This window comes from Artibeus jamaicensis, unplaced genomic scaffold (genome assembly GCF_021234435.1).
Source record: "Artibeus jamaicensis isolate MK-2021 breed Jamaican fruit bat unplaced genomic scaffold, CSHL_Jam_final contig_859, whole genome shotgun sequence".
Lineage (NCBI taxonomy): Eukaryota > Metazoa > Chordata > Mammalia > Chiroptera > Phyllostomidae > Artibeus > Artibeus jamaicensis.
The window spans coordinates 2,434,457-2,578,635 of record NW_026521989.1 but is presented as its reverse complement, the minus strand read 5'-3'; the positions used below and the strand labels follow the sequence as shown (position 1 = coordinate 2,578,635).

At 48.7% G+C, this 144,179-nt stretch overlaps 1 protein-coding gene across 4 annotated transcripts; it reads right to left on the bottom strand.

Annotated features, from left to right (window-relative positions):
* Positions 1-57,579: 57,579 nt before the first annotated feature.
* Positions 57,580-113,050, bottom strand: PRKX (protein kinase cAMP-dependent X-linked catalytic subunit). Of its 4 annotated transcripts, none has more exons than XM_037140344.2 (10): positions 112,806-113,050; positions 88,957-89,125; positions 81,596-81,859; positions 75,020-75,133; positions 72,742-72,861; positions 68,323-68,418; positions 65,918-65,975; positions 64,772-64,849; positions 64,085-64,233; positions 57,580-61,808 (listed from the first exon to the last, which is right to left on the bottom strand). In XM_037140344.2, the coding sequence occupies exons 2-9, from the start codon at positions 89,052-89,054 to the stop codon at positions 64,108-64,110; spliced, it is 954 nt and encodes a 317-aa protein (XP_036996239.2). In that variant the 5' UTR covers positions 89,055-89,125; positions 112,806-113,050; the 3' UTR covers positions 57,580-61,808; positions 64,085-64,107. The 4 variants fall into 4 exon arrangements, with proteins under 4 accessions (XP_036996239.2, XP_036996218.2, XP_036996223.2 ...); XM_037140323.2 differs by lacking the exon at positions 112,806-113,050 and adding an exon at positions 111,190-111,772; XM_037140328.2 differs by lacking the exon at positions 112,806-113,050 and adding an exon at positions 111,190-111,772 and having other exon boundaries at positions 75,020-75,130.
* Between the last annotated feature and the right edge of the window lie 31,129 nt (positions 113,051-144,179).

Below are 144,179 nucleotides of genomic sequence, written 5' to 3'. Positions count from 1 at the left end.
AGAGCATATTTAGGGCAATAACACTATTTTCCGATATCATATAATGGCAGGTACATGTCACTACGCCTTTTCCAAAAACCATAGAATGTACAAGACTAAGAATCAACTCGATGGGAAGTATAGAGTGAGGGTGATCACACATCAATGTAGATTCATCCACTTTAGTATTAGTTGTACAACTTGCTTTTCTTTTCTTTTTTTGTTTATTGATTTTTAGATGGGGAAAGAGAGAGAGGAAGGGAGGAAGAGAGAGAAAGAGAGAGAGAGAGAGGTCAACTTGTTGTTCTCCTTACTGATGCATTTATTGAGTGATTCTTGTATGTTCCCTGACTGGGGGGTTGGATCCTCAACCTTGGCATATCAGGATGACTTAGCAACCAACTGAGCTACCCGGCCAAATGTATTTTCTTTGATGGGTGGGAATCGGTAAGGGGAAGCCTGTGGAGACATGAGATCTGGAAGTATATGGGATATCTCTTGTACTTACCACTCAGTTGTACTACGAGCTTAAAGCTGCTCTTAAAAAAAAAACAACAACCCAGCATCTATTCTTTAAAAGGTACCCAGACATGACCTTTTGTTCCAAAATTTATTCTAAACAGAACATGAGAGTGTGTAATGGTTAAGGTGGCAGAGTTTATTTTTGTTTTCCAAACTGAAAACCACAAAGTCCATATGCACAGACGAGCAAGGATGCTTTGCAAAGACGTCACCTATTCAGGTGTCTGGCATGATTCAAGGTACAGCCATGAAGCGGCAAAAGGCAGCTGCCTAGAGAAGCCAGGTCCCCGTGATCATGCTGCGTAGCATCGAACACCAGGACACCCGACACCTCCTGTTGTAGCAGCAACATCGCCTTAGGACTGGGGGTTGGGGTTTTGAGGAGCACGCCAAACCCAGAGCACAGATCCACAACCCCGTGGGGGAAAGACACAAACCCGAGAGACACCACCAACCTCAAGACGAGTGTATAGGATGAAACTCACTCCCGAGAGGTGACCCTGCTTCCCTTTCTGAGTTACGTTGGTGCAGGACTGAGCACCATGAGCAAACCCAGGGGATTCATGAAGTGTGTGGCTCTCCTGTTGAATAGCTTTGGCGATGAAATGAAAATGCACACAGTCATCCCCGGGGAACGTGGAGAGTCCACGCCGTGCATTGTGGAGCTGTGCCAGAATGGCCCGCAGCCCCAGGTCCAGCGTCCTCCAAACTGCCTTAGGTGCAGGCCCAACTCAGGGAAATTCTATCATCATGGGAAACCATTGCCGATGTTGATGGACATTTGGCCCCGCCCCAAATGTCAACAGTGACGTTGCGCCTTGCAAAACGCCCCTCATCTTTGGTCCTGGGCACCAATATCGGACCGGTAACCTGATAGGATTTGTGTGCATTCATCCTCTGAACCCAAAGTATCGATACACCTTCTGGGCCATTTGAACCCAGGGACATTTTCTAAGTGTGGCTGTTTCGGGCAGGGCCAAGTTTCCACGACTGTTTGGCGTGGACCCAAAGGTTCCAGGGGCATTTCAAACAGGACTGAACGTCTGCTCATCTTGCGTGGTGAGGAGAGGCAGCTTCCTGGTTCCCTGCAAAGCCCTATGAATGCAAAGCCAATTCAGGGGAGGGGACGGGGGAAATACAACTTAAAAATATGTATCTATGCATTTCTGGTGGCATGTATGGTCTCGCTTCAGGAACGTCATGGTGTTTTTGCCCGTCCAAGGCCTGATGTCATAGCCTGAAAAATCCCGCTCAGCGTCCCAGGGTGAGCCTTCTTCCTAGAAGCCACGGATCTTGACCCCCCCCCCCCCCCCCCAGTTAACAGACCACAGGTATTTGGACTAGTTTGCAAGAGGGCTCCGCCAAGAATCCCAGGCACATTTGGGGCAGGCTCTGCTCCGATGCAATGAATCACACACAGATCTGTCTAGACAGGACACCCTCGGGTTTTGCGGGGGGCCAGGGATGGCTGAAGTCCTTCAGTCCTTGCATGGAGATCACGGGAATGAGCTTGTCCCTGGAACCAGGTGGGTGTCAGTGAGGTGGTGTGGTGTGTTACTGTTTTGTTTGCATTACTTGGGCTATGGATACATCAGGGGTCTTCAGACAAACAGAACCTACACGAGACAGAGGCAGAGACTGAGAAAAAGGGATGCAAATATAGATTTCTCTAACCATCTAACTATCTAACCATCATTTATGTATCTATCGGCTCTATAGGTATCTGTGTGTCTGTATATTTATCTGTGTCTCTATCATTTGCCATCTATCGATCTTGAATAGGTCTCTCATGTATCTGTTTACCCATCAATCTATCTTCCCATGTGTCTATCTATTTATCACCTATCATCTATATATCTATCTTTACCTATCTATACAGAAATAGAGAAAGAGGAAGAACTTGACGTACTGCAACAAATTGGCTCACGTGATCTGGGAGCCGGCATGTCCAATATCCGTAGGGTGGTCCAGCAGCCTGGAAATGCAAGTCCGAGTTTATGTTGCAAACGTTAAGTCCCACCAAACTCAGCAGGGCAGCAGGTCACAAACCCAGGCTGGGTTTCCCTTCAGGTCCCCTTGGGTGTCACTGGCTGAGGCTCACCCCCCATGATGGAGGCTCATGAAGCTGTAGCTGAAGCCTCTCGATTTACATGGCCCTCATGCCCATAACACACCTTCACGGCCATGTCTAAACTACCGTTTGCCCAAACTGGGCAACACAGCCCGGCCAGGCTGACCCCCAAAACCACCCATCACCATCATCTTTAATCGGAGCCATTGCAGCGGGCACATCTGCAGGTCTGACCCAACAGCAGGCGGTGAGTTCAGCCCGGTGAGTTCAGTCCTCCTAATTGAGCAGAGTTGCAGATGCATGAATGTGATTCACCGCTGGGACCTGCAGAGGACAGAACAACATCTGTTTTCTCCATCTGCCCCTTAATTGGTCCTCCAGGCCCGGTAGCTGAGTGTTAGCTGTGGAATTAGACTCCATGGGCAAAGTGCCTCACGCTCCTTTCTTAGCGACACCTCCTTTGAAAGGCCTCTAAGATCCTTGTCACCTCTCTGCCTCTGTGTCTCCTCATTTGGAAACTGAGGGTTCTAACATCCCCCCACCCACGGGAGCAGTTAGAGTTGCAAATGCCATCCTTTTTGGATCATGCCTGGCAGACCCGAGGCGCCCACTCAGTGTGCAGGTTGCCGACGCGTTCCCTCCTTACAGAGAGCCGAATCCAGTCTCGCTGTGTGGAGCAGAGAGGAAGCATGACTCACACTGTTCGTTTCCGGGCAACGTGGACGAGACCTGGGGTGACTGCTTTTGTGGCAATGGCTGGGGATATTGGGACCCATTAAAAAGAGAGATAGAGAGTCTTGGGAACTCACATGCTGCGAGAGAATGAATTGGCCCCTTGAAGAGGTGGAAAAATAGGTTGCAAGGCTCACAGACAGGAATGACTATAAATGACTGTACCAGGGTCCGGGTGGTCAAGAGAAACTCCCAAACGTACTGGGGCACCTCCGTGACAGCCCTTCCTTATTAACAGTCCCCACTGTCTCCTCACGGCCTGAATGATGCCAGGACTGGACCCTGAACCCTGGCCCAACATCCCCAGGAGAACCAGAGGCCTACTCCACGGTGGGACCTGAAGGGGGGTTACTCTCCAGGGAGAGCTCTTGTCTGGGTCTCACCTGATGATAATGCATCTACCTGGAAGAATCTGGCTCAGGAGGTCGTTCCAGGTGACAAGTCTCCTCGAAGACAAGGCATGGACTCTCCATCCTCTCTAGTCTGGGAAAGAGGATTGGAAGGGGTCTGAATCTTGCTGGTAGATACTACCGGGTTTTCTAGGCTTCCATTCTCACGGCACCCAGCTCCCCATGACAAACGGCTTCCCATCTATAAATATGGGTTCTCTTTCTCTGAAGAGTCAGGACGGAGACAGATCACTTAGCCAGGGAGTCAACCAATGATGTCCCATGCACCAAATCTCACCAGCTGCCTGCCTAGGGCATGACCTAAGAATAACATATGCCCGTTTGAAGTGGTCGGGGAGAAGTCAAAAGAGCAAGGCTCTGACACCAGAAAATGGTGCGAAAGCCGAATGGCGGTGCCTGCAAATAGTTTTATTGGCATTTGCCACGCCCCCTCCTTTAGTCAAGGCCCATATCTGTGTATCCAATAGGCACGGTTGAGTGGTTGGAACAGGAGTCAAAAGAAGCCAAAAATATTTCCTCTCTGGTCCTGTACAGAAAGGGGTTGCCAAGCTGGGCACTATGTCTTCTGAGTACAAATCAGGAGAGAACTGAAAAATCTCCCATGAATTTATACATGGACCCAGTCCCATGCCACTGAACTTGTCAAGGAGAGTAAACAACACTCAGATGTTCATCATTCCATGTTTCTTATCATTGCAATTTATACCTTTCAGAACCATGCACCAAACTCTTAATTAAAAATAAAACTCTCCATTTTCCACCATGTGTGATTTAAAAAAAAAACAAAAAACGGATAGTTTTGTAGCTTGTCCTGAATAGTACTAACACATTGGGAAGGACCTACAGCTCCCAAGAGAGTGGCCTCTCCCTTTGCCCTTTGGTCTGGCTTTTTCACAGAGCAGGGAAATGTTCTCCGGGTTTGCTCATGGAAGAAGAGACCTTCAGGTTCCTAATGAGTGAATTCTAGCCGTGCACTCAGAGAAAGTATGGAGCCCTGACACATGTGGAAAAGTGCTCTCAGAGTTGACCTCACCCTCCTTTGCTGTCTTTGGCATGAGCTCCACGTAGGTGCTGGCTTTGCTCAAAGATACGCCAAGTGGATGAAAAGCGCTGGGCTCGTGTCATGCTGCTGAACAGTGACCTAAATAGAGAGACTGGGCATGAGTTTCCAGTCTCTCCAGTGACTCACCTCCACCTGTAAGTCCTCAGAGGCTTCCAGGGCTGAGGCCAAGTCCTGGGGGTTGGGTGGGCGGGAGTCTGGGAGGGGTTTCTGTTTTAGGTCCTGCTGGGTCATTTGTTCTCTCTTCCCAACCTGGAATGGATGGACGTTCAGGTAAGAAGGCCCCTCGGCTGTCCTCTTCATTTGCTTTTGTTTTAGGTGTGGTTGTTGATAACTGCGAGTTTGCTGTCCTTTCACTGTTCATCTTTTTTCTCTTCTTTTTCTTAGGTAAGTCCCTTTAACAAAAGCAAATGAAGAGGACAGCTAGATCAGGAGTGAACCATAGAAATGAAGATCACGTGGAGGATTAGCAACAAAAGAGCGGGAGATGGAGAAGGGGGGAGAAGGTACAGAAAATAAGTAGCGTAGACAGTAGATAGAACATAGATGGGGGGAGGGTAAGAATAGTAGGGGAAATATAGAATCTAAAGAACTTGAGACATGTTCATGAACTAAAGGGGGGGAATGGTGGGGAGGGGTGTGCAGGGTGGAGGGGAACGGAGGGGGGAAAATAGAACAAATGTAAATGGCATAATCAATAAAATAAAAAATATATTTAAAAAAGAAGGCCCCTTGGCAATGGAAGCTGGCAAGGACACTTTCTCCCAATACGGTGATGTTCCCAGGTGGTAGAGATGAAGACCTTGTGTCTTTGGGAGCATGTGATAAGGCTATTATTGGAAGAATCCGTTGTTGCCATGTTGAAAGGTTCTATTTTTAATTTATCAGGTTGGCCAAAAAGCCGTATGATTTTCTCTGTAAAATAAAAGGCACATTTTTCATTTTATTCAGTTACAATACAGTTTTTTTTATTTTCATCCACTCGGTTTTTTTTCCTCCTTTCCTTCTATTGTTCCTCCTCCCCTTTTCCCTTACCTTCCTTCTCTTTTTCCTTGTTCTTATTTAGTGTCTGTTTTTTTGGGCTGCTTTTGTTTGTTGTTGTTGGGGCCATTTTTATGTCCACCACTCGTTTTATTGATTTGGATATTTTGAGTATGTTGGCTATCTCTTATGGGAGAAAATGTTGATTGTCCTGAATGAATGTCTCAGTTTGATCACTAGCAACGTCAGCTGGTCTACCCAACCATGGAGCGTCATCCAGAGAGAAATCTCCAGCACAAAACCTCCCAAACCACTTTTCACGTGTTTGATCAGTCACAGCACCTTCTCCATGCATTGCACAAACCTTTTTTCAGCTTTCAGTTGACTCTTTGCCTTTCTTCAAATAGCAAAGCATGATATCCCGAAAATGTTGTGTATTTTCTTCCATCTTCAGTGTTAAAATGGCTGCACAAAAATTCGTCGATTTTCCTAAGTTCTTTCTAGGACAGCTGTGACCGTATGGCCTACCAACATGGTTGGGAATGAAGTTAAAGACAATTACAGGTTCCTAGCACCATTGTATGGAAAGAACCACACACACGTTTGACCTACGCAGTGTGACGAGTCCCGTCACTCTCTGGAGAGGAGGAGACTGGGTGCATCACCGCTATCTGTTTCCTGTCAGTCCTTTGAGGGAAGGGAAAAAGCTGGATTGGAATCTCAACTTGGGGCAGGGTTCCTCTTAGAGTTCTCCGAAATCTCAGAGGGTCCCCCGGGGCTCGAGGGGCCATCTGGGGGCAGACCCCAGCCAGCCTTCTCCCCACTCACGTTGTCCATCCAAGAGCAAATAAAGTCATCTTTTATGGAGGGCAATTCTGCTGCAGAATCCCTGGCCAGTGCTTTGTCTACCATGTCTGTTTTTCTCTTCTTTCATGGAAGACACCGTGAGCCTTTGCAGCGTATGAATGGGGGCACTTCGGGGCCAGCAGGAGACCGCAGACGGGCTACAATTGGGCGGTGTTTGAACACTGAGCAAAGGGGGCGCAAGACCAAACTCATGTCCAACCAGCACCAAGCTGGGAATATCATGAAGGGACTCATCGTCAACCAAACTCCCGTCTCCCAAATTAGTGAGTAAATGCTCTTTCTGAATAAGATGAACAACACTAGAGAAGTAAAAAACAAACAAACTCCAGGGTACAAACATTTTTTTTCTTAAGTTTTTCCATCTGCAGTTTACAGATTTTGTTAATTTACTTTTAGAAAAACAACAAACACACACTCAGCTTCTCCATATGAAATCAAGAGGATATTATTAATAACTATATTCTTGTCTTTCACCACTTGACCAAATAGGTTATGTTATAGTGTGTGGCCCATTTACTACACATGTTATAGCATTTCTTTTGACTCACTTTCTGATATTTTTTACATATCCAGCTTGCTTTTCACAGCGGCATGATTACTTTTTTTAATAATAAAGTGCTATGCTTATACCCTTAGGTCTCTCATAAACTCCTTTGGTGATGAGAAAGAAACTTTCCATTATTAATGCAAACCACATGCTGAGGTTTCGATGACATCAGTGTGATTTCTGTAGAGGGTTGGGATTTGGGGAGTTCTGTGCAGCTGAGTGAGAGAAAGAGAGATGAAAACAGAGAGAGAGAGAGAGAGAGAGAGAGGTCTACAGCTTACTCAGCACTATCACGTACAGCAGAAGGAATGAATGGAAGAAGAGAAAACACTGTAAGAATGAGTGCAAAGGGACACAAGGTGGTGAGTCATGAGATTGCAGACAGAAGATACGAATGGTGTTCTGACCACACAACATGAGCAGCAACCCCTGGCCAGCCACATCTGTCTGAGATGCCTCGCTGCCCTGAGGTCTCCTTGAGAAAAACGCATCCTCAGGATCGACGCCTGCACCCTTCCCTCCTCTTTCCAGCCTCCCTTTCGGCCCCGTCGTTAGTCACGTCTTGACCAACAGACGTCCCCAGAGCTCCTGTCCACCCTCCCCTTTCTTGGGAGGTGTCCACATCACCTGGACATTCTCTTTGGCTTTTTCCTCTCCTTTTTTTTCTCCACCAACATTGCCTACAAACCAGATGTCAGGTGGCGCTAGACATTTTTCAAAGGAACAAGGATGGTAGCCATTCTCTGATGCTCCTGTGTTCACTTAGAGGGTTTTTCTTGACCTGCCCCTTCCTGGAACTTATTGTCCATGCTTTGTTCTCTGTTTCTCTCTGTGGCACATGTTTTCACAAATGGACTCCACTCATTGCCTCCCATCCCTCAGCTCCTGTTGAATACTCAGCCCATCCAGTATTTTGATGTTGCCCACGAAATACAAAGATCTCTGTTCCAACCCGAGAACTCAACTCCTTTCCAAGAGGTCCTTCTTGTCATCTCTTCTCTCACCCCGTCTCTGCCCAGAAACCTTTCCCCCCTGGTCTCCCCCATTGCACCGTCTTCTCTTCTTCCTCATGACCCTTCATTAGTCGGTACTTCTTGATCGTTCCTTCTGGTCATCCCTCCCATGCTCATAAAAGTTTAACCTTGACCAGTTTCTTCCTATCAAAGCAACCCGTGGTACTTGTACCCCCCTCAAATATCTTCCACACACAAATGAGTTCCCCCATTTCTCTAGCCCTGTTCTTTGCAGATTGTCCATGGTCTATACTGAACCTCTCCATGGGGACGTTTCCATGTCACTTAAATTCATGGATTCACTTAAATCCATGTCACTTCAAATTCAAAAACATATGTATAACGCTCCCACCTCAATCCCAAACGTGCTACTTTTATGTGTCATATGAGGTCTGTCTACAATAAGTCCAGCCATTGTTAATATAATGAGAATGGTTTGGGTGACATCGTTGTAACCTGGCAGCCAAGGAGAGTGGACTGGAATGTACGTGCGTGAACAATGACAACTTCAGTGTACAAGTCAGTGGGGGTGGTAGATGCCATTGAGTGAGCATGTGTCCTGTGTGGCTGTCACATTCAAAATGACTGAGCGAATAGAGCAATGGATCTGCACATAATTTTGCATTAAGCTGGAACATTTCTCCACAAAACTATTTGGATGATTCAGAAGGTCATAGCTATGGGCAACTGGTGAGTGGCAGCTTCATCATGACAATGCGTCCACTCATGCATCATGTCTCCTGCAGAGTTTTCTGGTGCATCATCCAATCACCCAGGTGACTCAGCCCCCCTACAGCCCAGGTTTGGTGCCCTGTGACTTCTGGCTTTTCCAAAAACTATAATCACCTTTGAAGGGGAAGAGATTTCAGACCATCGATGAGATTCAAGAAAGTACAAAGGGCAGCTGATGGCGACTGGGAGAACTGTGGGAGGTCCCAGGAAGCCTACTTTGAAGGGGACTGAGGCATCCTTGTCCAAGATACAATATTTCTTATACCTTCTTCAGTAAACACCTCTATTTTTCATATTATGTGGCTGGGTACCTTCTGGAAAGACCCCATATTTCACTGGGCTTTCCATCAGTTCAACAAAATGAGTGACCATTAGCAACATTTCCCAGTTGCCCTCCCCCCAAAGTCACATCAGACTTGTCCCAAATTCCCACCGACTCGAACATCGCCTTCCAATGTGTTTCTTTTGAGTTCTATGGCTGTTTTCAAAGGCCAAGTCCCCATCGTCTCGTACTAAGTGTCGACACTGGTAACCCCTCTCTAATCTGTTCTTCTCTTCCTCCTTTTGGTCACAGAACCTCTGGGTGTCTGTGGGGCACCAGATTACCCTTCAAGGGCACATTTCCCAGCATCTCTTGCAGGGAGCAGTGGCTTTTCACCATGAGTTATGGGGATGACCAGATGCTCCTTGTGGTTTTCAATCTTCTTGAGGGGTGAGTTCCACGGGTACCATGTGGTGACCAACTAAACAGAGAGCCCACCTCGTTCATTTTTGTGTGTCACAGATCTGTGCTCAGCTGACCAGCGTCCTGTCTTGAAAATGGTCCTTTCATCCACTTTGCATAATAATCCTTCAATTGTTTGAGGCTGGAGAGTCCACTGAGTTCTTGCTACTTCATCTTGACCAGAAGCGGGAGTGCAGTGACTGAGTTATCCTTCTCAGTCTGTGACTTTCTTCCTGTTGGGCCTGAATGTCCGCCCTCTGACATGTGCTGAGCACGGAACTCTGGTGCTCCGTGAGGGGGCCAGGATTCCTGCTTCCCCACAGAGGGAGTCTGGGGGGCATTCTTGAATTCTGCTTCCTCGAGTTCCCTCATTTTGTGCCATGCATGTTTGTTCCTGTGCGACAAGATTCTGTCATGAGCCTTCACACTGCTCGCCGTGTCTGAGGATGAAACGTCTTCTCCATGATACATCTTTAAAACATGTACACATTTTCCTGTTGGTGAAGTAAAGAAAGGAAAGCCCCCAAAGAGATACAGCCCATGATATGGAATGTAAAATGTATATCATCATGTGATCATACTAAATTTTACACATGAAGGATAGAGACCGTGATGTCTTCACTGGATATCAATCACCAAGATGGAAATTTTCTTTCTTTCTTTCTTTCTTTCTTTCTTTCTTTCTTTCTTTCTTTCTTTCTTTCTTTCTTTCTTTCTTTCTTTCTTCCTTCCTTCCTTCCTTCCTTCCTTCCTTCCTTCCTTCCTTCCTTCCTTCCTTTCTCTCTTCCTTCCTTCCTTCCTCCCTTTCTCTCTCTCTCTCTCTTTCCTCATCCATGGACAGGCTTGATTTTGAGACACACAGAAAGGGAGGAGAAGAGAGAGAGAGAGGATGAGAGAGGGAAACATCATCTGGTTGCCTCTCATATACACCCTGACTGTGGACCCAACCCACAAACCATACCCCATTCTGGCAAAGGAAATAGACTTCCAGGAAATCCAGGAAGCTCAGAGAGTCCCAAAGAAGTTGGACCCAAGGAGGAACACACCAAGGCACATCATCATTACATTAGCCAAGATTAAAATGAAGGAGAGAATTCTAGAAGCAGCAAGAGCTAAGGGGACAGTCACCTACAAAGGAGTTCCCATCAGACTGTCAGCTGATTTCTCAAAAGAGACCTTACAGGCAAGAAGGGGCTGGAAAGAGGTATTCCAAGTCATGAAATCCAAAGACCTACATCCAAGATTGATCTATCCAGCAAAGCTTCCATTTAGAATGGAAGGACAGATAAAGTGCTTCTCAGATAAGACCATATTCAAGGAGTTCATCATCACCAAGCCCTTATTATATGAAATGTTAAAGGGACTCACCTAAGAAAAAGAAGATAAAAAAGTTGAACAGTGAAAGGACAGCAACTCAGTTATCGACAACCACACCTAAAACAAAAGCAAACTAAGAGGACAGCTAGATCAGGAGTGAACCATAGAAATGAAGATCTCAAGGAGGGTTAGCAACAGGGGAGTGGGAGGAGGAGAGGAGGGGAGAAGGTACAGAGAATAAGTAGCATAAACGGTAGGTAGAAAATAGATAGGGGGGAGGGCAAGAATAGCAGGGGAAATATAGAATCCAAAGAACTTGAGACACATGGTCATAAACTAAAGGGGGGAATGGTGGGGGAGGGGTGTGCAGGGTGGAGGGGAATGAAGGGGGGACTAGAACAACTGTAATTGCATCATTAATAAAATATATTTTTTAAAAAAGATATTGAACCCACCATCTTTCGGCTTACGGGACAATGCTCCAACCCACTGAGCCACACTGGCCCTCTGTGAAGTCTAGGAAGGGTGAGAAGTCACTGGGGGCCTGCTGTGCTTTTGAGGAAAGTCACGCAAAAATAAAATATTTGGAGAGCTGGACAAGGAAGGAAGTTAAACAAATAGCAGCAGCTACATGTTGCCTGCTTCCAGGACAGTGTTTTCTGAGCCTGATGAAGCCACGCCAGCAAGGGAAAGTAAAAAAAGTACTAGCTTCCAGTTCTATGGAATTTTCCAAAGGGCAGCTATTTATTATTCCAAATGCGTATCTGGGCCTATGTGCTTCATCCCAAATTTAAGGGTTTATAGAATCCTAAACCTCAGCATTGGAAGCAGTCCTAAATTCAGGCATCTCAATGCCTTTGAGTAGCGTTTTTAATCTAGATTATACATCAGAATTTTGGGGGAGAATAGTATCCAGATTTATAGAGCCAACTCCACCCTAGAGAATGTGGTTCAGCAGGTCTGGAGAAGAGGAGAGAACATTAGGTCTGTATTTGGGAAGAAAAATCCAGATAAGTTCTCATTCACACCCTTCAAGAGGCACCACGATGGGGCAAGAGCCTGTCTTAAAAGGAGTTAAATTTTCATCTTGACCGCACCTAAGAACTACGTGAGGGAGAAAAGGACACCGTGTGCCAGCTGTCAGCCAAGCAAGAGGAGATGGTTTCTTTCTGCGTGTTCACGAGCAGGCCGGGACCAGTGCACTCGGCCGATGGCGTCTTCCGCTAGCTGGCCACTGTCGCTCACAGCTGGACATGAGGCGGGCTCACTGGTGGTTTGCAAAGCAGGATAGCAGCGGAATACGAGAGCTTTGGGGCACCCTGAAGCTCCCCGTTTGGGGGAGTCCCAGGGTCTGGGGGGCATCTGTTTTCCACGTTGCCTGTGGCCACGGGGTTCACACCAATGCTTGGCTGTTGGTAGAAAAGGGGAAAATTAAGTGAAACACAGATGTCTGGTGTGAGGGAGGCGGGAGGGCCAGTCCTGGAGGAGATGGGGATTGGGCGAACAGCCTCAGAGAGTCTGCCCCACCTGGGCCAGGCTGGTGGGCTGAGACTCCCCATGGCCCCGGGCACTGAGGGACACAGGGCAGGGATGTAGAGAAGAAGTCAATCATTGGGCACACTTTCTCATAGCACTGGGTTCACCTTGTGCCACGTCAGAAAGCCAGGTGCGGTTCTGAAGCTGCCAAAGCCACCGCGTGGGGCTGGCTCTCCTTCCAGACTTGCCTGTTGAACACACACTTGCACCCCCACAAGGTCTCAGGACAGGTCCCTTCACCTTCTCCTCCTGCTTCCTGCCTCTTTTTCTCCTCCCCTTTATTTTATTTTTATTCCCTGTAAAGGTATTTCCTTGGGAGAGGATGGAGACTGAAGAGTCATTCATGTGTACACCGGGGATACAGCACCACTGTGCCGAAAAACAGAGAACCGAAAGGGGCAGCTGATTGTGTGTGTGTGTGTGCATTGCATGAGCTGGTCCATGGAGAGGCAACATTCTATCGTGAACCTGGCACAGAGAAGAGCTACAAACAAGGACTCCATGTCAACGGTACTTCTGGTGGTGGCTGTAAGGTGAACGCTCCTTAAACTCTTTTCTCTTTCTCCGTACAGATAACACCTGCCACAAATATCAGTTGTGGTGTTTGATGCAAGGCTTCAAGGTCCTGGAACAGCCATGCATTGTAGGAAGAGGAAGAGATGGGCCCTGCATTCTCTAGTGAGCAGGGATCGTCTTCAATTGGCTGGCAGACAAAGCCACGGGGGCCCACCTAGGGCAGCCCGGGAAGCTCGTTCTCTGCAGATCAGCTCCACCGTGATTTCTGAGAATCCTCCCAGGAATACAGTATGGGCCCATATACAGTGATATAACCTAGCCCTCGCTTTAATGCTGCCTTAAAGGCAGCAAAGTGTTGGTCGTGACATACACAAACTCTTCACATGTGGGCCAAGGAAAAGATTAGCCAGCAAAAACATTGCCAAAAATAACATTGGCAATGGGGGAACTATTTCTACTGTCTATTACCATAGTCCTCCCCCCTCAACTTGCAAGTCCTTTTAAAACAGTAATCCATAATTCTAGATGTGAGGTGTCTATCAAGTGGTTGTTACTTAAGAATTAGTGATTGAAAAGATAAAGCTGACAAGGTGCCACTGAACAAAATGAAAAAGACATCTGAAAGATCATAAACATCCACCAAAACACCACAGTGAGGGCCCCGTAGAGAGAGAAGCTTAAAAAACGGAGGAGAGAACGAGCTGGTATTTGCAGGACGAACGTTTCGAAAATTCCTTCGAATTGAAGCAATACGTCATGGACTCGATGAAGCTGACTCGAGACGTTCTCAGAATCTTGAAATGTCCCAATTCTCCTCTGTTTCATCTCAAACTGTGGGGTGGTCAAGAAATCAAACATGCCTGCAAGGACGCTTTGTCCGTTTATGCTGCAAAGTATTTAGCAGCCGGAGTCCTCTCTGCAGTTGTGTGAACGGTGATGACAAATTGAGAGACCAGCCTGGGTCATACAAGCAGGAGCTGCAGAAATCGTGGAATGTAAAGAGCGCCCCCAAGGAAGAAAGTTGGGAAAATCTGCAGACACTTGCCCCAGGGAACAGATAGCTTCGGACGCACATCCAAAGGACTTCCTTCCTTCCATCTGGCCCCCGGGCTGCTCCTTGGGGCAGAGCTGAGACAAAAGGTGGGCTTCATTAGAATCCCAACCATCGCCCAACCTACAAGAGAGGGTGCCGTGGTTAGAATCGCTAACACGTCAGAGGGGCTTCGGTGGAAGGAAGGGATTCTGGACGTTTTCCAACAGAGCTGGTCAGCCATGGTGTTGGCCCTTCCGAACTCTCACTACAGAGATTTTGGAGAATGAGCTGGTGTCAGCTGGGAGGAAGCTCTGAGTGACCCGCTAAGGAGGGCTGGACTCTGTCATCGAACGCACATTCACACGGTGAACGGGATATCGGACCCTTTCACACACTGTGATGTTGAACACATTGTTTAGCGCTGGCTTTTAACAAATTAGAGTTTATGCAGTATCCCCTGCCATGTCTTGAAGGGAACAAAAAAAATGCAAAGACATTTAAGCAAAAAAGGAGAAATTACATATCGAAAGGTAAGTACAGCAGAGCCCAACATTTTACAACCGATTTCCCTATTCGGTGACATACCACAGGCACCAATTAAGTCGGGAGAAGAGGGGTATTCGCAGATAACGAAAGTAGAGAGCATGCTTGCTTTTCTTCATGAGATTGGTTTGCTTTGAAAGAAGAAGCAGGTTTTCCCTTAGAACCTCAAGTCCATGATGGCTGATCAGAATTCGCCACATTTGATTTTGTTCATGGATAGCAAAAATGCTCACTTTTGATCTCTGCATTTTTTTCCAGGCTGCAGTTTTCGAAGCCTTACATCTGTACACAAAGAAGTTATCTGCAAGGTTGTCCCCATGCAAATTACAGTATTTTGCCGTGCCAAGAAGATCTTAGCATAGGCTACAGTCAATGTATTTTTTCTTCAGTGATATTTTGTACAGTGTGTCTTTTCTGACTCAAGTTGTTTTGGATTCAAGAAAGGTGATCTGTTTCTCAAGGTTGGGTGGAAGCACAATTTCCATGCTCTCTCTACAACAAAGGTAGATATTTCAAGCATATATATATATATATATATATATATATATATACACATATATTTTGCAAAACTTTAGTCGTTACAGAATAGTCATGGGGCGTAAAGCCTAGCACAGGGAACATACTCAATAATACATCCATAACTATGCATGGTGCCAAATGGGTACTAGAAATATCTGGGGATCACTTTCTAAAGTATATGATGGTCTAACCACTGTTCCGTACCCCTCAAACTAATATAATATAATATTGAATGTAAACTGTAAAAAGAAATTGTCTTATGATGCACCCAGGCTGAGAATATATTCACCCAAGTGTTTAAGTATCTGCGGTTAACATTCTCAAAGCCTGTTAACTTTGTGCCTGTCTTCTGGCTCTTTAATTATGTCACTAAATGAGAGAAGCATGAGGTCGTAGGCAAAGAAATTTATCTACATCTCTACGGTTTATATTATCGTCTGTTATATGCAAGATGCAACTCTAGCAGATGTGGGTAGCAGATGCTCTGAGGGGTGGGGGCTAAATAACTATTAATATTTTCCCTCCCACCTCCTAAGTTCTTGTAGGCTGGCTAATCCAATTAGCTGACACGGATTCACAGGAGGAACACCAAAGTTTTTAGTGCAGGCGCATGGGGGATTCGCATGCGCGTGAGGATTCTGAGCAGAAGGAAGCAACGTCAGGTATGTAAGATGCTTGGTGGAGCCGCGAGAAAGGAGAGGGTGGCAGATTCACAGGTAGCGGAGGAAGAGTGGAACCCACAGGGCAGGAGAAGTCTTGCCAGGTGACTCAGAAAGAAGGATGGGGGGTGGTCATCCAGCTCGCTGGCCGCTGTGTGAAGCCTTCTAGTTACTGTGTTGGACTCCAGTTACGCCAGAGTAGAATCTGAAGGTCTTCTTGACCAGGTGATCTTGGGCAGCAAAGTGGGGAAGGATCCAAACTCCCTTCTCAGCTGTGTTGCTTAATAAGCAGCTTAAAATCAGCAACCTCAAAGCAGCTTCAGGGGAGTGAAATGGGTCTGGTTCCTTTTGGGGAGCCAACTTGTCTGTAAATAGTGAGACCACACCACCACCGGATTGCAGGAACCTCTTTTCCTCCTGGGCCACCTGCCCTGCCTAGATTTTCCTGCACCCCTGAATTGTTCCTGCCGGGGAGGGGGTCTCCCACACTGTCCCCGGGTTGGGGATGGGTTCTGTCTCCTTGCCACTTCAGGGACAGCAAGAGGAGGTGTCAGAACTCACATCTACCTTGTCTGTTCGGGCGGGGGGGCCCTGAATCACAGGGAGGTGTTGGAACTCATGAGTGGTACAGATTTCTGCTTCTATGGGGCGTTATCTCCTGGAAGCCGACGTGCTTGCCAGGGCACCCGAAGGTGCCCATGCCAAGGTGTTCAGGGAGTTTAAACACTTCCCAGGGACGAATGTTTGTTTTGTCTTAATTTCCATGGATACCTGTCGAATGGAGATTTCTCGGTTGTGAAGCACGAGAGAAGATGCCAGGAGGAATAAAAACAAAGGGACCACATCACACACATGTTTTAAATTACATGAGGAAAGAGTGTCCGGAATAATCGGCAGGGTATAGGATTAGCTTCCCAGAAAAAAAAACGTCTAATAGTTCTGTTCCAAAAAAAAAAAAAAAGAGAGAGAGAGAGAGAGAACCCCCCCCACACACACACACACACGGCCTCTGCAATTGAGGTTGAAGCCTGGATTCTGAGGAAAAATACCCATTAGAACTGTCCCTGATTCTTTCTGGGGTCAAGCCTGTGGGGCATGTTGGATCGCGCATGGGGGATTTGTGGTGGCCACCACTCAGTCATCTAACACACCTTACAAACCACATACCCACACCCCTGAAAACTGCATTTCAAGATGAAATAAAGCCAAAGTGGAAATCTCTGGGGTTCCGGCATTCATTCCAGAGATGGCAAAAAACAGGAACGAGCACTTTTCGGAGAGAGACCGACAGAGAGTGAGAGAAGCAAATTCCGTTTGCAAAGGGCGGGCGTATAGAACAATTACCGGTCACAGGCAGCCCCCCTGCAGATAAAACAGTGTCCTTTGGGGTCATAAAAATTCCCGCCCTGAAGGCTTTCAAGGCTGGTGAAATTCCAGCCTTCTCTGCCCTGTGTAATTAAACTCCCCACAGCCCATTAACAGCTTGACAAGGATGGATGCAGGGACGTTCGGAGGGCGGTTGTGACAATGATGCACCAGGGTGACCTGTTTCCAGGAGACACCGATTTTTCCACAGCTGCGCCCCAGACTGCGACCCCCTCCCCCCACCTGCTTCTATCTGCTGAAAAGCCAGACCCCAGAATGGTGGGAAGTGGAACTCGAACCCGTCCAAGTCAGAGTGTGCAACAAGACAGGTTGACATGGAACGGCTTGCAGAGAAAGTGGAAATGGCTTCACGGAGATTGTGAGTCACCTTTCTTGGCCACCGAGGAGAAGGGTCATCTTTTCAGTTTGTCCCTGGGAGTGGCGTGTGTCTGTGCCTAGGGAATAAAGACAGTTTTGTAGCTGATCGCTTGTGCAACCTCTAAGTGTGTGTGACAATGTCTGTTGATACTGACCACAGGATTGGCCCTGTATCCTTCTCTCCCTAAAAACAGGCCTCTGAAACTGAATTCCCCAGGGGCTCCTTGCAGGCAGACCTCAGTAGGGCCAGACCATGGGATGGACAGATGTCAGCGGCTGAAAGAAGAGGTTGACCGTGGCCCCTCACGTCCTCACGGGCTTGCAGCAACTTTCTTTCCTTCCCTGCTGCCTGGGGAAATATGAGATGAGGGCTCTTGCCCACACTCTGGAATCTGTCCTTTGGTGAGAAATCTCATCACTGCCCCAAGTGCTGATGTGTCCACCTTCGAAACACATTCCTTCTCGCGGTGAGATGTGGCTTTCAACTCTATTCTCTGTTCCACGTGGCCTCTGGACTCTAAGATTCACCTCAAGTCACCCTACAAAAACCTATGACTCAGGGCTCCCAAATAAAAATGCAGGGGAAAAAATGAGCTTGAGATATAAAACCTGGAAAAGTGTCCTCGCTGTGCCCTCCTTTCCAGCCTGCCCAGAGTCATGGAGCAGCAGGAAATCAGCAACTGCATGGAAACAGGAGAGATAGTGGGTCTTCACGTCCAGGACACGGGAACCCATGTGTGAGTGTAGCGTGGACCCAACGCACACGCAACGGGGTCTCTCACCAAACATCACAGCCCAGCTGGACCGCGCTCAATCATTGGAACGTGGAGAGTTTAATATGGGACGTGATGGGCTTGTGAGTTTTCACAGCTTGCTTTACAACGCTCCCATGGGGGGGGGGGTCGGTCATTGAAAAAATTAATGTTGTGGAGCAGGTGTAGGGGGTACACATTTGCAGCAGGTCCAGACCAAACATGCTATGAGTTTTGAGCACGAAAGCCGTGGTGACTGACACTTGGTAAAGTTCTCACATGTGTCGGGGGAGTGCTAAATTTTGCACAGTTTCCGGGTTCACCCTGTGCCCCCTGAAGAGGAGGGGTTCTCTGGGAAGCTCAGGGTCTGCCCCTCTTTCCCCAGGTCCCTCCTAACGTGCATGCGCAGAGTTTGTTTGTTTTTTGTTTGTTTTTACTTTGGCAGAGCTCACTCTCATTCATCTGCTCCCCATTTGTCCAAAGGAAAGAATAAATAGGACAATTCCCTAATTCCATTTGGGGTCAAACTATGGAAATGTTTGCTTTCCTCGGATGATTACGGTCCCGCCCTGGGCGATCAACAGTGGGAGTGAATAAACGAGACACGCACAGTGAATATGAAGCGGAAACCACACATGAGGAAGATGTGACGTTAAAGAGATATTTTGGGAACATGCACCAGGTCATTCTCCCTAAGTAAACACATTGCAGGTGGGTGTCAGGTTCGAAATAGACAAAATTAAGAGCAACAAAGCTGAAAATGACAGGCAATGAGGAATAAATATCAGGGTCCGCGTGGCAACTCCAAGAGGCTCAGGGATCTCCATGTCTTATGTTTTGGCCTCACAGTTGGCTCATGGCTCAGTATGGATGCTGAAGCTCCAGCCATTGCATCTACATCCCTAGAAGCAGAAAAGAGAATGCAGTGAGGAACAAAGGGTCTGCTTTCTAGGCGAATTAGCACTTTCTTTGCAGCCTTCTTAAATATCCCATGACACGTCTGCTAATATCTTATTGAACTTAGTCACGTTGCCACAAGCCACTGAATTACTATCTAGCGAATGTAGGTCGTTTGCTAGACTGGGGATGGTTTTATCAAAACCAAAACCAAAACACAGACCTTGAGTTCTATGGACAGTAGACTTCAGTTGTCAACTATCACTCACTTCTGGGAATGTCATAACCTACGTTACTTGCAGCTGGAGGCAATCCCCATCTGTGCACCAACAACAGCACTTTCTGGAAGGGCCCCCATCCCTCCCCTCCTCTTGCACTCCCAAAGGAGCCCGCCTCTCAGCCTGCCCCGTGGATCCTCTGTCCCTTCTCTCATCCTTCCCCGCAGCCCCGGTCTCTGTGGCAGTTCAGAAGCTGGAGTGCGTCCGCAGCAGAACCGTGCTTCTGGAAGCTTCAGGAGGGCACCTTCTTCCTTGTCATTTTCAGTTGTTAGGGGTCCCCTTGGCTGATGGCCTCATTGTCTTCACAACCAGGAGGAAAGCATCCTCCAATTTCTCTCTCTCCCCCCCATGCATGCATCCATCTGTCTCAATGTCTGTGCCAACTTCTCAGTTCCCCTCTCTCCTACTTGTACTGTTTTTCCTGTTTATCTCGCTCCAACCTTGCTTCCCTCTTAAGAAACCTTGAGGCTGGTTACCTTGAGGGACAACTGGAGTAGTTCACTATCACTCCCCTGACTCACGATCCTTAATGTAACCACCTCGGCAAAGTCCCAGGGGTTCCGGCATGGACGTACAGGATGGGAGTCTGTACTCAACCAGAGGAGAATAGTTTCCCCTCCAAAAAAAAAGATATTTGCTAGTTTGGTGGCTACAGGAGTGTTTCAAATGATGAATTGGTAAGCATTTCTAAGATTTAGGGCATTAAATGATCTTTTGTTTACCATGTTTAGTACGTGTGAGCATATTCATAGGATGTTGCTTCAACATCTTGCTTTTATATTGAACTTATTGGGGTGACCGTAGGTAATACAATTATACAGGTTTCAGGGGTACAATCGTAGAAAACATCACCTGTACACTGTCTTGTGTGCGCACCACCCCAAGAACTGTCCACTTCCATCCCCCTTTTATTCACCTTTACTGTCTTCTCTCTCCCCCACCCCCCTTTCCAGCTGGTCATCACCACACTGTTGTCTGGGTCTATGATATATATATATACATAATCCCTTCTTCATGTTTTTCCTCCAGCCCTTCAACCCCCCTCTATTGTGGCTGCTGTCAGTCTGTTCTCTGAATCTATGGGTCTGATTCTACTTCGTTTGTATATTCCCTTGGTTCATCGGGTTCCACCTGTGAGTGAAATTACATGGTGTTGGTCTTTGTCTGGCTTCTTTTACTGAGCAGAATGCCCTCCAGGCCCACCTGGGCTGTTGCCGGTGTTCAGAGTAACAGTCACTGCTGCAGTTTGGTGCCGACGTCGGGAATACCGAAAAACAAAAATAGATGTCTTGAGTTTTCAGAAGAGTATTGGTCAGACGGAGGAGTTCAAGAGAAAGTGGGTGCATATGCTTTATTTTTCAGTAAACACGTGCCACGTGTAGCGGAAGGAGACAGTGTCCAAGCTGGTGGACATGGAGAGTGTGAGGCAAACTCGTTGAGTGTGGCTGAAACTCCAGGTCACGAGTACGACAAGTCACCTAGTGCATCGAATGGGTCAGTATGTTGCTCCTGATGGAGCCCTACAGACCCGATTTTCAAGATAAATTTGCAGGGACCGCCCGATGTCCCTTTCTGCCTATGGGGACAGAGCCAGAAGATGCTTACCCCCTCAACGCTTACCCCCGCGAACTCTCAGGGAATAATATCTAAAAAGACTTTTCTCTGGATTTTGAGCAAATGGGACTGAACAAGGCAACAGCCTCAAAATGCAAGAGATGAGAGAGAAAGCGAGAACAGGTGTTAGATCCACTCAAGATTTTCAAGGTGAAGCTCTTCAGAGGTGTGGCATCCTGTGACCTTGGCTCTGTCCTGAGAAGGGTATTGTCACTCTCTCCTTATCACCTGTCAGAGAGCAGAAGCTCAGAGAGATCGGGGAATGTGACCAAGTCTCCAACAGCAGGAGGTAGAGATGTCACTACTCACAAGGTCTGGTCTATGATACGGCAAAGACAGTGTAATGAATACGCCAGCTCCCTGGTGCCCATCCCACGGATTGTCTTGAAAGGGGATGTCCCTGTGCATGTCTACTTTTAACTCTTCTCCTTAGCCAGCATTCCAGGTATAAGCAGAACTTTAATGATGCTGTGTTTTTGTCTGCTGGGAGCAACCTGTGGGGAAGAAGGCTCACGTCCAAGGACTGGCCAAGTACAGTGAAATGGATTTATTGCAATGGACACTGTGAAGCTTTAGGAAGGAAAGTGCTAGAAATAAGACTGGTGCTGAGGAAAAACCACATGAAGCTATGCTTCTCCTCTTGCCCTATTTGGCATTTCCCTATTGATTTTCTGCACTGCCTTAGCTGATGGTTTAACACTCACCCTAAATTTTTCCCTCCTTCTCTCTCATTGTAACAAGTGTCAATGAGGCGTCATCAGCCAGTCAAATTCACCTGTGCACAGGTGATTTTTAAAGACTCATGTCATCCTGGCGAAGGTTTGGTGTCCCGTCCCCGTACAGGTGTCTCGGCCAAGGTATGTACATCTCAGGTGTGACAAAAACCAGGTGGAAGGAAAGCCTTTACCCCTTCCGAGAATGTGTACTTTGGCCAGTCACGCACGCAGGCACACCCATTCCGTGAAAGCCTTGTAAAATGCCGGGTAAAATAGGAATGTCGGGAGCCTGTTCTAAAGTAGTGAAGGCAACGGCGATGAAATGAAAAAGGGACTGTCCACCACCTGGAGAACGTGACAAAAACAGAATCTGAACCAGGGCCAGTCTCAGAAGATGGGAACGCGCCCTATTTTTATTCAATGGCAAAAGCCTGGAAATGGCCTGAAATCCTGGAACCGTTGCCTCAGATTTTCCACTTCCCTGAGCCAGGCTAGAAACTGCCTTGCACGTAAAAAAAAAAAAAAAAAAAAAAAAAGAGTGAAGATTATTGCACCAAGAAAAATACACCCATTGTAGCATCTCATGAGCTGCGGCAGAATGGAAAACCCAGACGCAAGCCATCGTCCTAAGCTGGCAGCCCCACATGAAAGAGGAAATACAAATGTGGGGAGGTGGAGGTTTTTTAGCAGAGTCCACTTCTGGTCCCCGTTGGAGATGGAACACACTGAGGTACCTCTGTCGGTGCCTGAGATGCAGTCACGTTCAACTGTACAGCATCGTGTTGCAGAGACGTGTTAGTTCAAGGATGGCTGTCTGGCCAAATCAACTACAACACACAGAGCAGGCTCATTTGTGGGGTCCTGGAAATGTGTGTGGATTGGTTTTCAGGGGTGGCTGTAACAAGTGCTCCAGATGGGGCGGCTTCAACTACAGACATCTGTTCTTCCCCGTCCTGGAGGCTGGAGGCTGGAGGCTGGAGGCTGGAGGCTGAGACCCAGGGGTGGGCTGGGCTGGATCCCCCTGAGGCCTCTCTCCTGGGCGTGTGGGCAGCCGTCTTCCCCCTGCGTCCTCACACGGGCGTCCCTCTGGGTGTGTCTGTGTCCCCATCTCCTCTTCTTGCAAGGACCCCGGTCCTGCGGGATCAGGGCCACCCTAGTGACTTCATTTTACCTTAATCTCGTCTCTAGAGACACATTCTCAAACAGAGTCCCGTTCTGAGGCCCTGGGGTTAGCAGTCCAAGACATAAAGTTTGGCGGCACACAGCCGAGCCCGTGACAGGTCCCATTCCGGTCAAACTGGATCTGTGATGGAAAAGTCTATCCATCGCTGTCCTCTCTGCTCAGTGTTTTTTCACGAAAAGTGGGAATACAGGCGCCATTGGTCGGATCAGGGGAACAGGGCAGGAAAAGATCGTTGTAGGGGGTGGAGTGGGATCTCCAGTCGTGAAGAACGTGTTCGAGACAGTTCTTAAACCCCCTCTAAGTCAGAGGGAAGGAAACCATAGGCTGCCGGCCAGGTGATGGCGCCATTTGTGTTTGTGGCCAGGCTGTGGATGGATGCAGATGATACGATTGCTTCAATAAAGTTTTATTGGCCCACAACCGCACCCAGTTGCTGACATGTTTTTCTGCCCCTGCTTTTGCCGTGCTGTGGCTCAGCTGACTGGCTGCTGCGGGAGTCAGGTACCCTGCAAAGCCAAATAAATGTAGTCCCCGGAACGTTCTAGAAAAAATAAAAAATGGCGACCCCCTGCTGAAAGGGACAGGGAGTGATTGGGGAGGGTTTTCTTGAAGAGAAAGAACCAGGCACGGTTTAATAATTGCCAGAGAAATCCCACAGGAATTGGACAGGTGGGGTAGGGTCTCAGGGAGACTCGAGTGAGGATAAAAGATAAGGATGTACAGGTAAGTGCTGAGAGGTCAGGCTTAGCCACTCCTCCTGGTACCCTCCCATTTGCATCAAGACATAGGGGACAAGTCCATCTTTTGAGGGAAAAAAAAAAAAAGACAGTGGGCAGCCGTCTTTGCAGATTTGCAGTGCTCAGCATGACACCGGGAAGCCAGGGGTCCTGACTCTACATTTCAAGCCTCAGTGATGAAAATCAATCCGCTGCTTCATCATTCAATAAGGGCCAATTCAGAGACGGGAAATGCACGCATTTTGTGAGGGTGTTGTTTTACGGTAGGAGCATGATCCACACTCACCAAAAAGTGAGAGCAACTGAAATAGGGATTAGATGGACCGGCGGATAAAGGGAGGGTCTGCTTATGGCCATGGGGTCTCCTCTTGGGGTGATGGACAGATACACCGAATGGGGCTCAGATGCATAGTGGAATATTACACAGCCCTGAACAGGAATGAGGCTCTTACTCAGGCTACTGCGTGGATGAACCTTGAACACGGGAGACTACATAAGAGACGCCAGACATACACGGTCCCACGGTGTGGATTCTCTATGTGTGAAATGTCCAGAGAATGGAAATCACTAGAAATATAAAGCAGGCCAGAGGTGGCCAGAGGAAAATAGAAAATGCCTATTTATTGTAATCAGGATCTTTCTTTGGAAAGACAAGAATATTTTGGAACTAGATAGAGGTGGTGGTTCCATGACACTGGGAACGTGTTAAACATCGCCATTTATTTTGAAATGGGCAATTTTACAGTATGTGGACTTTGTCTCAGTAAATTATTTAAAAGCCATACAGTGACAGCATCGTGATGACCATAGGTCTCTTTTTCTTTTCTCCTTTTAAACATAGCCATTTTTGTATTTTTATCACCAAATGTGGAGAGAGAGAAAGAAAGAGAGAGAGAGGGAGGGAGGCAGAGAAGGAGGGGGAGTACTTATGAATTTTACTGAAATAAACATTTGTATACTTTATGTTACAAAGCAAGAGGGAACAGCCAAAAAATTCTTCCGAAATCCCTCTGTGCTCAAAAATAGTAACACAGTAGCAGGTGTGCTAGTCAAACACATTCGTGCCATAATTAAAATTTGGAGCACAACTAGAATTCTAGGTAAAAGCTCTTGAGCACCTGGTGCCTGTCTATTTTTGTTATGTTTGGCTTTTCAGCACCGGCAGTTCCAATAGGCTCTCTCTGAGTGTTATATTTAAGAACAGTTTTAGAAGTTGGAGACTGGTGTTTGTATTAGCTTTTTTTTTTAACTGATGTGTGGAACGCGTTCCTAGATGGATCTCAAACCTTCCAGAGGATTTGCAGAGGGTGGGTCACCACCTGCCACAATGGTAAGAGTGTCCAGCTCTGGGCTGCACATAATGGTCCAGGTTGCGTTTTTCTTTTGGGGCCAATTTATCCGAGTTCCGTCATCCTGGTCTAAAGAACTGTAGGCAAATCCCAAACAAGCCAAATGTCACAGCCAGGTGTGTTAGCATTCTCTGATGAACGCTTCTTCTCTAGGTATGACCTGAAATGCTTGTAATCGGTCAATAGATCAAGTCGGGCCCTAACTGGTTAGCTCAGTTGGTTGGAGCGTCGTCCAGCACAGTAAAAGGTTGCTGGTTCGATCTCCGGTTGGGGCACGTCTGAGAGGCAACAGACCGATGTTTCTCACATGATATTTTGTTTTTCCTCTCCCTCTTTCTGCCTCCCTTCCTTTCTCTGTAAAATCAACAAACACATCCTCAGGTGAGGATAAAAACATAATTTACAAAATCCAGCTGATGGTGCATGTACGGACACAATCCTATGTTCGATGTCGAAACACCTGTATCTCTGTATTAGCCCAAAGCAATGCGGCTTAGAGATGTGATAGCAGTGTCTGATATTGTTTTATGGTCTTGCGGGACTTAAAATGCAGGGCAGTCCGGTCAGGCCAGCCCCCGTGGAGTGAATATTTCCGTTAGCGGAGATTATCCATGCACAGTGTTTGGACCTCAGTTGGGGTGTTTGCTTTTGGAAGATGAGGAAGGTACGTTGTGCTCAGGCTGATTCTACTCACTTGAAGTCGATTATCCCTCACTGGGGGGTTCAGTTCATGGAGTCTGCGTAGAGGCACTCTCCGGTGAAAATGTCTCATGTTGGTGAAATGAGGGTGAAAAGTCGGGGGGGGGCGGGGAGAGAAGCAGGAAGGGAGGGAAGAGGAAGGAGGAAGGAAGGGGGGATTGAGGGAGGGGCAGGGGAGAAGGAAGGAAGGAGGGAGGGAGGAAGGGAGGGAGGAAGGAAGGAAGGAAGGAAGGAAGGAAGGAAGGAAGGAAAGGAGGGAGGGAGGAAGGAAGGAAGGAAGGAAGGAAGGAAGAAAGGAAGGGAGGGAGGGAGGGAGGGAGGGAGGGAGGAGAAGGAAGGAAGGAAAAGAGGAGAAAGGAAAGAAGGGAAGAAAGAAGGAAGGAAGGAAGGAGAGGGAAGGAAGGAAGTAGAGAAGGAAGGAAGGAAGGAAGGAAGGAAGGAAGGAAGGAAGGAAGGAAGGAAGGAAGGAAGGGAGGGAGGGAGGGAGGGAGGGAGGGAGGAAGGAAGGAAGGAAGGAAGGAAGGAAGGGAGGGAGGGAGGGAGGGAGGGAGGGAGGGAGGGAGGGAGGAAGGGAGGGAGGAGAAGGAAGGAAGGAAAAGAGGAGAAAGGAAAGAAGGGAAGAAAGAAGGAAGGAAGGAAGGAGAGGGAAGGAAGGAAGTAGAGAAGGAAGGAAGGGAGGGAGGAAGGAAGAAGGAAGGAAACGACACATGTGCCCGCACAGTGAGATGCATGATCGCCTTGTGAATTGCTTCATTTTCTTTCACAGGCTGAAGACACCAAGCTTTCGCTCCCGTATCTTCATTAATAAAACAACGCGTACACAGAGACATTTGGTGGAGAAAGCATTAAACGCGTATGAACTATTAGTGCTCCAGAAGGTTTTCATTTTGCCCTCAAAAACTTGCCATCTACGTTGTTGGTTTTGATTGAAATCCAGACTTGCTTGAAATTACTTGTCCAGACCTTTCTATTTCGTCTTGGATCTTGACGCTATCAGCTTTGTTCTTTGCCTACTAAACCCAAGGCCTTGGAGGGAGAGAAATGATTTCTACTTTTATCCTGATTTTGTTTCTGTTCACAAGGAATGCTGGTCACCTCGGACAATCCTGCTTTTGCTTCACAACGCTCAAAAACACCATCCGTATCAGCCAATGGGACACAAAAGGCTGAATTTTAAACTCGTTAAGAACAAAAAATACATCATGGGCTGTTTCCGGTGTTTGATGTTCAAGCCCCTTGCATGGTGATCCCCCTTTGAGTAGTCACTCGTGGGCCCTTATACATTACACAGAGGCTACCTGGTGTATTCACCTTAAGTGAATCTTGAACGTGTTAGGGGCAGGAAGTTCAGACTGTCAGTTTCCTGAGTTACTGAGAGAGAAGCTTTCTTTTCCATAAACCTGAATGAACTCTATGTATTCCACAAAATAAAGAGAAAGAACCACTTTCCAAAGGAAGTTCCTCTTAGAGTGAGAGAAATCTACAAAAAATAAAAAATACCTGCCTAATTCCTTTCTGAGGGCTCTTTAAACAAAACACATCCGATGGACCTATCCTCCGAAATATGTGTTTTTAGCTATTATGTGATGGATCATTTCCAGCATAAAGAGAGAAGACAAATCAGTCTGCAAATGTTTCTTGTTCCTGTGTATCATCGTTTTCTTTAGGAAACCACAATCAGCCAACATTCAGTATACAAGTGGCGGAGACCACTGCCCTTCAAACGGCTGTAAAGTAAATTGTTTCTTCCTTTTTCCAACCATGAAGCAACAACACATTTTTCTTAGGACGTTCAAATGTGTCACGTTGAAATCTGTTCATTCCACTTAACTTTGGAGAGTTTTGCAAGACCCGCCGGCTGTAGGGTGTACCTTAATCTATCAGCAAGAACAGAATAGCTGATGATTTTTCATGATAATAGTACACATGTTGCTGTAGCTATGTTAACAAGAATACAGGCCCCTGAAGGGCAGGGTTTGCCTTGCCTTATTCTGCCTGGTTATCCTTTCTTTTTTGTTCCCAGTTGCACAAGCCATTTTACAGAGTGGAAAAAAGGATGTGGCAATAATTAAGGGCCGGATCGGATCCGAGGAGCCAGGAGGATCGGAGCTGAGGCCAGAGCCAGGGACTTTCCAGAGGATTGGGAAGAAGCCACTCCATGCAGCTTGGAGTGGAGGACAGCCATCCTCTCTGTGTCGAGTCCCTTCTTGTTCCAGGATGAAAGGCGAAAAGCATCCTGTTCTAAGTAGTCCTCATGGTGTCTCTCTGACCCCCATGGTCCCCACCTGGGAATACTTGGAAATGGCCGGAGACATTTTGGGGTTGTCACAGGTTGTGGGCAGAGGGTGCTACTGGCATCTGGCTGGTGGAGACCAAGAATGAGTTTTGATACAGAGAAGTATCGAGCCCCAAATGGAGTATTACTGAAGACAGACAATCTTCGCTTAGCATGAGGGACTCTGTCTGTCCATCTGCTCACTCATTGATCTGTCCATCCATCTGTCCATCCATCCATCTGTCCATCCATCCATCTGTCCACCCATCCATCTATCCACCCATCCATCTATTCATCCATCCATCCACCTATCCATACCTAGCATTATCTATCTAGCCTATATATAAATTATCTATCTATCTATCTATCTATCTATCTATCTATCTATTTATCTATGCATCATCTTTCTACCTAGTATTGGAGTTATGTTTCTCTTGACAATCCAGACTCATACACATGGTATTGAAACAAGATAGCCCATGCCTCTATTCAAGAGAAAAATAAAATGTGGGCAGTAGGCAGAGCTGGGGTGTATGGTCAAGTAGAAATGCAGTCTCAGAAGATTGGTCCCGTAGATGTTTAAAAGGACCCCTTCCCCCACTGGGTCACCTTGATCCTTTTCCCAAGTTCCCTAGTGAATAGGGGTTGAATTCAAACTGAGCAGCTTCCATGAATCATGCAATAGGCCATTGCAGAGACACGATCTTGAGTCCAGCGTTTTCACAGCAGGATAAAAAATATAACCGAGAAATCGCTCCAAACCTTCTCAATTTTCCTGGGATTCAGGATTTTACAGGAATGTGGGAGCTTGAGTTTGAAAACCAGAAAAATCTCAGCAGAGCTGAGAACAATTGGTCACCCTAGCTCTTCGAATACTGAGAAAAATAATTTTTTTAAAAAAACCATGAAAAGCAAAACGTGCCTAAATTATCCCTTGCTTGATAAATATTGTTCATTGCCCTGGGCAGGAGATACTCAGGGCTTGAGATAAAAGGATTGCGTAGGCACACCAGATCTTGCATGTTTTTCAAAGACGACTTGTTTATCTTTTCCTCCCCCAAAGTTAAAAGTTTCCTTTAAAAAATAGACACAGGTCTTCTCTAGGACAGCTCCAGAGGGCTTCCGAGAAAAGCTGTTTCATTTATAAGATGGAAAATGTGGATAAAACTTCATTTCGTATTATTTTAGGAAATAAGGCATCCTTAGGCGGTGTTCTAAATTTAAATCTCGACAGGCACTCGTTCTTCAAAGAATGTCAATAAGGTGCTTAAAATTGCAAGTGTGAGGTGCTCATGGGTGTGTCTTCCCCACTGTGACTAGAGGTCACGTCACCTCTGTGAATAAAGGTCAGGTCACCCTGGTGAGTATAGGTCACCAGTAGCCTGCCCTGACCCCATATTTTTAACACCCGTGGAGTTTTCCAATCCTTGCACACAGTCTAGTCAAAGAACTTTAATCTAATTCTTTCCACTGAGTCGACAAAACTAAATTATATGCCAGGCATGACGGGCATAGGGGGATGTGGTTAATGGGACCCATGTGGTCAGTTCCCTTCACCAGGGAGCTGGCTGTGGGGAACATCAAAAGGCCACACCCATTCTGCAGAGGACCTGGTTCCTTGCATGTCGAATCCTGGGCACTAATTAAATCCTCAGGTCACCCCAGGACCTCCTTACCCAAGACGATGAGAATGGCCACCGCCATCACCTGGCAGAAACAAACCGCATCAAAGAGATGACCCAGAGGGTGTGGGGCTGACGTGGACAACATTTTGGGGAAGTGTGGTGGGCAAGGTCATCCTGAAGAACACGAATTTCCTGTTGGAAATTTTGAAAAATGAGCAAGTGTGTTCCTTGGACACCAAGGAAAGAACACTAGTGCCGTTCACAGGGGTGCCCCCTCTCCTTACCAGAAAACCTCCCAGATACAGCTCCTCAGAAATAACATTGTATTGGGGATTTAGAATTGACCTATGAATTTTCGGGGATGCACCTTCATTCTAGGGCACCCCGGTCTGTCAGCTCCATAAAAGCCACGCCGGGACACCTACAAGATGCTGTTTGAATCACACACCCATGGCGTTCGGTCACATACATGGCCCAGAGCATTGACTCCACCTCTGGACAGGGGTTCTATGGGTCTGTCCAAATGCTGATATTTCCACACTGACACAGGCCACTCTACTTGTTTTCATGGTGAGACTATTAAAATATGTAACTCGACGGGACTTTGGAAATGACTCAGTTAAATCTGTTCTTGTCAACAGGCCGTGAAGGAAAACCAATTGGAGGGATGGGTTCAATATCGTCTTCTAAAACAGAATGGATTCTCTCTGCTCATTGCAGAAAATTTAAAGCTGTGGAATAAGTCTCAGCCACTAAAGTATGTCTTTATATTAAAAAAAAACAATTCAGTGCTTTTTTGGTGAAATAATCTAGGCGCTATTCAAATAACAATTTCCCAAAAAGTTATTCTATGATCTCGGTTTTGATTCAGGTGTTTCAACTGAGATCAGCTCATCAAAGCACAAAGTCTTCCCTTTTTTAGACTCCCTTCTAAGTAAAGAAGAAAAACAGTGAGTTAAAGAAACTGTTTTATATTCCTGTGAAAACTTATTTTCAAGCCACTGTGGTCTTAATTGAATGTGACGCCGAATATGTAAGCTCTCTCTTTCTATGACCACTTGGTTCAGCTCTTCGGAAATCTCCAGAATGACCTAAAATTGGAATAAGTTCAGCAAGCGCTTGTTAAGCAAGTGCTTTCTTTCCTGTGCATATGACTTTTTATGAGAAGAATACTTAATACTTTGGCTCTCGTGGACGAGCTTTGCTGAAAAGTTGCATCATTGCTTTATAAGCAAGGAATTGAGACAGCTGGTGAGGCTCATCATTGACTGGTGAATGAATACATATTTAAACCCAGATAGATAAATAGATAGACAATACGGGAAGAGCAATGTCTTCTGCATAATGCAGAAAGATATAAAAGCATGTGAGCAAATATCTCATAAAGTGAAAAAAAGTTTACTTAACTTTCAAAAGTATTTGCACTTTTGTGAAACTACTCATAAAAACAGCTAGTCATCAAACCTATATTCTAAAGCGTTCATGGAACTCTTTTGAATTTTGGCATTTAGTATCCACCAGGGTTTCTCAATCTTAGGGATATTTGCTATTTGGGCTAAATAATTCTCTGTTATGAGAGCTACTGGGTGTTCCCGGGTGTTGAGAAGCACCCCTGGCCTCCACTCACCATGTGCTGGTATCACCCCCTCCCCCCAAAAAACATTTCCAGACCTTGCCAAACATCCTCTGGGGGAAACATTCTCCCCACTGACCCCAACGATGTCAACCTACCATGTAATTATCTTAGCAGTTGTCATTCAGTTCATCCTAGTTTGTGATGACTAATTTTATAGGTCAACTTGGTTGGGCCACTGGGCCCAGGTATGGGGTCAACCATTATTCTAGATATTTCTGTGAGGGTGGTTGTTCAATGAGGTTGACATTTACATCAGTAAAGCAGATTGCCCCCCATAATGCAGGTGGGTCTTGTCTAACCAGCTGAAGGCCTGAAAGAGTGCAAAGACTGGAGAGGAAGGAACTCTTCAGCAGACAGCCTTGGAACTTAACCTTGAAGTTGTCCTGGAGTCTCCAGACTTCCAGCTTACCTACCCACCACATTCTGGATTCTCCGAAGCTTCACAATTGTGTGAGCCAGTTCCTTAAGAGAAATGTCTCAATAGATGGAAGAATGGATGGATGGATGGATGGATGGATGGATGGATGGATGGATGGATGGATGGATGGATGGAGAGATAGGTGAATGGATAGATGGATGGATAGGTGAAGGCATGGATGGATGGGTGGATAAATGGACAAGTGGATAAATGGAGAGATAGGTGGATGGGTAGATGGATGGATAGGTGGATGGATGGATGAGCAAACAGATGGATGGACAGGCAGGTGAATGAATGAATAAATAAATGAATGGTAGATACGTAGATACATAGATAGACCTTGTGGTCTAGAATTCATCTAGGAGAAGCTTGTTGCCCTTTTTCTCATCGCAGAGCCCAGGCTCTGACCCCACGGTCATCTTTGCCTCTGAGTCCCACCTTCTTCACTGTCCCACGGGCCTTTGAGTGCCAAGGCCATCTGGATGTAACTGCTCGGTGGTGCGAGACCCTGCCGTGTGGACGGAGCCTGAAACTCTCATGTCACACTCACCGTCCAGTAGAGAGAGACCCGGCCTTGGAATCTGGTGACCTTCTCGGAATAATTCACTCTTTATAAACTGTTACCCATTTGCTGGGGAGCTCAGCAAGTCCAAAACATGCTCCTCTCTTATTTTCCTGAAAAATCTAGATTTCACCCTCACCGAGCAAGCAGTTATTATGTGTTTCAATTGAGAATGAAAAATAATGCATCAAACAACCCTTTTAAAGTGGCCTATACGGGGGCATTTAGTGGGTTCATAAAGTGCAGAATGAGCAGCTCTGTCCAGTTCAAAGACGTCCTCACCTCCCCAGAACACAGCCTCACACGTACCTCCCCCTCCCCCATGACTTTCGGTGTCTCCGATTTTGCCGGTTCTGGACATTTCATGCCAATGAAATCACACCCTCTGTGGTCTTGGTGTCTGGCTTCTTGAATCATGTTTTTGAAGTGGAGCCACATGGAATGATATACCAGAACTTCTTTCTTTTTGTTTTTTTTTCTTTTTAACTTAACAGCATTATTGAGAACGAGGCGTGCACTGTGATGTCGAGAGGGGAGTGACTACTGATCCAAGTGTTGATCCATTAGCACCATATGGATTCAATGTGGACGGTGAGGAGTGCCATTCTCAGTTCGGAGTCTTTTTTGTTGTTGTTGTTGGTTCATTTATTCACCCACTTATTCCAAGTAAGAGAACTAGAAGGTTCTTGTCTTGTAAAATCCTGAATCAAAAAACTGCTTATTTCTGGAAAACATGTCTGTGGATTTGAATTGGTGTCAAGACATTGTTCAACGTTTCACTTACACACACCCATCCACTTTTATGTGACCTGCCATGCGGTTATTTATTTTACTCTCAAAGTCGTACAAAATGGAAGGAAGCAGATCTCAGAAAACTCTCTGAAACCCGAGTTGGTGTTCCATCGTGCTAGGCACACCCGCCTGTCATCGACTTATAAAGTTGGGGCAGCAGGCGAAAATACATAGAATATCTGCCCCCAGGGACCATCGACGGCCAACTGGTGCATCAGAGAAAATGTACATAAAGAAGCTCAAAAATATGAGAAATTCCTGCAAGTATTCCAAGACAGCTGTGCGGAATTATGATGATATTACGATTCTGTACTATTTTGCATAGCTGTTTGGTAGAGACACACAAACCTTAAAAGCAATGCAGAAATAAACATCTTTTTGCTCTGTCTCTACTTTGATGTCCTTATCTCCAAGGACAATTATCCACGTTCCAAGGAAAATAAATCGTTCTAAACACCAGGGTGTCTTCCGTGCGGCCTTTGAGCAGTGAGGAAGAGGAACTGGTCCGTGAGCTTTCCGAGTCGTCGTGGTTGAAGGAGGGGGTGCAGACATGCGTGGTAGAAATCAGCAGGTACAGGGAAAAGGGGCACAATTCTGAGTGCTCAAATTCACGATGAAGGCCACTTAACCCGGGCTTCGCTATTTTTCTCCTGTCATTTACTGGAAAGCCCAGGGGGACCACAGTCCGCACCCAGCTCTTTAGTCTCCTATGTCCCAGACGGAGGTGACAGGCTTGTCTATTTTCCCCTTGCACCGAGTCACACACCACTGACCCGAGACAAACACAAGTAGCTTCTTCTTTGTAAAGAGATTTGTTTAAACAAATGTGCTGTGGTGGTCATAACACTTAGTGGGAGACTTACCTGATTAATGATGTTTTTCACGGCACCATGCAGTGGCTGGCCATCCAGGAGCTCTGCTGGGATGAGCTTCTACAACACACTTGCCTTCTGAACTTTCCGAAAGTCGAGGGCCTGGGAGTGGAGTTAAAGGGTCACCGAAGATCATGGTCTCTGCGGGTCACCCACCAGGGTTTTCGTGCCTGTACAACACCTGAAAGAAAAACTCCTCCAAATGGTGTCTCATGTAAAAGACATCAAGTGAGCCAGCGGTACCAGTCATGTCTGCATTCTTGAGATACTGGCATCAGCAGGCAAAACGATATCTTAAGGCACATATATGCTTTTTCTTTATATCTATTGCTGACACTATTATGCATATCTCCATTTCCCCCTTTTTGCCCGCTTCTCCCCCACCCCGCCCCCCTTCCCTGTGTCCGTACCACACACTGTCCATGTCCACCGGTCAGACAAACAAGTTTTTTGGCTGCTCCGTCCCCTTCTTTCCGCCAGTCCCCTCCCCTCCCCTCAGACAGCTGCCGGTACATTGCCTGTGTTCTATTTTATTTTTTTAGGCCAGTCTTATTTAATTTATTTTTATCATATAGTATTTATTTCACACAGGCTTTTTTTATTTGCACACTTTATTTATTTTTTAAGTATGTTTTATTGATTATGCCATTATAGTTGCCCCATTTTTTCCCCCTCTATTTTATCTGCTGCCCCTCTGGCCTCAGTGTTTCTCGGCCGCCCCTGAACTCAGGGCAGCTTGGTTGTGCGGAGTGGTGCCCTACCCTGCCCCCGCCACTCAGCACGTCCACTCTGAGTATTGGACACTGGTCCATCTGTCCAAGTCTACATACCCCCACGCACACGCACCAGGAGGCTCCCAGGTCTTCCTCAAACTGCTCCCTCCTACCTGCCTCGGGCCAGCCACCTGTATCACGGCCCAGGTCCAAGGAAGAGAGGCCTAGCCCACTGGACAGCTCCCACGGAGGCCATCCTAAATTAGGGACAACCTCTAGCAACTGACCACCAACAGGGAGGGGGCTGGTTTTCGGCTCCGAAGAGCGGCTGAAAGGAGATGCTGAAAAGCAGCTCGTTCCTAAGGACCCTTTCAGCATAATGAGCCATCAAAGACACGTCCCGGGGAGGATCTCCAAGCCGGCTTCCCCCAGCTGCGGTTCCGATGCATCTGCTTCTGTCAGGCCAAGGGAGCTGAGCGTGTTTCTTCACGATGCCTTGTGGCACACGCGTGCACATATTGGGGTGTGCTGGGGAAACTTTCCGATATTCATTAGTGATTCGGGGGAGACGTTTTGTGTCTCTCTAATCCTCCAGCTGTCCCCCGGGTAGAGGGAACTCGATGTAAACTCAATTTTTATCTATGGGCTCCTTCACTGGTTGTGTTCTGGTTTTCTGGTGGAAAGGGGCATGGCTGAGGTCTCTTGGAAAAACTACCACCACGCTTAAATTCTATACGTCTTTTAATCATCTGCCTATGCCAGGGGGGGAGAATGGTTTAAATGATCATTTACATGATTTACATATTTTTGAAATGTTTTAATGAGGGTCCATAGGGTTGGTAGGCAAATCAATGCATTTTGTAAAATTGAAACTTATGCAAGGGGGTGGGGAGGGGGAGAAAGTGTGGATACTGTGTGCAAGCCAGGGGGGTGAAATCTAATTTTCTTCTAAAAGAATGAAAACTGAAGAAATTCTTTTTTTTTTCCAAGATTAGAAACCATTCAAACTTCATGAGTTTGCTGTTTTGATCATAATTTAAATCTCTTCCAGATTTCTACCCTGAGGGGAAAAAAATATAAGTTCATGCTTTTAGCAAACCAAGATCAAAATAGTATATTAAATACTCCCAGAAGACTTCTTGTACATACAAAAAAAATTCAGTGAGTTAATATAAAATAAATCAGAAACAGATTGACGGATCCTTCCTTGGATCCTGCAAGTGTTTAACCGTTATGAAGATGAAGGATTAGGAATGAGAAGACCAGTGAAACATAGCCATCATCCAAAGAGAAACGTTTAAAAGTCTTCACTGCGGCTCAGAGTCACTATACCCAACAAAACTCTGGTAATGTATGGGAAGGAGGAAGGTCATGTCAATGTTCTTTACACAATACGGAATCTGTGCTGTTTACATTTTCAGGGCTTTTGCGGGGGAGACAGTGAAAGGATGATGATGGAGTCATGACATCAGATTAAGCAGCAAAGCCCTTGTCCTGTACCCAAGCCAAGACATAAACAAACAAAATACTGTCTAAAACATAAATTCCCGCCATGGTGCCCAGCTTCCCTGGTTCTAAGGGAATTCCTGTTGGAAACCCAAGCTCAGCCTCAGTCGGGTCCACGAATCATCCACTTGAAAAGACTGTGGCCCTCCCAACAGTGTCCAGCAACTAAAACCAGCCACCACCTGTGCTCAAACTCTGCTGGGCCCCCTGGTCCCTTCCAGACCCACAGTGGTAAGCTGTCCTTCCACGTTGAAGTTCATTATTGACAGCAGTGTGTGAGCCTCCACATGTCCAAGAAATAAGGTGTTTGTTCATTCAGGAGCCCTAGCAGTTGATAGCTAAAAGCCATCACCATCTCCCTTCCTTTCGGTGGGTCGGCAATTTAGACTGGGCTCCGCTTGGGGCAGGGGTCTTTCTAGGGGTCCCCTCTGTGTGTGATAACAGCCCCTTGTCTTTGGGTCGAGGACGGATGGATGGCCCAGGCCAGGGTCAAGTCCTATGTCTGGCCGTTGGTACGGGTGTCGGCTGGGCTACTCCCTCACGGGCGCTCACCACAGGGGACCCACCTTCTTTTGGGGGGCTACCACCACACACCGCCATGACCTTTGTGATTTTCAACAACACACGGTAGAAGATGTACCCCGCAGGACGCAAGCCGGAGACCCTGACTGACTGTATCTACAACAAAAGCAGAAGAAGTGAACCCGTAACCAGTCTGGTCTACGTAATACTATATATATATATATGTATGGATGGATATTCGAGTTTCCTTTGCAGTCTACACTTTACTCAATCTTTTCCCTTTTTCCTTTTTATTGTCGTTCTAATACAGTTGTCCCCATTTCCCCCACCACCACTCCCCATTTTTACTCCCCTCCCCTGATTCCACCCCCACTTTGCTTGTCTCCATGTGTCCTTTATACGTGTCCCTGAAAACCCTTCCCCCACTCCCCCATTATCCCCTCTCGCCTCCCCTCTGGTTACTGTCACTTCGTTCTTGATTTCAATGTCTCTGGTTCTATTTTGCTTGCTTGTTTGTTTGGTTGATTAGGTTCTCATCAACCTTTTTCCTGACCCGGAGATTCCTTACTCGACAAAATCAGATCTCCTCCCATAAGTAAACCCGTAAGCAAAACCCAGAAGCTCTGGAAAAAGAAAAGGAGTATCTCGCATCCTGTCCACATGTAGGACAATCTCTTTACAGGGAGCTGTCGATGGGGCATTCAGGAAGAACCTGCCACATGCCCCACTGGGAAGCCTCAGGCAGGGATGGAGCCACTGCCCCCCATGATATCCCTGCCCCGAGCACCCGCATTGGGAAGACGTGTGTATACTTAATGACTGAGGTCATCCCCTCGGCACAGTTCCTCTCAAGCTGCAGGCTATAAATAGAATCCCCATTAACTCTCATCGTTGGAACATTAATTTCTGCAGCAGAAGCAAATTTGGGGGACGGATGCGGGAGGGGCTGCTCCATCTGGGCCCCATGTGTCTGGAAGAAGAAGTGTTCTCAGATACGGGCTGTGTCACCAGTGGCTTCTGTGGGGGACTCTCGGGCCTGGGCTGTCACTGGTATCTGCCGGGCGTTCATGGGCTGGTGAAGAAATAAGACAGAAGGGGGCCTAGGAGCTGGTGGAGGGCACCTGGGCCCCCACAGTATGGACTCCTGGCAGGAGAGCCCAAGAAATGCTGGTGGGAAGACATTTACTTCAAACTGCACTGAAACGTGGCCTTGGTGACCTGGCCACGTGGCTCCGTGGGTGGGAGTGATGTTCAGGCACCAGAAGGTGGTGGCTTCCATCCCCAGTCAGAGCACAGATGTCGGTTGCAGGTTCAACACCCGGTCTGGGTGTGTATCGTAAACAAATGATGGATGTTCCTCCCTCTCTCTCTTTCTCCCTCCTTCCCTCTCTCTCTAGAACCAATAAACATATCCTGGGTGAAGAGTACAAAATAAAAATAAACGAAGGTTTTCTTTGGGCACAAACACATGGAGAATGAACAGGGCGAGTCAATTCATCTTGTGAACGAAGCAACTTGTGAAGTAGATTCACAGAAAAGTGAACCATTTGGTTCCCATGGTGTGGATGGTTGGTCACTGGAAGGATAAGTCAATAATAATGATGTGTGTGAGAAAAGACCCATTTTTGAGATCTTTGTTCCTAAAACTAAGAGATACCTGTTGAAATCCACCTTAGGATGATCATGAAAACTTCGAGAAGACTTAAACTGGTTTTAGGTTTTTTTTTTACACCTATTACATTTTTTTTTAGTGTTAATTCTACACTGTATGTTAATACCCAGTGGTGAGTAGATTTTTTTTCTCTCCATGTGTTTACACATTCTACATCTATAAAGATGGTCCTAGATGGATAAGACATTATCTGAAAATTATATGAGGTTGTGGCCCAGGTAAGTCCACATTGGAAGTTTTAGCTAAAAATCCTCATTATTGGAATGTGACGTTCCAAGCCTTTCAGAATCCGTGCGTCGGTGCCTGGACCGAATGAGGAAAAGATTACTTGGCCTGACTTTCTTTCCACTCCTCATTCTATAAAGATATATTTGATGCTATAATTTTAGAGCAACCTGTATTTCCAATGAGGTATCACAATTCAAGCCCCAGCCAACCGTAGTTGCTGCTCAGACTTGCACGAGGCTGGGCCATGTGTTGCCTTCCTGTGCTCTGGGTCTTGGCGCCCACGCGTCCGCCGCTGAATGTGGAACCTGACACCTTGGTGTCCAACGTCAATGGCTTCCAACTGCGAGGCCAAGGCAGGCATGGCCTTGGTGAGCCCGAGAACCCACTCAGTTACTCTGCTGGGAGTCTGGTGTTCACGGGCTTCCGTGTAATAACAGCACACGTGTTCATCACCCCATCATTCCAGATGAAAGGTGGAGCATGTCCTATATCAACCATGAGCTATGGGATTGGGGGTCATACTAAAGGAAAACAAATCTCCTACCCAGACAGCGATCTGCTTGGAACCCCAAAGGCACGCCGTATAGCTGAACTGGGCCAAAACCCAGTTCGTATTGGCTTTTACGATACATTTTTAATCCTTAGAATCTTTAGAAGTCTTCCCCAACTGTGACCCTCTTGAGAGAAGTGAGACACTCACTGTGGTTGTCAGGCCATCAGGAAATATTTCGTGTGTGCCCTGGCCGGGTGGCTCAGTTGGTTGGAGCGTCGTCCTGGGCACCAGAGGGTTATGGGTTCAGTTCCCAGTCAGGGAGCATATGGGAAGCCACAGATTGATGTTTCTATGCTACAATGATACTTCTCTCTCTCTCTACCTAAAATCAATAAACCTATCCTCAGGTGGGGATTAGAAAAGAGAAAGGAAAAAAGACAGGTCCCTTCTCTAAAACCAGCATCGCTGATCGTGGGTTCATCCGACCCCAGTACAGCCTCTTGAAAGATTTCGGTGAGTTTACCCTGATTGTTGGCATACCTATAACAATGCGTGTTTGTCCTGGCAGGTAAGAATTCATGCTTCCCCAGAGCAGTGGGCCCATTCATGTTCTCTGTGCGACTCGGAGCCCTTTGCAGCCTCAGAAGAGTCCTGTGGGGTTCACACCCTGGAGCTGCAGCTGGTGGGAAAAGCAGACGGTGCAGCTCAAGCTCTCCCAGGCCAATAAACTGCAACCCACCGCAAAGCCGGGGAAATATTTGGAGTCCGTACTAGGTCTCCCCATTTCCATCTGGCCCCTGTCCTTTCCCAAGACAAGTTTATAATAATGTCAGCATGCTGCCTTTTTCTGGAAGAGCCACACCTAAGATTCGGAAAATTAGTGGCCAGCACCCAGAGGTTTGCAAGGCACAGCTGTTTGCGGTTAGAAGCGTCCAGCACGTTTTTCTGTGTGTAATCATTTTCTCAGGGGTCCACCCCTGCAGCTGATATTCTCAAGGTTAACGTCTCAGCCCACAACGGTCACCGAATGGGCCACGAAGAGTGTCGACCTGCAAGAAAAGAAGAACGCTCTTTCCAAACGTGTTATTTTTGGGGTCTTACTCTTTCTTTAGCCGATGATCTTTGTGGACGTAATTTCCTCCCTGTGGGCATCACCAACTTTTTTGCTCACGAGGATCCCACCACACACACACGCCCATTTTCGCTTGAGTACAAGGCTAATGTGGGGTGTTTTCTTGATCTGGCCTGCCGCTTACTTTTCAGGAAAATCGCCTTTTGTAACGTGAATTAAGTTAGACAAGTAATCGTTGGGTCTTACCGTCTTTGGTGGTAGAATACATGTAAAAAGAGAAGTTGACATAATTTAGAATGTTGTTGGGAGGCGTTAACAAAGAAATACCACTGACTTCTGGGTATAATTTTAGAAAGCAAGAGATGGGTGACGTTAGCCCACAGATTCCCAGAAGCTGCTGTGAGAACATCATAAATAACCTTACCAAAATGCCAAAGCATGTGTGCCTTTTAGAATCTGGCAAATCAAACTGAAATGCCACAGAGTGGGAGAACATATTCACCAATACATCATCTGAGAAGGGGTTCATATCCAAAATGTATAAAGTAGTTACAAAACTCAGCATCAGGAAAGCAAACAGCTTGATTTAAAAAATGGGCAAAGGACTTGAGTAGACACTTCTCCAAAGAGGACATACAGATGACCCATAGATATATGAAAAGATGCTCACTGTCACCATCATCAGAAAGATGCAAATAAAAACCACTATGAGATACCACTTTGAACCAATCAGAATGGCCATCCGAGACAAATCAACAAACAACAAGTGCTGGCCTGCATGTGGGGAGGGGGGAACCCCCGTACACTGTGGGTGGGAATGCAGACCGGGGCAGCTCCTGTGGAAAACAGTATGGAGACACCTCAGAAAATTGAAAACGGAACTGATTTTTGACCCATTGATCCTACTTCTGGGGATCCACTTGAAGTAACCCCAAACATCAATTCTAAAGGACATAAGCACCCCAATGTTTGTTGCAGCATTATTTATAATCGCCAAGATAGGGAAGCAGCCCAAGTGTCCATCGGTGGGTGGATGGATAAAACAACTACGGGATATTTACATGGTGGAATGCCACTTGGCCACAAAAAAAGAAAAAATGTTACCCTTTGCAACGGCATGGATGGACATGGAGAGCATTATGCTAAGAGAAATAAGCCAGTCAGAGAAAAACAAATACCATATGATTTTCTTCATATGTGAAATCTAATGAACAAGCTGAACTAATAAAGCAAAACAGAGACAGAAGTCAGAGATGGAGAGCAGATGACAGCTAGTGGGGCGGGGAATTGAGGTGGAGGGACTGAGCAAAAAGGAAAAGAGACTCGTGAACCTGGGGAACAGTGTGGTGATTGCAGGGGGTGGGATATAAGGGGACTAAATGGTAATGGAAAAAATACAATAAAGATTAAATTTTAAAAAGCTGCAATGAAGGGGATATGTGGAAGTTTAAAGGACGAACAATGGAGTAGGAACTCAGACACCCAAAGGCTGGAATAGCTGTATATATTTAATGAGTGTTGGCGATACCAGCTGAGCCTTCTTTCAATTCATTCCATAAATAGAAGAAAAAAAAAAAACCCCAGGTCTCTCCAGAAACAGGTTTCCTGGAAAAAAAGAGAAAAATGGCTGTTTCTGAAACACATGCCTTGCAAAAGCACGCAAAGTATTTTCAAACCGGGACTGGGGGTGTAGACATGCAAACCCCAACAGAGGAGAGTAAAAATTCTCAAGATGTGGAGAAGGTCAGATCACGCCCTATAATGCCTCATATTCATGAAGCAGGAGATGCATTCGGGAAATATGAAACTCGGAGGAAAAAGTTTACTGCAAGCAGAATGGTAGCAAGTTTGTTGTTCTTTCATTTGAATACGGAGAACAGTTCTGGCCAACGCACACAAAAACTCTGACCCTCTTCAACCGAAAGAAATCATAGAAGAAATACTAGAAGAAAACTTTTCTGAGTTCATAGAAGACCCAAGCCCAAACATGAAAGAAACCCATGGACTGTAAATAAATAACAAGGAAATAATCCATTAATTCGGAACCTTAATTCAATGGACAGAAATACCCGTGATGGAACGTCAACAAATAGAACATGCCGGACATTACGAAATAGTGGGCTGGGCTTCATACGCCGTGTCCGCCCTCCCAAATCTGGGCCGTGAGTGGACATGACCGGCAGCTTGCACATTCTCTACAGATGGTTCAAACACCACCCGGAATATTTTGGAAGGCACCATGACTACTCCCCTCACTGGCCACCTACCTCCCACCATGTCGCTCTCCCCTCCATCAGCCGTGCTCAACAGGAAGGATTCTGCCCCTGTTTCCAGAGGACAGGGGACAATGCCTGGTGATGTTTCGGGTTGTCACCACTGGCGAGGCTGCCCGCACTCCTGAGGGATGTTGCTCAAGACCCCACAGTGCACAGGGAAGTCTCCCACAAGACCAAATGATCCACTCCGAAATGCTGGTGAAGATGAAGATGAAGAAACCCTGACTCTTGTGCACCACGCTGTCCTCACCTCCTGCCTGTGCTCAGCTCTATCTTTCTTCCTCATCCCCCTGTGCTTACCTGGCCAAACTGCGGGGACTCACACATTTTGGTTGTTGAGGTCCTTCTTGGACCTCTGCACCAAGAATGGAGATAATCATTCTTTACCATCGGACTCACCATCGCCGTCAACCAAGGCAAGGTTTTGTCTTGTTGATAATCTTTCCCTGGCAATCCACGCCACCCCCCTCCCTGCTTCAATCTCTCTGACATGTGTCCCTAATAATAATGCCTGTGGGTTATAAACTATGTGGAGTTGCCTCTGGTTCTCATTTGTATAAATAGTGTCGCGCTATAAATCTCATTCTATTTCTGAATGTGTCGCACTCAACAAAATGCTTGTAAGACCTAATCATGTTGCTAATAGCCAACCATTCTGCTTCATAGCTGGACGTGGTGTGAATCCAACGCCGTGTAGGAGTTTTGTGTGGTAATGGTTGCCTGCCTCGGCTTTGACTTCCCAACACCAAGGGGAGTATCCGAGACGTATCACCTTGCACTCTTCTGTAAGAATTTGGGGGTTGGGGGGTTACACCCACCGTAGATATTGCCATGTCCTGAGGTTAGAAAAAGTCAACATCTTATTGAGCAAGAAGCTAAAGCGTGGTGTCCTTTGGTCGTGAAATAGCATACCTGGGAGGTAACCGAAAGGAGAACTTATGCCATTATTACTGGTACAAGCTTCCTTTGGCTCCTTAGAACCACATCTACGTGCCGGCGCCCCCAAACCCAGAGGTCTCCGTGGTCCGGGAGGTGTGTCAGAGAAGAAAAGGAAACCAGGTAACAGAATCCCCATTTCTCTGCCCCTCTGGCGTGGCATTTCAGAGTACAAACTTCTAGGGAAAGCTGACATGGGCGACCATCGAGTGGCAGAACTTTGAGAAGAGTATGAAGGTGCCGCTGGTCGCTATGTATGGATGTCCTGACTGCAGGAAGAGAAGTAATCTCAGGGCCCCCAAAACTTCCTGCTGGAAAATGCACCAGGCACTTCCTGCCTCCCATCCCAGGTGCCCTGGCTGTGGTTTGTTCTGTCATCATCCTCCCAGCAGAACCCTGGGTACTTCCCAGACATCTTCCCCCTTCTTCCACTTTTGTTCCTTTATTAAGATTCATTTTGTAGTCACAATGGACATTCATCGTCATATTCATTTCAGGGGGACACAGAGTGGTTAGACATTCACATCCTTATAATATTTCTAGGGCCTGCTCAGCCCCGTGCATAGTTCTTACAATATTATGGACTATTCCCTTTGCCGAATTTTATATCCTGTGATTGTGTAACTGGCAGTTTGTACTTCTTTTTCTTTTTGTAAAATGTTTTATTTATTTATTTTTAGAGAGAGGGGAAGGGAGGGAGGAAGAGAGGGAAATGTTTGTGCGTGGTTGCTTCTAGTGTGCCCCCTACTGGGGACCTGGCCTGCAACCCAGGCACATGCCCTGACTGGGAATCGAACTGAGGACCCCTTGGTTCTCAGGCCAGCACTGAATCCACTGAGCCACACCGGCCAGGGCTATTTTTATTTTATTTTTAAACTTTTCAAGTACAGCCGCTCTTCAGCATCATTTTATCTGACTTTGAGGCGTAGAGCACAGTGGTGAGACATTTATAGAATTCATCGTCACAGAGACATAAAGTAGAGTCTGGGGACTATAGTCGATAATAGTGTAACAAATGCGTGGTATAAGCCTTAGTGAGGATCAAGTTGTACTTCTCAATCTTTTCTGCTTTTCCAGCTCTTTCCCCCCAAACTCCTGCCATCTGGTGACCACCAGTTTGTTCTCTGTACTAATGCGTGTCTTTCTGCCTTGTTTGTTCATTTACTTTGTTACAGTCCACAAATAAGCAACTCTGTTTAAGAAGAAAAAAGGAAGGAAGTCAGGCACTACTCCCTAAAAAGACATAGTGGTTAGCGTTCATCTTATCTCCTTTCTGGAATCGAAGTAAAACTCTGCTGTTGTTAAAGTCCTGTGGACGCAAACATTTTTGTTCCTTGGCCATTTCATAGCCACATGCCACACATCCCACTGTGTTTGCAACTCCTGTGTGGAGACTTGCATTGGGGAAAACGGACTTTCTTCAAAACTCCTGTGCCTTTCTGATCTGGGCCTCCCTTGCATGGATCGTAGCCTTTGGCTTTCTGGGGTATTGTTCTCCCAAAATAAAATCCCACCAGAAAAAAAGAAAGAGAGAAAAAGGAAACTCATTAGATGTCTTAATTCAAAATGCTGTCTTCTGCCCAGAGAAATAAACCCCACCTGTGTCAATATTAGATGCTCAGGAAAGACCCTTTTTCTTATTATTCTAAAGCCTACAAGACAGTAGGAAGCGAATCTGGTGTTTGTTTTTCGACGTGAAATAATATGTAAATCCGCTGTAACCGCAGGGGGACACGTGAGAGTCTAAACAAATGGAAATAGGATGAAACTTTTCCTAATGGGACAGAAGCACCGTCTGGCAGGTACTGGAGACAGTGCTGAAATCACTTGGGGGGTTCTCAGGTGGAGCATCATATGTCTGCAGAGAAAGGGCTCAGAGAACAGCCAGCTGCAACCAAAATGCACACCCAACATAGTTTTTCCTCTCTGACATGACGAGATTTGCTGACTCTGGGGTCAAAGCCCACCCTGACGAGAGCATGACATTGTCACAGAGAGCCATCAGGACATCCTGCGCGAATTTCCTTACAGTGCCATTTTTCTTTTGCAATATTTTAAAGTACAGTGTCTTTTGTCTGCCAGTCTCCTCTTCTTGAATGAATGAGAGCCTTGTCCTCTTCCCTGTTAAGATTTGTTTTCTTGAACTCGATCCTATTTAGACACATCCCTTTTGAGTGAAAGCATATGGTGACTCCTAGAGATTATTCATGGGTCAGAACCAATTTGTAACAGCATTCTGTGCACGATGGTGTGGGATGTATGCTCACCAGCAGTCTCACCGTATCCCACATTTACAGGGGGTGCAATGATGCTTTTCAAAACCATTCATAATTTACCCCAAATTCAAACTGAGCAGCCTGCGCTTTCTCTGGCAACTGTGCCTTTATGGGCTCAGAAGGACCGCTTAGCTGTGTTTGTTTTTTGGCGTGTTGCTGTTGGTGCCACAGCACCGTGTTGGGCGGTGGAGACGTACTGAGTTGTCGTCCTTGAAAGGATACTCTTGTTGACAACATGGGGGGCTTACCTCGATCTCGGATGACATGCCAAGGGGCCGTCTGCCCCCCTGACCATCAGCACCGGCGGTTTGCAAGTAGACCCACAAGGACATCGCGTAGGAGAGGAGTATCACTCAGAGATAAATTCCCGTGGGTCTCAGAGCACAGCTTACAGATGGAGGAGCCCTTGGTCCCATCCTCAGTGTTTGAAATCCAGCCAGTTGCTTTCCATTCTCTACATCTAGGGGAAGGAAGTGGCCTGTGTCCCAACGCCTTGCTGAGAATCAGGGCCTTGACTGAGACTGTCTTAGAAGCAAGACCTCACTAAGGAGATGCTCTGATTGGCAGGCTTCTAACAGGTGTGGAGGGCTCAAACCTTTTGAGGGGCAGGGACCAGTGGATGGGAAAGGTGCAAAGAAGCCAGCAAAGCCTATTTGGGAATCTAGACCGTGTGAGGAATTCCAGTATCAAGCTAGCTGGGTAGAGCTGAGCTAGATGGGAATCCTGACGTGCAAACCGGGCCTGCTAATGGCTCCTACATCAGACATCCCCGGGGGGATGATGGGAGAGTCAAGAATTTAGAATCCTAAGCCCCGTTTCCATGGCTACTCATTTGTAAAGGAGACAGAGGATTTGATAAATAAAAGAGGCCAAACACCAGCTTGGCCATAAGCAGGAAAAAAGAGTTCACTTCAGTGGTTCTGAATGATCTCCTCGGATCCAAACAGAAACTATTTTTAGAAGATCGAGAAAGCACTCAATAGTTATTTCTGACCGTGTCTTCAGCCCTGCCCCCAAACGGTGAGAATGGCTTTTGGCATTGGAAGGGCCAAGCTTTGTGGAATGGTGTCCAGGCCCAGGTAGCCGATGGGTGACTCACGGAAAAACCACGGGGCTTGTGGGTCCTGCTTCTATTGTTACGTAACCACGGGTGTGTGAGTGGGCTTGTCTGTGTCCCTGTGTGGGTTGGTTACCATCGCTAACAGAGGGAACACGATGCCTGCCTTTATTTATTTTCTCCCAAAGCCCTGGAAAAAAAACCAACACTCAACAGGCATTATCCGTAATTACAGGATCTACTGCTGATGCTAAAAAGATTTATCTCCACCGCGTTGTCCTGGCAGCCTGGGAGGCGTTTAGCATCACTTCATTCCTGGAAACAGCTAATGCTTGTCAAGAGGACTATGAAAATCTCTCATGTCTGGTCCCATCCATGGGCTCCACGTGCACAGTGTGCTGGACTTAGAGCTCTGGTTCTGGTCTCTGTGTTGGCCGTGACCTCTTCAGTCTTTTTTCCTTATTGTTGTTCAAGCCAGTCGGTGGGGGTGGGGAACAGAATTTCAGTTACGAGTGTGTCTTAACAAATCCGAGATGAGGAATGCCTTCAAAGGGTGTTTTTGGGTGTTTCACTTGGATTATATATTTTTTAAATGGCGTTGGCATTCTCTGTTACCATTTCAGTGCTTTTAGGGGTACTGTGGTACTTAACGCAGACGTCAAATGTTTCTTCAGCTGGTAAATACTCTTTGTAAGCTGCGTTCATTCTCTATGAACAGTTGGCCAAATTGTTCGGTTGAACTGGCTTTGAAAAAGAATTGCCCCATTATTCTCCTTCCCCGACGCTCCATTAAACACCGATTTTCTTGTGTCTCAGACCACTTCCCCAGGTCTTGTTAACGCACAATGTGACTTCACGCCCCTGTGTTTTTGCACTCAGACACGGAGTCCCCTTTCTCTGGGGCACGTCTGCAGTTCAGAAGCAGGTTGCACCTCACCCAGCGTCAATTTCCTGACTCAGATCTCAGCCCAGACAGAACGAAAACGAGAACAACCTCTTTGAAACACATGAGTGAGGACTTGTCGTGGGATAGAAGTGTGTTTTAGAAGCAAAAGTTGCCTCTGACTTCCGGAACATTCTAAAGTCAATTAAAACGTGTGAGTTTGTCGGAACTCACAGGCACCACATTATAACCCAGAAAAGAGACTCTGAAGTTATCCGTCATGAGGCGTTTATAAAATAACGAGCTGTGTTCCCATCTGCTGGCCCTCCTTAAAAAAAAAAGAATTCATGGAATCACAGAATAATCCTAATGATTATTATTTTCCTTTTACGGAGCCCCATAAAAGTCTAATCTCTCCTGATGACCTGTAATTGCCCGGTAGAGAGACCCAACTTGCAAAATGCCCTGGGGACTTGTAATTATTGGGATGGAATTTTGGAATAACTGCAATTTCCCGATGGTTCCGATTTCAAAGGAGCCCTGCACCTATTTCTAAGAATTGTGATGTCTCGCTTTTTGACTCTTGGTTGTAGCATGCGCAATCACAAGGATGCCGCCGTAAAAAGCGAGGTACTTGATCTAACACTACCCCTTTCAAAGGAGGAAGTGGAGCCATGAATTCACACAGTGGCAATAAGAATGCCCAGCGGGGAATTGTGCCTGGCAAGGCGTGCCAAGCTGAGAGGGACTTGTGACGATGTCTGTAGTCTACCAACACCTGCTCATCCCCAACGGGAGGCAACCTGTCAGGGCTCCAGCCAGACAGGTGCAGATCAGATACTGTGTTAGGGGCTGAAGAAGCTGTGTGAGGAACTTCTGTTGATAACTGTGTCCCCAACACGACCATGCCAGGGCGGAGCTGACCGCTGGAATCCCAAGCACCAAGACACGGAGGAAGCTGAAGGATCAAAACACAGCGATGTGAATCAGGATCTCTGGTAGAACGTGGAGGAGGAGAGAGAAAGGGTGAGGCATTTTTTAAAATTTCACTTGGGTGTAAATGTTTCCACTTAAAATACTGGGAACGCACACATGAAGGGCTTGTATAGTAGTCAGACATCGGTACCTCCCTGGGCAGGGTGGCCCTGCCATTTTTCCCTGGCTCCCTACCGATGGGCCCTTAAGGGTGCCTCAAAAGCAGGAAAAGAGGAAGAGGAAGAGAATGGTGGGTTCTTCCTTGTCCCTCCAGACGTCCAAGAGCTGGGTTTTTTGGGTTTTTTTTCCAGCTCTCGAAAGAGGACCGCAATGGCCAAGGCTAACATTTCCCATCCTTTCTTTTTATAGCTGTGTTGGATGCCATTGTGAAAATGGACCACAGGTTTTTTTGTTTTTATCTACTCATCTACTGATGGGCACTTACTTGGGCTGTTGGTAGATCTTGTCAATTGTAAATAGTGCTGCAAAGAACTCGGGGTACGTGCCGTGTCTTTGATTGGCATTTCGGGATTCTTCTGATCTAACCCCAGTAGCGAGCAGCATCTCTGGGTCGAACAGCAGTTCCATTTTTGGTTGGTTGAGGAAATTCCACGCTGTTTCCACACTGATCTGCACTAGTCTACAGATTGGTGAATCAGCCAGAGAAAGACAAGCACCGGATGATCTCACTTGTACCTAATGGAATCTAATGAGGAAAGTAAACAGACACACAGAACAGAAATAGAGTCATGGACCACGGAGAGACTGACAGGGGTCAGAGGGGAGGTGGGAGGGACTGAGGGGAAGAAGGGGAAGCGATCAAAGAGTTCACACGCTGGACCCACGGACACAGACAGCGGTGTGTGGTGTGGATGCAGGGGAAGCGGACCAGGGGAGGGTAGACGCAGGCCAAGGGGAGGAAAATGGGGGCATCTGTAATAGCATCAACAATAAAAAGTAAATAAATAAAACAGGACTGCGATAAAGGGTTTTGCGAACTTATTTCTCAGTTGCTGGTACCTTGGGATCGGTCACCGTGGAAGTATTTACACCCCAGCCATTGGCAGTGGCTCAAAGCCGGGGATTTGTTTCCATCAACTGATTGACCCACGCTCCCCAGCCTAAGACCTTCTCAATGTATTTATCGCTTCTGCAGCGATCAATACTCTCTTCGACGCCCAAGAGGCTAGCAGGAATATGATAGGTAAGGGACGCTTTACACTCTGCAAGCCACAGAACGGCTTTCTCGGCGTGACCTCGATGCTGGTCGCAGACAGAAAAATAAATAGCAGAGAGAAAATCGAGAGTCCCTCTAGGAAAAACCCTGAGCCACCTGAAGGTGGTGAAAGGGAGAGAGAGGACCCAGAAGGCGACATGTAAATTGAGGAGGGAAAAGCTTTCCGCTCTCAGCTTTCACGCCAACACCAAACAGAAGGCAGAAACCTAGTTCAGGGCAGGGTCCCTATTGTTCGGCATAATTGGCAAGAAGAACAATACTGGGCTTCTCTGCATCAGCTAATTTACTTTCAAATGTCGCAGGAAGCGTTCCAATCTACACACTGATGGGTATTCATCCCAACAACTAGACTCTGGAACACAAACGGGACGCTTGTGAAAAATGACATGGATAAATGTTTTGTTTGGCCCTGATAAGCTAAAATAACAATGACACTCTGCATGAGGCCATCAGTTGCTAAGTTCGGAGGGTGAAGGGTTGCTGAGGTGGAACCCATAGTGATTTCTTGATAACTTTTTGCTCCAAACCGTGGCACCCTTGACTGCAAGTATTTCGAGCAAAAACAATGTCCATCCATGTGTTAAATAGACAAAAATCCATAAATATTTTGAGTAAAACCATGCCAATTTATTTTTATATGTTACTTAAAGTTATATTCTATAGAGAAGACTGGAAAAAATGCAATTAACTGAGCAATATTTTCAAGTTGCAGGCAGTCTAGTTCTGGTTTTGACCACGTCTCAAGGTATAAAAAATGCTGTCTTAGAGACATGCTGGATGAGAGTCCACAGGGACTCTGCTTTGCATTTGCGACTTCTCGTGTGTCTTAAATTGCTTTGAAACAACAACAAAAAAATCCCTCCGTAATCTGTGAGGCTTATAACAGGAGCCCCACAGAACTTCCCATGAAACCCACTCATTAAATACTGGGCAAAGCAGAGCAATTGCAAAGACACGCAGACGTTGAAAACATGTAAAAATGTTTTTAAGAATTGCACCAGGAAGAAAAGGTGGATTACAAATACGGAGATGTTACTTTGTTAAACAAAGTCAGTTACCAAGACTGTAAATGTTGGTTAAACTGGCTGTGGACAAAGATCTGAAGGAATTTTGTTCATTGCCAATGGGTTAAACTGATATGGTATTTCTGGATTACGATTCACAATGCCTGGTCCTCCTTCAATTCTTTTGTTCCGGCAACTTGTTTTCTTGGAACTGACTTTGCACACACATACGCATTCATGCAAACACACAGTGCTTGCACACACTTTGCACACACACACACACACACACGCTGTGCATTTTATATAGTATTGGTCATAGCACACAAAATGCAGAAAACATTAAGTTGTCTTATTTGAAGCAACTGGGTAGCTGATCCACGTTGCATCTTATCCATAAATTAGAGTAATAACCATTATTGGGAACAAAAACACAGCGAGTCCATGCATAGCTCCTGGAAGCCGTAAATAACACGGTTTTCTTTGCATCAGGCACCTTCCGTACAGTAATGACTATTTTAGGCACCAGGGAGGCAGCTCTCAGCTTTGCCGAACTAAAAGCAAAGACCACGTTTCCTGTCCCCGTGGACAGAGGGAGAGTAAAAATAAATAAAGAAGAAATGTGTATAAGCCATTAGGAAGTGCTCGGTGCTACGGAGAAAAATAAACTAGGGAAGGACTAGCAGGAAAGAATTGAATGTTCATTGATTTTGTTATCATTTATTATTTTCACTGGAATGAGAGGCCACCGGCCATGGCCCTTTGCACGTTCATCACAGAAGAACCAGCCCCTCTTTGCTCCCTATTTCGTTCTTTGCTCAGAATCCCACTGTCTGTCTGTCCCATGGCGTGCATGTGTCTGCAATTTTTCCGCCTGGTATCTCTAACCCTGTAAAGGGGCAGCATGACAAGAGTCCACCCTCTTATGCTGTGTCTTCTTCTCCAGCTGGGACAATGAGCCTCTGAGTTCAGGTCTAGCAGCCGTGCAAAGATCAACCTCACTGTCAACGTCACAGTGCCACTCGTCATTGACGCCTTTCCTCTGTCCTGGCTGGGCTTTCACGGTGAGTGACCCTCAAATTGTCCCTGACACCCAAGTCTCATTTAACAGCATGGTTTTCAACCAGGGGCCAGTGCACCCCCCGGGGAGTCTTCAGGATGTTTACACACATTTGTGGTTGTCACCGCTGGGGGCTGAGGGTGTTCCTGGCACCCAGTGGGTACAGAGGAGGGACCCCACAGTGCACAGAGCGCCCCACATCAGGGAGTCACTGGGCACAGACATCCCTTGGGTGATGTGAACAGCCTCAGATCTTTGCATGGGAGATAATATGCATCGATGTATGTTTCTAAGTGCCCGTTGTCCATATATAACTATTTGTCATCTATCTAATCTGTTATCATCTATCTATCCATCCAGTGCCCATCTATATCTATCGATCCACCCATTATCTATCTATTTAATCATTTATCCATGATCCATCTATTATTTATCCACCCGTTATCAATGTCTCTCTATTATCCACCATCCTTCCGAATATATCTATTCCTACGCCCGTTTCCCTTCGTACCTACTGAACCACTTACCTTTCTATCTATGGCAGCGGGTTCCAATAAAGGATAAAGCTGGTCCCCACCAGGGCTGTCCATCAGCGTCTATGGTACATAGGATGCCCTGAGCACCGAGCACAATCCAGCCCCCAAAGTTCCTCCTGCCACGTGCGAGGAAGCCCACTCTAACGATGCCATTTCCATGGTAACGCCGTTTCTACCACCGGATACTACAGGAGTCACTGCCTGCTTCCTGTGACATGGTTCCTGTTCCACACTCACCTGAGTTGTGTCCTGCAAATGTCTTTCCTGTCGGGAGGGGCAGAAGCGTGAGCAGAACAGGAATCTCGGGGTCACTAAGGGCCAAACAGCCGGGGCACAGCCCGGGGCCAACCCTAGCAGGGCGCGACGCTGGCTGATGCCCAGGTAAAGGTCGAATCAGGTAACCCTGCGGTTTCTTTAGGAGAATGATCTAGCTTGTGATCAGCTCAGAATCCTTTATGAATGTAGAACTGGCTGAGTGTAAACAATAAAAAAAACCCAAACCTGGATCGAGAGTATTATATATTTTCACACCATCATGAAGCCTGTGTAACCATGGGCGCTATTCATAGTAATTCCAACTTATCCACGGTTCTGAGGGTTTTAAATGTGTGTGATGTCTGACATATTTTCCTTGTTTTATGTATACCATTTACAATGTTAAATAGTGCCAATGAAATGTTATAATCCTTAAAACTGGTTTAGGGAATTAAGTTACGTGAAAGATTTAATGTTACAAACTGAAGGGCTTCCCTATGCTTCTCCAAGGACAAGGGCATTTTTAAGTGAGTTATCCACATTGATTTTGCCTGCAAACAGGAATCTACCATTGTATAGGGAGCTCGGAGTGACAATTATCCGTTATTACTTTAAAAAATATATATTTTTTAGCTCTGGCTGGTGTGGCTCCGTGGATTGAGCGCCAGCCTGTGAACCAACAGGTCACTGGTTCGATTCCCAGTCAGGGCTCATGTCTGGGTTGTGAGCAACATCCCCAGTAGGGGGCGCGCAAGAGGCAACCACACAGTGACATTTCTCTCCCTCGCTTGCTCCCTCCTTTCCCCTGTGTCTAAAAAAAATAAGTAATTTTTTTAAAAAGAAGAAATGTTTAAAAATATTTTTTAATGTGCAGAAAACAAAGCAGATTTTCAGTGAAGACCCAAAAATATCAGCAAAGAGTCCAATTCAGTCAATGAAGGGAAGGAAGAGACAGGGGTGGAGGGTTAGAACGTCAGGGTCTCCCGTACCGGTCCAGGACAAGCGGAAGCCACAGCAGCCGCGCCTCTGATCTGAAATAGTTCAACGCCCTAGACTTGCAATTCTACCTCCAGCCCCACCAGCTCCCCCTTTGGAAAGAGAACACAGGGGACCCGGAGCCTGCGCACATCACCCGGAGCTGCTTCGGGGAGAACCAGGAAGGTTCAGCGTAAGGGGGCGCTGCCTGTCTCCCCGCCACCCAGCGATCGCCAGCACATCTCAGCGCAGATCCGAACACTCCAATGGCAAACTGCTCTGGCAAAGACAATTTTGACCCAGCACTTGCAAAAAAAAAAAAAGAAAAAAGAAAAAAATTAAATAACTGGACCCACTCTTTTTTCCTTGGTCCAAGTGCAAATTTATAGAGGCGCAGAAAAAAAGGTGGAGAAAGGGAAAATGTGACCTCTGCCTCGGCACACCATCCATCAAGGTGCCCTGACGCGCCCTAGCGGCCAGGAGGCAGGCGCGTGCCAGGGCGAACCGTGGAAATGCAAAGAAACAAACCCAGCACCTGCGCTCACGGATCCCGCCGGAGGGGGGCCGGCCGGGTTCCTCTGGACCCTCGCGGGTGTGGGATTGCGTGTTAAGATCACCAGCCACGGGGAAAAGGAGACGTTCAGAGCAGGCACATTTTTTTTTCTCAGAAAAGCATTTTTGTTAAAATAGTCAGCAAAACCCATGTATTCCATTCTGGAGGTCCTCACCAGGAATCAAACAGAATTTGGAATAAAACCCAGAGGGCTCTTTTCTCTTTTTAATCCCCACTCCCTGAAGGATGTTTATTTATTTTTAGGGACAGAGAGGAAGTGGGGGGAGGGGGGGAGAGAGAGACAGAGCGCCCTGGTTGGGGATGGAACGTGAAACCCACCTATGAGCTGTGACCGGGAATCAAACCCACAACCTTTGGGTGCACAGGATGATGCTCCGACCAACCATGCCAGGCAGCCAGACCACCAGCGCTCAGTTTTGTGTTAATAAAGCCATATTTGAGAACACGATTTGTATGCCATTAATTTTGCAAATTAGGATTGGGGACTTCACGTTTGGTTTTAGGTATGTGTGCTTGTGAGTTTCTCCCAAATATGCCAAATATATTTCTCATGCTGGCCACAGGAAATATTTGCAAGACCTGGCTTACACACTCTTTGATTCAGCTCCAATTAATTGGAAGATTATGTAGTAAAAGAGGCATAAATATCCCATATTAGACCACCAGGCAGCCTTTTCTCAGTACAAAGGGTAGTCGGGGCTTGTGTTGGGAAGAGATAGGAAGTGAAAATACAGAAAAGACACCTGGCTGGTGTTGCTCAGTGGATTGAGGGTGGGCTGTGAACCAAAGGGTCGCAGGTTCGGTGCCCAGTCAGGGTACATGCCTGGGTTGCAGGGCATTTCCCCAGTAGGGGGCGCACGAGAGGCAACCACACATGGATGTTTCTTTCTCTCCTTCGCTTTCCCTCTCTCTCAAAACAAATAAATAAAATCTTTTAAAAATACATTAAAAAGAAAAAAATGTCTATACATTCGTCCACAATACAATAAATCGTTCTAGGGCCTTCAAAGTATGTTTCACAATATGAACCGCCCCCCCCCCCCAACCCCAGTCTTTGAGGCCTTGTGGCCGTCACTCATCAGTTCGAGAAAAAATGCAGCCGGTGGAAAATAATTGTAACACCTCAGACCTCTGCTGGCCAGATCCCCTCTGTTCACTCCCTACTGTGACATCACTTTTTAAACTTTGCCCTTTCTGGATATATATATATATACACACACACACATTTTTTTTCCCTTTTTTCCAAGGCGCCGGTTTGAAAGGGCTGCACACACATTCTGATTCATTATGAAGAATTGTGTTTCGGCCAGTGGGTCTCGGAGACATGGCCCCCCAGGGGCTGATAAAGCTGAGTCTGAACCAGGCTGAGAGCCAGACGTCTAGGAGATCAGAAAACCCGGGGCCTGCTCTCTCTGACGCCCTTGAACGGCAAACGTTTCCCATGAAACAGGAGACCCAGGCGGTCAGCCGCCCCCTCCTTTTCCAATTTGAGACAAAACTGGGAGCGAGGGGAGCGGTGGAGAGGGGACTGAGGTGTCCCTTTTCCATGGCGAAGACGTGTTGGTTAAGTAAAAGAAGTAACTTTGAGGGACCTGCTGGCCAACGTAGTGCTTCCTTATAGCAGACACCACTCGATTGTGTAGTCACATTTTGTTCCCTGGGCCAATTTCATGGTGCGTGGGTTTTATTTTATTTTATTTTACTTTACTTTATTTTATTTTTTAACCACCATAAAAAAAAAAGTATCTGAGTTTGCAGCCTCACAGGTTTAAGAAATGGTTTGCTGGCTGTGGTTCTGAAGGGCAATGTGCCCGGGAAAATAAAATCTGATTCTCAGAGAGGTTGCTTCACCAGGATGAGCACATCCTGATTTTCGGCCTCAAAAAGGGGCCTTCTGCTCCCCACTCCTCTTTTCAGTGTCCTCATTGTAGGTCTTTGGCATCGGCCAGTTTTGCCAACGTGCTCCTTGGGACCTTGGCAATCTGCTTCTTTGTTTCTTCACCGAGTACCTTCCCCGAGTTTTTAAATTGAACCCTCATGGGTTCGTTGGAAGGGGCAGGAGCAGATGGAGTTTACATCTCGGCCCCGAGATTTATTAAGTGTGAGGTCTTGCGTAAATAAGTTAGTCCGTCCTGGCCTCCGTGTCGCTACCTTTCAAGTGGGTGGATATCCTATTTCACAGTATTTTTAAGTATTAAGGTTGGATGTGGACATGCAGTGGAATTGCTGGGTCACAGGGTAGTTGTATCTTTAATGGCTTTTTATTATTTTTTTCCAGGAAGGTCCATAGTGCCTTCTAGGGTGGCTTTACGAACTGAAAATCCCACCAGTGGTGCACAAGGGTTCCCTTTCCTCTGCATTCCCACCCACATTTGCTATTTCTTGCCGTAGTGACTGTACCCATTCTACCAGGTGTCAGGCGGTGCCTCGGTAGGGTTTTGATTTGTATGTCAGAGACATACCACAGCCCAGTGTTCACAATATACAAAAAAAAAACCAAAACCCTAAGTGTCCGGTGACAACTGACTGGATAAAGAAACAGTGACCCATATATATACAATGGAATATTACTCGGCCATGAAAAAGGAAATCTCGCCATTTGCAACAACAGGGATGCATGCCACTGGAAGGCTTTATGCTTAGCGAAAGAAGCATAAAAAAGACAAGTGCTGTGTGATCTAACTTACATGTACGATCTAATAAAAAAAATCTCATAAAAGTAAAGAATAAAATGATCCCCAGGATCTAGGATGTAAGGAATACAAGTATTGTTTGAAGGGTCTACCGTGGCAACTAACACATACCTAGGTCCTAGAAATGTAATGGAAAGTATAGTAAATACAGGCAGCAATACTCTGTTATCATCATCAAACTGGCTGAGTAATTGCCACCCCCTCCCTGCAAAATGACGAGTATGGGACTTGACCGAGGTGCTAGTGAACGCTACAAGGGCCATTGCATTGTGACACAGAAATGGCCCGAATCCACACGAGGTGCCCAGCGCACTTACTCAAGGTCATATGGCAAAGGCACAGTGTCCCCCTTGTCTGTGGTCTCGATGACACAGCGTCACTCATCTGGTCCTTTACAGAAATGGATAGAGAGATGGTGCAGTATATGGGGACTGTTTGAAAGTCGCTAACAGGGTAGGTGTTAAAGGTTCTCACCCCGAGAAAATGGACAACTCCGTGTGGGGATGAGCGTGAACTGGATCTAACATGGTGATGATTTGGCAAAACATACCCCTGTCTACTCATCATCCTGCGTGCACCCGAAAGTAATGGAATGTTACAGGTCAACTGTATCTCAATTAAAAAAAAAATCAAATTAAATTTACGAAATGAAAACTACTGGGACCCCTGGTTAAAAAGCAGAGAAGCGAGAGCTGATCTGGCCACGCCGAACGCAGAACCACACTCCGAATGCGTAAAAGATACAAAGTCTTTATTAGACAAACTTGGAATCAACAGGATTACTTCATAAATTAGACAGCAGTAGAATTTTCCGAGGAGATATATATACAGATCACAGTGATTTTCATTGTGCAAGGAATTGAACGGATTAGAACGGAAACAGTTTGCTTTCCGCCCCCACGAGAGAAGCTGGGACACCCTGGCAGGGGGACCCTAGGGGGGCAAGTTGCCGGGGTGTGCCGCGGGTAACAAAGGCACTGTCTCCTGTCTGCGGCACGCTCCGGCAGCCCCTGGGCCCTAGAGGAATGAGGGCAACCCAGCCGGGTGGCCCGCAGCACAGTGTGAGAAAAAGCAAGGCTACAGGGCCCAGGCGAAGGCTGCGTGGGCACCGAATGGCTTCACATCCCATCCAATCAAACAGACATGTAATGCCTTTTGCTTAAATTAACAGAAGTGCACAGTGTGAAACAGCAAGTCAGAGCAAAATCAAACATCTTGAAAAGCAATAATTTATCGAAAATCATCACAGAGCATGTTCCTGCTTGGAAAGGGCTTGTTGCTTCGGAGGCAAGCCTGCCCGGTCTGCAAAGCCAACTTGGTGTGACCAGGGTGTGATTGGTAGAGACAGTCCCGTGCAGTTCACCTCCACACACACACACACACAGACGCACAATCCAAATCCATTACTCACACACCTGTTCCTGTGCTTGGCTCTGCGTGTTTCGTAGGCGGCCATCATCCCCCTTTGGTTGGACTCATTCGTCAGGAATGGGAAGGCGGAGAGTTGTGCTGCGGTTTTCAATGAACAGCATGGGGCACCTACTAACCATTAAAATGCTTCAACATGCAGAGGCAACTTAGGTGGATGCAGAAATGGGAAGTGCATGTCACGTCACACACGTGCTTAGCGTGAGGAGGGTTCTGCCACTGGTAACACGTTGGTCTGGAAGGTGAGATGTGTAGAATGCAACGAAACGTTCTAGACACTTTGTGCGGTGGGTTCCTGGGTGTGAGTGGTCTCTTGTTGCTGGATTTTTTTTTTTTGCATTATCGGTCACATTGACAGCGGCCACCACTATGTGGCCATTTTGGGCAAGAATATTTTCATACTGAGTAGGATTCTGACTTCTGTAGGGAAGGGGTTCCAAGTGGGCCAGTACAAATGTATGCTATGCTGTGTAAAATCCATTGGGATTTTCTTTCCTTTTGAGCCCTGTAGGTGCTCATGAAAGACAGGAGTGATGGTTTCAGCAAGAAGACAAGACCCACCTAAACAGAAGTCTTCTTGGCTTAGATCCAAACCCTGAAGAACTTTCATGTAGGCGAATATTGCCACACCATGGATTGGCATGAAACCAACCTATCACTTTTCCTGAGCCGAATTTTGATTTCTCCCATGAATTGGCTTTAAAACTTCATCCACACACACTGATCCTAGATGCTCACAGGCATGTACATTTCAGCACGAACCCACTGAATGATTTATGAAAGGCACAGAGTGTCCCACGTGCTGGGAACTCATTTTGATTAAATCGGCTTTTTCATCGCCACACAGTTTAAGTCACACCTCGCCACGGACGCTTGACACACCACGTGTGTGACATGGAAGATGGGGAAGACTTCCAGAGGTGAGTCTTAACAGCATCAGGTGTTCTCAGGAATTTTTTTCCTTGCTTGTTTGTGTTACACGGCAGGTGGCCGATGACCATGCTTTCAAAGGGCAACGGTACCCGTGCACCCACACATCTGTGGTTCTCGCCCAATTTGCTCAAAATTTGTTCAAAAATCAGGCAATCCACGCCATGCTCCTTTGATGCTATTTCCATTCCAGTTATTCAATCCTGGACCATAAGTGCTAAGCCTAAGAATATGCATAATGGCAAATGCGTTGATTGTATTCAAGAATAATCTTTCATTCATTTTTTTAAAATTTTTTAAGCAGAAGGTTCCAAAATGATTCTGATGATAATAATAATAACAATAATAATAGTAAAATAATAATAATAATAAAATAATAATAATAATAATAATAATTTAGGTTATAGTAAGGAGGTGTGAGATATGCCTTTTTTCCTAGGTGGATAAGTCAGGGCAGAGAATCACCTTGCCAGTCTAATCAATCATTTCATAATGAAACGGTTTAGAGATGGCTGATGTTTCAGGCAAGGCTAGCCCTCCACAAAATCCACACGGGACGATGGCTGAGAAGTCCAGAGGGAAAACACACAGTTCTGTAAGAAACATGTGCACAGAACCCATTTGGCAATAATTTCTCATCGAGTTGCACATGGCAAAGAGGTTGTTTTACTAAGTTCTGTACTGCAGCTCACCTCCCGAGTTACTTCTGTTGGAAGAACAGGTCCCGTCTCACAGGTCTTGTCCGCGAAGGGGGAACCTGTAGCATCTTCACGTTTACTGTCGAATGTTACAGTTTCAGAGATGCAAGGTGTCTTCCTTTCCCCTTCAAAATACACCTGGGGCCTTCTGATTCGTGAGTGGCATCTGCCCAAATCTGACCGGTCAATGCACCGCCTTCGATGTGTGTGTGACTGAAAGACGATGCATGACTTTGTGAACAGGTGGTGTGTCGTGTTGCTTGACATGTGTGTGCAAGACGGAGGTAGCAGGAGGTATGGGAAGACACGCCTTTTGGGGTAAAAAAGACAGCATGGACAGCAAAGAACCGCCAGGTGACTTGAGAACACCCCTGAGCCACACACACTCAAGAAGGCACACAACCCTCCGTGTTCCTGCCCCTGTTTTCACCAACCTCACCCCTGGGCACACTCTCTGTATTGCAGCTGCTGGAGGAGAGGCTGGACCTGTCTGGACAAGACCTGAGCGGAAAGGGAGGAGGGGACAGAAGAGGTCTTAGAGGTATGACCTTGCTGTCACGGAAGGCTCCAGAAGCCACTCCTTAAATACACAGTTGTCACATCTCCACAGAGGAGGTCATGGCGCACCCATCAGACCACATACACAGCAATGAGGGCAACACTGTTTTCCCAGCTGCCCGGTCGACACCGTGTGGGCAGCTTGCTTAGGTGTGTAGAGCAAAGTCCGGAATCACGGAGCAGAAGGGTGGAGAAGACAATAAATTAGGGGCCATGGAGACACCAAGGACTTCTACGAGTGCCCTGTTTGGGGGGAAGACTAGCATCGAACCCCATGTACTTGGTGGCCAACCCAGCTCTGGCGTTTGGAAAGTCAATCTCACGGGGGAGAGTTGGCAGGGTCTTCCTCAACGTACGCTCAGAATCGGCTCCAAGGAGAAGAAATCTCACCCGCTGCACCTCCTCTGTGCCTGCCCGGTCTATGAGACCCCTGTGTGTAGAACACACTCAACTCGACCCCGAACGAGGAGAAAAGGAGTTGAGCAGAAATGAGGGCAGCCGGTGGGACGACACCCAATGTGGACATCTCGCCGGCCATCTGTCTGTTCCTGTCCCCAACGTGAAAACGAAAAGAAAATCTCTGAGGGAAGGTGGTACATGCCATGGAGCCAATATCCAGCCACTTTTGGGGGCAGGGGGGTAGGTTTTAGAATTTTTATAGGTAGCCTTCCCCCGCGCCATGTGAAATTTGGGAAGATACAGGAGATTTTTGACTGTGTTGGTTTCCTTGGGCAACGATCATGGCCACTGGCTACTTCTGGATTAAAATCCAACACCTCCTATCAGCAGATACAAAGGACTTCAGATGGCAGCTGTGTGGTTGCCATGGGGTTATTTTCTTCACAAATGCACAGAAGGTGATGAAGGAAATGCAACCCACATTCTCCTTTTCAGGACTTGTTCCCAAGAGAGCAGTTTTGGGGGAAAACGGAAAACTGAACATCATCGGCTGTGCAAAGTCTGAACATTGTCTCCACGTTTTCTGTCACAGGGTGTTGCACACGCACACACACGCACACACAATCTGGGGTTATCACCAAGCACTCTCGATTCCAGCTTATAAAGCTGAGACTCCGAGGAAACCGGATATCATCACAGTAGGAACCCGCTCGGAGGACAATGTAAAATCTACAACCCAGTGATGGTTCGCATCACCCTCCTGTGCCGTTGACTTCCAGTTGCTTAAATAATGTGAGGTCCGTGAATGTCCAGTGTGGCTTCCAGTTCCTTTACGTACACATGGGGGTGGAGACAAGGCGGTCCGATCCGAGTCACATCTGCAGGGGGTCCCCAAGGCTGCGGAGCTCGATGTCTTTGTCCCCCACAGGCTGATGTCATGGCGTGTCTGGTGGGAAAGAGGACAGAGAATATGGTTAGTTTCTAAGGTATGAGTAAGCGGTGTGATAAAAGTAATCACACCAAAGAAACCCAACCGACTTTGACCTTCTTATCGCAAAGATCCCCAAAGGGAAGTCCTGCCTCACAAGAGCAGTGTTTTATTTTTTCTTTTCTTTCCTTTTTTTGTTTTTGAGCAGTGTTTGAAATGGGGGCTTTCCATGTTTATATGCTATCCTTATCCACACTAGGAGATTCTTTGCTCCTGCAAAACTGGGTCTTTGTTTCAAAGTGCTTAGTGATGAAAGCCACTACAACAGAAAATGAGGTATCTCCTCTTCCTGGCCAGCTGCCCTAACATTCTCCCCAACAGGCTGAAAATCGTGCAGAGTAATTTAGACACCAACAGGGAAGTCCACCTTTCTTCATCATCCGTGGGGGGCAGTGCTCACGCTGACTCGGTCTCATCTACGGGGCGGGGTTTGGCTTCATGAAGAATCACGTTCTTGCCCTGGCTGGTGTAGCTCAGTGGATTGAGCGCGGGCCTGTGAACCACATGATCGCGGTTCGATTCCCAGTCAGGGCACATGCCTGGGTTGCAGGCCAGTTCTCAGCAGGGGAACTCACAAGAGGCAACCATACATTGATATTTCTCACCCTCTCTCCTTCTCTTCCCCTCTAAAAGATAAATAAATAAAATAAAAAAAAAGAATCACGTTCTTGCGTGGTCTTCCCACACGTAATCTCTCTTCCTAAAACCAGCAGGTCTTGGTTTTGCCCCATGTACAAATTATTATCAGAAAAGGGAGTGAGGAAGATTAAAATATGATTGGAGTGGGGTTTTCCAAGAAGAGAGCAACATCAAGATTTGTTGAATACATGGAAAGCCATGTGATCAAGAAACGGTGTTTTGGTTCCCAGCTATTCTTGAAGTACGCCTTCAAAGCTTGTGTTCACTGTTGGACAAAGTACATTAAAAACGAGTCCACCAGGGAAAATGCTCTTTAGACACTTTCCCAAGAAGATATACCCCATTGAGAAAGGTTCTTTCCACAGGCATAATTTTTCATAGGGCAGCTAGGGACACAGGATGAAAGACTATTCACCGAGTAGGAGGCACAAAGGGCAGTCTCCTGTGTCTTTAAGGAAATGTCATAATATCTAGACTAGGGAAATAAAGCTCTCTGTATTTGGCTTATCCATGAAGTATTCTTCATTGATAAAAAGGAAGCAAGTCTTCTAACCACTTAAAGAGTACTGAAAAAAAAAAACAATCATAAAACATTACAAGCAAATCAGACAAAATCGGAGCATCTGAGTAGACCAGAAAGAAAAACTATTTTTCTAAAGATCCGAGGAGCTTTTGTGATTTTTAAAACCCATCACTGGTTGGGTTTTTTACAAGCGGTGTTGGCCAGACAGTGAGATTATTTTTCTGGTTCTCATACCTGCTACTGGGGAAATAATCGTGGGGAAAAACAAGACAGGTCTATGATTAAACATGTCATTGGCGGTGGCGTGTTTGTCTTCGTGGGGAAGTTTTCTCGGCTGAACGTTAAAGGAAGGGAGAGCTATTTAACTGGGGTAGACATGTAAAGATCTGAAGTATCTTTACTTCTCTGAAGTATAGCATAAACACTTGCCCTTCAAGGTCACGGTCATCGAACCGTAGATCTCGAAAAGTTCAACGACATCCCAAAATCATTTCTTTAAAATCTCAAATGAAGTCTCGCAAGGGTTCCTAGGATTCATTTTTCACAAAAAGGCAGCCAAAAATTGTTTTGAAAAGGACCGGTCAGGATTGTCAGGAAGTCGCTTTGAATCTCATGGTTTTTATAATGCAAGAAAGAAGGATTTGTGACCACCCCAAAACAGCCGTGCCTGTCGAACATGTACACACACATACCACCCCCAAGGGGTCTGATTTTGACACACAGGTTCTGCCCAAGTCTGGCCTCCTTGGGGATGGGGACCCTGCAGGACAGGCTGATACGCTGGGGCCACGCCACACACACCGAGTAATGCCCACTGGGGTCTCTACAGGACGAACTTGGAAGGACTGTCTCTCCCTGATGCACGCTGTACCAGAAGGAAGCTCTACTCCATGAACACAATATCCCCTTACCGAGGGATCTGGTCTACCTCCCTCCTTTTCATTTTTATTTTACTTTTTAAAAAAATTATATAGGTCTCGGGCGTACCATTCTGCCAGAGACCTTTTGTATTTTGTATTAACCTCGCCCGTTTTGTTTTGCTTTTTTTAAATTGCTAAGTCCGCAGACGTACCTTCCCGGGGTGGACTGGCGTCCTCAGAAGTTCTTGAACATCTCCAGCTCTTTGGCAGAGACTGCGGGAGCTGTGTTCCAGTCGCTGTCAGGGTAGGCTTCGAAGTTGGAGGTGTCGCCTTCGCCACACACCTTGGGCAAGATGGGGGGCTACGGGGTGGGCCGAGACACAAAGGTTAAAACCACATGGTGAGCACTGGCAGCTTGGTCCATCCACCCTCGTCTGTTACTTCATGCGGCCTCATGGTGTGGATGGTGTGGGCTGACCCCCCCGGTGCAGACTGGAGCCCGGGCATCCAAGTGTCACATCCTGTCCTTGCATTTTGAAGCACAAAGTTGAGGGCCGTCTATGACGAAACCTGTCAACCACACACTCTACAGAATGTTTTCTATCTCATCTGCAATCATCACGCAAAATACCCACAAGCCTCTCCCCCAGACACAAGCTATCTCATCACGGCCGCCGAGCCAGGGTGTCCCACAGCCCGATGGCCAAACCTGGGGTCTTCAGTCCCCCGCCCAAGACGCCCACTGAACAGGCAACGTGGCTTACGACCAACTCCAAATGATGGGTCGGATCATGCCAACTAAGGAGGGATCATCCATAAACAAGTTGTGGGCTCAGGATTTTGTAACCATTTCTCAGAATGCCAGGTGAAGAGGGTGCCCTTGGATGACTATTATATACCTTGAGTTTTCTTTGTGGGACGGCTTCCCAGTCCAGGGTTCGAAACCAGCGGTGACGTTTCACGTCATCAGCTCCGTTCTGGGGAAGAAACACGAATCCTCAGGGCACAGGACTTGGTTGGGACAGGAGGTAAAATATTCTAAAGAATCTGTGTTCCTTCAGTGTAGAAACAAACCCAAACAATTGCGAGGTTTTTCAGTAACTGTTCCTCATCTTTAAAGTTTTAATGTTTTTCCTTAAAGCAGAAAACTCTTCATTACCACAACTACGAAATGGTGATGTGAATTGTTGCCAGCTTTGTCTAATGTTGCCCTTCTGGCAATTCTTCTTTTCCTATTGGGAAAAAATATTTCGCCACCACACCGAGGTCCAGCAACAGAGACCTGTGGACTGCTTACCCTAGGTGGGGTGGAGAGGAGGTGAGAAAGACTTGGAGTTGACTACTTTCAAGTAGTTCAAACGCTCGTGCAGATACTGAGGTATTACAATATCCAGGTAGATGATACAAAGATAGAAAGATGGACAGGTGGACAGACAGGTAGATGGGAAAATAGATGGTACATAGAAAGATATAAGAGAGAGATAGATTGGATAGATATGGAGAAAGAGAGAGAAAGATCATAGATGCACACATAGATGATCGATAAAATAGATGATAGATCGATATGGACAGAGAGGAAGGAAGATGGACAGATGATAGATGGATACACACATATATATATGATAGATAACAAATGACTAAAAGCTAGATAACAGAGATGGTGCAAGGCTGATAGATCACAAACAGAGGACACATACAGAAAAACAGATAAAACACAGATAACTGTGGAGATAAAGGAAAATACATGATTGCTAGATACATAGACAGATGAATAGGTACGATAGATGACAGGAAGATCAATACATGGATTGATACATTGACACCCAACTGATCCCTCGTAGATCACTGTGGAATCATTTCCTCACATGCACATGAGATGGGGTGCAGACCCTGCTGGATGCCGCGCCCCCAGAAACCCAGACCCGAAATTGGGCCAGTGATTCAACACAAGCACCGTGCCTTTGTTTTCCCCCAAATCCCAAGTGCGGCATTAATGACAGCGACACATCCTGGAAACCGCCCCGCGCACAAGGACACTTGCTGACCTTCATGTTTCCGAGGCGCCTGGTCCGGTCGACCACCAGGAGCTTCCTGATGAGGTCTCTGTTCGGAGAAAGGGGACAAAGAAAGGAAAGCCGTTCATGTCATGATGGAGACCGGAGTGAATTGAGGATGTCAACAGCCATGAAACCGACCCACAGAACATGCCTTTGGACAACGGTTCGACTGCTCACACTTTTTAACATTTCCTCCCACTCCCATTTCAGCGTGATCCATCCCCCAATAATTGATGCGATGCTGTGTTGCCTGCACACAGGGAGCCAGCTCATGGGAAAAGAGACCCGTTAAGTCTTCGCACAGAAAAAGGGACTTAGATGACGAGACGCATCTGTACCTGCTCTGAGACGTGTGGGGCTGAACGGAAAAGGCACCTGTCAGGCGGTCCCTCCCGAAAAGGCACCTGCTCTCACCGAAACAAGAACAGCTGTGCTGTGCCCTGTGAATGTCCGACTTTATGGGGTCCCTGGTTTGCTGTGCCTGCCTTTAAGGCACAGGGCACTGGAGCCCAGAAGGTCTGATGGCCCATTTGTTAGATCTTGCCCCTAAATGGCAGACCGGGTCGAAACACAGCCAGCCGGCCCTGTTCGGATGGGAGATGAGGAAGCCCAAGGTTGGAGGGAAGGACCTGAGTCTCCATAAATGATGAGGACTTTCTTTCTTTTCTTCTTCTTTTGGGGGCATATTGAAGGGGAAGTAGAGAGAGAGGAAAAAGAGAAATGAAAAAACAAAGGGAGAATGAGGAGAGAGAAGGAGATACATGATGAGGAATGTAAACAAAAATAAACATAAACTAATGACAATGCAGGTGGGTAAAGGGACCAGGCTATGATGGTGGTTATTCCTCCGATGCCTTCTTTCGTCACAAAGCGTTGAAAACCTAGGCAACACATTCATCGAAAACGACCTTCCCACGAATGCCCTCATTTTTGGATTGTCCCTTGCTGGGGAGACTAGTCTTGGAAGACGTGAAGTCATTCCCTACTAGACAAAGGGGAATAGATCTGGTGACCTTCAGAACTGCCTAAGACCCTCTTCAGGGTCCTGCCTGCTGTGGGCAGGACCCCCGCACAGTGCACCTGACCCAGGGCTATTTTTACAACCCCCAGGTGCACCCAGGAGAGTTCTAGGTGGCCAAAGTGGGCCACCCACAGCCAGACTTCTCTGTGGTTATGAGTAGCTTTTAATCTTATCGTTGGGTAATTATTGCAAATAGAGAACTCGACTTTACAACTGCTTTGCTCCCCATGTGAACAGACGCGACGCAACTCAGATGGACCCTGGGAACAAAATCTTGCATGATGGTGTTCATTTTTTTTCAAGACAAAGTAGACTTTTGATTGCTGCCTTTGTAGTTCATTATCTCACCATCCATGGGCCAGGGTTCCTTCTAGGTGATGAGCTTTAAATGCAGCTTCTTTCTTTCTTTCTTTCTTTCTTTCTTTCTTTCTTTCTTTCTTTCTTTCTTTCTTTCTTTTTTTTTGCTAAGAACACTTTAAATGAACAGAAAAGAGAGCAAAGCTTGGGCCTGAATTAGACATATTAGCACCATCTGTGATAGGCAAGGGGTGAACGGACCCATCAGCCCCTCTGGTGCAGCTAGAAATCAGGACTCAGGATACAAAATGGTAAAAGGGGAGCAGGTTGGCTAAGGTATCTGGAAAACCAAGAGCATGCTTACATTTTTATTTAGAGGGACAACAATTTATTGTTCTACTTATTGATGCATTACGGCATGATTCTTGCATGTGCCCGCCTGACCGGAGACCAAACCCGCAATCTTGGCCTGTGGAGACGATGCACTAAGCAACTGAACTCCCCAGCCAGGGCCAGCATTCTTACATTTCTTTAAAAACTGAAGTTTTTTTTTCCTTTTCCCACTGCCACGAATTTTAATGAAATGCACGCTCAAAGATACTCATGCCAAGGCAATGCAAAAGTTCTTGCAGCGGCCTGCTGATTTCCGAAAATCTCAGCGTGAAAAAGGGACTTGAAGAATGAGAATAATTCGGGCAGCCGGGGAAAAGATAAAACTCTGCTAAAGTCATTACCACGGATGCCAGCTGCAACGTGAGCTGTGGAAGGGGGGCCCTCCCTGTGAAACGCCCCAATGCCTCTCTCGTTAAGTATAACAAATGCTCTTGGTAAGTGACATTTATATCAGAAGGTGCCAATAACAGGTTCAACATCATTGAAGCACAGCCGTGAACACCTCCTCCCTCTCCCTGGAAAAGCTGCCCAAGATGCCCCAAAATACTTCAAACGCATCCCACAGACAATAACACAACACGGTCTCTTGCTGGTCACATGCCACACGTACGATGTGTTTCTTCTTCTTTCTGACGCTTTAAAAATAAACACGTTCCAAAGACGAAGGAAACTTTTCACTTACTTGACGTTGAAATCCAGATGTCTGGGGAAATCGATTCGGCCGGCAAGAATTTTCTGGTAAATGCCAAACGGGTTGTCATCAAAAAACGGAGGGAACCTGTCGGAAGCATCAAGATTTGTTTTTAGGGGGCAGGTGGCGGGGATGGAAAAATCCGCATGGGGTGACGGCGGCTGTGGCTGGTCCGTTGGGGACAGGACATAAGTTTTCTCACATGTCCCCTTTGCTTGCTTGGGGGAGTCCTGTCAGGGGACCCAGGGGAAGGGGCTGTTGTACAACCCATGGCCCGGCAGAGACCAGGCGGCCACAAAGACACCATGTGACCAGCTCTGATGTGGCGGCTTGTGCAACAGACAAATGTCCCCACAGTGGACCGTGACCGACCTCTTTGTGTTCTTCACTCATCTGCCCATAGGTGGCGCACAGGAGGACCTCAATAAATGTGTCCAAGACACATGGAAGAGGATGGAGACACTGTGTCTTATGTCATTGGCTACTGTAGTCCATCACTTTAGTTTTATTTTTAATCCTCACTTAAGATACGTTTAGTGATTTGAGAGAGAGAGAGAGAGAGAGAAAGACATCGATTAGCTGCCTCACATTTGTGCCCTGACCGGGGATAGAACTGGCAACCTTTTGAAGGACAGGAGGACCACACTGCAACCAGCCGGCCACCTGGCCGGGACAGTCCAGGACTTTATAGAAGCCAGTACCTGAGCCTCCAGAGGCGACGAACTCCCCGAGGCTGGTTTTCAGCTTGCAACCTGGGTCGAAAACCAGGTCTGGCCCGGCGGGTAGACAGCCAACAGCCTCACTTGGAAAATAAAGTACTATTGACCCACGGCTTAGCTATCGTCCGTGGCAGAGTTACAGAGGTAAAGACTGTAACCGTTCTCTAGAAATCAACAGACCTGTCTTTTCTAACATCCAGAAATAAAAAACAATAGTAATCAGAAATAGTCTAAAGAAGAAATATACGTACATGTGTCAACAAGAACAATCTAAGTAAATTGAGGACTTAAGAAATACATACCATATGCCTACGTGCATCTAATTCGGATATTTTCTCGAATTTGCCAGATGCGAGCACCCCCAACTCAAAAGCATACCCTCTAATTAGCTGCTGGAGAACCAGGTTTCATTAAGTCAGTGGAACAAGCACTGGGAATGTGTGATAAAAATGGGGTTTTCCAATGATATCCGTGTCAATGACAGCGCATTTCAATGAGCAGAAACAATTCTCGTGTTGTTTCCAAGTGAATTCTTTAAGTTTTGAAAGAAAACAACTAAGAGTAGTAGGGGGGCTGGCTGGTGGCCTCCAAGGAGAGCTCCGTAAGTTTCACTCTGACAACATGGGAGTCTGACTTTGTCTGGAAACAGGGTATTGGCAGGTGGGGATGAGAGACAGATCTGAGGGGAGGTCGTCCTGGGTCAGGTGGCCCTGCGTCCAGTGACAGTGTCCTGAGAAGGGACAGAAGAGGAGACCAGACCCAGAGGAGAAGCCACGTGGAGATGGAGGCAGAGATGGGAGAGACGCGGCCACCAGCCTGGGGACATCTGGATCCCTAGGAGCTGGAAGAGGCGGGAAGGCCCCTCCCTGGAGCCTGTGGGGGGAGCGCAGCCCCGGGACCCCTGGATGACCTCAGACATCTGGTCTCCAGGACAAGGGGAGGGGTGAACATCTGTGGTTTAAACCCCCCCCCCACCCCGGTGAGCAGTCATTTGTTGAGACAACAGCAGGACACACATACAGAGATGATACACAGTAACTCTCCACATATCTATCAGAGAAGTAGGGAAAGGGAAAAAATAAAAAACTGACATATCACCTACAGAAAGGAAAGAGTGCGAAGCCGAGGCAGGTGAGTTAGAAAAATGAGGAATCCTAAATCAACATAAAAATGCAGCCGAGCCGGACGTGCTATAAAATAGTCTTAAAAAAAAAATTAGCCATGGCTGGTGTAGCTCAGTGGATTGAGCATGAGCCTGTGAACCAGAGGATGACGGTTCGACTCCCAGTCAGGGCACATGCCTGGGCTGCAGGCCAGTTCCCAGCAGGGGGTGCATGAGAGGCAACCACACATGGATGCTTCTGTCCTTCTCTCCTTCCCTTCCCCTTTAAAGATAAATAAATGAATTTTAAAAAATCAGTTCCTTTTATACTTTGGCGTAAACAGAGACACCGTGTGGAGGAGGCAGCAGCCCCACTATGCGCTCAGTAGTAAATGGGTGCGTATTCACCCCTTTAATGAAAATAGACTTACCGTGAGCAAGCCGCTGGCTGCCTGTGGGAGTACAAAGGTCAGTGTGCGGCGCTCTGGGTTGCAGAGAATCTTAATTACTCACCATCAACTATTCTAATAATAGAGCCTAATGAAAAAGCAGATTCTCGGTACCTGGTTGCCTTTTCTATTCTCATGCTAGGAAAAGATTGGAAATATCCTATTACTAATATTCTACCTGATTTAGAGAAATAGTCCATTAGAACAGAAATAGCCTTAGAATAATAGAAATATTGTTTTCTCACATTATAATATATTCTCATATTAAAGTGTATGACATCGTATTCATAGCCTAGTCATTGTAACAATGCCTTACATCATTCTGATAATGCCCTTTTAACATTTCACAATCTCCTACTGTAGTCTTTCAATATGATGCTCAGCCGTGTACTGCCTTTTAAGATGGTATTTGCTAATAGCATGGCAGATCATGATGTTCTGTAACGTTATATTGTACCTTAAAAATAAAACAGTAACTGCAACGCATGGGAACCTCATTCTGTGAAAACATCATTGCACCTGGGATACAATTATCGGCGGGCAGTACCGCCCTCTAGTGGCCGATAACATTGCAGCAGGAAAGCCAGCGGAGGATGCCCGAGGGGAAGCCGATTCCTGTGGCAACATTGTAGCAACTTCTGCATCCTTTTCAGCGTCTCCTGGCCCGCAGGTTACAGTGACCATTGTCTCCGAGTGGGAACTTCCTGCGCGAGGGTGTCCGTGAAGGAATGGGGTCCTTGTGATGTGCTACAGACCTCGGAGCGAACAGTAATGGAACGTTCCACAGACTTTTAGGGGGATAAATAGAGAGATGATAGAGATGATTGACAGGTAAGTAGGTGGATAAATAGATGGATAGGTGGGTGGACAGAAGCATGGGTAGATGGGTAGGTGGACTCATGATAGGCAGACATAAATGATCGGTGACTAGAAAATATAGACATGATTGAGATAATGGACGTTTAGATAGAGAAAGATGGTAGATAAATAGATTGATATACCTGTGGGTGGGTGGACACAGATATCCAGATGCATAGGTAGATAGATGATACATAGGCAATAGACAATAGTCAATGAGCGATAGATAGATAGATAGATAGATAGATGAATTATCAATAGATGCATGGTAGACAGATAGACAGAAAAATGAGTCCCGGTTTGCGTATATGAGAGTGTGGCCAGTCAGCCTCTCCATGCAGAAGAAAAATCTCTCCCTCCACCTTCCTCTCTCCCCCGAAAAAGGGAAGGCTCCTAGCCTTCCCAGGAAAATCTGCAGGTTTTTCCTGCATAGCTCAGGTGCAGAGCAAGGTCTGGCTATGGATACCCCCGGGAGTTAAACAGAGTGTGTCTGTGAGACTCACGGTCCGGAAACAGCCATGCAGAGGGAAGAGAAGCTAGGAGAAGGGGAGCAGGTGTGAGGGGCAGAGAGGCAGCCCGTCCCACAGTCCGCAGAAAGGGTGCCGGCACTTCCCGGGCTGGCTGGCTGGCCGCAGAACCATCAGAGGCCAGAAACAGCCTTTGGCTCATAGGATGGGCATGAGTCCCCGAGTCCAAGGTTCCTAGGAGCAGAGAGCTTGCTTTATGCAGCTCGTTGAGGGCACCAGACCCCCCTTAGCCAAAAGCCAGGCTTCCTGACATCACCCCAAGGACCCCTTGACAAATGGTCGACCTCTCGGGCAACTGGACGAGCGAACGCTGTGACCTTCCAGCCCGTCCTGGGTTTCGGAAAAACAGACATTTTTTTTTCTTTCCCCGGTTGCTCTTATTATGTCCTAAACTACTTTTGATTGAGGTACGCATATCCAGCTGGGAGCTTACCCCGCTCCAAAGAGACCGTGCGGAGAAGAGGGAAGTACTGACAGGAAGAAGGGACACTGGGATGCAGGATAAAGAGTGTCCCCGAGTACCTGCCCGAGTGTCCCCGGGCAGGACAAACTGCTCTCTGTTTGTGGTCTTAGGAACCCAGCGGTGCTCTCAGGGTGCCCAGCCAAGGATGTCGCTGAGCAATCCGGGTGGGAACCGCACCCCAAGAATTTGCAACCCACATGCACCATCCAGGTGCTGACAGAACAGAGGAGGTACGCAGGCGATGGAAGTTTTGGGGAGCATGTCCTGCCCCTCCCCGGAAGCCGGTACTCACCCCGAGAGCATCTCGAAAATGAGGATGCCCAGTGCCCACCAGTCCACAGCTCTGCCGTGCCCCTTGCTCTGGATGACCTCAGGGGCTAGGTACTCGGGGGTCCCACACAGAGTCCATGTCCTGTGGAGAGAGGGGTTCCCAAAGGCTCAGCGGCGGTAGACAAAGGACCGGGTCCCCTGTACCAAGTATTCATGATAGAACTCTCTGACCACACCCCAAATTGAGTACATATGTCCACTGTCACTGAACAATAAAAGAGAATTGGGGGGGGGGGAATCCAGGACTTATACACAGATATTTAAATTACATATATACACACATACATGCTATTTTTCTTACAGTTTACAGTTGATATGATTCTGCACTGGTTTCCAAAGAGTGGCACGGTGATTACAAAACCATGTGTTTTGGATACATCCCCCTATATTTTAAGTGACGTACCTATCCATAACCAGTTTACGTACAAATGGTTTAAATGCTTCAACCAACAGAGGGTAGCTGAATGGATAAGAAAACAATACCCGTCTATATGCTGCCTCCAAGAGACCCCCCCTCAGAACAAACAAAACAGAAGTATATTTGAATATTTTTGCTAACTGGGCAAAATGGTTGCCATAGCTGATTTTTTTTTGGGGGGGGGCATTTGAAAATAAAGTTAATAAATAACTGCCTTGCCCAAAAAACACCGGATCAAATAAAATCAAATTCCTTTGGGGCAGAAAAAAAAAGGAACCTGGGCCAAGGCTGGGGTAGCTCTGTGGATTGAGCACGGGTCTGGGAACCAAAGGGTCGCTGGTTCGATTCCCAGTCAGGGCATATGCCTGGGTTGCTGGCTTGGGGGACGGAGCACGCAAGAAGCAACCACACATTGATGTTTCTCTCCCTCTCTTTCTCCTTCCCTTCCCCCTCTCTAAAAATCATTAAATAAAACCTTTTTTAAAAAATTAAAAAGAAAAAAAAGGAACGTGGAATGGTACCATAACGTCCCTGACCACCACGAAGTCACTGTCCGCACCCCTTGAATGGAAACAGTATCATTATCCCAGCTGCCTTGTCTCTTACAAACACCCTGCATCGGAGTAGCTAAGCTGCAAGCTTGCTGGTGCCTTTGCTACTGTTGCACACGGCACTTGCTACTGTTGCCTCCGTTTTCCAGCAAAGCGGTGAAGGCCCAGCAACGCTTGGGTGGGCTCCCCATCGTTTCAATGGCCTGGGCAGCTTCTCGCATTAAGGGGCATGGGGGGGGGCGGGGGGAGGCAGTGTTAGGGGATTACAGGAGGCAGAGAATTTGTGAGAGGATTTTCTCGGCTGGTGAGGCCTCATTTGCAAAAAATAAAAATGAGCTTCTAGCCCCACCTACAGGACGGCTGGATGGAAGCAAGAGATTCTGAAGAGCCAACCGGTTTTCTGCTTAGGTGGTGGGTTACTATGTTTTTTTACTGGGATCATCCCCACCCCGTTGGTCTGTTTTTCACAACAAACCGACAAACAGTTCCTTTCTTCTCCTTATAGAAGAATTCTCTCTGTACTTAAAAAGAACTGTGACGTTCGATTCCAATCCATAGATTTGGGACATTTCTGAAGATATATCTTAGCTTTATGCTCTAGTGTGTGATTTTCCTGATTTGCTGCTGGTCTGAAGAACTCGACATGGCTTATTTGCTAACACAATCTCACCTGTAAACAGGGGAAGGTACACCCTGACTGCTGTGGCTCAGTGGATTGAGCAACCGGTCTGCAAACCAAAGGGTTGCTGGGTCGATTCCCAGTCAGGGCACATGCGTGGGTTGCAGGCTGGGCCCCCACTAGGGGGCGCATGAGAGGCAACCACACATGGATGTTTCTCTTTCTCCCTCCCTTCCCCTCTCTCTAACAATAAATAAATAAATAATTTTTTAAAAAAAGGCGAAGGTACCAACTTCCACTTAAAAAGCACAGCACTGCGACTAGAATTATTCGATCCTCACCCCGTATCATTTCCTTGCAAGTTGCTAAGAGAGTAGATGGAACGATTTCTCAGCCCAGGAACAGGACGATAACTAATGAGGAGGCGCGTGTTAACGAGATCTTTGCAACACATACACATGTATCAAATCATTGTGGTTGAGACTGGGAAATGATAGACTATTGTGTGGGTCATAAACAAACTCTCCACTCTAAACAAAACACACGAAGGAAAAACACAAGACCCTTGGTCAAGCATCTCAGTTGGTTGGAGCATTATCCTCTACACCCAAAGACTGCGGGTTGGATTCGACTCCCAGCCGGGGGCAGGTACCTAGGTGGCGAGTTCAGATCCTGGTCAGGGCGCATAGAGGAGGCGACGGCCTGATGTTTCTCACACCGATTCTTCTCTTTGTCTTTCTTCTTCTGGCTGGAGGCCTGGTTCCTGCTGATATCAGAGACCACACGTACAGGCGGCCGCAGGTAACGGGACCTGCCTCCAGTATAAGCGTCTCCGCTTATACTTGGGGAGGTGAGTCTGTGTTTGGGCCCCGTCCCGGGGTCCGGGGCACAGCCTGGATCCATTTCCAGTTTCTAAGGGAGCCTTGGAGACACTTGGTTGGGGTAGACTATCCCTGCACAAAGCCTCCAGTCTTCTGAGATGGACAGGGAGGCAGCCAGGGTTTTAAAGGGTGTCAGGACTGAAGTTCCTGTGTGCCCAAGACTCATACCCGGGTCATCGGGAGGCTGCGGCTGGTGGGGAGTGAATAATACATGACCCAGAGCGTATTTCCTTCTGCTCGTGTGGCTCTCGGAGAGAAGGCAAGGTGAGACGGCTGTGCTCAGTTTGCCCACGGTTATCCCTTCCACCACGGCAGGGGTGGGGGACCGTGTTCGCGGAGGAAAGATGGGACTCTCTGTCAAATAGGATGGCTGAAGCTCTCATGGCCATAGTCCCGCACTTGCCTACTGTGCTGTCTGAACCGGGGTGACTTGTGTTCCCCCAAAAGCCATCAACCCAGTTCCTGTGCATGGGACCTTATTTGGGGGCAGGGTCTGGGAGACCATGGGATCACATCGCCATGAGCTGATACGGAATTAAGAGGGGGCTAATCCATGACTGGGATACTTATGAAAAAGGACAAAGAGAAAGAGAAAGAGACGGACGGACAGACAGACAGACTTCTCTGTGTGCCACAGGAGGGCATGCCGAGAAGGGGGTCACACGAAATCCAGGACGTGGCCAGCACCCTGGCCTTGGACTTGAAGCCTTCAGAAGTTGGAGAGACCAGTTTTTACAGGGTTTATTGGTGCTAGGAGATTACGATCCCACTCTCTGGACTTTGTTTAACCTTTACGACCTCCTCAAGGCACTGTCTCCAAACACAGTGGCATTGGAGGGAGGGGTTGAAGATTTGACACAGGCCTGTTGGAGGGACACAATTTCATGCATTACAGTGGGAACCGTGGTGGCAATTATGGTGGTGATGATGGTGGGGATAGTGATGGAGTTGACAATGATAAACACAGAACATCTAACGCCTGCTTAGCGGTGGACGATGGGAGCAGACGTGTGCCCGGTGGGGGTAGGTTAGTCTGGTAACACTGGTACCCACACAACAGTCATTTCCACGGATTTATGGCCGAACAGGGAGGTGTGCCTACTTCTCGAGAGGATGCAAAAATACCCAGTGCACCACCCATTTCTTTAAAAAAATATAATAATAATAGGGAAAGGGAGAAAGAAACAGACCCTGAATCTCACCCAGCCCTTTCATCTAACCACCAGTTGACAGGACTTACTGGGGACAGGAAATGAGAAAAATGACAACGTGACCTGGCAATCCGCCACATCTAGGCTGCAAGGGTCTTGATGGGCAAGTGACCCAGTGCGTTTAACAAATCCATGGCAAGATGGCGGAGGAAGCAAAAGTCAGAAGGTGGACTTTATGGATGAAATGCAGCCACGAGAGAAATCAGCCAAATGCCATGTAGCAACCTGGGTAAGATTCCAACTCTCACTGGCAGGGGGAGAAACGACATTTTGGGGAGATTCGGGGGAAATGGGAATGTTGACTGGGTGTTAGGTGATATGACGGGTATTTCTCTTTAATTTCCTAAGATGTGTTAAGAGTATCAGAGTTTGAGACGGGATGGTGGGGGCTTGAAGATAATTCCAGAAACACAAATAGCAGGGAGGCCAAGAAGCGAAACAAGGTACCAATGTTTTGCCATCTATGGAAGCTGGGTCATGGGTATTGAGGGAGTTAGTGTACACTCTTGTCTATATTTTTGTGTGTGTGTCGGACAATATTGGGGGAATATTGGCAATACACGTTGCATGTCATCCCTAGCAGGAGGCCAGAAATAAAAATCCAAAGGACAGCATTTAATTTATAACATCCGAATTAACGAAACTACGATAGAATCCCTACTAAAGGTCTGCCGCAGAGGAAGATAACCATCGCCGAAAAGGAATGGTATGAATTTTACGTGTGAGATCGAATGAAATAGTCTCAGTGGCCTCTTTTGACCATTTTGGAAAATCAGCAATAATTCTAGTTTGTCCCTTAATCTTTCAGGACGGCTCTGTGTTGAACAATGTCAGCTGATCTCTGGGTAGAAACTTTGCCACAAGGCTTTGGAGAGAAATATTCAACGTGATGGGAAGGAATAATCTACGACCTGGATGACTCTATCCAGCAAAGCTATCGTGTAGAATGGAAGGGCAGAGAAAAATGCTTTTCTGACAAGGTCAAGCTAACACACTTCACCCTCACCAAGCCCTTATTCTAGGGACACGTCGAAGCGACTTATCTAAGAAAAAGAAGAAGATCAAAACGGTGAACATTAAAATGGCAATAAGCACATACGTATCAAAAATGGAATCTAAACAAGCAGACTAAAAAACAGACGCATGGATACAAACATCATTCTGAGACAGTTGCCAGATGGGAGCGGGGGGAGCAGCTGTAAGAAAAAGGCAAAGGAATTGGGAGGCACAGTCCGGCAGTTACAGAAGAGGTGCATGTGAAGTCCAACACAGGGAAGGTGGTCAGTAATATTCTAACAGCTATGGATAGGCCAGAGATTGACTGGGACGATCATTGTGTTAGTCATTTAATATCTAATCACTGGGGTGTACGCCGGAAAAAAAAACACAGTATAATGTATATCAACAGTCACTGAACAGTAAACATGATTTAAAAAATGTGAAAAACATTTACATGCAAAACCGTTTCAAACAAGAATAAGAAACATCCCCGTGAGAACACAAGAGTTTTGCAAAAATCAAGTGGCAAGAGAAAAAAGACACTTAAGAAAAGCATTCTCCATAAAGTCACCGTGAGCCAATAAAACTGAGTTCATACAATAAGAAGGGCATTGAATTAATTACAACGCGCTGAAATGTGTTGTCCCTCATGGCATTAAATATATATATATATATATATATATATATATATATATATATGAGAAATATGCTTCTCAAAGTTGTGTTTTCAAAAATATTTTTCAGGATGAAGCCTCTGTGTTTTGTTCTTTCTATTTTTCGTGATTCCTGGGAACTTTGAGAAAATGTCTCGCTGTTTTTACACAGACAAAGGGCTGTATGAACGGCCCATGTTGGGGAGAACTGGCTCAGATAGGGCTGCTTCAGGAAATCAAGCGAAACACATGAAAAGGAAAAAAAAAACAGACTAAAAAAAAACTTTGCAAACCACACTGTGCATATCTGGGGAGATAAAAGTTCCTTCTAAAATCCATCTATCAAGCTGATAATAAGGCCACTTCTTTCCGAAGCACCAACGTATTCATTAAGTTCATTAGTCCCGTGTTGTTTTATGCTGAACTGATTTCATTTGTTGAATCTTAAGCAGATTAACTGGATAGGAACGTGCTTTGCCAAAATGAATAAAAGGTCCGTCCTCCACCACGTGCTGCCAATAGGGGGCAGCACTGATGCACTGAAACCAACGTCAATGCTAAAAAAGGAGTTTTTCTCTACAGAGTGAAAACACCTCCTTCTTATCTGCTTGATCCTTAGAAATGTAACCAATGAGATTCTATACGGGACAACGAAAGTGAACTGAACTTAGAGGCTCATGGGATGGCCCCTAACAGACCACCAGAGAGAAATATAACGTACGATTAAACTGCCCCAAATTCAGTTTCCTTTAAATACAGGTGTGTCTACAATGTGATGAAATACAGTTCTTTCCTTTTCAGGACCTACTGGCCCGATAGGTACCTACTGATCCCTTGCAATGCACTGAGAAACTCATATTTCAACCTCACTATATTAATTGAAAACTTGACAAAGCAATGGGTGAAGCAGACGCTAAAAATGTTTGAAGATTTTTTGGAGCGTTTGCGCAGGTGCGTCAGCCTCTGCGGCTGTAAATATTAGGCATTGAGTGTTTCTGATACCGATTTAGGGCCCTGGTTCGGGTACCTTTGGGAGAGTGAAATGTACCTGCAGTTCCAAAACCTTGGCAGCCAAAATGCATGGAGACTCTCAACTTTTATCAGGATTGTGGACTGAAATGACTGTCCTTGTAATATGTTGAATGGAAGTGGCACGTTAGTAAAATTATCTGTGCTACTTAGTAAAAAAGAGATTCGTTGAAAATTTTCAGTAACCCAGGAGGTTACTTGTATTAGGCAGTGGCGCTCTAGAAAGACCGGAATTTTAGAACATAAATGAGTAAGATTGTCCAGAGCGACCATTTTTGAATCCGCGTTACTGTCAGCAGGTGCGGTGATATCAGAAACCAGACCGTTCCATACGGCTCTGCCTGGGGGTGTCTGTCTTCAATGCCTAGTAGGACTCTGTGATTTGGTGAGCCCCTCGGGGCGTGAGAAAGAAGGCTCCCATTATATTATGGGATAAAAACGACAAGAAAAGCAATGGTATAAACCAAGGCACAATGACGTCCAATGACAAACCTAGTAACAGAAAAGTAACATGTGACATGAGACAGGAAATGCCAAGGTAGCAAAGAAGACTGTTTCTTTCCTCTAGTTTTAATCCCTTCCTTCTCTCTCTCATCTCTTTGCACCAAAGCTCTAGAATGGCATTGGAAAATAAATGTCTGGACCCCCAAAGACACCCCCTTTGCTTCATGGAAAAGGTCCTCCTGGCTTATATGTATGGGATTTAAAACATGAAGAGTGTTCTGTTAAAATATGAAGAATCAATGAAACCATTGGTTTTGTGGACACGGTCCATCACGCTGACTCATTTTGCAAAATCGAACCAACCCTGCGTGCCAGGAAGGGATCCCACTTATCACGGTGGAGGGGCTTTGGAATGTTCTGCTCTATGCCCTTTGCTCATATGTCACTGGGAGGTTCCGTTATACGCCTGCAACTAATATATTAATACCCAGTGTCAAGTATAATCGACATTATATATGAGGTACTTCGACACAGTGCTCATAGCCATTTTTCCCCCAAGTTGAACAAAGCGGTAAATGAAGCCAAAAGATATTTCATACTGAACTATGTAAAATTTTATTGATGTTTGTTATTCTGCAGAACACCAGTTCTCTGGTGCTGACCATGGTGAAAACGTCTGTCCCGATAATGTCATTTCTGGAAGTCCACATTGAATGATGGGAGAAACTATACAGTTCAATCTACATTACAGTTTTAGGATTAATCTGAAACAGAAGTAAATACTTATGCACAGTGCATGAACCATACTTTTTTTTATATATAAGAAAACACTGAAACTAATCAATGACGTATCCACGAACAGGACCTTTTTTTTTTTTGGTATTTTGTTATTATAAGAAATAAAAACCAAAACATGGATTTAAAAAAAAATACATAAACATGCCCTCACTACTTTTACATTCATATTATGTTTTTTTTTTCAACCAGGGTGATATGGAACACGTTCAGCAATATGCAATAAAAATGATTTGTTTATGGCCATAAAGTAACTTTAAGTGTAACTCACAGCAATTAAGGGACAAGGAGAAAACACAGTGGTTTTGGGGGGCTGCCCCAGAGGTGGGCCAGGAGGACTGGCTGAGCAGACCTCAGGGTTGAAGGTGACTGTCTGTTGAAAATGAAATTAAAAAAAAAAAAGTGGTGGGGGATGAGTGAGGGTGGAATTAGAGCTCCTGGACTTCCAGATTTTGGTTAAATTAAAAAGAGCTGACTTGAGAGACGTCACCGCACACCGGCAAGACTGGTGTGCGGTGCACCCACACACCGACAAGTGCTGGCAAGGTTGTGGAGAAAAGGGAACCCTGGTGCCCTGCCCGTGGGAAGGCAGACTGGGGCGGCCCCTGTGGAAAACAGTATGCAATTTCCTCAAAACATGAAAAATGGAACTGCCTTTTGACCCAGCGATTCCACTGCGGGCTATATATCTGGGGGGAAAAAAAAAACCAAGAGACTCATTTCAAAGCATATGTGTGCATACCTATGTTCACTGCAGTGTGGTTCACAATAGGCAAGATTGGGAAGCAGCCCCGGTGCCCGTGAATAGGTGAGCGGAGAAAATACCTACGGCACATTTGCACAACACAAATACCGCTCGGCTATAAAAAAAAAGAGGGCAATAAAAACGGGGTCTCGCAGAGACACCCGCACCCCAGTCCATGGCAGCATTGATGCGGAGCTGCCAAGGTGTGGAAACAACCTCACTGTCCAGTGACAGATGAACAGATGGAAAAACAGTGGTAGACAGATGCCATGGTTAGTATCCAGCCACTCGAGACAGCCTGGAGGGATTGAGCAAGTGCCCTGCTAAGTGAGGTAAGCCAGATAGAGAGCCAAATGCTGTATCATCTTCATTATATATATAAAGGAAAGGAAGAATTTGCAGAAGAGGGAGCATGTTGACGGCTGGGCGCATCAGGGACAGGGCGGGGGCTGGGGGAGCCCGGTCACTTACTTGTCCACCAGCTTCTTGGCGAACCCGAAGTCGGTCAGCTTGACGTGCCCGTCCTTGTCCAGCAGAATGTTCTCCGGCTTCAAGTCCCGGTACACGATCTCCTTGGAGTGCAGGTACTCCAGGGCGCAGACGATCTCGGCCGAGTAGAAGAGCCCCGCGTTGTTGCAGAAGCGGCCGCGGTTGCGCAGGTAGCTGAACAGCTCGCCGCCAGGCACGAACTCCATCAGCATGTAGAGGAAGCGCTCGTCGTGGCACGTCCAGAACCTGCGTGGGAGGCCAGGCCTGAGCGTGGGGGCAGGTTCCCGGCCTGCCCCCACCCCCGGGAGGGGCGCGCAGGCGGGGAGGACATGGGCAGAGGCGCACACCAAGCTGCGGGGGCGCACACCAAGCTGCTGGGGCGCATCCACGATGTGAGGACACGCGTTCGCAAGGGGGCGTGCGTACTGATAGCCGCTATTTCCAGAAGTTGGGATTGGTTGGGTAGTAGGTGTTACGCGCATAGATATAAACGGAAAATATAGCACACACAGAAGTGATCTCATGTGCCTAAGATATATGTACAGAAACAGGTGTCCTGATTAAAGATACACGAGTTTGCGAATGGCCCTGGCTGGCCTGGCTCAGTGGATTGAGCATGGGTCTGGGAACCAAAGGGTTGCCGGTTCCATTCCCAGTCACGGTGCATGCCTGGGTTGCAGGCCCGGTCCCCAGTAGGGGGCGCATGAGAGGTAACCACACACGGATGTTTCTCTCCCTCTCTTTCTCCCTTCCTCCCCCCCTCTCTAAACACAATACATAAAATATTTTTTTAAAAAGTTTGCGGATGGACAAGAGTAAACCCTGTATGTTGGTCATAAAGTGGCTAACAACCTTTGACAGGCTGAATTCTATCCTGCACAATTCCAATGGTTCAGCCTTCACCTCCAGGACTTCAAAAAGGCACTGCATTTGCAGATGGATCTTTTCAAAGGTGATTTAGGTGCAATGAGGTCACCAGGGCAGCCCTGATGCCATTAAACTGGGGTCCTTACAAGAAGGGGAGATGGGGACACAGACACACCCAGAGGGACACCCGTGTGAGGGGGAAGATGGCTGCCCACACGCCCAGGACAGAGGCCTCAGGAGGGGCCAGCCCGGCCCACCCCTGGGTCTTAGCCCCTCCAGCCTGCGAGACGAGAAGGAAGAAGTGTTTGAGGCCCTGGACACGCCTCTGAGGAGAGGACAACACTGACCGCCACTTCATGGACTGGTAGCAATAAATCTCTGTTTTTTTCAGCTGCCCCACGGAGGGCATTTGCTTTGGCATCTCCAGTGCACACGCACGCCCTGGGCACATTGGCAGAGGAGGGACCACACCCAGGCCGCCAGCCAACATCATCAGGGCCTGGAAACTTCCAGCTCGTTAACGGACTGCCGCCCCCAGCAGAAGGAGGCGTTACGGGCTGCCGATGGAGAGGTTTCTAAGCCATTACGGGCAGGAGATTGCTCAGGAGAGCCAGGGAGAGGCAGTCTTCCTACAGCGGCCTTGGTGGGCTCTGTTCGAGAAAGATAAGGCTCCTGTCAGGACTTGAGAAGTGAAAACAGGGTGGATGAGCCATGGGGGGGTGGGGCGGGGGGAGAAAAAGCTGAGTGCCGGGTGTCTTTCAGAAATCTTGGGGATGAGGAAGGCAGGCGTTGGTGGGAGCAGCATGTTTTCATGTCAAGGAGACGGAGGCAAAAAGAGACTGGAGTTTACATCACAGGTTCTCATAACCCCCCTTGACGTCCAGTGAATTTGCTAGAGTGGCTCCCAGAACCCAGAAGAACATGTTCTTCACAAGGTCCCCAGTTCTTTTTTTTTGTAAAAGAAGGTAATTCGGAAGAAGGAAATGGAAGCGACGCAAGGTGTAGGGAAGGAGTAAGGGGGATTCTAGGTCTTGTCCAATCAACATCTACAGCTGTTCGCCAATCCTACAGACTCTCCAAGTTCATCCTCTGTGGCCTGATGGCAGCTTTGTGGCGTTCACGGTTTAAACCCCGGCCCCTGTCCCCTGCCCCTCACCTCTTGGTTGGCCCACCTGGTCTCCAACCCCCATCCTCAGGTGAGGCCCCCAAGTCACCTCATTAACAAAGCATGCCTCGGTCGCGCTCTTCACGGGAAATTCCAGCGGGTTTCAGAAGCCGTGTTGGAGCCCGTGAGGGAGAACCAAACATGCAGTTCTTACTAGAGATCGCAATACGGCTGCCCCCACAGGGGAGAAGGGCACCGTGAACTTGGGCTTTGGGGAGGTAGGTCTGTTCCACACACCTCTCTGCAGAGTCATTTAAAACACTGACAAGCCGTCATGCCCATCAGAAGTCCTCATGCTTACAGGTCTGGATTCATCATTCCCCCCCACACACGGCACCCAATCGGCCATCAGTTATCAGCATCCTTGACCCATAATAGATTCCATATAAAGATTCTCCATATTCAGTAAAAAAAAACCCACAATGGCTATGAAAAGAAAAATTTCCCTGAGAGCCCCCATTCCGATGCCTTCGCCTTTCTCCAAATCACTGATGTCAAAGAAATAGCATGAGAAAGGGGGGGAAAAATAGTCCTCGGGCACACCCTTCCTTCCGATCTCCAAAAATAAGACTTTTCTTTTATGCCGAGCACTTAGGAAAAGTCAGGTATTACTAATGATCGGAACCAGGGCATTCAAAGCGAGACTAATATCACCCTTCCTGGGACGTCTACAAAGATTACGGTGTCACTTGGGGCTTGTGAGCTGATGGAAGACAGTCTGTGCAGCCACGAAGGAATTAAAACCCGAGTTCAGAACGTTACAGGGTTGAACGTGAGCCGGGAATCCGTGGGCCAGACGATCCTCATTATTGCGCACGGCGCCCAGACTATCAACAAGTAAAAAGTGCCTTTCCCTCAGCATCATGCTGTCCAGGTCCCTCCATGCAAAGGGTAAGATTTCTTTCTTCTTTGCAGCTGTGCCGTATTGCTTGGGCTTTTGCATCCACTCCTCCGCTGATGGACGCTTGGGCTGCGTCCAAACCTTAAACATCAGCCAGAGAGAGCAAGGCAATACCATATGAGGTCACCCCTGTGTGAAATCTAATGAAGAACGTGAAGTACAAAAGCAAAATAGAGACAGACTCATGGACTGACAGTTGTCAGAGAGGAGGGGGTCGGGGGCTGGGTGATTAAGCAAAAAACAAAAAGAAAAACAAAAAACAACCAATACTCATGGACCCAGACAAGGGTGTGGTGATGACCACAAGAGAGGGCAGTGGGGAGGCAGAGGAGGGTGAAGGGGGACAGATGGTGATGGAAGGAGACTGGACTTGGGGTGGTGAACACACAACAAGATATACAGGCGATGGGTCATACAACTGAATGCCTGAGACATGTGCCATTGTACTAACCAATGTCACTAAAAAACAAACTGCAAAGGCGAAGAGAGAATGAGAAGGTTGATCCCATGTATAACAGAAAAGAGAGGCGTGTTTCGGACGTAGCGCTCACTGTCGGGTGCTGGAACGTTTCTGGCCGTGACACCCAGCACAGGAGGCCCTACTGGGTGTAAGTACAGAGGCCGGGGAGGCTGCTCAGTGGGGCGGAGGATGCCCCACCGCAAACTGTCACCTGGCTTCAAGTGTTGGTGGCGCTGCGTTTGAGAAACCTGGTTTTATTAGCATGAGAGACTCTTTTTGTCTCTCTCTGCCTCTTGGTCTCTGTCTCTCTGTCAATAGATGCATCATTCAATTATTTATCATCTATCAGCTATGTAGGTATTAATTATCTATCCATCCACCATCCATCCATCCATCCACCCATCCATCCACCCATTACCCACCTATCCATCCATCTATCCATCCATCCATCCACCCACCCATCCATTCACCTATCCATCTATCCATCCATCCATCCATCCATCCACCCATCCATCTACCATCCATCCATCCATCCATCCATCCATCCATCCATGCAACCAACCATACACTCATCCATCCATCCATCCATGCAACCAACCATACACTGATCCATCCATCCATCCATCCATCCATCCATCCATCCATCCATCCACCCATCTATCTCCCTCCTCCTCCCACCCTCTTCCTCCTCCTCATCCATCCTCCATCCACCCATCTATCCATCCACCCATCCACCCATCCATCCATCCACCCATCCACCCTCCATCCATCCACCCATCCATCCACCATCCATCCACACAGGGGTCTGTAATCAAGGACAAGGTCCCTGATGGCAGTATTTCCAACAACATCAGAGACACTTTTACTTGTTGCTGTTGCAGAGGCTGTGTTGCTGGCACCACGTGGGGAGAGACCAGGGATGGATGCCGCTCCACACCCCACACCAAACAGAACAGCCCCTCCCCCAGAGAATTATCTGTCCCCAGCTGTCAAGAGGGCCCAGGCCCAAACACCTCTAAGACGCTGGCCCTCTGTAAAGGCAGCGAGGGCGAGGAGGGATGTAGGTTTGCCAGAAGACTGCAAGCCTTGGTCCCTGGACAGTTTGGCTTTGCCACGCCCCCTCTGAACCCGGGACGGTGAGTGCCTGGGGGCCCTTCTCAAGTTATCTCGGCCGTGGCTGGGCTGGCCTTGGGGAGCGGCTCCCTCCCAGAACAGAGCATGTTCCTTCCTGCACCTTGAACGGGTGCCCGGGCACCTTTCCAAACACAGAACCAGTAGCGGCTTGCAGACTGATCTTTGATCGGGGCCTCAGTGACTTCCCCGGCTGTTCCAGGGGAACTCCACACTCTGAACAGTGCGCTGGCTGGCACCCTCAGTGGGGCGTTGCAGTTTGGCGAAATGCGGAAAGAACGTGCTCCGTGTTTCCGGAAACAGCACGGAGAGCAGATGTCGGAGGGGGAGGGCAGGGAACCCAACATTTACAAGAGAAGAGGCAGGGGATGATTGAAAGGCATTCTTCACTCATGGTGTTTTTCCACCAACACACGTCCCTTGTCCCGAGGCCCTGGACTCCTTCCAGGTCCCGGCTACGGGGCAGGGCTGGCCAGATACAACATGCTCTGGCGTGCTAGGCACGTCCAGGGAGCCCTGGTCACTGCAGGTCAAGTTGCACGCCAGTTTTAAACACACCTGGTCTGTGAAGTGTACTGCACAAGAAAAAACCCCACAAAACCCACTACATGCTGAAGTGAATAGTAACAAGACCCCTGCGCGGACATGCGCGGAGAAACATCCCCTCAGCAAAGTCTGTAAGTAACGGTTACAGGTGGAACTAAGCTCCCAGTTTCACGGGTTGAAGCCCTGACCCCCAGGACCTCAGAAAGGGGTCCTGCATTTGCAGGTGGGTCTTTGAAGAGGGGATGAAGGTACACTGAGGTCACTAGGGTGGCCCGGATCCCATAGGACTGGGATCCTTAGACAAAGAGGAGATGGGGATACAGACACACCCAGAGGGACACCTGTGTGAGGACACAGGGGGAAGACGGCCGTCCACCTGCCCAGGAGAGAGGCCAGCCCTGCCCACCACAGCCAGCAAGATGGGGAGGACGAAATACGTAGGATCCTGGACACACCTTTTTGGGGAGGGCAGCATTTCACTTGCAACAAAATAGAACTCCCAGATTTGGAGGCCTTCTCCCCAACATTCCATGGACACCCTACCATGCCCCCTCACCATACCCGGGGAAGGGTCTGCACTGCAGAACGGACGTGAACCAGATACAGCCAGGGGGTCCCCAGCACCCACTGCGGGTCCTGGAGGGACCGCCTGCCCCCAGCTTCCTCCGTCTTCCCAATACTCGTTGCTTCTCAAGAGCAATGCCGGAGGCTTCTTGCTTTCCAGGGAATCCCTCTTGCTCTTCCTTCCGCTTCTCCTAACGTCACCCAGCGTCACCGCCAATGTGTTACAACTCTTGCCTCATGGTGTCTGGGGACCAACCGGGGGCCTGGCATCCTGCACATGCTGTTCCTCGGAACGGCAGCTAGAAATCACCTCGGGGAACTCACGCCGTGTGTGGTTTGAGGAGTCCCGTGTTGGGTGACAGCTGGCCCTGACATAGATGGTGACAGTTGGGGGGCTGTTATAACCCAGACCATGTCTCTGCAGACAAGAGTTCCTGAAAACCCCAGCCTACTGACGTCTTCCCCACTAGAATCCCTATTTCAGTTCCTGGAAGACCCACCACGAGCTCTTGTTCCTTTCCCAGGAACACCCATGACACCAGTTCCTTCTGGCCGCCCTGACCCCTGCCTGAGTGCACACCGAGACTTAGCAGACAGGGGTGCAGAGAAAGATAAAACAAAAAGTCCCCGCTTCTCCTCCCCCATCATGCCCCATGCCACCGAGACAAGTCTGTGTGAGCCCCTCTTTCAGGCTTGGAGGAGGGTGTGTGGGGGAGCTTGGGTTCGGAGGTGCCCCTGTGCTGCGGTGCGTGCCACGTGTGTGGAGATCAGGGTGCGCAATACCTGCCCCCGTACACACGGGTGCATGAGACACGCTCCCACGCCCTCCTGCCATTCAGTGGACGCAGGGGCGTAGGAAGGGAAACACAGAGATAAAGGAACAGGAACTCTTTCCAGGATCCTAAGCCCCTGGGGCTCCCTTCAGGGCACCCTGGACACTCCACACAGATTTCTTTGCAGAGACGCAGGTTGTTGGAGACGCAGGTGGGAAAAGAACCACCACGGCTATAAAATGAAAAACGCTTTGGTGGAAAGCGAGGTTCGGGGTGGGGATAAGAAAGGGAGGGGGTGATGCCAGCCCTAAATCAGGGTGGGGGGGCGCCCCAGCTACGCCACTGGGCCTGAGAAGGAGCAACAGGAAGGCCAGAGAGGGAGGAGGGGGGCAGTGGACAGAGCTGCCCAGGGAGGGGGTCAGATGGCCAGCTCCGGGGGTGTGGATGTCTGACAGCTGAGTGGGCAGGGGTCTTCCCCTGAGTAGCAGGTGGCGCAGGGAAAGATTTCTGTCTCCGTTCAGTTCCCCTGGGGAGTGGGTTTCGTGGGACCTCATCGCGGACCCAAGGAAAGACGTGAGGGAATGAATGAATGTGACAAGGTGGCCAAGGTCCCTGGAACACCCGCTGTCCCTGGAGCTGGGACAGCAGGCCCTGATGGGACAGAGCGTTTTGGGAACCGGCACCTTTGTCTGTGGCCTGGACCACCCTGCAGTCAGCATCCTTGGTGGGACCACGTCTGCAAGATCCAAAGCCATTGCAAACTCAGAAATGACACAGTCTGGGTTGGCGGGCTGGCTCAGTCCCACATCCTCCAGCCACGACCTCACTCCACCCCCTGCCTGGGGTCCCAGCGAGGAAGAAAACAAAGGAAAAGACCCCAGGAGGACCCTCACGGAGAGAAGGAGCTGGGCACACGGCCCCTGTGCACGGACTCACAGCTTGACCAGGAAGGGGTGGTTGACCTCCTTCAGCACCGACTTCTCGTTCTGCACATGCTGCTCCTGCTTCAGACGGATCACCTCGGGGATGCTCATGACCTTCAGGGCAAAGAAACGCTTGGCCGTCTTCAGCCGGACTAGCTGCACTCGTCCGAACGTCCCCGTGCCTGCAGGAGGACAAGAGACGAGGCTGTATTGGCACCTACGTGGGACGGTGAGGGGGCACTGCGTGCTGTCTAAGGCGCCGGCAACACAGTGTGCTGAGGCACTTTAGTCTAGAATTTTCCACAGTGGGCACACATGGCCAACACGCCTCGGCACAGAGGGTCACTTGCCTCTGAGACGTCCTTTCATTGGAGGGATGCTGGACGTCATTTCTGCACATGAGTCATCTCGGGAAACACACTCCCAGGCACGTGCGCACATGTACTTTGAGAGGCAGCGTGGAAAAGGAGGGCACCTGCGTGTCTTCAACGTGTTGCTTTAAAAATGTCGTTTGGATGGAATTTATTGGGGACACGTTGGTTAGTAACACTAGGTAGGTTGTGAGACAGACCGCAGCCCACAGAATCCTCCCGTGCGCTGCCGATGGTGCACAAGTCGTCCCGGACACAATGCTGCTGTTCCGGGGGGCACGGGGGTGGACAGAGTGGTCCCTAATACCAGGTCTCAGGTAGACACTTCTATCATGCAATGTTTGTATAGTGAATTGTGTGTGCCCCTCCCTGAGTGCAGTCTCGTTGCAAGTGTGTGTTTTGTTTCGGGCTTTCGGGATACACACAGGACGTGTGCAGACGCATGGCCGTCTGCACGATGGAGCCCCTTTAACGCACGACAGCTTGCTAACAAGCCCACGCGGGGCCTCATCTTCCAGTTTGCCAGGCATGGTAAGAAATGAATACAGAGGGTCATGGAAAGGCAGCAGAATCAAAAACGGCAACCCCTGCAAATAGGAAAGGACACCAAACCCCCTCTTGGGTACTCCAGTACCCCGGTTCTGTCTCTTCCCCGTACTTCTGTCCTGCTCTGTCTCCTTCATGTCCTCTCTTTCTTGTCCTCTGAGCCTCAACGTGGGGTATGGTGCACACCTTCTACCGTCCCGGTGCCTGGTGATCCCTTGTGCAACGATAACATTAAGAGTGCAAAGGGGATGCCACCCAAGTCCGGGCAAGACGCAACGCGGGGGAAGAAAAATGGAAATCTGTCTGCGTGCTTCCGCCCTCGGGGTGCTCACCAACGGTGGCAGTCTTTTCCGTCCACATCGGCCAAAAGGGATAGCGCCAAGAAAATCTTCTTCCGAAGCACAGAGATATAGCTCTGTTGGCTAACGGAGCTCCCTGGCTGGGAAAACGTCCGTCAAGGGCGTACGTAAGAAAGGAGGAAGGAGAAACCTAACGGTGGCTTGAAAAGAAAGAAGCCCTCCAAGGCAACCACACAACAATTGGACGATGCATCCCCTTTCTTTCTTGGGTAGCGTTGGGAGGGGCACAGGGTAACCAGCAAAGAAGAGCCAAGAAGTCCTCCTCAAGCAATGCAGTTTTCCAGCATTTTCTATAAATTGAGGTCCCCGAGAGACCAAATACAACCACTGGGGGATGGAAGGAGGAGGGTGGGGTGGGACCGGGGAGTGGGGGGCGGGGAGCGTATGGAACCTTGGCTTCCGAGCAAAATTTCCATCATGAATATTTTATTCCAGCCGAAGCAGAAAGCGGTCTACCAAAGGCAAGGAGTGTTTGTGTAAGGAACGGCAAGTGATGAGTAACTCGTTTTCAACGTGTGTCCTCACGAAAAGACCACTCGGAAGCGACCCCAGAACTGTGTGAGAGAGGAAGCTGGCGTCGTGCGGAGAGAAGACGGTGGTACAGGATCAAAACAGCCGGGCAGAGGGCTCCGGAAAGAGTGAACGGATGCAGTTTAGGGGCACTGGTGCTGATGGGGATGTTTCTATTATTAAGTAAAGTGCGTTCAGCTGCCAACACGCTGCTTTGGCCAAGGTTTCCCTTCAGGGTTTAATCTGTGACCTTAGGTGAAGGAATGAACTCTTTTGGGGTCCCTACGGTGCATGGCCCCCAAACAGAGGACGACCACTACGCCAGCTATCATAGTCTTGCCACATTCTAAGATGCTAGTAACGAGGAGAAGATTGTGTGTCTTGGTCCTTCGTTTCTGCCCCTGCTTGTTTTTCCCTTTATTATCTCGTTTTATTGCCCCTGTGATGGGAGTCACCCCTTCTTTGCTGGTGTTGACTAGACAATATTCTGCCTTCTGAGCACTTGGATTTGATTGGTTCCCCGCTGAGAGGTGTCTATGCCCATGAGAACCATAACATAACTATGACTCAACTGATTTTTTCGTGGTTTTGCCTGCCACGTCTTTTAAGCTGTCTCTGAGCTGTGAGTTATGGTCACACAGGATTCAAATTTCTCAGCCCCGAACCTCAGGCCTCAGTCACCCTGGAGGGATGTGGGGAGACCCCTGAGCCACAAGCAGATGGTCAGCCCACACAGGGACACCACCTGCATCCAGGTGGACAAGCCCAGTGTGCTTTCAGTTTGAAGGAGATGTGTGCATGAGTGGCGAAGCCAAAGACAGCCGGTGGTACTGGGAGCGAGTCATGATCGCCGTGGCAACAGGGAAAGTGAAGAGATCACTTCCTGTTGGCGTTGCCTCTGCCTCACACGCATCCCTGCCCCTCAGCATCTCCCATGAGAAGGTGGAAAAAGCCAGTTTTTTGTAGCTTTGCACCAGGTTAAGAGTAATCGTATGGCTACATCTGCCCAAGACACACGGTGGGCTACAACTTGGCCACAAAACAGGAGGAAACCTGGCATTAGCAATGACCCGGACAGACCGAGAGGGTATTGCGGTGAACGGAGTACGTCAGACAGAGAAAGACAAATGTCATACAATGTCCCTTCTAGGTGTGACCTAAAAATAATGAACTCATGGATACACACCAGAGAGCCGTGGTGGCCGGAGGCAGGGGGCGGGGAATGGGTAAAGAAGGTAAAAAAAAAAAAAACCCAACTTCCACCCATACGATGACTTGAGTTTTTAGGCTAGAACGTACAAGGGGAAAGTCACGGACTGTATCATGTGTTTGGAAGTTGCTGACAGGACACGTGTTATAAGTTCTCATCCCGGGCGGGGAGTGGTAAGGGGGAAATGCAGACAACTGTACTCGAACAACAGTAAAAATAAAAAAAAGAAAGAAAAGAAGAAAGTTCCCGTCCCGGGAGGAAATGCATTACCATGTCAGGTGATGCGTGTTCACTGGACGTATTCTGTGGCGGGGATGACATGTACGCCACAGTACATAGTCTTAATTTTTTTATTCATAAACTGCGGAAGTTTTTCCTCTACATAACAGTAAAACGGAAGGTAAAAACTGATCCTGTAAGTGACATGATTAGATTACAAAATTACTGCAGAATAATGAGTGTCACGATGCACAGATTTATCATGGTCACACTGACTCTTTTTTTGGAGTTTCCACCCTCACAGGAAAATCTCAAAAGGGGCCCCAAACCACAATGTGCAGCATCGCAAAGGTTCAAACCCCTCAGGTCTTCTTTGTTCGCAAGGTGATTTTTGAAACTGTTGCTACACGTACGGAGGATAGTCGAGCCCCTGTTTTATGGGGAGAAAGGCCTTTAAAATTTATTTTTAAGTGTGGGCTCATTCTCTGATTAAACTGGAAACCACAGATCTGTAGGCATGAAAAGACGAAATCTTACAGTATATGGGTGATATGTCAATAATCAAAGTGTGCCAAAAAAAGGAGGGGTGCTTCGGGTAGCGTTACGACAGTTCTTTTGAAAACTTGGACTGTTTAGGCAAAGATCAGCTGAATAAACGGAACCCACTCAGCTCAGCACAGGGTGGGGGGCAGTCCTCTGAGTTCACTTGTCTAGACAGCCTAAGAAAACACACGCACACTAGCAACTCCCTGGAAATTTGGTTGAATCCAGCGACATTCAACTTGGCACAGCCTGACTCGGAGAGATAAAAACACAGCAGGTATTTTAGGAGCTCCACTTCTCTCTCTCTCTCTCTCTCTCTTTTTTTTTTTTTTTTTGCACATTATTGACAAAGCTATCCTCTCTGCCAGGAGAGATGTAAAATAAATATTCGCCACAGGACAGAGCCGTGCAGGAAGCCACCCCGCCTTCGACACCCAGCACGGAGGGATGTTGTGGGAGGGAAATTCCTGGCATTCCTGGCACACGCCTGGTGCTGCCATCGGAGGGATGTCTGTGGCTGGGGACAGCACACTGGGGAGTTTCCACCCAGAAGAGCAAGGGCTGGATGTCACCTGTTCAGAGTGCACGCCAGCCGGGTTAACCCCACAGCCATCCAAGATGGGACAGAATGACATCAAGGTGTCCCCCAAATGGTTGCCCTTTCAACCAGGGTTTTTCAAGCTCAGCACAGGGGACCTCTGCGTCTGGACGGGGGTCTGGGGTGGGGGGTGCCGATGCACCTTGGGTCTCTACCCACGACATGGGGGTAGCATCCTTCATGTGGTAACAAGAAATGTTTGCAGAGGTTGCCAAGACTTCCTGGTGGAGAGAAGCACTCTTTTTTGAGAAGCACCATGGCAGATGGATGGATGGATGGATGATGGATGATGGATGCATGGTAGATGGATAGATGGATGGATGGATAGGTAGACAGATAAATTATTGATAGTTTATATAAATAGATGAATGGGTAGAAGATGGATAACAGATGTACAGATAAGATAGAGATACATATGTATTCAAGAGACAGAGAGGGAATGAATATCTCTGTTGGGTCAGGGTGTCTCAGCCTCACACGCTGACAATCTGGGGTGTCCTGAGCACGGCAGGGTGTTGAACAGCCTCCCCACCCATCAGCAGCATTACCCCCTGACCCCCCCCATTTCAACAGCCACAGAATCTGCAGACGTGGCCGAGTGTCTGGTAGAAGCCGCACCACCCACCGTCGAGAGCCACCAGCTCTGAGCAAGCGTGTCCCCCAGAGCTTTCTGAGACAACACACACAGACACTGTGCTCTGCACCATCCAGCCCAAGGGCCACACAGTCCCCCAGCAGCCCCTGGGGACATGGGCTCTGGCCACTACCTTTCCATGGGCCTTCCTGTGGCTCGTGGTTCTGACTTCCACTTCTACCCCTCAGCTCCCACCCATCGGTGCTCCAGATGGGGCTCCAACAGCCGTGACGCGCATGGCAGGCTGGTCCCCAATTCCACAGCCCTTAGCGACCGACCCCAAACATTCCAGATCACAGCAAGGATGTCCCTGGTGGGCTTGGCAGGGTTCAGTGAGCTGGTTTCAGAAGGCAGGTGGGCTGAGCTACATGGGCACCCCCCCGATCTCAGGGTTGCAAGAGAGGCTGACTTGGGGGGAAGCAAAGTTCCAAACGGAAATCGGAAGGTGGTCTGGAGGGACGGCCCAGCGCTCGCGTGGAGGATGCTTGAGAGCGGGTTAGGCACGGCAGCCGCACGCGCCAGAGAGAGAGCTGAGATTCACGAGCTTGGGGGAAACATGTCAACGAAAGGAAGGGACTCTGAAGTCCTCTGAGTGAACCCTTTCTGCCAAGGGCAACAGGAAGTCGCAAGGCTGAGAGCAGGGAAGTGCCTGGGTGGATGGCGGGCGTGCAGGGTTCTGTTCTGTTCTGTTTTGCTGTAGAGGTTTCTCTCGGGTCACGGAAGACAGGCTGAAGGACAACAGTAAGAGGGAAGAGGGGACCCCGGCCCCCACCAGGCGGATGCCAGGGACCAGCGGGGTGGGCTGTGCTTGGTGGGACAAGCACCGCCAAGCGGTGTCTGCAGTGCCGTGAAAAGCTGACTGTGGGGATGGATTGGATGGGGTGGGCGAGGGAGGGAGGGAGGGGTGAGGCCAGGGCACGGTTCGGGTGTCTGAGCCGAGGGTGACAACAGCCACGCAGACGGGTGTGCCAAGACCTGCTGAGTTACTCCCTTGGGGGACGAAGGCAGCGGGTTCCTTGAAGGACCTGTGGGGATGTTGAGGGCAAGGAATGCAGCAGGTGACATGATGTCTCCCCATAATGGAGGTTCAGGTCCTAACCTGGCTACCTGGGAACTGGATCTTATCTGCAAACAGGGCCTTGTCAGGTGGGAGGAGGGAAGCATCTGAGGGCAGGTTGTCCTGGGTCAGGGTGGCCCTGCGTCCAGTGACAGTGTCCTGAGAAGGGACAGAAGAGGAGACGCAGACTCAGGGGAGGAGCCACGTGGAGACAGAGGCAGAGATGGGAGGGACGCGGCCACCAGCCCAGGGACACCTGGACCTCACATGTCCAGTCTCCAGAACGGGGGAGGGTGACTGTTGGAAGCCACCGGCTACTACAGCCACGGGAGGCTCACATGAAGGACACACTGAGTGCCCAGGGAGACATGGACCCCACAGGCATGGAGGGTCCACGCCTTGGAGACTCACCCACAGCACCCAAGACAAACATGGAGATTAGAGCTGTGCATTTGAGGGCAAACACATCTTTTTAAAGTTTTCTTCTTTAAATGGTTTTTAAGATTGTATTCATTTATGTTTAGACAGAGGGGAAGGGAGGGAGAAAGAGAGGCAGAGGAACATCAGTGTGTGGTTGCCTCTCATGCGCCCCCTACTGGGGACCTGGCCTGCAACCCAGGCATGTGCCCTGACTGGGGATTGAACCTGTGGCCGTTTGCTTCACAGGCCACCAGTCAACCCACTGAGCCACCCACGAGCCAGAGCTCTTCTTTCAATTTAAGAAGAAAAATGTAAGCAATTCTATTGAAAGTTCTTTCTGTTTCTCTATGATTGTAACATCCCCTTTTTGTTGTTGAACACGGCATATTCTCAGGCTTTTCTAAATATATGACTCAAAATGACAGTTGTTTTTTTTTAATTCTTTTATGTTCCCCTTTTTGGTTGAACCTGGTCTTAGGTTCCCCGAATTATCTCCTCTCTCTGGGACCTCATGGCCTCATGTATGTTGATGTTTCTCAAAGGCAAAGCTGTTGATCAGCCCCAGGTTTGAGAATTTTTTTTCCAATCAAGAGTGAATCCCCACAGAGAAACTCCACTGGCCATGTGTACGTCACACTGAGGGACCCTCGGAGGGAAAGGTCAATGAGAATTTTACTCGACGGTGCCCACCTCCCATTTGCTTATGCTTTTAACACAGACACACACAAAATCTTTGTGTTTTGCAACACTCATGCTTTTCTGAGCTCTGTGCTCGTCCCAGGAGACTGCAGAGTTCTCCAGCTTTGCCCTCAGGGAAACAAAATCAGAGCCTGTCTGGGGTCAGGACTACCCAGTGCCTCTCTCGCTGGGCCCTCCCCATTCACCCTGCACTTTGCCATCCGCTCTGGGGCCTCCCGAACTCGGGTGCAACTTCTGACTTGCACACGACCCCTCCGTGTGCCTGTCGACCTGCGTCTGTGAGTTTTGCTCGTGCATGTCTGAAAACAACCTGTACTCACACCGACTGGAGAGGTGTAGGCAGCACCATGTGTGCACACAGCCTGCCGTGCACAATAAAAGTCTTGGGTGACTTTTATTTCGTATGGTGCATTGTACGTCGTAACATACAAAGAACTATTTCCACTAGATTCTGTGGTCTGTTGACTAACTCGTCGACTAGTTGCCTCATTGGAAAGCCTTCTGCCACAAAATCCTCAGAGTACTATAGTTTGCATAAAAATAAAAGGGGTCAGTGGAACCCTTGGCAGAATAGATGTTTAGGAAAGTGTAGGGGAGCCCTGGCCAGGTAGGTTGGGTGGATGGAGTGTTGCCCTGCTCCCCGTACATCAAAAGGTCACAGGTTTGATCCCCGGTCAGGGCACAGGCCTGGGGTGCCAGCCACGACCCTAGTCAGGTGCATATCCATGTCTCTCCCTCACACTGATGTTTCTCTTCCTCCCTCCCCCAACCTCTAAAATCTTGGGTGTCCTCCGGGGACAGTAAAAAAGAAAGGCAATTTGTGGGGCTCAATTTTGAACATGTCTATTTTAGTCGGCTGCAGTCAGGTGGGAAAGCAAACGTTTCAGAGGTGTTCTTCCCACACAAGGCGGCATAGAGTCCGGAATCATCACTCATCAGTCACCATCCAAGGCCTCGCTACGTCAAGATGAAGTTCGACCCAGATGATCGAGTAGACAGGAGCTCTCAAACCGTCCCCCTGGGCACATTCTCAGGACGCCCCAGGGAGAAGCCCGTTGACCTTGACGCCCAGCATGTAACAAACACATGCTTCCAAAGTGCATTTTCTTCCTCTTCTTTGAGTCAGCAAACATGGCAAAGATATATTTTCAGTTTATACTCAGGATAGAAGACATGGTTTTCCTTCGGTTTTTTTTTTCCCCCTCTAATCTGCCCTTTTCATTCTTCTTAAGTGTCTATGTAGCTAGCATGAAATGGCCCAAGACACTAAATGTGGGCACGTTGAACGTCTTGAGGAAATGACGTACCCTGATGTACCGTAGCCAGACTTACAACCTCCTTCCATCGAATGTCTTTCTAAGGGTTGCTTTTAACACCAAAACTTTTTCTCTACGATGAAAGGTGCCATTTGAGAGCAGGACTAAACACGGTGCTTTTCCCCAGTGATCTTCCTTCCACCGTTTTTTCCTAGTCCTTGGGGGTGGATACACAAGTCCCATTTCCTGTCCCTTGTTACCTAACTAAGGGGCTTCTGCATCACCCTGCAGGAGGTGCTGGAGGGATCTGAGGGTGTCGGGCAGTGGCCTTTTAAACGTCCATGTGGACTGGGCCAGGTCAGCTGGTTGGAGTATCATTCCATACCTGAGAAGGTTGCAGGTTCGGTCCTGGGACAGGGTGTGTATAGGAAGCCATGGGTCAATGTTTCTCTCCCTCTCTCCCCTCCCTTCCTGTCTGCCTCAAATCAATAAACACGTCTTCAGGTCCTGACTGGTGTGGCTCACTGGACAGAGCACCAGACTGGGAAGCTAGAGGTCGCTGGTTCGATTCTGAGTCAGGGCACGTGCCTGGGTTGCAGGCCAGGTCTCCAGTAGGGGGCGTGCAAGAGGCAACCACACATGGATGTTTCTCTCTCTCTTTCTTTCTCCCTTCCCTTCTCTCTAAAAACAAATAAATAACACCTTTAAAAAATAAAATAAAATAATCGCATCCTCGGAGGAGGATTGAAAAATAAACAATAACGAAATAAAATAAAATAAAATAAAAGTCCCTGTGCTCTGGACGGAGGTGCAATCCCGTCCCTCATGTCTGCATGGCTCAGATGACCCAGCTCCTGGGCCAGCCCACCGACGGCAGACACCTACTCAGAAAGCGCCCCATGAGCCCCTGTCCTACCTGCCGTGTCTGACGCTTGGTCCAGGGAGAGTGAAACAATCGGCAATTTTCATAAAAGCCGCATTCTCATCCCAGCCCCAGCACGGAGGACAGGAGCAAAGTCGGGGCACACCAAGGAGCCCTCTGAGAAGGAAGGCACGTGTTCGCCAGAAAGAAAACCAGCGAGAGACAAAGTCAACCACAGAGCGCATCAGGGTTTCCTGGGCATCGTGGGAGAAGCCGCTGTCCGTGTTGGTCCCCTTCCTGAACCCTCAAGTCCCTTCTGTGTCCCATCAGCATGACCGACCACTGCTGTCTTGCTCGGTCGCTATATCCCATCGATGGAAGCAGGATTATTCCTCCTTCCATCATAATCCAGCTTTCTGCTTTCCCCTCATCTCACGATGTTTGCTCTGATTCACTGCCGTGTGTGGTGGGCTACAGATGAAACCCCCTGCAACTCCAACCATCAGGTGTAGGGTCGTCTCCAGCACACAGACGTCCTGAAGGGACCATTGACGGACCACCTTCCGGGGCAGGACATGGGCTGACGTGCCAACTCCGCGTTCTGCCCCCTCCCCAAAAATGCCACGGGTGAGAGAGACTGCTTCCCTGTATAACGTGGCAGCCCATCTCAGCACGCATCAGAGCATCCGCCAAAATCCAGAAAAACGGCATTGTCAACCGTCAAAACAGTTGTCAAAAGCCTTTCCACCATGCGAATGGAGGTCTCCACACTCATGGGTGTTGCGGTCATAACTGTGTGTGTTCACACACCTCGCGCTAAATAACCAACTAGGTCAAGAAGTGCGTCTCGTCATTACAGAATAAGGGGTCTCCGCTCCGTAACCCAGGGGGTAGAGGAACTGGAAGGCACAACCAGCCACCCAGCCAATCGCCCCACCGCGGCTTCGCCAGCGGCACAGTGAATTTTAGATGGGGATTCTGAACCCAATGCCGATGCCACACTGCGCGCAGCAGGCCGTGATTGCAGCGCTGCTTAACTGTTTCTTTTAAAGGAAGGCCGGGGCCCAGAACACAACTGCCAGGGAGGGACAGGCATCTGGAGCAGGTGGCTGCTGCTGCGTTGATTTCTTCGGGCTTCGTAATCACGGGGCTTGTTTGGTGGGGAGGAAGCCGGCATGGTGATTAGGCAGGGGAGGGAGTCGGAGCTATAGCACCAGTTCTGGGAGAGAGAGAGCGAAACCCACTGAAAGGCAGGAGTTTGTAAAGACGGTCAAGCAGACACAGGCTGGGGAATGCAGCAGGACCTTGAGCACCGGGGTTCGCTCCTGGGCCGCCCGGATCAAGTACAGAAAAAGGCGGTGTTTTGGTGGGCAATTTCCTGGGCTACTATTTCATTTCTTCCAGGGTTCCCGGACGCACTCCAGTCAGCTGCCCAGGACCTTCATCAACATAAAATACTCAAGAAAACTACACAAACAAGACTGGCATAGACCTGTACATGATCATATACACGGAGCCACTTTATAGCAAAGCAAAATGACCTCTGAACTGCGCAAGTCCCCCTGTGTCCCACAGAGCTGTGTGCCAAGGGGACAGGAAAGCAGATGGGGTGATGATGGACAGATGAGCCCAGGACTGAGAATGAACTTGCTGTGGAGAATCGGCGTCACAATGCCATGTCAGCTGCGCCCACAGCCACGCCTCCCTGCTGTGGGTGTCCCTGTCCCCTCCCCTCTCTCATAGGTGCCACCCCTGTGTCTGCTCCTCATGGGGACCCTGTGTGGGCTCCTGCCTGAGTCAGCACTTCTCCAATACCTGTTCTTACTGATCTCAAATCAATCACCTCTCCCTGAGGATAAAAATAAAGGGCCTTTATTTTTAGATGAACCAACCTAGAGCAATCAGAAGAAGAGACACAAGGAAAAGGAGCAGAAATCAATGAAATTGCAAACAGGAAACCAATAGAGAAAGAAAGTAGTCAAAGAAACGAGATGCTGGATCTTTGAAGAGGTCAATACAATGGATCCAACGGAATGAAATGCTAACCTGCTAAGAATAATGTGAAGAAAACTTTTCTAAGTGAAATCCCATCCCGCAATGACATTCAAGGATTTGGGTGACACTCTGACGTTTTCTTGACATTCGTATTCACTGATTTTATGGAGGAAGAGGGAAGGAGTTGGGGTGCAGGGGAGAGAAGCAAACGCTGATTTGGTGTCCCACTTATTCACGCATTGATTGGTTAATTCTTGGTAGGTGCTCTGACCAGGGATTGAACCCAACACCTTGGCGTATCGGGAAGACACTCCAGCCAAATGAACCCCATGGCCAGCGTTGGTCACGTCTTTTCAAAGGGTCCTCGGGGAGGCCCGGCCAGTTTGGCTCAGTTGCTTGGAGGGTCATCCCAAAGCCAAAGGGGTGCGGGCTCCATTCCCAGTGAGGGCACGTCCCGAGGTTGTGGGTTCAATGTCCAGCCCAGGTGCAAACGGGAAGCAACCCACGGATGCTTCTTTCTCCCATCAGTGTTTGCTAGTGTCCTTTTTCCTGTCTCTAGGAACAATTAAAACAATGTCTTCAGGAGGTGATTCAAAACCAAACCAAACCCAGCGATGAAGGTTTTCCCTGCACGTGTCTTTGGTGAGTCATCAAAATAAGAGCATCAAAAATACGTCCAGACTAACAACTTCCAGAAAATCAATGGAATGCCTGCACTTGAGACCAAGTCAATATATTGCAGAACTGGCTGTGATTATCTGTAGGAAGTGTACTCCCTCATTTCCTTTTCCTGGCAGCTGGTGGAAAAAGCGGTCTGATTTCCGAGGGGGTTCAATGGGGTCACCACCCCCAGCAGGTTTTGAAATGGGGGATTAACCCGTGGGAGGGGCCCCTGGGCACCCAGGGTTTAGCCTGGGCAGTCCTTGGGGTGTCAGAGAGAGGGGACACCTGAGCAGGTCTGGGAGAGGCCACTGGGGCCCCTGATGGCAGATCAAAGGGTGGAACACCAGTCTTGAGGTGCCCTCCGGGGAAACTCCTCAGCTTGGCCGGCACCAGGCTGACTCACCGAAGTGGGAGTGCCCCCCCCCCCCCGGGGAGAGTCCTGAAACCCGGGGCACGTGGGGCGCCAGAGGAGGACAGAGGCCGTACTTTGGAATGCACTCCTCCGCGGTCAACCACTCCCATCCCCATGTGGCTGGCGCTGATGGACACGCCATCAGGCGCTTTAATGGAAGAAGGGCCAGACTGTTTCAAACTCATGGCTATTTATCACACTGTCTCCTATTCCAACACACGCCAAACACCTGCTGGACTTCTACCCAAGTGCCTTAATGGGGGAGCAAGGGCGTGGCACCCTCTCTGCCTAACCCAGCGTGGACGCGGAGACCCCACCATGTGACAGAGGGCAAAACAGTCCTGAACTAGGAGCTTCCGAGAAGCACTGGTCGTTGCTGGTTTTCTTACCTTTCCACAAAGGAGCTCCGAGAAAAAAAGAGCTTGCTGAGTTTACTTATTTATTGTTAAGTGCCCTTGTTATCAGTTAATTCGTCAACATGCTCCACGTGTTGGAGACAACCCACCCCCGGCTCTGCCTTGCTGCCCCAGGCGGAAACTAGCTTTGTGTGCAGGGCTCCGGAGCCCGGACTCCCTCCCAGAAGGTAGGACATCTCATCTTCGAATAATCCTGTGCCTGGGCTCCCTCATGACGTTAGAACTGGTTCTGCTGGCTGAGCATGAGGGAAGGACCCGGGGAGGTGCCAATTAGTTTTTGTACACAGTCCCAGCCAGCCAGGAGAAGACACAGACATGAATGACCTGCACTCCTTCCTTCCCGGGCACACGCGCCCCCACACACACGTGTGAACATTTACAGCCACATCCGTCGCTCATCAGCATTAGCCTTTCTGCTCTTGGGGACCCGTGGAAGAGCTTCTCATGGTTGCTCTGGTTTATCCGTGTACGGGAGTCCCCACAGGGGGCCAAGGACGAGCCCAGGCCAGCATGTCCCATCCACACGGTCCACCCTGTAGGACGTCCTCACCTGAATCCCCGCAATCTGTGAGTTGGTTAGTGAATGAGGCAAAGGGGAAACTGGGCATCAAGGGACTAATTACACAGGGTCATCCATTGTCCTCAAATGGGGAGATAATCCTGGGTTATCTGGGTGGGTCCCGTGGAATCCCAAGGGTCCTTATTAATGGGAGCATGAAGGGGCTTTGACCCAGCACAGCTTGCCTACAAGGTGAAAGAAGGTCTCACAAGCTAAGACACGTGGAAGCTTCTAGAAGCTGGGAAACACGAGGACACAGACATCCTCCTTGCGACTGCAGAAGGCACAGACCCACCAATACCTCCCTGTTAACCCTTTAAGACTCATTTTCACACTCATAATCGGCAACACGGGGAGAGAGTACATACGTGTGGTTTTAAGGCATTCAGTTTGGGGCAATTTTTTTTATGGCAGGAGGCCAAAATAAGGTGAAAGCCCATGAGAGAGACCACAGGAGGGGACCAAGGAAAGATGACCATGCAGTGGACATCCTCTGGGTCTCATCCTGTCCTGACCCAGGAGCTGGAACAGGGAGGTGGCCCGTGCAGGGGACGGGGGAAAAGTCCTGGCACACTCATGGCAGGAGGGCTGAGCAGAGTAAGGTCCAAATGTGTGCAAACAACGCCCCATCCATCCCTGAAAATGAGGGGAGCCTCAGCCATGTCGACAAAGTAATGGTGAGGACGATGATGGTGATAATGATGGTGATACTGAGGATGCTGGTGATGACGATGATGGTGGTGATGGTGATTCTGGTGGTAACAGTCGTGATGAAGATGACGATGATGATGATGCTGATGGTGATGCCAGTGGTGGTGGTAATGATAACAACATTTGCCTTCAATGAGGTGTGCTAACTTCCTGGCTCATGCAGAAAGGACCACAGTCATTGGCCCTCACGGCCATGCTGTGAAGTAGTCCCACAGAAAACAACACAATGCCCACCCCACACACACACACACACACACACACACACACACTTGCCTAGCCTATAGGAAGGAGCAGTGCCCTGCCTAGGACTCAGTTCAGCAGACTACCTCTGACAGCTCACTAGCCCCAATGAGGGACCTCCCCAAGCACATGGAGACCCTCAGTCCTTCCCTGGAAACCTCCTGAAGGATTAAACCTACAGTCAAGTGCACACACACATACCATGAAGCAACGCCCCGTTTAGGGAGCAGAGGTGGGGAACAAGTGGCTTCTGCTACACTCAGGTGCTCTGGGACCTGCAGCCCGGACCCTGGACCCTGTGCGGCTTCTTCAATGCACTGGCCACTGTCCCTGAGCTGTGAGGACATCCAGGGAATGGCAGAGACCAGCCTCCAGGAGAGAAGGAAGAAGGAAGGCAACTCATGGAACGTGGGTAGACCTCAAAGTCATCACGCTGGTGGGAAGAAGCCAGATGCTGAAGGATTAATACCGTGAGATTCCTTTGATAGGAAATGCCCAGAACAGGCAAACACTCAGGCACAGATAAGAGATGAGAGGCTCCCAGGACTGGGGACGGGGTTGTGGAGTGACTGCTGGATAGGTATTGGGTTTCTAATGGAAATGATGGAAAAATGTTGGAAGTGGGTAGTGATGATGGTTGTACCACAGTCTGAACTCACTAATGGTACTGAACCCTACACTTAAAAATGGTTAAAATGGCTCTGGCTAGGTAGCTCACTTAGTTAGAGCACTGTGCCCATATGCCAGGGTTGTATGTTCGATTCCCGGTCAGTGAACATACAAGAATTAACCAATGAGTGCATCAACACGTGGAATGACAAATGGATGTTGCCCTGTCTTCCTCTGTCTCTATCCAATAAATTAAATTGTTTTAAGTGGTTAAAATGGTGGATGCTGTGTTCTAGATATATTTTACAATAATTTTTTTTAAAAGGAAAAAGTTGATGGAGCTTCCTGACGCCACGCAGTGCTCACCAACGGTGACTTTGCAGGGCCTGGAGGAATCGTGGGGCACACAGTAGGTCACACAGACACAGTACTGAATGTGACAGAAGGTCACCCATTTCAGGAGACTGGGAAGGAGAACCAGGAAACGCCCCCCAGAACCCAATGGAACAGCCGGCATTTCGGAACCAGAGCCTCCATGTGCTGTTCCCGGAAAGGAAGGGGCGGTAAGGCTGGACGAGAGGTTCTTCCGCTTTTCTCAGGAGTAACAATGCCCACCTCCCCTGCACGATGCTAAAGCTCTCATGCAATGAACAAAGAGCCTTTAGAGTTGACAACCGCCATCTACCTGTAAGTCGCGACACCTCTATGTGACAGTCACAAATGACCAAGAAAGAAAGAAAAGCGTGCGGTAGACGGTCATACAGGGAAAGGCTGGGGCAGCTGATGCCAAGACCAAGCAGAGGGATGTCTTCAAACCAGGAGCACAGCCTTCCACCTGTTGTCTTAAAAGGATCCTGCCTCCTGCCCTCAAAGGCGATGAGTCAAACCTACCTGGTGAGACGCAAAACTACAGAGTGATGGGGACTCGGACGCACAGAGGCGTCGGAGTGTCATGGAGATGTGTCTTTTTATGGGTGATTAAGCTAAACTGAGGTCCCTAGGATGGCTCTGATCCCACAGGATGGGGTCCCTTGTAAGAAGAGGAGATGGGGACACAGACACACCCAGAGGGACGCCCGTGTGAGGACCCAGGGGGAAGACAGCCATCCACACGCCCAGGAGAGAGGCTTCAGGGGGAGCCAGCCCAGCCCACTGCTGGGTCTCAGCCTCCAGCCTCCAGGACGGGGAGGAAGAGATGTCTGTTGTTGAAGTCACCCTGTCTTCCAACTTTGTTCCTGTGAAGAAACTAAACGAACCTCTAGACAGACCAAACCATGGTTCATCCAATGCGTGACGCATTACGGAGCCAGAGAAAAGGAATGAAGACACAGGTGCCTTTGGTGTTCCAGGGGAAGGTGCCACACAGAGACACCAGTCACCCTGCGCATAGGCGCATAAACGAAGGCATGATGGTGTTTGGGGAAGCCGTCCTTCACGACTCCCACGCCACGCTACACACCACAGTGGGTGCATGGGCTACTCTGTCCGCAGCCTCTCAACACTGAGCGTTGGCCACATTCTCCTGATGGCGGAGAGCGGGAAGCCCCCCTGCCCAAACTGAGTCAGCACTCAGCGCTTTGCGACCTGCTCTGCCGCCTCTCATTCCAGCCACGCTGGGAGAGGGTGACAGACGGAGGGGACGTGACTACCGCCAGGCTGTGTGCAGTTGACGACCCCTCATGGGCCCTTGTGAAAGTCAAGGCCTGCAGGTTGGCTCTGCCCCACACGCCGTGGACAATCTCCGAAAAAAAGTGGGCCCGTATCCTCCTATTCTTCTCTGCAGGAAACAGCCTGGGGAGAGTTCCAAGGAAATCAGGGAAAGAGGGACATTGTTGACAGGGCACCGCTGTGGCTGTCAGAAAAAGAAGCTGTGGGGAAGGGCAGAGAAAGCCCCAGGAAGGGGCTCCCAAGGAGACGGACAGTAGCCAACGGAGAAGTCCGAACACATCTCTCCCAGAGAGGAAGCTGCGTGGAAAAGCTTCCTGTGACCTCAGGGAGGGGAAGTGGAAGCGAACTTTCGCTCCGTGTCATGTGGTCCCTCTGTCCCTTTCTCCTGGTGACAGAGGTGGTCTCTCTGGGGGTCCTCAGCTGTGCGGGGGACAGGTCTGAGACCACCGAGGGTGGCGTCGTGGCCCTGTCCACATGGGGGACCCAAGCTGGGTCACGGAGGATTGTCCCCCAATGCAGGGAGGAGGGGGGTCTTTCCTGGGCATTGCAGTATGTGACCAAGTCACCTCACCCCAACCGGATGACTTTAGGGGACGAAAGGCAAAGCAGCACCCGGACGGACAAATGTAGTCTCCGGAAATCGGTATGTCCAAGCCCCAACACTCACTGGGGCGGCGGAGTTCCCAGGTGGGTCTTCAAGGAGGGAATTAGGATTCGCTGAGGTCACAAGGCTGGCATCCCCCCCCACCCGGATGGGACGACTGTCATTACAAGAGTCCCCAGAAGACATGGCCCCCGTGTCTGCTCTCAACCATGCCGGGACACACCAAGAAGCAAGCCATCGGTAGCCCAGAGGAGAGACCTTGCCAGGGCTCTACCGTGTTGGCACCCAGATGTCAAAGTTCCAGCCTCCGAAAGTGTAACATGTAAACCCCTGTGTCTTTAATAAACCACCCGGTTTGGGGCATTTAGTTAGAGAAGTCCAAGTGCACCAAAATGCCAATGTTGGGGCTCATTCAAGATGGCAGCCTTTGGCCCATTTTGTGGGATGAGGGCTCCCCCCTAGGTTTACGGTTGGGAGTGAGGTGAGCTGCACACTGTGTGCAGAGCAGAGTTCTCTGCAGGCGGAGGGGGGGCGGGGAAAACCAAGTTCTTGGCTCCCTCTGTCTAGCCCTGAGCTCCTGCCTCATGCAGGGACTCACAGATGCCTCCCCAGAAGAAACACATGAGCTCCTGCTTTACCTGCACCCCGATCTTACAGACCAGGCCTCTGAGGTCCAGGTGTCCCCAGGGCCACGCTCCCTCCACAGGCTCCAGGGAGGGGCCTTCCTGCCTCTTCCAGCTCCGGGGGCGCCAGGCGTCCCTGGGGCAGCGGCTATGCCTGGATTGCAGGCCAGGCTCCCAGTAGGGGGCGCACGAGAGGCAACCACACACGGATGTTTCTCTCTCTCTTTCTCCCTCCCTTCCCCTCTCTCTCTAAAATAAATAAGTAAAGTACCTTTTTAAAAAATGGAGGAACAACTACCCGCCAGACTTCTGTACTTGGAAACGTCCTTTCCTCCTATTTTTTTTTCTAATTTCTGACTTTCCCAGGGTGGTCCGATGTCGGCACCATCATGCATGTCTGCTCTATAGCGCCCTCCCAAGACGAATAGCATTAAAGGGTGAACGCAATATTCCCTGTTGCTGAGCAATACACAACACTTCTGATTGCTATGGCAACCCCACCATCATGACCCCCATTCCGTACACAGCAAAATCTCACTGGACCCGACTGCACTTGGTCTGGAGGGGTGCTCAGGGGTGCTCAGGTGCAACAGCGCAAGGACAGCCCAGGCGGAAAGGAGAGATGGTAGGGCCAATTCAAGGAAACCAAGATCGGAGGTGAAAGGGGTGTCAGTAAGCTGGAAAACGCTTCTCAGTGCTTGGGAGAGAACTTGAGGATGACGGATTCACGAAGCAAAGTCTCCCAGATTTCAACAAAATACACGTTTGCCATCTCGTGATGTGAAATAGTAAACAAATGAAAGCATTAGTAAAGAAAGTAAATAGTAAAGAAATCGAGCATTAGCGGGTGGCTGGTGAAGAGCGGGTGAGCTGTGTGCCTTGATTTGGGGCACGGGGGTGTCTAAGTCGACGCCCCCTGTCTAGAAATACACAGGCACCCACGCTCAGAAACACAAAGTGGACCCTGTAGGAAGCTGGGAGCAGGGAGCAGGGTCTCTTGTCCCGGAAGGGATGTGGCCCACACTGCCATTCTGGCTTCCATATTGCGCTACAGCCTCCAGAGACGTCACTGTGTCCCCAGGGGGGGAGGCCAAAAGAGTCTACGTAGAGCTTTTGGAATGCCCTTGGAGGTTATAATTATGTCGCTAGAGATCGACATATATATGTTTGATCAGCAGCTACAGCCATGCACAAGGAGGCGAGGAGCACCCAGCTTGGTTCTATGCACCGGGATTGTGGGAGATGGGGGACAAGCCATTTCTTCTCTAGTGAGCGGTGTGGCTGCCTTGAGTCCGAGTCTGTCCGTCTGTGACGTCACAGTTCAGCTGAGATGGACGCCCAAGTGTCCCCTGGGCTTTAAGAAGACCTGGCACCGTGAGAGTGTTCACCAACACACCTCGTGTGTTCTTCCAGGAGATTCTGAATGCAGGGACCAGTGGTCCATCTGGAACGCCCACAATGGTCCCCAACCTAACACACAGAACTAGGACATGGGACAGCCCCTGACGTCACACTCTTCCTCTTTCAGAACCCGGGCACGGGGTCCACTCTTGCCAACATTGCTGTCTACTCCCAGCTGGATCCCAGCCTTGTGGCACCTCCCAGAGGGTGCCACTGTCTTCACAGCCAAGTGCCCTAAGACATCATCGTCACCTCAGCCCTGTCTCATGGATTGGGAGTCAGCAATTCTGTCCCCAGTGTGGGGACTGCCCCCCATGCCAAACTCACGGGCAAAAACAAAGGGTACGTGGGTGACAAAAAGAGCCTGTCACCCTCTCGGGGAGACACCAGACTAAAGGAACAGGGACACGAGCAAGGGGCACAGACTCCAAATAGCCTTCAGAGAGCAGTGTCAGCTGAACTCTGCCTTTGCACTGTGACTTGTCCTAGAAGCTTGCAAGGGATGGGGACAGTGAGGGTGAAGAAAGGGTAACAGGAGTTTGGGGTTCTGTCACGAATCTGTGTGCGTGGGGGTTGGATGCCTAGGACAGAGAATCACCTCGGTCAGCAGGAAAAGTGCACACAGACAGACACCCTCAGAAAACTCAGAGCCCCTCTGGGCGCCTGTTTGGGGCGGGGAGACACTTGGGATGGGACCCGGGAGCAGGCAGAGAGGACGTTATTTTCCTGAGTTGGAAACTTTGGTAGGAGAGCGTGCGTGTCCACCCTGACTACCTTCTCATGGCAGATACAGAGCCCTCTGTCCCATGTGCAGCGGGCTGAGGGCACCCTACAGGGTGACTCAGACACACCCAACTCTGAGGCTTTGGGGAAGGCTTGTGATTTTTTCTCCTTTGTAAGCTTACTCTTAATCTCTTGAGTCAATCATGCTCAGATTCATCTCTCTCTCACCAATATTCAAGAAAGGAGTTGGGGGTCACAGGTTGCAGAGAGTGTCAGCAGCTTTGACGAGGGCCAGGCACGCTGGTCTAGATTCCTGTCCCCTGTGTGTCCAACCCCTGAAACTGTGACAGCCAGCCTCTCCCTCCACGCCCGTGCAGCCCACAAGAAGTTACCCTGGACAAGTGCCCATCATGTTCATTCAGACAAGCAAGAGGAAGGATCAAAACAGCTCCCTTCCATCCCCGCAGGCGGTGACATTCTATTTTGAAGGACATGACTCACTGGGCACCTATGCCCACTTGGCAGCACCCACCAGGCGAGGTCCCGTCTGCAGACCACCCACCTGCCCGGCACCGGCTCAGCGCCCTGGCCTCCAGCCGCCGTGGCCGCCACGACAGACCCAAGCATGTGCCCAAAAGGAACACAACGGCGCGACCAGGTGCCAAGGGGCAGCGGGGTGGCCACCAACTTTCCATTGTTTACCTGCTTTCCACCTCCTGTGTGACTCCACGGGCCTGGGTCCCCATTCCTCGGTGGACATGTGCTCAACACATCAGCGGACAGAACAAGGAGGAGGAAAGTGTGACAGAGGAACAAGAATGAGAAGAAGAGGAAGAGGAGGAAGAAGAGAAAAGGAGAGACAAATAGAGGAAGAGAGAGAGGAGGCCACACGCAGGTACGGATGGGCGGATGCACAGACTCACAGGCAGGTTCGTAGGTACACAGGTGGGCAGATACATAGACGGAAGAAAAGGAAAGAGGCTGAAAGAGGAAGACAAGAGCGTCCCACACTGAAGTCACAGCCTGTCACCCTGAGCCTCACACCCTGACACTGGGGCTGCAGGACGCTCAGATGTGGGGTGTCCTGGGCCCCGTGTGGGAAGGTGTTCAGCAGCCTCACCGGTCTCGGTCTCCACCCACCAGGCAGCAGTAGCACGGCCTCCCCAGTTGTGACAACCACAGATGTCCCCAGACATCTCCGCATGTCCCCAAAGGCACAGCCACCTCTCTTACACACCTTCCCCACAGGTGGATAAATAGATATGGAACGAGGAGAGGGCCTCGCATGCCCTCCCACGCCCGCCACCCCACATCAGGTTGCCTGCCCAGGTCTTCCTTACACGCAGCTCCATTTGGAAGAGAGAGAAGTCCCCTTTCACTGTCCTTCTGGCTCTGGACCTTCTCACCCTGAGCGCACGCACCCTACTACGCTCCTCTTTCCCCAATCTGGGGCAGGGGGAGAGGGAAGAACCTTCTTACACACCCCTGCCTCACGGGTCACCCTCAGCATGCCCCGAGTCAGGTCCATAAACGAAAGGTTGGCGCAACTCCTTGGCACCGTTGCCAAGCAGCCACCCGCGAGCTTGAGCGCACGGCTTGAACTCAGGACCTCGCAGGGTCACGCATCTCTCCACCCAGTCTGGCCGGACCCATCAGCCGCCGCGTTTCGGGATTCAGGCGCCCGGGAGACCGGTAAGTTACGTTCCCAGTAGCCCAGTGGCGGGGGATCCAATTGGAAGAGAGAGGTCAGAAGGAAAAAGAAGGCGTCTGGTGAAAGGATGACAAGTGTCGGATGCTGGGCATGAAAAGCCACAGCGGTTTCAGGAAACGTCTCGTCCATCCCCCGTGTCCCAACCCCACAGTGCCGCGGGACGCCCGTGCCCAAAGCAGTTCGTTCCAAGGCCCACCTTAGACGCTGCCTCCTGCCCCGGGGCGGAGGAGCGCTCCTTCACCTCCCCAGTGGCCTCCTCTTCCCCCGGGGGTCCCAGCTTGGGAAGGCGCCTGAGGTCCCCAGTGCGAGGTCACCTCCAGGAACTTTTGTGACGTCGGGGAACCCAGGCACCTGAGTGGTTTAGTGGCGGCAGGTATCAATAAGGTAGGTGCCTTTGGAGGCACCGGGTGGGGCGCTGGCAGCTAGGGAGGTACTCGGGGGGTCCGGGGGGACTCACTCCAACTCTCCGGGCGTCTGTGGGACCGAGGGCGCCGGAGCAGGCGGGACCAGGCGGAGAGCTCCACAGGAGGCAGCCGGGGGACGACACTCCGGGAGCTTTGTCTGCCGCCCGGGATGCGGGCGGCGCCGAGCACCCCTGCGGGCCAGGTCCCCACGTCTCGCACTCACCCACGGTGGCCAGTGTGTCGAAGTCTTGCAGGCTGTAGTCAGGCGGCTCGGACGCGGGGGTGTCAGAGCCGGGTCCCTGAGCGGGCGCCTCATCGGGGGTGTCTCCCGGGCTCTTGGGAGGGTCGGGGTCTGCCGCGGCCGCTTTGGCCAGCCCGGGCGCCTCCATGGGGTCGCGCTCCAGGGCGGGGAGCCTCGCAGGACCAGGAGAAGAGGAGAGCAGGACTTTCTGGGACGCAGCCTCGGTGCGGCGCAGCAGCGTTAGCATCAGCTGCGCCCACCCATGCGCGCCCCTCGTCTCCCGACCGACGGCCCGGCTTAGCTGGCAGGGCGGCGGGGACAAAGGCGCGGCGCGGGGCGGCGTTTACTGCAGCGGCGGCGGCGGCTGGTAGGAGTCGCCGGCGGCTTCGGCGGGCGGCGCGGCTTCGGCGTTGGACGCGGCTCGGCTGCGCGGAGAAGAAGCAGGGTCCCGGCTGCTGGAGCCGGGTACCAAGACCATTCCTCGTGTCCCGACTCTGCCACGACTGGGGCCAGAAGAGCTGTGTGCCTGATAATAGGTAGTCGGGCGGAAGCGCCCAGGGCGGGGCCGCGCTCTCCCCGCCCCCGAGGACCCGCCTGCGGGGCGGGGTCTCTCGCTGTCGCGGACTCGCCCCGCCCCCCGAGTCCCCGCCCTGCAACCGTGAGGGGGGACGAGGGGGGGGATGGTCTCACCACACGGGGCGGGCAGCTTTGGGGAGGTGCCCACGCCCCTCCGCGCCCCGGGCCACCCCAGGGTGGGGTGCCTGCCGACGTCCCCCGGGAGGATGCGGGAAATTGGCCTCAGAGGTCGCTGGGCCGCAGCCCGGAAAGTCGGGGACGCGGAGAGTGTGAGGCACACCGAAGTCAAAAAAATAAAACCGAACGAGCAGTTAAAGGCGGATGGGAGTCAGGGTGAGCTGCGCCGCGACCCCAAGTCCCCACGGAGGTGCGGGGTCAGCTTCCTGGCCTCGCTGCAGGGACTGGAGCGGGGCGGGACGCGGACTGTGTCGCGTGGGCGCAGGGTGCCACGGGCCTCTGGGACGTTTTGGGATGGCTTCCTCGAAACCCGCAACTATTTCCAAAGAACCGTTAAAGTCGTAACACTGATAATAACCGATTTCAGAGGTAGAACAACGAAAAGGCTGCGCGTGCAACTGGATGGGCCGCTGTCCCAGACACGCACCAGGGACACTTGGAAAAGCAGTCATTGCTTGTGTGTGTGGCAGGCCAGATTTGTGCATTTAGAGACACTGCAAAATGACTAGTGTGCATCGCAAATTCTAATGTCGCTGGGGGTCCTGCGTTTTCAATGGCCGCTATCCGCCCCTCCCCCGCCCACCCCGGCATCTGGTTAAAACGCACGCTGGCTTCCGCGGGCCCTGAAAGCCCCGGTGCTAACCAGGGCCCCCGGCTGTCCCAGGTGCAGGTCCACGGAAGCCACTGGGAGCAGAACCGGGGCACCCAGCCCGCCACTTTGTTCACAGGGGTCTCCGCGATTCCGATCGTGGGGGGGGGGGGCGGGGAGTGTCCCGCCCGCGGGGAAGGTTTCTTGGAGAAGCAAGGCCACATGTAAGGAACAAATTCAAAGCGGAAACCTTTACCAGCTCAAGCCTGGTGGCTCTCGGGGAGGGGGCGACAGGAAACCGGAACTGGCTCTGGGTGTGGTTCTCTGGCCCGGGCCGCCAGCCTCGCCCCGCCTCTTCATGGGCGCTCTGTGGGTGGCATTTTCGCCCGGCGTGACGCCTGCTCTTCTCCCCGCCGGTTGCCAAATCTGCAGCTGGAATTTGAAAAATGCGCGCCAGGAGTGGGCCGCGCGTACCCGTGCGCCCAGCCTGGCGACAATAACGAGGCGATCCCTCGCCTGGGCCAAAAGGCCCCGCCCACCCCAGCGGCTTGGGGACATCGGGTCTGTCCACACGGGGCGAGGGCCTGTGTGTCTCCCCACGGGGAGCCCTGCGCCCTCTCCACGTGGGTTCCGTCTTTGGACTGCGGGGCTGGGGGCTGCTGTGCTTCCGTGCCCAGGGTCCCGCGGATTCCGCCGCACTGAGTTGAGGACATCCTTTGCCCGCCTCATTGCGCCCAGCCACACAATGCCAGGATCAAATTCTGGGCTGCAGAGTGGCCGTGAGCCCTTCTGCTCCCACCCTCGAGTCTGACCACCTACCTTCCTCCCTTCCCCCAAAATGTCCCGGGGCCGGTGTCGCGAGGCCTGGCTGTACCCAGCAGCTTTCACCTGCGAGGGTGGCCTGCATTGCTCAGAAAACACAGCCACGGCACTGGAAAGGCCAAAAAGCTCGGGTGAGGCCGGCGTCCCGGCACCATTCCCGCCTCTGGAGTGGCGAGCGCAGGAACCCCAATACGACTCCTGGCCCCCCCCGAGTGTTAGCCAATTCAACAGCGATAAAAACAGCCCATGAGGGCGCTTCTTTCGGGGTATATGATATGCGTACACACACACACACATTTCTGCATATGGAGGAATGCGTGTGCCCACGTGAATCTGTGTAAATATACGTGCATAGGTGTGCATATATACTGAGTTAAAACGGCAAAGAAGCACCCAGTTACCTTCCGAGACTTCAGAGTTCATGTGTGGTGTAGCATTTATTCTAATACATCCTATTCCATATATTCTAATGGATTTTATCATAAAGTCTATGACTTCTAATGCAAGCACAGGGATAAAAAAAGTTCTCAGCTGCCTCCACAGATTTTAAAATTTCCATAGATCGTATTACAGTTGAAATGCTCTGTAATATATTGTGCACACTATAATATATACTATACTATATACAGTATAGTATATATTCCATTTTATTTTATACCCTTTTTAAAAAGATTTTATTTACTTATCTTTAGAGGGGAAGGGAAGGAGAGAGGGAGAGAAACATCAATGTGTGGTTGCCTCTCATGGGTCCCCTGCTGGGAACTGGCCTGCAACCCAGGCATGTGCCCTGACTGGGAATCGAACTGCAATCATTGGGTTCACAGGCCCACGCTCAATCCACTGAGCTACACCAGCCAGGGCGTATATTTTTATATATTATAAAAGAATTGTTAAGCCACCTTCACACATATTACAAATTATATGTACAATATTAGATGTTATGTATATTATGTTGTCAGGGTTCCATAATACATTCTAGTGTATGTTGAAATATAATATTGTTTACTATATATTCTGAAACATATGTTTTAAAAGAAAGGTGCAGTTGGGTTCACAGACCTGATGATTTATATATATATGTATATATATATACATATATATACATTATATATCTAATGTTGCATGGTATATATTCTAAATGTTTTTCATATACAGTCTAATATATTACACATATCCTAATTTTATTATATACTCTAATACATACATTTTCAAGAGTGTTCAGCTGCCTTCACAGACATTATGATGATTAATTTAAAAGGCCCCTGTATACATTCTGTGTTAACCACCTGTATGTGGAGGGCTACACACCCAGGTAAACAGATACCAGGAAATAACAGAGTGCCTTCTGCCCGACTTTGGGAGAAGTCACCCCGAAACTTCTGGAAGGAGACCTTCCCTGCCACATGCAAATCCCTGGGCAGCTGGGTCTGGCTGGGCAAGGAGATTTCAGACCCTACATTGAGTAGAGAGAGGCTCACTTGGGATTCGGCCTTAGCAGGCAGGCAGGGAACAGGGTGACCCGTCTGGGTCCAGGCTGAGGCCCCAGACTTCAGCAGGGAGATCTCGACACAGTTCCCAGAAAGCCCCCCATGGAAGGGGGGCTCTGCTAAGGCATTTCCCAGATTTGGGGCATCGCTCCTACTGTCCTGGGGTGAGGGATCGGGAAGGCACTCCTGGGGGCCTCGGGTGCCGCCACCGTGCCCAGGAACATCTTCCTGGCAAGGACAAAGTCAGGTACATTCAAGCACGCACTGTGACTCGCTTTGCCCGCATGGGCTTTGCCGTGGTCACCAGACGACCGCGTGGTGGACACAGGTTGCTTTGATCTGTTAGGAATTCCTGATAAGCTAGGGTGGTGTCTAACTTCTGTTCCCTGTGACGCCAATTCCTTTGAATGACCCTGAAGAAGAACTAGTCATCCCTGAACTCTGAGCCCTCGGTCTCTGATCAGGGCCCAGCGTTCTAGACATCTTTCCTGGGAGTGGAACAGACTGTTCCTGCAACAACTGCAGCCTCACGTCTCCAGGTACATTAGAATTTCAGGTGCAGGACAGTGTCCAGACCCAAAATATGTCTACCAGCGCCCTAGCGGGGGAGCCAGAAAGGCCTTGTGTGGGAACAGCAGTGTGGTGTCTGAATACACCTCTGGCGAGGGGGCTGTGAATTCCAAGTGGGCTTAGGGCAATGAATTTATTCATATAATAACCTGCATGGTGAACTAGCTTCAGGTTCCGAGAAACATTCACCCATCACCAACCTCGCACGCAAAATCGAACCCTACACTACTTACTCTAGAAGTTGAAGTTTAAACATCGGAGACTGTGCTCACTTCCAGCCAAGATGGAGGTTTATGTAGGCACCCTGGGCCTCCTCACACAACCCAAAGAAGGGCAACAACACATTTAAAAACCAAAAAAAAACACAAAAAACCAGAACTGCCAGAAAATGAAACTGTATGGAAGTCCGACAACCATGGAATGAAAGCAGAAACCTTCATACAGACCAGTAGGAGGGGCAGGGGTGGGCCGTGGGGCCAGAGAGGACTGGAGAAGTGGGGTGGCAAGGGGGCAGCGGGCAGGCCAGGTAAGAAGGTGGCTGGCAGAGTGAGTGGTCCCACACCTGCAAATGGATAAACCGGGAGGAACAACCAGGGACCAAACAGACCACGCCACCCAGGGTTCCAGGGTGGGGAAATAAAGCCTCAAAATCTCTGACTGAAAACACCTGTGGGGGCTGAGGCAGCAGGAGGAGAAGCTCCCAGCCTCACAGGTGAGTTTGTTGGAGAGAACCACAGGGTCCTAGAATGTACACAAAGCACCCACCTGGGACTCAGCAGCAGAAGGGCCCAATTTGCTTGTGGGTGGGGGGGGAGTGAATGAAAGCCAGTGAGGGCTGAGCAAGTGACACTGTTCCCTCTCAGACCTCTCCCCCCTATACAGTGCCACAATGCAGTGACCTGGGTTGCCCCACCCTAGTGAATATCTAAGGCTCTGCCCCCCTACTGTGTCACAGGTGTGCTGAGACCAGAAAAAAAAAATGGCTCAAATGAAAGAACAGAGCAAACTTCGAGAAAAAAATACAACTGAGGTCTACAGAGGTAGCTGACCTCTCAGCTGCAGTGTTCAAAACCCTGGTGATCAGCATGCTCGCAGAAATGGTTGAGTGTGGTTGCAAAATAGAGGAAAAAGTGAAGGCTATGAAAAGTGAGATAAAGGAAAATGCACAGGGAACCAACAGTGACAGGAAGGAAACCTCAACTCAAATCAAGGGTTTGGAGCAGAAGGAAGAAGTAAACGTTCAACCAGAATGAAAAAAAAAAATAAGAAGAAGAATTGGAAAAAAATGAGGAGAGGCTTAGGAACCTCTGGGACAACTTTAAGTGTTCCAACATCTGAATCGTGGGGGTTCCAGAAGGAGATGAGGAAGAGCAAGAAATTGAAAACTTATTTGAACAAATAATCAAGGAGAACTTCCCCAATCTGGCAAAGGAAATAGACTTCCAGGAAATCCAGGAAGCTCAGAGAGTCCCAAAGAAGTTGGACCCAAGAAGAAACACAATAAGTCACATCCTAATTACATTAGCCAAGATTCAAATGAAGGAGAGAATTCTAGAAGCAGCAAGAGCTAATGGGACAGTCACCTACAAAGGAGTTCCCATCAGACTGTCAGCAGATTTCTCAAAAGAGACCTTACAGGCAAGAAGGGGCTGGAAAGACATATTCCAAGTCATGAAATCCAAAGACCTACAACCAAGATTGATCTATCCAGCAAAACTTTCATTTAGAATGGAAGGGCAGATAAAGTGCTTCCTGAATAAGGTCAATTTCAAGGAGTTCCTCATCACCAAGCCCTTATTACATGAAATGTTAAAGGGGTTTATCTATGAAAAAGAAGAAGATCAAGAATGTAAACAGTGAAATGACAACAAACTCACCACTATCAACAACTGAACCTAAAAAAAAAAACATAAACACAAGCAAACTAAGCAAACAACCAAAACAGCAACAGAATCCCAGAAATGGAGATCACATGGAGGGTTCTCATTGGGGATAAAGGTGCAGGGAATAAGAAGCATAAAAGGTAGGTAGAAAATAGACAGGGGGAGGCTAAGAACAGTATAGGAAATGGAGAAGCCAAAGAATTTATATGCATGACCCATGGACATGAACTAAGGGGGGGGGGATGGCACGCAAATGCTGGTGGGAGGGAGATGCAGGGTGGAGAGAAATAAAGGAGGGGAATGGGAAACTCTAATAGCATAGTCCATAAAAATATTTTTAAAATATGAGGCAATTGAAGGGCTTTTGAGATGCAACATGGAGACGCTCTTATTCAAGCACAGAGCACCAACTTCTGAAAATAAGGCTTCTACACCTGTCTGTCTCCACTGAGGTTTTTCTTGAATGGTTATTTGTAGAAAGCCGTAGAAAGAAGCGTTGAGAGTGGAAACTGTGGGGCTTACACCAGTCTGGAATTCAGGTGTCCTGAGTTCATGGTGGAGAGTTTTAACTTTTCAGATGCCGGAGGGGCTTGTATGAAACTCCTGCCAGGTCCTGGTGGCTTTGAACAGGATTTCTGAACTTGAGTTCCCACAATTGCATGGTACCCAACACACAGTAGAGACTCTTAGTCACTAAGCACTGTAGTAAGGAAAAGATGAGCTAAGAGAAAAATCATATCATATCAAGTCGTACAAGTCTCCCGACATAATAAATAACACAGTACTATTAGCCATGACCGATTTTGGGATAAAAGCGTGTTTACATATTAAAGAATATACCACAAACACGTCACGAGGGACAAAAACTGAAGTGAATTCCCGGAGCATTACATTTTAAGGGGAAGGAACCCAGAGTCAAATAAGAACAAAAGGAAATAGTGAGTTTTCAAGCCCCTGGAAGGTCACTGAAGAATGTTCTGAGGTTGATAGAACCGGCCAGGTAGGAAGGTCAGCACCCCTGAGGTCCTGAAACATGTAACAAACTTACGGAAGAATAAACAATGTCCAAACACACTTACAGCAGAAAGGCACAGAGGCCTGACTGCTATATGGGCAAAGGGCATTAAAGGACAATTCACTCCAAAATATAAGAAATAAAGTAAAAGAGATGCGATGGGTCGTTCCCATAAGGAGAAACAATGTTGAGAGTAACTAATAAACCAGGAAGTGAAACAAAATGGCAATGTGTTTAAAACACACCCCTCCACCTTGACCAAGAGGAGACATTCCAAGTGGATGAGACAATTCTTACACACCTCAGGCTATACTGTGCCCGAGGGTGTTAGACATGCTCACACTTGTACACTCTGGCCCAGTAATTCTGCCTCTCCAAATGTGTCTCTCAAAATGCATCTTGGGAATCGATCCGGAGCTTGTTGATTGGAGTTGCCCAGGGTTATGGGCTGAGCTGTGTGTCCCGATAGATCTGTAGGTCGATGTCCTGCCCCCACGACCTCAGAATGGGGCTGCATTTGGAGATGGGTCTCTACAGGAGTGATGTAGGTAAAGAGGGACGCCCGTGTGAGGACCCAGGGGGAAGACAGCCGACTGCACTCCCAGAAGAGAGGCCTTGAGGGGACCCAGCCCTGCCCACCCCTGGGTCTCAGCCTCCAGCCTCCAGGAGCGGGAGGAAGAAATGTCTGTTGTTGAAGCCCGTCTGCCTGTGGGATTCCATTAGAGTGGCCTTAAAAGAGTCACATTCTGGTGACTCAAAGGCCGTTTTTATGATTGAGAAATAACAGACATCTTTTGAACATCCCCAAACAAGGGAGCACGTGTGTTTATTCTGACACATTCATGTGCGGCGATCTTGAGGTTCTTCAAAAATACTAATAAACAAAATGGTTATCACTGCTGCCCCATTTCAGGTCCTATGGGCAGAATCCACACTCTAGTCTTCATTCTAGGAGGAAAATGACCCCCCCTCAAAGGCAGGACCGCAGGGGAAAAGGTTGAGCTTGGCTTTGTTTATCATTGTTTTCTAATGGGATGCCTAGGCAGGGTCTTTTTTTGAAGTGAGGCAACAGACTTTAAACCACATGATACATGATGTCACGGGAGATAAATGCACCCAGCGATCTGGAGAACAGATTTCATGAAGCGATGGTGGGGGGGGGCAGAACAGTTATCGCTCAGGAACTGTGGTTCTGTAGTAGATCGCAGCGTCCAGAAAGCCAGGACGAAGCCTCATCAGCACGCCAGATTGTTTGCCTTAGTCACTGGCCCCCTTATCTGCCCGGGACCCACAGGGAGGACCCTGGAGAGTCCCGAAGGACGTAGGGAAGTAGGGACATGTTTGGTGGCCTTGCAGAGGAACATCGGCCACAACACTTCCCCCTTCGAAAGGTGATGCATTGAGGTTCGTCTCTTCCTGACCCTGGGTGGGTGGTTGCCAGGGTCTGAAGAACCCACGTGAAAGACGGGACGGGGAACTTCTGAGAAATGAGACTCTGCGGGGGGTGGGAACTAGCTTTTGTCAAGAGACAGGCAGGAGGTCAAGCCCAGTTTGGGGGAAACGTGGTGAATTATGGAGTTCCCCCAGGGCCCGTGAATGGGGTGCAGAGCACACAGCTCACTCCATACATGACACCAGATGCGGATACCTGTGTTTTTCACAGGCAGCATTGCCTTTATCACCCTCTATGACAAAGGGGTTTCTCATGTGTTAAAATGTACATGGGAAAACGAAGCCACAAGGTTTTAAATGTAACTATGCACTTTTAAAATGCAATCATAACTGCACATTTAGAGGATAATTTATAATAGATATCATTTATAATATATGCTGGATATACAGATTATAATTTACATTACATATAATTTATACAGAGATGTCATTTACACGTAATATAAAGGATGTACTTTATATACTTATAAATTCACATATAATTTATAGGTGATGTACAACATATAATTTATATAGACTATATATAATTTGCATATAAAATACATCATTGATATTATACGATACACATATAAAATACATCATTTGTATTACATAATTCATATACAAAATGCGTATAATTTTGGGACACACAGGCTTTTCCAAGAATCCATAAAGAAAGTATATTTATGCTTATATTATATAGGAAAATGATACACTTTTTTATGCAGACACATATCTATGCATATATATAGAAAAGTGCATATTACTGTACAATACAGCATTACAATATATACAATGGAGACAGATACACATGTCTACGTACCAAATGTACACCACAATAGAATACAATGTTACAATATAATACAATGGAGACAGATACACATGTCTATGTAACAAATGTACATTACAATCAATACAATGTTACAATATAATACAATGGAGACAGATACATATGTCTATGTAACAAATGTATACTACAATAGAATACAATGTCACAATATATACAATGGAAACAGATAGACATGTCTATACACCAAATGTACATTACAACAGAATGCAATGTTGCAGCATAATACAATGAGGGTAGATGTACCTCTGTATACAGAGTAGACAAGGAAATATAAACCTGTACGCAAGTCTATACTTCCCAAAATGCAAACACCTGCAGGCATACAGGATCAGAGCTCCTGACTCTGGTGTCTGTGTACACACGCGTGCACGCGAACACAGCCATTTGCGCTTTGCCTGCCCCAAAACAACAGAAGCTGACTTCCAAGGCCGCGGTGGAAGTGACCAATACCCGTGTGCCACCTGTCCTTCACGAACCGTGTGTTCAGGTCTTGCTTTGCTGTCTGCGTCTCCCCTTCACTACACTGCCCCTGCCTTTTCTCACTTTAACTCTGACCTTGGCTTAGAGGCTGCTGGTGGTGGTACTGCTGCTGGACTGAGTTCTGGGCCCTCAGAGGGTCCTCAGGGGGGTATACACTCCTGGACACCCTGCACCAACACCCGTGAGACCCACGCTCGGAGGGGACACAGGTTAATGTGCCTGGGATGGCTGCTACCCCAGCAAGGCGCCCCCACCCACCACACCCAGGGTGCGCACTGCACCCTTCAGGGCTGAGCTTGGGTGGCTCAGGCCTGAACAGTGATGGCTTCCAGGTACCTGGCCAGGTATGCACAGGTGTTTGCAGAAGCAGTCCCGTGCAGCGGAAGTTCACGTGAGACAGGGGTCCGCCCAAGGGGGTACTGGTGGAGTCTGTCGCTGTGCCAGGGACCCCCCAATGTGGGCATGTGGGTGAAGCAGAAGTCAGCAGACCCCTGGGGCCTGGGACTCAGATACCTGCAGAGGGCGGCAGGCAGTCAGCACCAAGAATCGCTTACGGAGAAGCAAAGACTTGAGGGAAAACAAGAGAGAGCAAAGCCGGAGAGCCGTAAGTGGGAGACTGTGTAGATTGTGATAATTATCTGTACTCGCTGCATATATAATCAGCTGTAAGTATATACTACTATTCTAGATCTCGCAATACACACGTGTGCACATTTATGATGATATAGATGCATGTCGGTGTGCATGATCGGAACGGCTTCAAGGAGGGAAGGTGTGAGCCCCACACAGCTCAGGGCGGGGCATTGACAGTGTGGTTGTTCCTTGGACTCTCCTCAGAATTGTCGGACTGAGCAAGGAAAACTAATAGCATGACGCCCTGGCTGCTGTAGCTCAGTGGATTGAGCGTGGGCCTGTGAACCGAAGGATTGCGGTTCGATTCCCAGTCAGGGCACGTGCCTGGGTTGCAGGCCAGTTCCCAGCAGGGGACACACAAGAGGCAACCACACATTGATATTTCTCTCCCTCTCTCCTTCCCTTCCCCTCTAAAGACAAATAAATAAAATCTTAAAAAAAAAAAACCTAATAGCATGCCACTTACATTTGAAGTTCACACAAAGAATAAATCACTGCTTTAGCGACTTACATAAATGTCTTTACACCTCAACCTAATAAGGTGGAGTGTCTACTGCAATGGAAGAATTAACAATTGCATTTTAAAGATTTTATTTATTTCTTTTTAGACAGAGGGGAAGAGAGGGAGAGAAGCATCAGTGTGTGGTCACCTCTTGCAAGTCCCCTACTGGGGGCCTGGCCCCCAACCCAGACATGTGCCCTGACTGGGAATCAAACCGGCAACCCTTTGGCTCACAGGTGGGCACTCAATCCACTGAGCTACACCAGTCAGGGCAAAAAGTTAATAATTTTTAAAAGTTAAATAATAAAACTAAATCATTGTTTCAGTATACGTACCCCCCATTCAACATTTGGGCTATTTTAATGCTAAATGCGAAGCTGAATTTGAATTTCCAATAAGCAATAATTCTTCTTTTTAAATTTTATTTATTTATCTTTAGAAGGGAAGGAAAGGAGAGAGGGAGAGAAACATCAATGTATGGTTGCCTCTCGTGTGTCCCCTGCTGGGAACTGGCCTGCAACCCAGGCATGTGCCCTGACTGGGAATTGAACCAAAATCCTCTGGTTTGCAGGCCTGCGCTCAAGCCCCTGAGCTACACCAGGCAGGGCACGATAAACAATAATTCTCATAACTATGCCCCAAAGTCAAGTTGACTCAGTTTGAATTTTAGTGTATGTCATTAATCTTTGGGACATATTTATATTAAACATCCAGCTGAGTTTCAGTTTCAGATAAATTTAATATAGACATGTCCTGTGCAATCTTTTGGGTGTTCCCATATTAAATGCCCAGTTAGATTTAAATGTTAGCTAACTGTAAATAATGCTTTTACTCTAAATGTGTCCTATTCTGTATTTGTGACATAGTTACACTAAAAGAAAAAAATCGTTCATGCTTTACCTGGAATTCAAGTGCAACAGGTGTCTTGCATTTTATTTGCTCAGAATCAGCAACTCTAACTCTGAGCAAAAGGCAGAAGCATTGTCAAACTGGGGGCAGACATATGGCCGCTCTGCTCTGTGGCAAGGGAACCTGCTCCCTGCCAAGTTGGGAACGAACTCCACAAACCCACGACAGGAGTTACGGCTACCTGGAGAGTGATAGGAACCCTGGCTGAGCTGAGAGAAGCCATACCGGGGAAGCCTCTGCAATCTAACTTTTCTGTACGTGTCAGACTGACCAGAGAGATCATCTATCGTGAAAAATAAAACCACACGGATGCATGTCTTTGCAGCCGATGACTGTGTCCTCATTGAGAAACGCAAGCCAGTCTGCTCTCTCTGTGTGCATTTGTGGGAAACTATCAAGGCAGTATTGATAAGAAATGATTTATCGTAGAAGATCTATTGGTGGGCCTAGACAAGCGTGAATGATTCAGTGATGTATAGGTGATCTTCCCCGAAAATGCTGAGTCCTAAAAACCAGGGCTTGGCTCTGAGGAAGGTAGAGAGAAGTCAAGGTTGGGTGGGGAATTATGTGGGTGGATGGGTGCTTCGCTTTTGATCTCTCTAATGCCTTTCGAGTTGATCTGGGTTTCTTAGCGGGAGATGTCATTTTGTAAGGTTTTTTTTCTCTTTTTGATATTTTTTTAATGAAGTAATTTTGTGAGCCACCGGGATCGTGAAGGTCTCGAGTTGCAAAGAGATGCCCAGGGCCAGGAGCCCACGGAGGCCCAGCATGTTGGCGAAAGAAAAGAAATGTCATCCTCACTGGCAAACAAGTTCAAAGGCTATTCATTCCTGACGGATGGGTCAGGAATCTCTCTGACGCGGACAGATAACAGTGTTATTACCTTCAACAGAGCCTGCAGAACATTCCAATAGAAAAGAAAAAAAAAAGAAAGAAAGAAAGACAAGGTCATCTTGGCTGGGTAGTTCAGTCCATTGGAGAATCATTCTGTACACCTAAAGGTTACAGGTTTTCGTCCTCGGTCAAGGCACAGACAAGAGGGGACTGATCTCTCTCTCTCTGTCTGTCTGTCTCCCCCTGCCCTTCCTTTCTCTGCAAAACAAATAAACATATCCTCAGGTGAGGATGTAAAACAGGAAAAGTTCAAATTACCCGTGAACACACACTGATGCATATTTCCCCTACAATGCAGTCTGTATTTATGAAGCTAATCAAGGGCAAAAAAAAGCACCCCAAACAAACCCTAAAGACGGTAGAAAACTACATATGTCTTATTAGATGGAGTTTGAGATTCCCCCACAGATTTCATGTTTCACGGCCTCTTGGGTATCATTACAGCAACCCACAGGGGACTGAAAATTATGGCCTGTGAAGAACTCATACCACTAATGACTGTTTATTTATTTTTGAATTTATAAGAGCCGTTCTCATCGCAAGATGCCTTGAGATAGAGAAAGCAAAGAAAAGCAGCAACGTCGAGAAAAGTAAACCGGGCTTGTGCCGCACAGGCTTGGCCAATTGGAAAGATAATGCCCAACTCTGCTCTCAAGAAACAGCACAGAGCTTCTCAGAGGTGGGTTCTCCTGGATGTGGGGCGGGGGCTGGGCCTGGGGGTTCAGGGCCACCTGGAGTTTTTTATTTCTGCCTTTGTTTACAAGTGGGCAGTGTTGGTTCAGTGGAAGCTGAGAGAGAGCAGATTTATTCAGAAGTGCAGGAAGGGAATTCTGGAGCTGTTTGCTGCAAGGTAGTGAGACTCCCGAAGTGGGTGAGAGGACAAAATACAGAAGCAAAGATTTCTGTTTTGAGGGCACAAATCTTCTGGCCAACCACATGGCCAAAGAATGAAGCTCTGTGGCCAATAAGGGGAAGCCAAGAACTTCTTTGAATGCCTTTTTAATTCAGCCAATGCTTTTAAGTAGCTTTATCATCTGAAATGAAAGAAATCGGTCTAAGAGTCCATCGACAACCCCAGAGAAACACAACCCGCAGCCTGGGGCATGTTTCAGCTGCATGGATCTGTTTGGACACATTCACGAGACGTCACAGAAAGTGCATGCGCCATCGGTCACTGTCACTACAAGTACCCAGACAAAGACCCCACAGGATGCTGACACTTTGCTGCGTCTTGGGAGATGTCCTTGCATCAGGAGGGTGCAGAATGGCTTTGGGAAGAAGAAGACACAAAGGAGGAAAAAGTGGTTTGCTGTAGTTTTGTGGGAATGGTGTGGAAGAGGTGGCCATCCACGACCGTTAATTAGGCCATCGATGTCCGTAATCAGCGTGTGCACTTAGCCCAAGAAGTCCAAATTAGGACACTCTTTAGAATGTGGGTACCATCCTGGATGAAGACAGGCAATGGTGGAAATAGCCCAAGTGGGTCCCGGACACCCCCACCCCATTCTGTGAAAGCCAGGAGAAATGGCACGTGATCTTGAGAAGCAAACACCAGTACCCACAGCTCGTACCTGCACTTGAACTCAAAGATGTAGAGACATGACGAAGCAGAACAGCAAAAGCTCGCGATGCTTACAGCTCAAGTTCATCTGGGGCCAGCACCAGCATCTGCAAAGCGATGTCTTGACCCAGTGAGCGGTGCCCCTTTGCACCACACAATGAGCGTCTGGGGTCGCTTGTTCTGCATTTTGCTTCATGTCTCGGGAGAGAAGAATGATGTGCAGGTTTGGCAGGGAAGCCAGGGCCTGACAATGAGGAGCTAAACACCTTTCTGGTGCAGCAGTATTTTGTGGTGTGAGATCTCCAGGGCCCACAGAACTAAACCTGGGTTTTTGCAATGCATTTAAATCATAGACAGAGATGGAACCGACACTCACTAGACATAGTTCGGTCAAGCTTTTGCTTATCAAACCATGGGCTCGTTCAGAGAAGATGAACAGAGTTTTAGATTTGCAAAAGATTCCCAAAGACATTCCATGAGCTGAACAGTTGGGGGGGGGAAGATGGATTTGTTCAGGGACCCGGTTTTTCATGGGGTGAGAAGGGGCGATTTCCTGTGGACCACAAAGCCACTGAAGGGATTCAGAAGTGTAAATTCGCAGTTACAGAATAGCCATGAAAATGAAAATGCCAGCCCAGGGAAACACAGTCAATACCATTGTAATCAGTTTGGGGGGGGGGGGGGGGGCTGGGGGTGGTGGAAATATAAAGGGCATCACTTTGTAATGTATATGACTGTCCAGCCCCTATGCCGACCACCTGGAACTAACACCCAATAGAATCCAACAGAAACTGTACCTGGGAAAAGCTTCAAAAACTAAGAAACTCCTGAGCAAGATCTAAAGTTGGTAATGGGTCACCATTAAGGAGTCAGAAAGTTTCTGGGTAAATGTGATTCCTTGTACTGTATAGTGTATACGTATGTGTGTTAAAATACACAGTGGTGTTTCTTCATCTATAGTATGTGTGTGTACAGGCACACACTAGTCTTCAATGAACACTGGGGACAGGTTCTTGGGACCTCAGCAAATGCACGTCTAAGCAAAACAATTTGACGATAGCCCACGTGATATAAAGGAGAGTTAAGTTCCCAGGGCATCTCATCCTTGTTATAAGGAATCCAGGTTGAACCAAAGGATGTCATTCAAACACCTGGTGTGTGTGTGTGTGCGTGTGTGTGTGTGTGTGTGTGTTCATGGTGGGGACTTTGGACCCTTGGCACCCCCAAAAGGAACCCCTTTTTCTCACCCACAGAGGCCATCCTCACGGCTCAGAAAACAACTGCCCTGTATGACTTCAGCTCGGGAGGACGTCGGCCCCAGATTCCATTCTCAGGACAACGAGGGTCAGTACACTCCTCTTCTTCTGCCTTTTCTCAGGAAGCATCCCCACCAGCTTGAACCCTCTTCCATTGTCCAGGGCTTCCCAGCTGTATCGGGACGCGAGTACTTCTGCAGACACCTCCATGTCCCTCCCCAAGGGCAAGGAACAGATATTTCCCAAACAGCCAACACGCACAAATATCGGCGGTGTCCTTGTCAACATGGTGGGCTGGCTTTGTCCTTTCCAGAGGACCAGGTGGGGCCTAGGACCTGCCAAGACGTCCGCCGTCGCAAGGCCGCAGGAATCCTCTGGAACGCAGCCCAGGCCGTGAAGGCCCTGTGTTTGGGGTGGGATGGCCACTTCAGGATTGCAGCCACCCCTCGGAGCTCTGGCCGTCCACGCTCTTGCTCTGGAAGTTCTTTCTGGAACTGCCTTTCAGCCACGGTCTACTGCAGATACAGAGTGGCTCTCTGACTGGGCACCCGTGGTTCTGTTCCGTGTGTGGGTTGTTAGGGTCCCAGCTGGGGTTGTTAGGAGCCTGTGGGGTTTTGTGCTGGTGGCGGGGGAGGTGTTGGTTGTGCTGAGCTTTTGTGGCACCAGCTGGGGGTGTCGGGGGGCAGACCCTCACCCCACAGCACAGCGTCATGGGGTCCGAAGAATGCTTTGCTCTCCAGCTGGGCTCCGGGCTGATGTTCCTGGGTTGATGGCTGCCAGGTGCTGCACCTCCTTGTGAAAAGACAAACCATGTTTCCCCAAAATCTCATCTACGAAGACCTGAACACAGTTGCTTTGGAAATGGACTTGATTCCTGGCCCCCCTGCTTGATGGGGTTGACATGACACACATCTACCTGGCCTTGTCTCTCTTTCGACCTGGTTGGGTCAACAGTTGCGTTTAACGGCAGTGATGTTGGTCTCATATTGCGATGGTTTGGGTCCTATTTTGGGATGAAAATGTGGAGTCACCACGTTGAGGACTCGAATGGAGTGATTTGGGGACTGGGGACAGCTGCGAATGGCCTCAGAACGGGGCTGGATTGGGAGATGGGTCTTTACAGGAGTGATGCAGGTCACATGAGGTTCCTAGAGTGGCCCTGGTCCCACAGGACTGGGGTCCTTGTCAGAAGAGGAGATGGGGACATAGACACACCCAGAGGGACGCCGGTGTGAGGACCCAGGGGTAAGACAGCCGTCCACACGCCCAGGAGAGAGGCCTCAGGGGGAGCCAGCGCAGCCCACCCCTTGGCCTTGCATTTTCCGGCCTCCAGGATGGGGAGGAAGAGATGTCTGGGGTTTACGATGCCCCATCTGGGGTAGTTTCTTGTATCAGCCACAGCAAATGAAACCATGTAGCCCACAGTGAGTCCATCTCAGATTCGACAGGAAGCAATTAAAGTTCACGTCTTCCTGGATAAGTGTTTGTGTAGCACATGTGATTGGAAGAGGCCAGGACACTTATAAAAAATGCACTCACCTGTACCCCCCGCTTCGACACACCTTTTCTTCAGGGCCGGGGAAGACAAGACCCACTTCGTCTGAAGTCACCCAGTCCCTTGTCCCCGACCAGCGAACCGAGAAAACCCCCCATCGGGTGAACTCACAGTTTCACCTTCCTGGCTTGTCCGTCGCCGACACCCGGCCCCTCCCCTCGCACTTCCTGCTTCAGGTTTCACTCAGAAGCCGTCTGCACGTTTTATTAAATCTTGTGGTGTAAACAATCCACGCTTTGAGGGGTGGGGGGTTCTGTTCATGCTTTAAAAAAAACCCACTGAAGAAAACATACATCTTTGATGTATTGGAGAAGATTGTTCAGGGGCTTCCTATGCTCTTTGCAGGTGCAGTAGGTGGGCCTGGGGTCCCCCTTAGTGGCAGGAAGGTGGCATGGCGTGGGGTGTGCAGGAAGGAAGGCCGGCTTGCACACAAAGGCACTGACCGCCGGTTGGCCAGCCGAGTCTGAGGCAGGGAGGTGCCCAGCAGACCCTCGCCGGCATTTGAGTGGTTCTGCTCACTGTAGTGTCCCTTTCCTGGGGTGGGAATTGGATGCATCCTGCTGGCTTTTTCAGCTCTGATTTGGACCCCAGGGCTTCTTGACCTTGGCACTGTCGGCCCCTGAAGGCGCCTAATCGTTTGCTGTGGGGTGTTGAGGAAGAGAATTCCTGGGCTCCGCTCACCACAAACCAGGAGCTCCACCCATCCCTCCCCAATTGCTGTGACAACCCCAATGTCACCAGACATTGCCACCTGTCTCCTGGAGGTAGAAAGCATTGTCCCTGGTGAGACACATTGTCTCAGAAGCATGCATCGGTGACATCCAGGGGTGTCAAACTCTTGTTCACTGGGGGCCACATCAGCCTCGGTTGCCTTCCAAGGGCTGAATGTCATGTTAGGGCTGTATAGATGTAACTACTCTAACAGTTAAGCCAGGTGGAGGGCCGGATTCGGCCCACGGGCCTTGTGTGTGTCCCCCTGTGACTTACATTCAACACCCATCATGGACATAATTTATAGACAACCCTGTGCTTTTTTGTGCTGCATACACAGATTGATAGATAGATGATAGACATACAGATAACAGGCCACAGATTAATAAATAGATCAACAGATCACAGAGATAGAGACTAGATATGGATTACCCACTCGTTGATACATAAATGGAGATGCCCAAAATTGTCGTTTAGAGTCTGCTTCTAATTTCCATTTAAGGAAAACACCACACCTATTGATCTGTCTCCATTTAATCTTTAAAACAATATGCAGACATCTGTCCTATGATACACACCCAATTAAGCCCCTTAGAATGAGGGTGTGTCGAACGCATCTTGGATCCACAGGCTTTGTGAAACTCTCCGGTTTGCCTGGTCACCCTACGTAAAAAAGACTCCACTCAGGGAACCTGCCATGATATTTGTGGAGAAAACGGGACAGCCAGAAATCCGAGGCAGCTGCCACAGTGTCCAACGAAAACTGGAGTATGTGTATTTCTCACCATTGAAAAAGCTCTGGAAAGCTAGGATTTTTTTTAAAGATTATTTTGTTTGCACCTGTGTAGGCAGGATGGCCACGGCATCCTTTGAGAAGTTACAGAACCTGAGCTCCGTGATGTTCTTTTACCACTGGTTTTAATAATTCCTTACCAAATAATTCCCGAACCAAATGCAGAAACAAACAATGCACCTTCTCTCTGGGGGTGGCCACTTCAGACACTGAAAATCCCCCTTGGCTACGTGGCAATTCCCTCCCATAAATTCTGCCTGCGTAGGAGAATGACGTTCCACGTACCGACAGCCAAAAATTGGGGTTGAAGCAAGAGAATGATGACTGGGTGTGAGGTTCCCATTTGATGGTATAAGGTTTGAGATAGTTTGAGCTGATTCCTGCCATAGCCTGTACGAATGTCTCCATACCTGTGTGTGTGGGGGGGGGGCGGGGGGGACTGAGTCATGCAGGGAGAGGGAAGGGAATGTCCACATTGTTGAATTCTGATCTTGTCTGTGGCCTGAGAGACCCCAGGATGGTACAGCGAGGTCCCGGGCACTGGCAGACTGCACGTCAGCAGCCCGTAGCCGTTCCTAGAGCCCCTGCTTATCTCCGAGGGACTCAGAGGCCGAAATGGAGAGCCACGCACGTACGTCCCTCATGGGCCTTTTCTGGACCCGCAGCTCCTTGCCGGAACACGCGGGAGGAAACAGTTCCAAATTCCAGGCATGAAACAGTGTTGCCATGGACATGCACTGGATACTTTGTTTAGCTCTGGTCTTGAAGGGTGAGGCTTACAAGCTCTCCAATGACTAATGGTTATTCTGTTCACCACTGAGACAAAGTACTTTTAAATGGGAAAACAATGTATAATTAAAGTTCGTCCTACCTAGGCTGACTTTCATTGACAGAAGAAAAGGAAACAAGGCTTATGACCCTTAGGTGTGTACGATTAGGTCCTAAAATGAATCCTTTTTCCTTCATTTAGGATGATGGGACGGAACCACAGTGTAATTTCAACCCTGGGGTGAGTCTACACCCTCTCAATTTTCCTGAGATGACTGGGCCTAGAGTGTCCTTTCAATCATTTCTTAAACATGAGCATTTATTTTCTCATAAACAAATCCACGCCCAGTGTCTACGGGAGACACACGTACGCATGTTATTACAAAAACATATTTACAAAACCCAATGTATTTCTTAATACTACATTGGGTATTGGAGCCGCACAAAATGTCTCACACAGATCAAGCAGAAGTCTAAAGTGTACACACTTAGGGATGAAAATGGGGAGTATTTATTGTGAGCTCCATTGCAAAGGCACTGGAAGATTCAGATGTGGTTTTTGTTCTCCGGCAAGTGATAGAGAATCCGATACCCACACTTTATCTCTGGACAAGAAGATCTTAAAACGTAAGCACTTAGTCTGGAGAAGTGAACGGCAGAGAGAGTGGCCGATGGCTCATTCTCCCACAAATGACACTCATCTGCCCGCCTGTGCAATCGCTGTGTCCTAACCTCAGTGCTGCGGACACTGTGGCTGATGACTTTCCGACCTGGGGCGTCCTGTGCACTCTAGGGTGATGGTCAGTGTGTCTGGTGCCAGGAACAAGCCGTCCCCCCATTGCCGTGACAATGAAAACATCCCCAGACACTGCTGAGTGTCCTCAGGAGGAAGAAAAAAGAATCCCTGGTGTGAACTAATTGCTCCAAAAATGAGGGCAGTACAGAAAGGATTTGCCAATTGTTGACTCTGATGTTAGCTGGGCCCACGGGCTGCATTCCGACTTTTGGGGGGCGCTCACCTCTTTTCCTTGTGTGGGGAAGCCAGGAGCCAGCCACAGGGGGAGCAGGCATTTTGGACGGGGTCCTTTTCTATAGTGAAGAGGAGGAAACAGGGCAAAGCGAACAGGACAGCCCCAGTTTTAGGCTGCACGGTGTCACCTCTGTGAACGGTTCCTTGCCCCTGGCCACCACCATGCCCCCACACAACACCGTGACAAGCCAGCTCTGGGTCCCGTGGCCCCTACACTGATTCCAGCACCTGCCGACATCCAAACTTCCAAACCTGTAGACGCTGTTCATAAACATATGCTCAAGCCAAACTGAGGATACACACCTGTGAACGAGGTCTCAGCAGACGGAGAAAAGTGGTTCTCGGAACAATGGTGCCTTTTCTGTGTTGCAGTTTCGGGAGGGACGGTGAGGAAGAGTGTGGGCCGGTGGGAGAAAGCAAGGAGCGGGGGTTGCATTGCAGGGGAATTGGGATTTCGAGGTCAGTGATGTTTTGGGGGGTGTTCTGCCATTGCAAAGGTGCGTTGTCCTAGAAGCACAAACAAGAACAGTGAGCAGGGCCTCTTTAAGGCATGGCCGGCCGAGCCCTTCACTATGGAAGTTACAAGCCTGGGGTGCGACTCTCAATTAGGAGCTGCCTGGTTAGGGGCGTGTGGTCACACCGCTCTGTGAGGTTCCTTTTTGTGACACTGTCTTTTGTGTGCATTCCCTTCTGGCCACGGGGAATGGTGTTTCCGTGAACATGTGGGGACATGTTTTCATGGGGACATTTTAATGTCCCTCAGGTTTATCAGGCTTAGGAGTGGAAATCATGCATCATAACATGGCTTTGGAGAGAATAGGGACCTTTCATTTCCTGTGACCCCCTGGCAGGGCATATGTCTTGCAGAATTGGAGGAGGAATGTCTTAAGAAGCGATGCAGGCACCGTACATCTTGGAGGTGCCTGGCAGTTGCTGGCTCTGACCTGTGGCTTTTTTTGAGGGAGGGTGTAGGACTAATTACTCTCATCTGGGAAAGGGGGCTTCTTGGGGGGGTGAAAGCAATGCTTGTTTCCCTTCATTTTTGTCCTGGGAGGGTGAAGGACCAGACAGGAGTAGAGTTCACCAGGATGGAGAGAGAGAAGAGGGGGCAGTCCGTGAAGAGCAATGGGCTTGGGGGAGGCCCAGAGTATTAGGCCAACAGGACACCCAGAGAGGAGAGTTAGACTGAGTGGTCACGAAGCAGCAAGGAGAGAGGCGCAGGGCACCAAGACAAAGGGGCACTGAGACAAAAACCAGGGCAACACCCCCAAGATAGGGAGCTTGCCCGGGTGTCAGCAGGAGCGCCCTCTTCCCTGCTGTCTTGTCTGGGGCAGCCTTAGTCAGACACCTCTCAGGGGAACCACGCGTTCAGAGACCGGCATCCAGACCTGGGTTCAGGGCTGCGGGCGGGTTCAGGGTGCGTGCAGGGAGCTAAAAAAAAATGCCAGCTCTTCATTTGGCAGGCGTCCAGCAGGCCTCTGTTTGCATTCGAGAGCCAGTCGTCAGGTGTGGCGACTGTGCCTTTCCCAGAGAGTTTGCGGAAGGGAAGGTGAGACTTGGGGAGTAGGCTATTCACTGCCAATGATCTGCTCCGGTCACTGTTCCCCAGACAGTGAGTCACAGTCGGTCACTCTGGTCATAGTTCTTAGCCTCTGGCATTTGAACTGAGACAGGCAAGGGGCCAGGATGCATGGGGGGGCGGACGGGGGCAGCCCAACGATTATGAGGCAACTTACAGTTCAAGGAGGCCCTCCTTGCGGTAAAGAAATCGTGTGTTTTTGTGCTGTCAACAGCCCCCAAGACACCCCGCTATTCTCCTGTTATTGACAAGTAAGGAAATGTTGCCCAGACAACTGGTCAACCTCAGGCCCCGGGGAAGGTGTGGTCAGGGGGCAGGCAGCTGTTCCCAAGGTCAAGTGCTGTGTCCCATGAGCCAAAACTGGGGATAACACCACAACCTGCAAATGGCGAGTTTTTGCAGCTGGGCCGCTTTTAATCCTCACGTTTCACCCCTTTGGGTTTATTTTGGACGCCTCCGTCCTGACGGAATGTTTCCCTCTTGTCTGCAGAGCAGCCTGTAGCTCAGTAAGGGGTGGTTCTGGGTGGTTGTGGTCCGTGTGTTGTGACTGGTACTGTGGCCACGTTCTCCCCCGATTAATGCTCTTCCTGTGTAACGCTGGGGCTGCCTGGGTTAATCCAGCTGAGTCGACGGAGCTCCCTGCAGAGGGTTGGAGCCCTCACTGTTCCCGTCGGCCCCCACCTGGGAGCTTGCTAAAAATAGCCACACCCCAGGAGGTTCAGAGGCCACAGACTCGGGCTGGGGCCCCCCTGTCGTGTGTATTAACAAGTTCCCCCTGGTGATGCTAACCCGTGCCAAACAGGAATCACTCACCACACGGAGCCGGCTACCCGGGGTTAGTTTTGGGGTATTTCCCCACGGAAGGAGCTTCCAGACACTGGTGTGTGTTCATGGAGTGTCCCACTCTCCTGGGTTTCTTTACAAAAGTTTAGAAGTGGGTTCCCTTGCGTCGCTCCCCCACCCCCGGATTCATAGGTCGTAACCTCCACTGGCTCACAACACAGCCCTTAGGTGGAAAGAGGGTCTTTGCATAGCTACCTAGTTCTCCCATCTTTTCAGCTCCCGAGTGACACCTTGAGAAGTGACAGTGAGGACAGGGGCATGAAACCCAACGACCCCAGACTTCTTTGGTTTGCATGTCCTTTTTCTCCAGTTAGAGTGGGTATCCGATATTCTATTAGTTTCGTGCCTGCAGCTAGTGGTTAGACAGGTACGTAAGTTCGCAAGCCTTCCCACCACTATCTCCAGTCCCCACGTGACATTGTCTATAGTTAGTACAGTGTCACTGGTGATATTCCCTGGGCTGGCCTTTATGCCCCTGTGGCTACTCCGTGCCTGCCGTTCTGTGCTTCTGAGACCCTCACCTTTGTCCACCCAGCTCCCCAATCCCCCCGCTGTGTCTATGAGTCTGTCTCCATACTGCTTCCACATTTACTTTGTGTTTCAGATTCCACACGTAATCGAGATCCTACGATCGTTGTCTTTCTGCGTCTGGCTTTAGTTAGGAATATCCCCGAGGTCCATCCACGACCCTGTGGGTCTCAGGTGGTAAGATTTCACGGGGACCGAACGAACAATATGAACAAGCAAGCAAAACAGAACCAGAGATGCGGGCATTGAGAACAGGCTGACGGTGACCAGAGGGGAGAAGGGGGGACAGGTTTGCAGGAACAAGCATAAAGGACACATGGACAATAACCAGGGGGGTGGGAAATTGGGAAGGCAGGTGGGAAGGGGGAGGAGGAAAAGGCACAGAACTGTACTTGAACAACAATAAAAAAAATGTTAATTAAAAAGAATGGTGAGATCTCCTTCTTTTGCATGGCTGAGGACCAGTCCATCACCTAGAAATGTACCCCAGGTTCTAAAGACACCCCGTACACTAGTTCGAAAAGGTGTGTGCACCCCTATCCTGACAGCAGCGTTATTGACAATAGCCAAGACACACCCAAGTACCCAAGAGCCTATGACTAGGTGATTGGGTACAGAATGCAGCCTCCTGTACGTCTTTGGGTGTCTGTTCTTAAGGTCCCCCCAACCCACATGAATGACAACAGACTTTGCCCATTGTGGCCTCTGTTCCAGGAGCAGCCCGACCAGGAAAATGTAGAGGATGAAGGGGAAAATTACCACAGTCGGCCATCACGGTTTCTAGGTAGAGATTAGGAAGGAATGCAGCCCTGTCTGGAATCCCGGAACCCTTCCCGTAAAACAGGTTTCAGGCAAATGCAGGTGGAGATAAGAGATGGACACAGCCTGCTAGGTACAAGATGGATGCGTCTCGCTTGTACTTGAGCAGGACAAAATGCCTTCCTCTTGCTGAGGTGACAGAGCTGGGGACTGGTCCTCGGAGGGTGACACACTAAGGCTTCTCTGGAGGCCGCAAGGCCTCGCCAGCTCGGTGATGAGGACCCCAGGCAGGAGGCTGGCAGGAGAGACATCAATCAGGTGGAGGAAACCATGCACACATCTGTCTGACTCATCCACAGGCCACCTGACCTTGAACCCTTACTCATGCCTCTGAAAGAGCCCGTTTGCAAATCATGAAGGATTTGGGCTTCACAGACTAAGGTTTTTCTCTTGTCCCTGTGTGGCGTGAGTTATAGGGACTCCAATTTCTCCACGGCCGTTGTCCCTGTTTGGTTTTTGGCGCTGGGGCCCCGGGGGGATGCATTTCAGCTCTGTAACCTTAGGAGCCATTTGCCTGAAGCGTGGGTTTCTAGTTGAAAGTTTTCCTGTTCCTCTGGGGACACAGAGCCTCCCTGTACCCCCCAGGGGCTTGTTGGAAATGCAGGTTCTCAGGTTCGGCCCTGAGAGGCGGAGTGGCCATTTTGTGTTGGGCAGCATTGAGCAATTCGTGCAGGACATTTTGAGCACGGAAATGATCCCTAGAGATACAAGGGGATGAAAAGGGGTGCTTCTGCCCAGAGACTCCCACGGTTTATTATCGCCTGACCCCTGGGAGGCTGGCGTGCTCCTCTCTGAGAGCAGCCACCTGGCGTTGGAAAGGTAAGGTGCGGAAAACACCTGACAGTCTAGGGCTTTTTTCGTGGGGGTCCTTCGTGCCTCTTCAGCTCCCTGGGCCTGGGAATCCCTCTCGTCTCTGCCTCCATCTCCACGTGGCTTCTCTTCCTTGTCCGTGTCTCCTCTTCTGTCCCTTCTCAGGACACTGTCACTGGACGCAGGGCCACCCTGACCCAGGATGACCACCTCCTCTCCGATCCTTCACTAGGTCTCATCGGTAAGGACCCTGTCTTCAGGTCCCACTGTGAGGTTAGGGGTGGTCAGGAACATCGGGGCCACCACGGAACCCACCCAGAGTTGTCTCAGGATTCTGGCAGCCACCCCTCGTCTGGTCCGTGTCTGTCCTAAGGAGGAAATTCAGAAGTGTGCTTGCTGTGTTCCCAGCCCGTTACAGAATGGCATTCACAGGCCCTTTCTTCAACTAGCCTTGAAAATGAAGACAGCTGCAGCCTTAAAAAAAACAAATCCCAAAAGGATAGCTCCTTGTTGTAGCACACAGTGACTATAACGGAAAGACTACATAATAAAGGGAAATAGAAACGATGAATTCCGATGGTTTCCTGCCTTTTCTTCTGAGTTATGTCTGTATTTCAACCGGCACTTGGTCCAGGAGTCTCACACCTTAGGGGTGATCTGCACACAGACCCGTAATATTTTTTTCAGTCAATCACAGAAATATTGCCAGCTTGCCTATGTCTAGCCAACAAACCACATAAAACACTCAGAACCGTCTTCCACCTGCCTTCCCCCCATTTCCTAGTTCACCAGGACAGACTCCACTGAGCTACCAGTCCCTGCCCACATATTCTGTTATTTTCCATTCATTTTACTTCAGTTCCTTTGTTTTGAAAGAGGGGCACGTTGGAAATATACTTCCAAAGGTTTCGGGGAAGAGATGGATTAGCAGGTCTCAGGTTCCGACTGTGACCTCGGTTCCACAGGACACCGCCCTGCCAGACCGTCCCCTGGTCTTAACGCAGATTTAACCCTTTGCTACAATTGTACTAAGCATCTAATTCAATGCATAATGAAAAGTGCCATTAGAAGCCCAATTACTACATAATCAGAGCTTTGCCCTGCAAGGGGGGGCTGGCACAAGCTTTGCAAGGAATGTCTGTTTTTTCCTTGCAGTCAACAAAACAATTGTCGTCTTATTAGAGTGGTTTGTAAAGGGGGGGGGCTTTTGAGTGTCCAGTTTAGCTGCTGCTCATGAGATACAGTTTCATTTCTTTATGGAACTGTGTTTAAATGTCCAAGGAGGGCCTGGCGGGCCAGTTGGCCGATGTTTTACCTGCTTGGAAGTTACAAGTTCGACTTGTTACATTCGGTGTCTTCCTAGGAAACTCTGAGAGTGTGACGTCCTTCGCAGAAAGGTTTTTAGACTTACGCTGCCTATGTGAAGCACCTGGCTGGGCAATGCTGAAAATTTGGTCATTTTTAGCAAATGCATGATTGCAATAAAGATCAATCAGCAGCTGTAAAGCAGCAGACATGTGGGCCGAGATATACAGGGTCCGGAAGCAGGAACCCCTGCCTGACAGTGAGATGGGGTATCCGAATTTGTAGTTTTAATTTGAACATTTCACCTAAAACGTCCTAGGGTGTTCTGGAGTGAGACAGTGTTATAGCACAGAAGTACATGCTGATGATGTTGTAGTAAAAGGTTTTGTAATAAAAAGGGGGTGTTGTGCACTCTGGAGTCGGGCTTCAATGGGGTTCAGGCGTTTGCAAAAAAAACAAAAAAACAAAATGAAAATGCTGTACAAGATTATTGGCTGTGCCTGGTGCTTGAAATTACAGACTCAGCAGCATCTGTGAGGTTTGGGCACCTTCCCTAATAAAAAACGTCACCGAGAAAGCGGACGAGGGAAACCAGGAGAATTCTTTATTTTCGAATTGTTTGCTATTTAAATGTTATGTGTTTTTAACTAGGACAGCTCAGGGTGCATCAGGAGCCAAAGGCCTTCTTATTTTTATTCTAGTTGGCATTTGATAGGGCGTGAGTTTCCAGGTGGGCAGGGGAGTGGTTAGACATTAATGTAATTTAGAAGGAGCCCCCCACCCGTAAGGCTGGTGCCCACCTGGTACCATACACGGATATTACAATATTTATTATTGACCCGATTCCATGTGCTGGACTTTATACCCCTGTGATTTTCTGTGACTGACAACCTGCACCTCTCAATCCCTTCACCCTTTCCATTTAGCACCCCCAAACTCCTTCCCCTCTGGCATCCTCCCTGTGTTCTCAGGGCCTGTGAGTCCGATTCGGCTCTGTCTGTTCACTGATTTGGTTCTTTAGATTCTACATAGGAGTGCGACCTGATGGTCTTGGTCTTTCTGTGTGTGACTTTTCGTCACTGAGTATCATTCCCCCTCAGTCCATCCCCGCTGCTACAAATGGTAACATTGTATTACTTCTTAGGGCCGAGACATATTGCATTATATATGTACCACGTTGGTACGCACTTTTCTATCATCGCAGTGTTTTTTTCGCCACATCCAAGTGAATCTTAAAAAAATGCAAAATGAGCACAATGTCCACTGTTAACGGGAGAACAGATCAGGCCTCACAGAAGACCCTCCCGGGGACATTATCTTCTCCGCTACTGCTGCGTGGGTTGGTTTGCAGGATGTGCTCCCAGGTTCAGAGATGGACCCCCCCCCCCCCCGCCTCATGCCACAGCCTTAGTCCAAAGGGAACCCGGAGCCTTGGGGCGGGGGCGGTGGGGGGACAACCCTGGGCGGCGGCATTCCTCGCCCTCTCTCACTGATACCCGCATCCAGTGCGCACCCAGACAAGAATGGGAGGAATGCCACGCATTTCGTGAGTCATCCGGGGCGTGTGCCAAATATGGGCATGCGTGTGAATTCCGGTCCGGAGCGGTGTCTGACCAGGTCTTGTTTGTGATGTGTGGACTCACGTAGCCCCGCGGATCCCAACGGTTTTGGCCCCAGGCTAGCGGGACGCGCGCGGCAGATCCCTCGGCAACCGCGTTCTGCGTCCAACAGCAAAAAGCTCCGCACAGGGACTCGCAACAGTGTATCCCCGCTTCCCGCCTCCCGAGCGCGTTTTTGTGACACTGTAACAAAGCGCCGTTTCTTACTAAATGTTCCTGGAGGAGGCAGGGCACAGCGGGCGAATGTGGATGTTGAAGTGCCAGGGCGCCCTGGGGGACGTAGGCAACCAGGCGTTCCAAGAAAACATACCCAAGTTCTGTTCCTGACGACTGGGAACATGTGCCATGCGCGCCGCTGGAACTTACTGGAAGGGTACGATTTTCTGCCAGGAAAGTGGACATGGAATGGGTAGGGGAGCTGAGGGTCCCGCCTAAGAGGCCAGAACACACGCAAACAAAAGTAGCACGAAAAAAAAAAAAAACAACCACGAAACATACAACACCCCCGCCCCCGCCCCAGTGTTTACAACATGAAAAAGCAAAATGAACGCTCACGTTTTAAGTGTTGCTATATACCATTAGTTTGCCTATAAAATTTGTGTTTTCTTTCTTTGTTTCTTTATTGCCTGTATTGGAGGGACACTGGTTAATGAAATTATACAGGTTTCGGGGGTACCATTCTACAAAACATCACCTGTATGTTGTATGGTGTGTTCAGCACACCAAGTCAGGTTTATGGGGAAAAAAAGAAAAGAAAACAAAATAAAAAAGAGAGGATCAATGTAGTGGAAAATGACAAGAATTTTACTTTCTTTTTAAAATTAATTTTATCTTCAAGTGAAGTTTAATTTCAGTGGAATCAGCGTAACTTTAAGTTTTATTTTGAGCCTATCCCCCTTTCATTTTAATCTTTTTGAGTCAATTGTAGTTCAACTTTTACCTTGCAATTCACTTTTAGATTAAGTTTTCATTTGTAAGAAAGTTGAAAAGACTCGAAACAAAACAGAAATAAGTGGTAGATATAGAAAGAAACACAATAGCAATAGAATAGAAGCAAAACCCCACTACGATTGGCAAGGAAAAGAAAACATGTCTGTGAGTGTCCCATTAAAAAAGTAAATAAGAGATAGAACTTCAAGGCAGCCGGGTTTCTAAAGAAAATAATGTGATCATGTGAATTCCAGTCCCAGTACATGTTAAAATATGGACACCATCCACACACTCACAGAACAACTGTGTTACCCAGACCGACAGAAGTACATTTCTAAGGCCTGAACAGTGTTACAGAAATTTAATGAATTGCATTAGTCATTAAAAAGCTTCCCATCCAGAAAACGCTAGGCTTGGGAGTCTCAGAAGGGTGCTAATAATTGCAGCATTATCTAAATTTCTCCAGGCAACACTCCTAAACTATTTGAGAGGCCAGTAATATTGCTATCCCTAAATCCAATAAAGGAAGCATAGAACGAATGTTACAGAATAATCTCACTCTTTGTGACTAAAAGTTCTGAATTCCAAAATATTTGCAAAGTAAATTATGTAAACCGTTAAATCCATTTGGTTTCTATTGAGAGGGGAAGGGTCAGCGTGAACCTATGATGATACATGAACTAGCAACATATTATTAGTAGAGAGAAGAAAATGAAAAAAAGCCCACTTCTCAAATCAATCGATTCGGGAAATAATAAAACGGAGCCTATTTGTTCATGATTTAACACACCAAGAGAAAATCAAAACTTCCCTAATCGAATAGTCTTTCTACAAAGAACCTTTTGCACATTATACCAAGGAGCAAAATTTTGAAAGCGGTCTCTTTAAAATCAGGAGGAACTTAAGATGAACTATTATCATCAGTTCTCAGCACCATGATTTTGAGTGTTCTAACCAGTACAGTTCCACCATAAAAAAGAACAGAACGTACAAGAATTGTAAAGAAGAGTCATCATATTATTTTCAGATAGAATTTGCTATACAGATATGAACAACAACAAAAAACCCCAAACAATTCCAAATACAACATAGAAGTAATATGAGTTTAGCAAATGGCCATTCACAAAACCACGAAACAAAGTTGATGCTGTTGCCATACTTCCCCACAAAAGTATTTTACAATATAATAAAATTATTTCTAATAGCAATAAATAAATAAATAAAAAGGGCCCTAGGATTGCTTTCCTAAAAGAAATACAAGAATACGTCAAAGGCTGCAACCTGTGTCCTATTGACAGACATCCCCAAAGAATATTCAAGAGAGATGTCATAGTCAAAGTTTGAAAAATGCAGCAGCATAAAGATTCATACAGATGACTCTTTTTCTCTCTCTGTCTTTTTTTTTGTGTGTGTGTGACATTTTCACACTTTAATCATAGCCCCTGCATTGTGCTTTGGAAGGAGCCAGAGTTGAGAAAAACCTACCTGCCACTAGCCGATATTGCAAAAATAAATGTGAGGAGGAAAAATAAGGGGGAGACCATCCCTGGAAGTTTTAGTCTTCCTTTGAAAAAGCTATGGTACCAATTCTGTATTGTGTGGGCACCAGGCCTGAAAATGGTCCATGGGAGGCCGGCAGCTGTGTAACAAGTTTGTGGGAAAATGATGCTCTGCTCAATGAGTCTCCGGGACGATAGGGACCAAACCGATCAAGATTAGGGGGTCAGATACCAAAGGCCAACCCTTCCGCTTTTTGGAAGGAAAGGTAAATAAGCGAATGTACGCCCTTGAGCAGGAACAGGATCTGTTCACCGAGCGGCAGCCGAAATGGGGAAGGAAAATACGAATGCGCTTTTTTCCCATGAAAACTAAGAACGTGTTTGGCTCAGGTGTCCAGTAAGAGAGTGCAAACTTAAGATGGACTCAGGGAGAGTCATATCTGCTGTGAGAAGCCAACAGGTGACTGTTCATAAGACGTAAAAGGTCCTACCTGTCCACTTGAAAACGCAATGCAATCCTAGACAAATGGGTAAAAGTGAAAAACCGCCGTGCGAAGCCACTGTAAAACAATCTTGTTTTCTTTTCCATGAGAACAAAGGTGTTGGCCGTTTTCTCAGGGTCTCTTTTAATGTTTCAATCAAATCATATACCGTTCACCTGAGAACCCAAGTGAGGGTTGCCATCTGGTCTCGGTGAAGCGTGGGAGTCCCTGACCCCAAGCTGGTCAGTGGTCTTCAAGGACAACATGATCTTGACGTGAGCAAGGGAGGTCATAAAGACCTCCCTAAGCAAAGATCTCTTATTACGTCCTTGTAAACCTGTGTTGGATGTCATGCGGGGAGTGGGAGGGGCATGTAAGTTTACAGCTGCCAGTACACAAAACACGGAGTTGATTCTTGCATGGATGTTTATCAGTTATCATATGGTGATGATTATTCGTTGCTGCAAAAAGCTTTATGGTTGTCATTTGGTCCAATGCACGGTGCAGTGCTCCAGGGTGGTGAAAAGGGTGCCCAGTGCTTGTTGGGAGAGACTCAGACAAAAGCCAGACATGAGGGGGTGCAGGGAGCCCCTCAAAGGCCTCTGGGCTCCATGGGCTGGTGGTCGTGCTTGAGGGGGTGCCTTTTGAAGACACGCTCACCCAGCCCAGCCTGGGGGCCGCCGGCCTGGGAGGTGAGCCAGGTGTGGCCCGTCTTGCTGGTGAGCTCCACCTGCTCACCCAGGACGAGGTTCTGCAGGGGGCCAGGGAGCGGAGGGGCTTTGCAGGCAGAACCGGGGCCTGCAGGTGCACCAGGGACCGGGTCAGGGTCTTCCCCAAGGCCAAGGCGGCTTCCACAGCAGCCTGAGTTTTACCCCACTCATCCTGGGAAGGCTTCAGCATGTGCTGGAAGAGAACTCAGCCACACGAGCTGCTCCTGCAGCTTTAAGAGACAAGTGGCCCAGGAAACAAGTGGCCAAGGCCCAGAGCCACATGGTCCTGGTCCGAAGGGCAGCCCAGAGGGACGCAGGTGTGAGAGGCCACAGATGCAGGGTGACCGGGCAGTTGACGGCAGCCTCTACCTTGGTGAGTCATTCTGAGGCACCTGGGAGATCACGGTTGCTCAGCAGTCAGGAGTTAAGGTCAGAACACGGTGTTGTTGGCTGGTCTCGGGGGCTGAGGGCCGCCGAACTACTTCTGAGGTCACGACCGGAGAAGAGGTTAGAGGGGCGTCAGAGGCTGGAAGGAGGGGTGTCCCTGCGTCTGTTCCGTCCAAACCCTGGGGAAGAAGAGACAGATTGGGCAAACCACCGAGGGCAGCCGGTCATCACATTATTTTAAAATTCAAACAACCGTAACCCTCCTTTTGCTCCACTGTGCAGAGCAGAGGTGTCTAACCCATAGCCTGCAGGCTGCGTGGGGGGCCCAGGAGGGGAGCTAGGAATGCGGCCCAATGCAGAATCGTAAATTTACTTAAAACTGTTTTTCACTCATCAGCTTTCGTTAGTGTTTGTGTGTTTCACGTGTAGCCCAAGACAACCCTTCTTCCAGTGTGGCCCAGAGATGCCAAAAGGTTGCACACCCCAGCTCGGCTAAAAATAAAGGAGGGAATTCCTTTCGAGGCAGCCCCCAGCCAACTGTGCCCCAGCCCAATCTGGTGGTTCTCTTTCTTAAAGGGTTGAAAAATTAGTTCCCACTTCTGTTCTGTCTCCTCACACCCTGATCAGAAGTGATGTTTGCTTTCGTTCTTCCTTTCACAGCTCAGCCACTGACCACATCCTGTTCAGCTGGCTTTTATCAGCTCCTTCCAACACAGACTTTTCTTTCCTTCTCTCTGTGGTCTGTGCCCTAGGCTGGACCACAGGGTCCGTGCCCCTCACAGCCTCCAGCCACTGGCTTTGTCTCTGGAGCCGAACGCACCCTGGGGGCACCACACAGAAGGATGCCCCCACTTCCTTTCCCGTCCCCGAGAACACTTCCTTGGGTACCCACTTCCACATTCTTCCAAACCAAGGAGCCCATCCTGACCAGGGGTCCATATTTACCATCTGACGCTTTATGAAAGAGCG

Excerpts from the sequence above, each read along its gene's own strand:
- PRKX (XM_037140323.2), bottom strand. The coding sequence starts at position 111,454 with ATGCTAACGCTGCTGCGCCGCACCGAGGCTGCGTCCCAGAAAGTCCTG. Across the intron at positions 89,126-111,189 it reads CGACACACTGGCCACCGTGG|GCACGGGGACGTTCGGACGA; the intron begins GTGAGTGCGAGA and ends GTCCTCCTGCAG. Across the intron at positions 81,860-88,956 it reads CACCCCTTCCTGGTCAAGCT|GTTCTGGACGTGCCACGACG; the intron begins GTGAGTCCGTGC and ends CCTCCCACGCAG.